At 44.0% G+C, this 123018-nt stretch overlaps 2 protein-coding genes across 9 annotated transcripts; one reads left to right on the forward strand and one right to left on the reverse strand.

Annotated features, from left to right (window-relative positions):
• Window positions 1–13531: 13531 nt before the first annotated feature.
• QTRT1 (queuine tRNA-ribosyltransferase catalytic subunit 1) lies at window positions 13532–31693 on the reverse strand. Its single transcript, XM_063123023.1, has 10 exons — window positions 31469–31693; window positions 28694–28762; window positions 27375–27516; window positions 25905–25983; window positions 24054–24169; window positions 20785–20923; window positions 19228–19303; window positions 18911–19020; window positions 16228–16312; window positions 13532–14242 (listed from the first exon to the last, which is right to left on the reverse strand). The coding sequence occupies exons 1-10, from the start codon at window positions 31691–31693 to the stop codon at window positions 14027–14029; spliced, it is 1257 nt and encodes a 418-aa protein (XP_062979093.1). The 3' UTR covers window positions 13532–14026.
• A 1952-nt stretch (window positions 31694–33645) lies between these two features.
• On the forward strand, window positions 33646–114505 carry DNM2 (dynamin 2). 8 transcript variants are annotated; one of them, XM_063119054.1, is made up of 22 exons: window positions 33647–33893; window positions 51821–51894; window positions 58756–58905; window positions 60161–60364; window positions 62048–62146; window positions 63088–63248; window positions 64361–64503; window positions 65813–65948; window positions 70126–70193; window positions 71454–71592; window positions 75562–75648; window positions 75737–75807; window positions 81555–81606; window positions 82325–82336; window positions 88528–88641; window positions 92459–92488; window positions 97779–97888; window positions 105784–105895; window positions 106465–106629; window positions 109767–110002; window positions 110615–110869; window positions 112348–114505. In XM_063119054.1, exons 1-22 carry the CDS (start codon window positions 33733–33735, stop codon window positions 112415–112417), a joined length of 2649 nt encoding a protein of 882 aa, XP_062975124.1. In that variant the 5' UTR covers window positions 33647–33732; the 3' UTR covers window positions 112418–114505. The 8 variants fall into 8 exon arrangements, with proteins under 8 accessions (XP_062975125.1, XP_062975124.1, XP_062975123.1 ...); XM_063119055.1 differs by lacking the exons at window positions 71454–71592; window positions 82325–82336 and adding an exon at window positions 74082–74220 and having other exon boundaries at window positions 33646–33893; window positions 81555–81618; XM_063119053.1 differs by lacking the exon at window positions 82325–82336 and having other exon boundaries at window positions 81555–81618.
• Window positions 114506–123018: the final 8513 nt, after the last annotated feature.

The raw sequence follows: 123018 nt of genomic DNA on the forward strand, positions 1-123018 counted from the left end.
GAGAGGGAGGGAAATCCGGATTTTTTTTCAAAGAGCAGCTCTAATGGGAATTAACAAAAAAAGCTTATAACTCTGTCATTTTTTAAGATAAAGACATGAAACTTGGCACAATGGTAGCTCTTAGGAAGGGCTTTGGTCATACCAAATTTGAAACAGATTCGTTCATCCATTGATTTTTTAGGAATTTTTTAAAAATTAAGGGTTTAAAATTATTATTTTTAAAATCGTCATTTTTAAAGATAAAGAGATGAAACTTTGTACCATGATAGGATTTAGGTAGAGCTTTAGCCACATCAAATTTGAAACAGATCTGTTTGTCCATTGATTTTTTAGGAATTTTTTAAAAAATGTGGTTTTAAAATTATTATTTTTTAAACTGTCATTTTTAAAGATAAAGAGCTGAAAGTTGGCACCTTGATAGCTTTTAGGTAGAGCTTTAGCCATACCAAATTTGAAACAGCTCTGGGGACAGTAGCAAACCCTGTTAACAACAACAGCAGCTTGCAATGAGTGAAGACACAGTCAGAAAAGATATTTGAGGGAAGGGGAGAATGTAACACACAAAGCATAGCAAAAGCTTCAAAGTACAGCAAAACCTACAAAAGTAGGAGTGAGTGAAGTTAATTTCAGATACATTGAATCTCTCACTTGTTCTTTATTTCAGTGATTTTAACATTTAGATGTTATGTAGAACAGATTTGTCTTAAATGTGTGCTGTAAAATCAGACATGTGACCAGAGCTATGTTCGGGTGGGCATGCCCCCTTGGTACTGGACACGCCCCCTTGGGGGCGACCATGTTGTCCTCCTTTTTGGTTTCCAAAATATGGTCACCCTATCGTGTGTGGGTGGGTGTGTAGGTGTGTTTGTGCTTCCTTTTCTTAACCATTTTATCATGTTTGTTGTGTTCAGCTGCTTATATGATAAAATTTCAGAACCTGTTGGCAGTGCCAATACTGTTACCTTTTCCCTATATAATAAGCACAGTTCTTAAGGCACAGTGATTGACCTAAACAACCATGGGATCCTGGAGATTTGACTCAGAATCCTGGAACACATAAGATAAGGAAAGAAGGAGGACTAGAGGTGGAGACCGGGACTGCCTCCCCCACCCTCGTCTTGACGTTATTCCCTGTCCCAGTAATTCATGCAGGATTGGGCACTCCATTTTTCTCCACTATGACGCAGGAAGGGAGCAGTATGATGAACACGACCAGCTATTTAAGTACAGAAAACAGATGCATTTGCAGTGACCCCCTAGAAAAATCCACGCTTGTCTGTGGCCTACCTAGTTGTGGACTTCTTGGAATGGCTCAAAAGTTCTCCTGGACCTTCCAGCTAAAGGGGACTTAAGTTACAACTGCCTCAGTGACGTCATGAAGCCAAGCAGCAGAAGACACATCTTCACCACTAAAACCTTGCCAAGGTATTATTAAGCAGCCATGGCTTGGTGGCTTCATTCCTCTCACATATGGTATTTCTTCTGCTAAATATTAGGCTTGGTAAAACATGCTGTTGAAATGTTTTTATTCAAAAGAGCAAGCTGAAGCAATTCTTGCCAGGATTCACATTGTATATACCAGCCTTCTGCAACCTGAAGACCTCCAGATATGTTGGATTACAACCCCCATCATTTCTAGCCAGTAGGGTCAATGGATGCGGGCATCTGAATTAATGGTTTCTACTTTGACCTCAGTCAGCTACGTACTGATGTCCTTTATTTATTTATTTATTTATTTATTACATTTTTATACCGCCCAATAGCCGAAGCTCTCTGGGCGGTTCACAAAAATTAAAACCATCATAAAACAACCAACAGTCTTAAAACACAAATACAAAATACTGTATAAAAAGCACAACCAGGATATAACCACACAACAGAAATTGATATAAGATTAAAATACAGAATTAGAACAGTAAAATTTAAATTTAAGTTAAAATTAAGTGTTAAAATACTGAGAGAATAAAAAGGTCTTCAGCTGGCGACGAAAGGAGTACAGTGTAGGCGCCAGGCGGACCTCTCTGGGGAGCTCATTCCACAGCTGGGGTGCCGCAGCGGAGAAGGCCCTCCTCCTAGTAGCCACCTGCCTCACTTCCTTTGGCTTCCTTCCTCTCCTCTCTGTAACCCAGTTCCCAGGAGAAAGCTGCTGTACGATACCGGAAGCAAGCTACAATTACACAACTGTCAATCAAGCACCTCCCCAAGGTGGGGGGGAATCCACATGAGGCAAGTAATAAAAACCTCACTTCCTTGCAGGTGTTCGTCAAACAAGAAAGCAGGAGCAGGGATCTGCTGTTACCGGAGGTATGAATGAATCAAACCACAAGCATGTCATGATTTACGCAGAGACTTGTGGAATGACTTATGATTTACAAATTTGCAAAGGCTACACCCAGCTGTAGATGGTATCTAAACTGAACCCTCACCCCACCTGCGCTCAGGGAAGACTTTAAGTAAACTGGAGCCCATACCTAAGATCTCTCATAGTGTAATTGTCTCTTGACTTACTGTACATCCACTGGGTGGGAATATGATTATTCCTAACCTCTCCTGCCCTGGCAAAGCCTGAGGCCATGATGCTGTTGTTCTGCTGGAATTCTTAGGCTGGTGGGATATGACCAGCCCAAAGGGGGGAATTAGGTGAAGTTGGGGCATGGGAGAAGAGCAGAGCTTAGTCATGGAGTTCTGCTTCTCAGAATGCCCTCCCTCCTGCTGCCTTGGTGGAACACCACACTTACAAAAGCACTGGCACAAATCACTGCAGCCCCATTGAAATCGATGTGACCTTCCCGCCCCCCTCTGCCCCTTCCATGTTGGAGGATAGGATTCCAACCAATTCAGGAGCCAATCATGGCACAGAACCAGTAATACCGTAACAGCATAAAACAAGGAATATTATACGGTTTCAAAATGAGTGCCATGGAGTGACATCTAAATTTGCCTCTAAACCTATGGAACTACAAGGGGGAACTTTAGTGAAAACAGAGTAGCTGGCATAAACACAGCAAATAGCCAAGTCCCGCAACGAAGTAGGAAGGTCAGATGGAGAAGCCTTGGGTTTTCCAAACCCTTTACCAGACTGCTGTAAGTCTCCTGCAGGTCCAGTATTAAGGTTTTATACTGTTGTTTTATACTTCGAATGGTCTTAATTTTGTAAACCACCCAGAGAGCTTCGGCTATTGGGCAGTATAGAAATGCAATAAATAAATCAGAAATAAATAAATAAACAAACACCCACCAAGAAACTGGATTTCCTTGGCAGCTGTTTGTTTGTCTTTTAATTTGTTTGACAAAAAGTGAGGCAAAGTATTGTCAAATTTACAAGGATGATTCAGGTGTTCTGTTCTCCATGTATCTCAGTGTAGGAACATTCTTCTTGACATTTAATCAAAGGTTTCCTTTTATTACAGGGAGCATCCTGCTTGGAGAACTTGTTTACGCCATTGGTAAACATACATACATCAGACCTAACCCTCATAGGTCTTGAATTGCAAGCATTTGACCATTGGCTTTTATTTCCTTGCAAGCCCTTCCTATAATAATAATAATAATAATAATAATAATAATAATAATAATAACAACAACAACAACAACAACAACAACAACAACAACATTACCATCGCATGCACCCAAGATTGGTTCAACAAAAGTTTTCGTTCTTCTCTATGCTGACGATGCCGTTTTGATCTCCCAGACTCGACTGGGCCTCAAGAGACTACTAAATGGTTTTGCCAAATACTGCGAGAAAAACCTGCTGACAATTAACTATTCAAAAACCAAAGTGGTAGTTTTTGCCAGGAGGAAGGTAAGATTCCCCTGGTCCATGGGGGGAAACAGAATCAACCAAATTGACGCATATAAATACCTGGGCATATGGTTTCATGAAGCTCAAAACTGGAGGGCGCATGGCAAACACACCAAGAGCAAAGCTGAACAAACTATTGGTGCGTTATCCCGATTCTTCTTTGCGAAAGGTGGGAAATATCTACCGGCAGCCATCCGGGTTTACAAAGCTAAAATAGTGTCTCAGACTCTGTTTGGAGCTCCAATATGGTTTCCACACTTCAAAAGTTCTCTTGAAGGAGTGCAACATCTCTACCTCAGGCTTATATTCGTAGTCCCTAGATGTGTTTCCAGTGCTGCCCTCAACTTGGAGGCTGGACTAAGCACATTAAAATGCCAAGCTTGGATATTCACCATACATTACTGGCTCCGCTGCCACCTAACGCTCACTCCCAACTCCTTGGTTACCAAAGTCCTGTTAGAACCCTCCGAATCTCACTGGTCTAGGGCAGTGGTGCAAAAAGTAACCTCAATAGGGCTATCCCCTTTTTTCCTGCTATCTCTGGACTTGGACAGCGCTAAACAGATCACCAAACAGAGACTACTGGATATAGACCACCAAGAGCTCCGGGGAACTGCCTGGGGACCATGTTCCCCCCAATCATTGGGTCTCCCAGTCCCTTCTTGCAAAGACGGAATGCCATACCTGGGTTGGTTAACCATTCCCAAATACAGGAAGGCATTCACCCTAGCAAGATTTAACGTCCTCCCTTCCAAGTTGCTGGAGGGCAGATACAAGAAAATTCCATCCAAAAACAGATACTGCCCATGTAATAACATCGAGGTGGAATCCAGTCTGCATGTTCTCTTCCATTGCAATTTTTACCAACAGGCAAGGAAAGACCTATTATGTCCTATTATGCAACGTCTCCCTGGACGATCCCCTGAGTCACTCCTGATTAGTCTACTTCAGGGCTCCAGCAAATCTACCACTGAGCAGGTGGCCAAATTCCTGAATTTGGCCATCCACACTAGATCTCTTATGGATGTTGATTGTGCTTAAATCCACAAATTAGCAATTTTACTATCTATATATTCCTCCCTTTTTCACTATGCTAGATCCCAATAACCCAATTCTGTTCCCTTTTCAGAAACCAGCAAATAACAATCTAGTATCTTTAGTGGTTTTGTAACACTCCCTCTTCTTTTTTTATCCCTACTTTGTACTGTTTTATATAATGGTGTATCTTCTTGTTTTATATTGGTCTGTTGACTGTAAATAAAGAAATACAATACAATGTAGTACCCTCCAAGTTGTCCTACCTCTCCAACTTTTTTTAAAAAAATCATAGAATCATAGACTAGCAGAGTTGGAAGGGGCCTACAAGGCCATCGAGTCCAACCCCCTGCTCAATGCAGGAATCCACCTCAAAGCATCCCTGACAGATGGTTGTCCAACTGCCTCTTGAAGGCCTCTAGTGTGGGAGAGCCCACAACCTCCCTAGGGAACTGATTCCATTGACGTACTGCTCTAACAGTCAGGAAGTTTTTCCTGATGTCCAGACGGAATCTGGCTTCCTTTAACTTGAGCCCGTTATTATGTGTCCTGCACTCTGGGAGGATCGAGAAGAGATCCTGGCCCTCCTCTGTGTGACAACCTTTTAAGTATTTGAAGAGTGCTATCATGTCTCCCCTCAGTCTTCTCTTCTCCAGGCTAAACATGCCCAGTTGTTTCAGTCTCTCCTCATAGGGCTTTGATTCCAGATCCCTGATCATCCTAGTTGCCCTCCTCTGAACACGCTCCAGCTTGTCTGCATTCCTTCTTGAAGTGTGGTGCCCAGAACTGGATGCAATATTAAAGATGAGGCTTAACCAGGGCCGAATAAAGGGGAACCAGTACCTCACGCGATAACGTATTGTTGCAAGGTAGCTTCTGTGAGCAGTACTGACTCCATTTTGAAGCAACCCAAAACCCCACCTACAGACTGAGAGTATTCACAGAAGGCCTAGGTCAAGTCACCATTTCCTGATAGACTTCTTCAAATGCATTCCCCAGAGACAAAGGTAGGGGTAAAACTAAGCAGAATATGAATGCTGGATGGCCAGAGTTTTACCTGGTCATACACCTGCTAATGTAGCCCTGTTGCTGAACTCCAGGCTGCATCAAGTACAGCCATCATCCCAAATCACCCTTTTTTGTTCCCATAGCAAGTAAATCTTTAGATAAGATCATACAAAAACCCTCAAGTTTGAGAGAAGAGGGAGGCTAGCTCTCTCTCTCTCTTTAGAACCAGAAACACAGGGCATACTACAGATGCCAGCTTGCGAGAGCAAGACGCCATGAGTGAGTGCTTTGCCTGGCTGTATTCTTTTCCTCTTCACCTAAGACCAAGAGTTGCAACTCTCCCCAATTCTGGTCTACAGGAAAGGGCTGCAGCCCAAGGAAAGGTATATTGCCTTTAAAGATTCCCTCTGCTCTTTCCCCTGCTGTCTCTGTGTATGCTCTTAAGTCTCAGAAAGTCTATTTTTCAGTCTTGAAACTACTTCTAAGCCTCCACTTGCTCAGCTAATTTCCCCAAAACTAGCTTGTGCATTTGTATCTGTTTCAACCTCAATAAATGTGCCATTGTGGCGTTACCCTCTTCAGTGGTGTAGATTTCTTCAGTAAGAATCGCCTTACTTAGCCACAGACGCTCTATTGCCAATGTCAAAAGATTCCTTATAAGCAGGTGTAAGTCTCATTAGAACGTGTGCAAGTTTGTACACGGGTCTAATGAGAGCACATCATGTAACAGTATCTGTTTCTTGCCAGCGGTTTTGAGGACCTCTAAGCAAAGCGAGGACCTCAAAACCTCAATAAAAGACCACGAATGTTATAAAATACCTAAACACTTCTTGGCTGGTATTAAACCTGATATAAAAAGGTCGTAATGGTCTCGGAGTGTTCTCAAAAGATGCCTCTTTAAACTAGGACGGGTCCAAACGTCTTGGTTACATAAGCCCAACATTGCATGAGTAGGGTTGGGCACAGAATTTATTTAAAAGTAACATTAAGTTTATTTAAGACAGAGTGTGGCATATGCCCATGTTCAGAAGTTCTATATTGTCAGTACATTGGCAACCGCTGATAACTCGTCTACTGTATATATATAGTCAGATTTCACATTAAACCTGATACCGTCTTAGAATAAGTACAGACAACAAGTGGAGGGCAGCTGATCCAGAAGGATCGTGCCCACTGTTGCGCGCGCGGAGTCGCCTTTATATACTTTTTGGATGCTATAAAATATGTTCAAACTATTTTTACTATAATTTATGCTTCTTATCTAAGAATTCCAAAGATAGCATTTCTTCCTTAAACCTTTATATGTCTAAATGAGATTATTGAATTATTAAGTTTCTTATTGAGATTAAGGAGCATGACAACATACTTATACAAAAATTTTAGCCTCCTTGACACATTGCAGATATGTTTGTGACACAAAAATGTTTCCTTGATATCACCCTGTCCATAAGCATGTTTTTTTTCTTACATATTTATGATCTGGGATAAGGTTTGCTGGTTACTTATCTAAAAGGCCATCTGGCCTCGTTATGTAGCTACTTGATTTATGGTACTCTCTTTAACCCTGATAAATGAAAGTCATAATGTAATATTGGCTGGATCTTTTTGAATCGATAAAGAATGTTAATGATCCCTCTGTAGTGGCCTGGCACTACTGTCTCTCATCCGGCAAATCTCAGGGATGAGGCACTTTTACTACTCACAGAACAGGAGGCCACGCTGTGTTGCATGAGCCATTGGGATCTCATTTTTAATTCCTGTATTCTTTTGCAGGCAATTGATTACAGCATTTCTTAACTGGGCAGCAGATGTGAGACAATGCAAATATGAAAGAGTTGGCCTGATCTGGCACAAGAGTTTACAGCATTATTGTCCAGGAAGGCAGGACAATAAGTCAAGGTGAAATTCAAGTCAAGGTGAAATTTCTCCTAGATCTAACTCACAGCTAAGGACACGAGCACTCCATTTCAAGAGAGAACTATGCTATCCCTGCCCCCAAAATAGGGCAAACCAGTTTAACAGGAAGAAGAAAAGTAATAATTTGTGAAAAGGATGTGAAACTTTGGGCAATTGTAGGGAGGAATAACAGGAAAACAGCTATTCTGTGGCCATTACTAAAAAGAAAAGAAAAGAAACGGAAAATATTTCAATCTCCAGACAATAAAGGGAAGGGCACCGGCTGTTGACAAGAAGGACAGGCTCCTAATCTATGAAGGGGAGATATGTGAAGAATTGTTAGGAAAGGAGACAATGTTGACCTTTCAAATTGGTGTTTAGTAGAACAGGCTCTTAAAAGATACAGATATCTTTGGACAGCTAGATGTAACTCTAAACATAAGGTTTTTTAAAAATTAATAAATATGGGAAATTTTATTAGGACTGTAATATATGGGCAATAGAGTTTAACCCTTTCTTTACTCTTCCTACAACCCCCACCTCACCAGTGTGCTAATACAAATCTGGGTCCCCCTCACCTGTTATTATTTTTTTAAAAAAAACCACTGATGTCCTTGATAAGAACATATTAGCATTTCACCTCAGCTGGCTCCTAGTCCCGTTTGAATAGCAGGTTCCCTAATTTAAGGCATGTAGGCTGCTTGTGATTACCTACTGGTAAAGGAAGGGAACTCTGTGCATGCTGAAAGGAACCCTTCTTTGTTCTGTCAGATGGCCTAGAACTGAGCCATCTGACTGAGGAAAAAAGTACCTCGACCCATAGCATCAGCCGTAGCATGTAGTTTGGGGCTTGTTTATACGGCTTGTTTACCCTGACCTAAATGCTCATATTCGCGTTTCAGGACACATGACGCAGCTCTCCATCCGCTGTAGCACTGGGGTTTTTAATGCGATAATGCGCATATTTGCATTTGCGATTTACCACAACTTTTGGATCACGTCCGAGTTTGCACCACGTTATAGTTACGTGTCGTTGGGAGCTCTGAGGGCAGGACGAAGCGATTGGCTGATTCCTCGCCTTCCCACCTATCGCATCCTCTGGCTGCCTCTTTCCTTCCTGTTGTTTTCATGTTGAATTAAGACGGAGCTTTTAAAATGAAAACAAAGAGGGGGAAACTGGCAGCAAGAGACAGGAGACCTCTTCAGTCCCCTGCTTGTATCCTCCTCTGCTGCCTCGTTCCTTCCTCCACTCGTTTCTCCTCTTCTATGAATCTGCGGAGCTCTGCAGATAAAATTTAGAGCTTGCCTTGACTATAATCCATAGCCTCATATGTGCTACTGTGTGAATGTGCACATATGCACGTTAATAACTGCACTATAAAAAAAATTCAGGACATCAATAGCTGTTGCTGCTGCAGTGTGACACTCTTTACCTACATTCCATTTCAATAAATCAATGAAAGTTCGGGCTTATATTTAATGAGGAGCAATCCCGTTGTGGTTTCCTGCCAGAAGAGGCTGCATAACCTCGTTGCCTCCGTTTCTTCCACAAATCTTTTATTCCCATCAGGAGTAAAACTGTGCTGCCCTATGCCCAGCACTCATATATAACCTTTGTAAACCACCCAGAGAGCTTCGGCTATGGGGCGGTATATAAATGTAATAAATAAATAAATAAATGTTCTGCCCTTTCCAAATATTTGATTCTTAGGATAGGAACTTAAGAATGTTAAGAAGAGCCATGATGGAACAGACCAAGGGTTCGTTTAGTCCAGCATTCTGTTCACACAGTGTCAAAACAGATGCATACAGGAAACCCAAAATCAGGACATGACTTCTGATACTGGAGATAATATATCGTCATCAAAACTGCTAACCATTGCTTGCTTTCTCCTCCATGAATTTGCCTAGTCCCCTTTTTAAGCCAACCAAACAGGTGCCCATCATGAAGTCTTGTGACAGTGAATTCCATACTTTAACTATGCGCTGTGTGAAGAAGTACTTCTTTTTATCTGTCCTGAATCTCCCACTAATCAGCTTCATGGGGTCACTCTGGGTTCTAGTATTTTGCAGGTGTAGTCCCAATTTGCAACCTAGGACTTGCTTGTCTTTGGTGCACAGAAATTGTAATAATCTAACACTGTACATAGTTTTAGAAATCATTTGGAGAAGTAAATATTTGAACACCTTGTCTTAAACATTTTATTCATCATGCTAAAATAAAAGACTGAAAGAACTGGGCATGTTGAGCCTGGAGAAGAGAAGATTGAGGGGAGACATGAGAGCACTCTTCAAAGACTTCAAAGGCTGTCACACAGAGGAGGGCCAGGATCTCTTCTCGATCCTCCCAGAGTGCAGGAGACGGAATAACAGGCTCAAGTGACAGGAAGCCAGATTCCGGCTGGACATCAGGAAAACTTCTTGACTATTAGATCAGTACGACAATGGAACCAGTTCCCTAGGGAGGTTGTGGGCTCTCCCAAACTAGAGGCCTTCAAGAGGCAGCTAGACAACCATCTGTCAGAGATGCTTTAGGGTGGATTCCTGCATTGAGGAGGGGGTTGGACTCGATGGCCTTAGATGCCCCTTCCAACTCTTCTATTCTAGGATTCTATGAAAACATCCCACAATCCATTTTTCTTCATCTCCCCCCCCAATTTTCCAGGAAAAAACAAAAAAGGCTTGGGGGGGGGATGTTTTCCCCCAAAAATTTTCCTCTCCCCCCCCCGCCCCGGGCCTACACATCTCTAGACGCTTCACTTTGTATTTTCTTCCTCATCACCAAAACCTTACAAATCCCTCATGCCCACCCCCCAAAGCTGGACCCTATGTGATTCCATCTAATAATAATAATAATAATAATAATAATAATAATAATAATAATAATAAATAATAATAATAAAAATAATAATAATAAAATAAAAATCTATGGGTCTGGAGTTTGCACTGCTACTTAGCACATAAGAGATCATGAGGCAACAATAAATAAATAAATAAATAAATAAATAAATAAATAAGGCTGGCGTTGGCCTCCCAACCCTGACACCCTTGCCTCAGTTTTGCTCCCCTTCCTCTGTAGCCTTTCCTCGTGTGGAGCTTTACATTGTAAACTTCTCAGGACTGGCACCTGTTTCCTCCCAGCACGAAGCACATTGGTGGCAGTCTCGTAAGTTGTGGGCTCAATTACAACAGTCTTGTAATTAAGTCCACAAAAATTACTGGTTTGCAAAATGTTTTTACTAGCCTTCTTTACTCCTAAGAGAAACATTTGCAGATGGAGCCCTCCATCCCGCCTCAGCCAGCCTTTCTTAAGATTTTTTTTTCCTGAACCGCCCAGGGGGCTTCAGCTATTGGGAGGTATAAAAATGCAATAAATAAATAAATAAATAAATAGCAGGCTAGTGAAATTTAAAAAGAAATGCAGGCTTGCTTTCCATGCTGGGCACAGAGGAGACAAAATGCCTCTGCTGCTGCCTCCTCCTCCTCCTCCTCCTCCTCCTCCTCTTCAATGTATCTGAAGTTGGACATGTAAACCTCATTCAGTGCCCAAGCTCCTGGCCTCCTTTCCTTCCTATGGCAACTTTTCTCCTTGGTCTCTCCTCTGATGTGCCTATTGCAGCATCCAGTTAAAGTCTTACCTGCTTGAAGTGCAGTTCATCCAGGAGTGTCTAACTGCCTTTGACTGAATGTCTAGGCGATATGCCAGCCAGGTTCTGCACTACCCTGGGGAGGAGTGGCTGGCAGTTGCACAAGGTGAAACTCTGAATGGGAAAGCCCACATTGTCTGACTTAAGGCAAAGGGAAAGGGGGAACGAGCCAGGAGTATCTTTTGCCAAAGAAAAGAAACCCTTACGATGCAAAGATACAAATGGAAGGCAAGCCAAGTAGAATGACAAATAGAAAAGTATGAAATAAATTTATTTCATTGGTTTCCAACTTTGGGCTTCCAAATGTTGTTGGACTACAACTCCCATCATTCTCAGTCAGCATGGTCAATGGTTGTAGTCCAACAGTATTGGATTGAGGCGAGGAACCACATTAGATACAAATACCACAAAATACATAAAACTGATTAAAATGTATAACACTAATACAATATTAAAATAATAGTCAAATATCTTGAAATTCGACTGGGTAGGCCTGCCTATATCCACACCTGTATCACCTCTTCAAAGCCGGCCCCTGCTAGCTCCCCACATAAGTGGTACAGGGTAAGATCCAGGAGTTGAAGACAATGAAGAGAGAGGCTGTTCTTGCCCAGGCAAGGTCTTATCCTGGCCTAGAAGTATGCACAGGTATTCCAGGTTAAGGGGACCCATTTATTTATTTATTTATTTATAGAGCTCCATCAATGTTCATGGCACTGTACAGAAGAAAACAAAATATGACAATCTGCCATATGGCTTACAATCTAAAATCACAGTAACAGACAGGGGAAGGAGGGAGGGGGAAAACCAACCAGGGTAAGGGACATTAAAACTAAAATGGGCAGAGCTCCTCCAGGACAGGGGGTGTGCACACAAATTTTCATTTATTTCATTTCTTTTTGTTGAAGACTTGTTTTGTTTGTTTTATTATTTGCTGCAACAGCTTCTCAGGTATTGATTTTGTGGATGTCGGCATCGCATGTTTTCTGAGGTCATCTTGCCCAACTCCGTGACTCAAATATTTCTCCCACACAACGTGCACCTTGTTACTGTCCTCCCCATAAACCTTCTGAGATTGCCCCTAGCAACTTGTTTAGCCTGCTCTGACCCCCAGCTCTGCAGATTTTGCAAGTCTTCCTAGGTCTGCTGCAGCGTCAAAATAAATGGACACACATGATATTCTGGAGGGGACAGACTTGACCTTGGGGGAGCTCGGGGTGGCGACGGCCGACAGAAAGCTCTGGCGTGGGCTGGTCCATGAAGTCACGAAGAGTCGGAAGCGACTGAACGAATAAACAACAACACATCTAAGAGTGAGCCAGACCAGGTTTGAGGTGAATGTCAGTCTTCCTAGTATCCCTCTGTTATGTCTTCTTTGGGCAGGCAGGAAAGAGGTCGCGCTCCACCCATCCATCCACGAAAGGGGGCATTTTTCCTGTCTCCCACCTGGAATGTGCAGCAGAGAAGATTTGCCTGGTTAAATACTCGGCTTCCCATTGTCCCTCTTCCAGCCTCCCACGCTCCACTCTGGGTCTGCATACCTGATCAACGTTGTTTGGGTTTCAGTCCCCAGGATGGCATCATAACTGGCGTCTGGCATTTAGCTGGCTGGTTCAAGGCCACGTAGATGTCCTCAGTTGCTTTTCTGTTGCGATGGCATGAGCTCTACTTCTCTGCATTGCGAAGGCAGCATGACTTTTAAAAAGCTCTCAGGAATATTTTTGTCTCTAATTAGTTGCCTTTATTCTAGAAGCCTTTGTTCTGAGACAGAACTTCTTCATTGCTGATCTGCCAATGGTGGTCCCTTGAGATCTCAGTGCTGTTCACCAGACACTTCCTATGCCTCTATTTCCCCACGCCCTCTGGAATGTGGGTTGACAGTGGAAGAAGAATGATAGGACAATAGCAAGAGGGTTGTGTAGTACCTCTTTAAGTGAGTTAATTTCTATGGGAAGAAACCTGAAAGGGAGTGTTAATCCCTGAAAGGGAGTGTTAACAGGACTGCCGGCCAGTTATGTTCCTTCCTTCTCTTCTGCCTCATTGTATCTCTGCTTTCCTTCACTTCCACATTGCTCCTTGTCAAATAAATAAATAAATAAGTGATCTCCTACAAAAGAATGCAAATTATGGACACAAACAGTTTTCAATTGTATATTTTTATTTACTTTGAGCATATAATAACAATCAGAATTGCTTCTCTGGTAATTTGCAGAGTATGGGTATCTCTGTTCAGTCTGCCCGTGACCCATAGACACATTTTAATAGATTCAGAGAATCTAGAATCTTCTTTTTTTTTTTTAGAAAATGTAAATGAGTTTTAAAAGTTTAACAACGAATTTAAAAAAGGCATTTTCACGTACTAAAAATATAAAAATAAAGAGGTAAACCCAAGAGCTTTCAAGTCCACTCCACTCTTAACTATGGAGACTCCTCAATGAGATACGAGCACTGTGATGGGAGGACATAAAAGCAGCTCCTCAGATTCCTTCCCAGAATTCATTGGAAAGAATGGTATTCACTGCTTCAGCTGCCCCAGTAATGGCTTTGGAAAGAAAACCTGGGGCAGTCGTGGAAGTGCGGCAACCAACCATAGCGAGAGGCCTAGAGTCAGGGAGCACGTGGCACCTCTTGCTGTTCACTGGGACAGCCCCAAGCTGCACTGTTCTCGCTGGCAACTCTGCCAGCCATCTTCTCCCGCACCCGTCAGGTTAATTCCAACTGAGGCCAGGGCCTCTGTGGCCCACGGTGGGTAGCGGCCTGAGTTTCCATACATGGTCTTCATGAAATCCTGAACAAACTGCGGAAACCTCTGCTCAATGATGCTCTCCCGGATCAAACGCATCAGGTTCAGCTGACGGGGCAAATAAGAGACACCACCGCTTCAGGAACTGCACTTTTAACACTCAAAGCCAGCACAATTAGACTCAGCAAGGAACGATTCCAACCAAGGGGGGGGGCAGGGCGGGAATCTGAATTAATTATCATCAACATAATCAGCCTTGGCCCAGAGACTGTAGCTATCCCACATCCCAATCCAGCTAAACAAAATGACTCATTCATACTGCTAAGCAGTTAACATTGGTGTTTCTTAGGGCTAAACTACACATTACATTAAACACATAGTGTAAAGGCGACATTACACATTATCTTAGTGTAAGTGTGTAGGGTCCTGATCTGGATCAGAACCACTGTGTGAGGGTAGGGGAGGATTAAACCCCCACCCCCACCCAGCCGCTTTCCCCAAAGAAATTTAGCCCCCCAACCAACAGGGACCTAAATGAGGGGCCAAGGTGGGGGACTACTGTTGCCAATAGACAAGGTTTACCATTAGGGCAACTAGGCAGCCGCCTAGAGCGCAGACCTCAGAGGGGCGCAATATTTATTTATTTATTACATTTTTATACCGCCCAATAGCTGAAGCTCTCTGGGCGGTTCACAAAAATTAAAACCATCATAAAACAACCAACAGGTTAAAAACACAAATACAAAATACAGTATAAAAAGCACAACCAGAATAAAACCACGCAGCAAAATTGATATAAGGTTAAAATACAGAGTTAAAACAGTATAATTTAAATTTAAGTTAAAATTAAGTGTTAAAATACCAAGCAATAGCTTGGGAAACCCATAGTTAGCGCTTCTATTGCAATCAATGGGACTCCAGCTTTTGTTGGATCATGCCCCAAATCTCTAATTTTCCCGTAGGTGCACGCTGCCAGTGGGTTGCTGGAGAGGGAGAGGCAGCACGAGTCAGACTCCCCGCGGGGAGTTCGGGTTTGTGCACGTGTGTTTGTATCTCTCTCTCTCTCTCTCTCTCTCTCTCTCTCTTTTTTTCTCTCGCTCTCTTTATGCACGCTGGGGACACTTTGCCTGAAAGGCCAGTGTGGAGGGACCATGAAAGGCTGCTGGGTGTTGGGTCTGCTCGCTTTGCAGTCGCTGGGACGCCAGGCCAGGGGAGAGGAGGCGCGTCCTTTGGTTTTGCGCCTCTCCCTCAAGATCGGGCCCAGGGATTGCAGATTCGAGGATCAGTGAGCATAGAACAGACTCCCTGCGCGCAACTGAGCTTAGGCAGAGGGTGGTGGGAAGCTGTTGTGTCCCCCACCTCACCCCTCAAGGCATTCCTTTAAAGATATCTCCCATTGATGATGCAGTTGGCAATTTTGGGGTGGTGGTGCAGGTAGCTCGCCTTGCCTCGGGCACAAAATAGTCTAGCACTGGCCTTGCCAATAGAGCCCCCCCCTTTTTAGTGCCTGAGGTGGGAGTGGGGAGGGAATTTTGGGGTGGGGGTGGAAGTGGCTGGGTAGGAAGGTCTAAGCCTCCACCTACCCATGTGCAGACTGCCCCCCATGTGCTTACAAGATGGTAGACAAAATGGTGAAGATCAGCTATATGCTATGTTTTTAATATAACATATAGTTAGGCTTCTATCTATGGAAAGTGTGCAGACACCTAACCCTGAGGACCCAAATTCTATACTATGGAATTCACATTGTGTCTGTAGAACAAGCCATGCAAACTGATCAGATTTTGCATCATTTGTTATATTTCTCGAAAAAATTGGGACAATCTGGGCCACGATTGTACAGGCAGAAGGCCAGGGCAGAGAAGGAAGGTACAACAGAGGCGAGTGCCCACGGTCATAAGCATCAGAAAGAACCGTACCCACAGCAGTAAAGCTGAGTGAGAGAGAAAGAAAGAAGCCAACTGCCCTGCTTTTCCATTCCCATATTACAGCCAGGATTCAACAGAATTCTTCCCACCCCCAAAGGGTTTTACTGCGACCCTCTGAGTCGAAGAACACCTTGAGGCCACAAAAGATAAAGAAGCCAGACCGACCTGATAAGCAATATTATGGACCGTAACGTGGTGCATAGCAGCAGTGTCATGGCGGAAGAGAGCATTCAAGAAAGCTCGGCTGTACCTGTCAAAAGACAAAAAAGGTGTCCCCTTGTGACCCAGGGCCTGACGAAGGTAATTTATACACCAAAGCCAGACAGAATAACAGGGGGAAACAACATTTTCTCTCTTTAATGAAAAAATAAATAAATAGAAAATTGGACTCAGGGTCAACTCTGGTGTCCCTGGCTAAGGGCTACCCTCTTCAACAGAAGTTCTACTGGTCAATACAGGGAACACTGCAAAGTAATTTCCCTCTGCATACCAGCCTTTGAGACACAGTTGTCAGAATTGTTTTGCTACAGAGATTTAGGGCACAATCCTATGTATGTTCAGACAGAAAATGGCCTGCAGCTCCCAGCATTCCCCAGCCAACCGTACTGGCTGGGAAATGCTGGGAACTGTAGGACTTTTTTCCTGTCTAAACATGCGCCCGACTGTGCCGCTATTCTCCCTGCTGTCTACGAAAGAGACTGACCAGCGGCACTTCTGGAGCCAGCAACTCAGAAAAGGAGGAAGCGTGCAAATTTTAGGGTTAGGGCAGGGAGGAATCAAAGGAAACCCAGCACTGGGGGGTGGTGGTGGAGGTGGAGGAACTGTTGTGACTGTAAAGTTGAGAACAAAAAAATCCTGTGGCACTTTAAAGACAAGCGGTTTTATTGTAATTCCATAGACAAGGGCTTTGATGTGTCAAGACTATTCCATAAAGCCGCTTGTGTTGTATTGGACAATGTGAGGCTGGCCCCATCAAGATCCTATGGAAGAGACCAGGAAAGAACTCACATCTCCCCTCACAACTTTAACCTCTTTAGAGACAAGCAAAGGTCCTCTCGCTGTCTCCTGAAAGTGCACACTCAGCTCATCCGTTCTTCCATGGGGATTTCTGCTGTTACTCTAAGGAAGAGATTGTGTCTGGGCATTTTATCACACAAACAAGAATATACCTGATTAAATAAAGTAAGTTTACATTTTTATCCCACTCAAGATGGCATAACGTGGTCCCACCTGCACATTTTGCTGTCACAACCACTCTGTGAGATCGGTTAGGCTGAGGGGGTGTAACTGGCTAAAGATTACCCAGTGAGCTTCATGGCTGAGTGGGGGTTTAAACCTGGGTCTCCCTGAGGCCTATTCTGATACTCAAGCCTCAATGCCACAATGACTGTTATATGAGCCTGGAATATAACTTGTGGTTTATTCGTTCAGTCGCTTCCGACTCTTCGTGACTTCATGGACCAGCCCACGCCAGAGCTTTCTGTTGGCTGTCGCCACCCCTAGCTCCCCCAAGGTCAAGTCTGTCACCTCCAGAATATCCTCCATCCATCTTGCCCTTGGTCGGCCCCTCTTCCTTTTGCCTTCCACTTTCCCTAGCATCAGCCTCTTCTCCAGGGAATCCTGTCTTCTCATTGTGTGGCCAAAGTACTTCAGTTTTGCCTTTAATACCATTCCCTCAAGTGAGCAGTCTGGCTTTATTTCCTGGAGTATGGACTGGTTTGATCTTCTTGCAGTCCAAGGCACTCTCAGAATTTTCCTGCAACACCACAGTTCAAAAGCATCTATCTTCCTTCGCTCAGCTTTCCTTATGGTCCAGCTCTCGCAGCCATAGGTTCCTACGGGGAATACCATTGCTTTAACTATGCGGACCTTTGTTGTCAGTGTGGTGTCTCTGCTCTTAACTATTTTATCAAGATTTGTCATTGCTCTCCTCCCAAGAAGTCAACGTCTTCTGATTTCCTGGCTGCAGTCAGCGTCTGCAGTAATCTTTGTGCCCAGAAACACAAAGTCTGTCACTGCCTCCACGTTTTCTCCCTCTATTTGCCAGTTATCAATCAAGCTGGTTGCCATAATCTTGGTTTTTTTGAGGTTTAACTGCAACCTGGCTTTTGCACTTTCTTCTTTCACCTTCGTCATAAGGCTCCTCAGCTCCTCCTCGCTTTCAGCCGTCAAAGTGGTGTCATCTGCATATCTGAGATTGTTAATGTTTCTTCCTGCGATTTTAACTCCAGCCTTGGATTCGTCCAGCCCAGCACGTCGCATGAATATAACTACCACTCTTCTTTCTCTCCATACTTAGAATTATCAAAGCTGGTAAGAATCCCATATTCAACAATCCACCATTTTTCAGTTGTGTGGGCATTTAAAAAAGGGAGGTTAAGCAATGTCCAGAAGTCACTGATCCGTCTTGTTATAAGGAGGTTTTGCCATGGAGAGGATCTGACGTAAACATATCAGAATTCCATGCTGGGCTGTTCTGGCTACCTCGCACAGCTGGTCATGGATCACCATACTGTGACCCCTACCCACCCAGCAACACACGCACACACACACAGAGCTCTGATCCCTGCAGCCCAGTGGCAGGGGTAGCCTGCTCTGCTCAAAGTTGCACTGCCAAACCCAGCAAGACAGGAACAGAAGCACAGCTCTCTTTTCCACAAGGACTCGGGTTCCCTGGCTCCTCCTTTGAAAGCACATCTCAGGCCCTGAGACGTGGACGAAAAACAATCTACCCTCCAGCTAAGCCACCCATATTCATATTACCCTCCACTGACTTTGGAGGGCTCTTAAATCAGCTATGATTCAAAAACGAACAAACACCCACCCACTCCATCCCAGGTATACCAACCTCTGGCAGGTGGGGCAATCACAGTTCTCATCAATGGGCCGGAAGTCCTTGGCAAATTGCTTGTTCTTCAGCTGCAGGGAACCCCACGGGACTAAGGCTGAACCAAAGCGCTGGACGGAGAAGGAACAAAAAGGTCAGCAGTACTAGGGGAAACCATGGCTTAATGGGCGTTTCAAACGCTTGGCCTCCTCCACAGATCTTTCTTCTCGTTCATAGCGCTCTTGCGCATTTATGCTTCTTTCCACCAAGTGATGAAACGCTCCTCCCTCCCAACCTGTCCATCCCCAGTTTCCCCCACAGCTGAGGCATCTACTTACAGCGGTCCTTGTGGGGAAAACGCAGTCAAACATGTCACAGCCCAAGGCCACACACACCACCAGGTCTGTAGCATAACTTCATGGGAAACAGAGTGGAGAGAGGCACGTCAGGAGACAAAGCAGTTGCCCAGTAAAGCTTGTCCAGTCATTGCCTACAACACAGCCCGGCCAAAACCAGATTGCGGGGCCTTTGGAGGACAGGGATGAGAACATTCTCGTGGCGACTTTGTGCCTCATAATTGTCTTGGCAAACCCAGCCTAAGAGGTAGCCACAGGGGCAGACTTGAAACCCTCAAGCCATTCCCCTTTTCAAACCAGGAAGTGGGAGCATTGCTTGGCCCCAGGGACTCTCCAGTATGGGGCTCCTCAGGGGTCAGTCTTGTCCCCCATGCTGTTTAATACGTACATGAAACAGTTGGGTGCGCTCATCCAGAGTTTTGGAGTGTGTTGTCATCAGTATGCTGATGACACACAACTCTCCTTCTCCTTCTCATCTTCATCAGGTGAGGCTGTGGATGTGCTGAACCAGTGCCTGGCCGCGACAATGGACTGGATGAGAGCTAATAAACTGAAACTCAATCCAGACAAGACTTGAGATGCTGCTGGTGGGTGGTTCCTCTGACCGGATGGAGGGTGTTCCACTGGTTCTGGATGGGGTTGCACTCCCCCTGAAGGAGCAGGTTCATAGCTTGGGGGTTCTCCTTGAACCATCTCTGTCCCTTGAGGCTCAGGTGGCCTTGGTGGCACGGAGTGCTTTCTACCAACTCCGGTTGGTGGCCCAGCTATGCCCCTATCAGGACAGGGATAACCTGGCTTGTCTATGCTCTGATAACCTCCAAATTAGATTACTGCAATGCACTCTACGTGGGGCAGCCTTTGAAGATGGTTCGGAAGCTGCAGCTTGTGCAAAATGCAGTGGCCAGATTGATAACTGGAAACAGAAGGTTTGAGCATATAAGACTGATTCTGGCCCACCTGCATTGGCTGCCTATACGTTTCCGAGCCCAATTCAAGGTGCTGGTTTTGACCTATAAAGCCTTGCACGGCTTGGGACCACAATACCTGACGGAACGCCTCTCCCGACGTGAATATACCCAGTCACTACGTTCAACATCTAAGGTCCTTCTCCGAGTGCCTACTCCGAGAGAGGCTCGGAGGATGCGCCAACATTGTTATCTTTTCGGCACCAGGTTAAGACCTTTCTCTTCTCCCAGGCATTTAACAGCATTTAACAACATGTGCTGAGTTTGTTTGCTTTTAACGGACCCCAGAATAGCTGTTTTTATAAGGATACTGTGTTTTATGCTTTTTATGTTTTTAAACTGTGTATCTTTGTTTTAATGTTTACTGTTGTTAACTTTTGTAAACTGCCCAGAGAGCTTCAGCTATGGGGTGGTATATAAATGCAGTAAATAAATAAAATAAAAAGTTGTGGCCGTTTGGGAATACAAAGAGTCAATCACACTGCCAGCAATAATCCAGTTTCTGTTGGACCCCAAGGGAAATGGATGGCACTGGTGGGCTTGTCTTGGCTTGATGCTCAGCAGTGACTCCTACCCGACTCCCATAAGGTAGCGAGGCTTGTTCCTGGGGAGATGATCTGTACTGAGGGACACCATCCTCCAGAAGTGATCTTTGGCCTCACCACCGCTCAGGCCCCCAATGGCAAAGCCCGGCACGTCTCGCTTAGTCATTTCTAGCAGAGAAAGAGAGAGAGAGGCGGTTAGAGCTGCAACTTCCTTTCTCCAGGGGAGCATCACCTTAAGACAGGGGTGGGCAACTTGGGGCCCTCCAGACACTTTGGCCTACAACTTCCATCAGTTCTAGCAAGCATAGCCAATGGAGAGGAATGATGGGAGTTGTGGGCCAAAAATCTGGATGGCCACTGGTTGCCCATCCCTGCCCTAAGACAACACAACTGCTCATGGGAACCCCAATTGGAAGCTTTCCAGAGCTGTCACTGTGAACATTGGAGGTATTCTTTATTACCACCAAGGGAAACAAGCCACGGGGTCACTATCGACTCACTTTTCCCAATGTGTAATGGCAGTAAAACTCTGAGAGTGCCTTGGACTGCAAGAAGATCCAACCAGTCCATACTCCAGGAAATAAAGCCAGACTGCTCACTTGAGGGAATGGTAGTAAAGGCAAAACTGAAGAACTTTGGCCACATAATGAGAAGACAAGATACCCTGGAGAAGAGGCTGATGCTAGGGAAAGTGGAAGGCAAAAGGAAGAGGGGCCGACCAAGGGCAAGATGGATGGATGATATTCTGGAGGTGACAGACTTGACCTTGGGGGAGCTGGGGGTGGCAATGGCCGACAGAAAGCTCTGGCGTGGGCTGGTCCATGAAGTCACGAAGAGTCGGAAGCGACGGAACGAATAAACAACAACAATGACAGTTTGCAAACACTCTTGGAAGCGATGTTTACAGAAGGTCACTCTTGCCTGTGGTTCCTAGGATTCTACCGAACGGATGACTGGTCGCCACTGGCATAACTTTTCTGCAATTCTCCTGGCGCCTGTTTAGGCTTTTTATAAACAAAGGCTACAACGCATTGTTAGGAGGAACTGTCATTTTTAATTTTCTCTCTTTCATGCTCTACCAAGACACCACACCCGAACCATCACAGCTTTTCAGAAAAGTACGTCTGCCCTTTATTTGTAATGGATAAAACTGGCTTGCACTGCAACTAAAGCAGAGCTGAGAAGCCTGTTTCATCCCAAGGGCAGACTTACATTTTACAGCAGCTCCCAGGGGCCGTATTCCACTGCTCAGTGGAGCTGAAGGCCAAAGAGAGGCACCAAAGTCAAAAGGGGCGGGGACAAAACGCCAGCAGATATTTCAGTTTAAAGCTCTCACTGACAGTCACTAAGCCTTAGGAGAGCCATTTCAACCTCTTGCAGGGCTGATCCTGCGATGAGGTGGGGTAAAACCCCTTCCTCTGGCAGATCAAGGAGGGTGGAAGGTACCGCCGCACGCCTACTGCCGGGAGCCCTGATGCTGCCCCTGCCACCCTGGGCCTCTCAAAGGGAGGCGTACGACGGATGGGTGCACACTCTGGAGAGCCCTGCCAGCCACTCTCCCAGCATCGTGGTTTTTCAGACCGCTGCCACTGCTGCCCATCCCATGCTTCACTCTAAGGCATAGGCAAGGGGCCACAGTGAGAGAGGACCTGGCATGGCTCGCCACAAAGGCCACCCAGCCCAAATCCCGTGCCCTGAGGGATCCTTTCTCAGGCTGAGTCAGGGGCAGGGAGGCTGGCCCTGGAGGTGGCAGCACAGGCAATCTCTAGGGTCACCGCCCTGCCAGGGCCTCACTCTAAAAAACAACCCGTCAGCGCGAAGGATCGAGGGGAAGGTGGGTGGTGGTCCTTGGCAGGGCAGGGCCGTGTGCTCTTCTACCCCAACGGCACTCGCCGTGCAAAGGCAGCTCACATTTAGCCGCCTTGGCAGTGACGGTGGGAGGTCTTGCACCGAGCCTGACCTTTTAGAATTGGGGGGGGGGATTGCACAAGAACCGGAAAAAGGGGCCTTCGCTATCTGGGGACCCTAGAAGAGCCAGATTTGGCCCCTGGGCCTGGGGTTCTGCAGCCCTGAACTGTGAGTGAAGCTTTACAAACTTTCTTGGTAGACCAATGGCCAGAGATTGTTGGACAAGCTTTAGCACTAGCTTGTGGTTCAGTCAGATGTATATATAAGAAACTGAGGCCAACAGAAGGAGATGCCGTGGATTCCCGTTCCCTCCGGCACGTTCACACGTTCTGGCAAACAGACGTGGGGCACCTAATCAGTGAGACTTCTTTTATTCGGGGAAAACTCAAGGTGAAAAGGTTAATGGTTACACACTTCAGAAATACTTAAAGCTGACTGATGGTCCGAAAGCTTTAGGCTTCAAGGTAACGTACAGTCATAATGTTAAACAACCTGGTTTCCCAGTTGCCATCTCAATGGCTCCAAAAACGGGTTCCAAACACAACCAAGGGAAGGGAAAGATTCCTGATATGATCATTCAGGCAATCACAATGGGGAATTCTTGAAAGGCTTAACAAATCATCCCAAAACGCGGCCACACGTTGGTAACTCAGGGAACATGGCCAAAGCCTAAACAAGATCAAGGGGTGGGTAAAAATCTCCCATGCATGTACTTTAGCACTGGGAACTCCCTGCCACCTAAGTCTGGCAGAGGGAAAGTCCAACGGTCAATCCCAGCCTGCCATGACGCTGAGCTGACCAGAAACACACAACCCACAGCAAATGTGAGTTCAAGTCTATGTAAAGCCTCACAGTACTTTTCATGGAACAGTCCTTAGAAATCCAAGGTCCAAATAGAACAGAGTCCATGTGCAGAGAGCTTTCAAAGTCCCAACCGATGATGGAGCCAAACAGGGAGGGATTTCAGGCCATAAGTCGAAAGATGTTCCTAGCAAAGGCTTCTCCCTTTGCTCCAGCTTATAAAGGGAGGCGTGGGCCTGTTCAAAACCACTTGACAGACAGGGGCTCAGCCCACCAAGATGACACTACAATGAGTGACTCCTTCAATAAGGGTCCCCCACCTTTCTAAAACATTGCATCAGTCTCCCACAGAAGTCTACAACTTCAAGGCCGAGACAGGGAATTTTGCACAGTCATTCCACACTAGTTCTAATTAAATCTACCTACAACCCTGCAAGTCCTCCCCAGCTTTGCTTTACACTTATACCTGACAGTTGGTTGTCCTAGGCCACCCACCTAATTCCTTCTGGTTCTGTCAAATATCAAGCAGCTTAAAAGCTAGAACTAAAACTTGCTCAGGAGCAAAGATCAGACCCAGAAGCATGCTCACCTTCCAGACACTTGGTTCGAAGGGCAGGATCCAGCCCACCCTGGATAATAGCAAACAGATTCTGCTGGCTGGGCTTGTTGTGTGCTGCAATGCATCTGTCCAGCCAGCGAATGGACCTGCAATACACAGATCGATGCTCAATTCAGAAAAAGTAGCATGTGTCATACCGCTCCACATTATTAAGATGGTAGTAAGTGCATCAAATCTATTGATTTGATTTGAACGCTTTTCTATCAAAAATGGGATTACAACTCATTGCTTCCTACCACTTCAGGCGCACGCTAAAAGTTATTAAACAGCTAAAACAACTATAATGTTGCAACAGAGCCATATTATACTACACGAGTCCAAGTGTAATGTACGTAAGAAGGTGCCCTATACTGAGGGAGACCATTGATCCATCCATTCCGGCAGAGATCTGCCCCAGCCCTACTCCCGAGGAGCCAGGGTTTGAGCTTGGGACCCTCTGCATGCAAAGCATGTGCTCTACCATTGAACAATGGGCCTTCCCCAATGCTAGAATGCACTACAAATACATGAAGGCACGCCTGATCTTTTCGTAATTTGTCCTACAACGTAGTGACATATTTCTATCGTACATACATTTTTGAGCCTTTTGCACCTTATATATGGCTCTGTTACAATGGTATGTTGGTCTGCTGAAACACTGGCTCCCTCAGTTGTCATCAAGGTCCCTTTTCAGTGCACATCAGGGTATGGAGCAATTGCCTCTCTGTGTGTCTTTGTGCATGGAGAAAAGAACGTCTTTCTCCATGCACAGAGTGACCATCTTGTGCAGTGGTTCTCAACCTTCCTAATGCCGCGACCCTTTAATACAGTTCCTCATGTTGTGGTGACCCCCAACCATAAAATTATTTTCGTTCTTCTCTACACGATCCATTGTCATGGGATGGTTTGCTAATGAAAATAATACATAACAATAGCTTTAATAATACAAAAGATTATGCATGACATAGTTCAGTCAATACAGTTTCCTAAGACCATCGGAAATATGTGTTTTCCGATGGTCTTAGGCGACCCCTGTGAAAGGGTCATTTGACCCCCAAAGGGGTCCCGACCCACAGGTTGAGAACCGCTGATCTTGTGGCTCTCTGCGGATCGAGAAAAGGAATGCCTTTCTCTTGTCAGCAGTAGGGAAAAGCTGTCTTTCCCTAGCGCTGGCCATTGGGCTGAGCCAGGGAGAGGGAGCTGGGAATGGAACCTGGCAAGACGGCTGGGGAACCACATTTGAAGCCGTATTCTGCCCAATGTACTAAAATACCAAAACACAAAGTAGTAAGTTGTAACTAGGCAATAAAATCAGGGATGTAGAAGTATAAAAGCACTAGATTAAAATCCCCAAAAGTTAAAATATTCTAAACTAGTTAAAAGGAGAATTTCAGGCTGATTTTCGTAGCTTTAGAGAAAAGCTTTAAAAGGTGGCAGCAGAGTCTGCAGAAGGTTTCAGGAGAGTTGGAGTAGCCCAAGGTGAAGCTTCCCCGCCCCTATCCACAGACATTTCCCCCTCCATAGGGACCTGGTCATTAGTTACTAATATTCTGCAACTGGGGCACACAGCTTAACCTAGCACAGACAAACCACTTCTAACTCTGAAGTATGAAGTTTATGTCTAAAAATAAAATACAGCGGCTTATAAGATCAAATGATATGTCTGGATAATTTCGACTACTCATACAAAACAAGCAGAATTTATAGGTTTCACTGGCAGTAAACAAAGGAGGAACCAAAAGACTGCATGAGCAAGCATCCCAGAAGGCAGTGGTTGGGAAGGGCCAAGGTAAGCTGGCCAATGGCATCAAACCGTAAACGGGCAGAACACACAACGCAAACCTGAACATGGCTTCTTCCACACGGGGGCCGCTAACTGTGCTGCTGACCACGTCGTCCAGCTGCATCATGATGTCAGACCCTGAGAAAGAAAAATGCAGTATGCGTTAGCAGAAGCAGCTGAGATCAATCGACGCTATTTTAAAAAATTATATTCCCACAATTTTTGCCCCCCAAAGAGGCTCACAGCAGAATAAACTAGTAAACAAACAAAAAGCTAAAATAATAACATTATGATTAAAAATAAGATAGCTTTCTTGCAAAAAATAGTTTTTGCCTGTCTCCAAAAGGGGTGGCTAACTTAGCCCCAAGTTGAAGTGGTCCAGGAAACAGGGGCCTCAGCCGATACTTGAGCATGCACACAGGTTCCTATGTTATCACACTGTTATCTTTTCGGCGCCAGGTCAAGACTTTTCTCTTCTCCCAGGCATTTAACAGCATATGCTGAGTTTTTAACTGACCCGAGAATAGTTGTTTTAAATGGATAGGTTTTTTAAAATATACTTTTGGTGGTTTTAAATTTTGTATATCTGTTTTTAATGTTCATTGTTTTTAACTTTTGTAAACCGCCCAGAGAGCATCAGCTATGGGGCACTATATAAATGTAATAAATAAATATGGAGGCAGGTTGTCCCATGGCCAATTAAAGAGCAATCCTATATTTTAGATGGCTGAGGGGTCACTGGATCTGGCGAAAGCTCCACTGTCCGACAGAACGCAATAGACAGCCACAATGACAGATATACTAGCAGAATGGCTAAAATGCAGCAGGGGAATGGTGGCTAAAAAGACCCATTTTCCCAAGGTATGGGACTGGGATGAGGTTGGACAAAATAAGTTTCTCAGACCCCTGCTGCACTTTCTGTCCTCTACTCAGTAGTCCTTATCAGGATCAGTTCAAAGAAGCCTCAGAAACATCTCATTGTGTACCGACAACCGAGAAACAAAGCACAATTCCATCTTTGTGCTTGCTTGTTCAACAAAACATTGAGTTTTTGTAAAACATATATGCTACTAAGGTGAAATGTTAATAGCCCGATGTTGATTGTTCCCCACAGAGCTGAAAATTCAATACACTTGCTCCAGCTTGTCCCGGCCATGTTGTTTTCTTGTATGCTGTGATGGGCAAGAGAACAAATTACTGGGCATACGTCTTTTACTCTGTAGGCTTAAGAACATATCGCCAGCACTTTTTCTGGCTGGAATGGGCACTAACATTAATCACAGAATTTATTTTTTCAGGTCACAAAATGATTTTTTTTTAAATTAATGCATTATTTTAGCTTTTCAGAGAAGATTCACTATTAACTCAACAAGAGTCACTGATAGGGTAACTCTTATACTGACGTTCTACATGTATTTGGTATTTCTAAGATAGGGTGGAAATAGCTGTGGTAAGAGAGAAATGTCACACAGTGCTATGAAGTAGGAAGAAGCATCAGTCAGCTCACCAACTGGAGACAGAATAGTTACCAAGAGCGTTCTGTATTTCAATGGATTTCTCTGGAGTCAACAGAATCTCCTTGCCATCGTAGTAAGGAGAACAGAAGCGTACTCCCTCTTCAGTCACCTCAGAGAGCTTCACCAGAGAGACCATCTGAAACCCACCACTGTCCTGCACAAAAAGATTGACACCATGAAAAGAACTGAAAGAAAGAGAAATTGCCTGTTCTGGTACTTTGATTCCCATAATCATGAGGAGGCCTAGGTTGCCTATGAGTGAGTAAACATAGTATTAAAAGAAGGGCTGGTATCGAGAACAAGATTTTTTAAAAAAATCTTTGTGCTCCAGCTCTGTTTATTTGATACACAGTACTGGTGTGCTTGAGCTATTTTGCACCTCCTTTCAACACTCCAGCTGCAACAAGAATGGTCTTCCAAAGAGAGCCTGTAGCAGAAAAAGACCCAGCAAAGAGCTCAAACAGTATATTCTTAAATTTAGCAATTAATAATCTAAAATGCAGGATTCCTTTTCTCTCAACGCCTTCAGTGACAGAAACTTTTCAAAAGGAAAAGGGAGTATTTGTTTTGTTGCAAATTAACAGGCAATCTCCAAGCAGTTCTGCATGATCTAAACACAGCCCTGGATATGGAACATCTTAAAATAGCCCTGGATATTTAGATTTCCAATGCAAAAGTTTTACTTTTAACTGATACAAAATATTTATTTTCAGCACAAGGCTTTTCTAGTCCTCAAACTTTGGATGAATACAGAAGATTTTCCAAATGATGACTTAGCTACCAAATGGCAAGGAGAATGTTACCATTCTCTTGCTTCCCCAGATTTCTGCTCAGATGCAAAGTGCGTTAAAATAATATATTACTTACCCACCTCTCCGATTGGATCGAGGCGGGGAACAACAGCAAGCATAAAATACAGAAAATACTGATTAAAAACATAGTATACACTGTTTTTAAAAAACATCCTAAAATTCCACTGGATAGACCTGCCGAAAGAGATCAGTCTTGATAGCTTTCTTGAATGCTAAAAGATTGTCAAGCTGAGGAGTCTCCTCCGGCAGGCCATTCCACAGTCTAGGAGCAGCAGAAGAGAAGGTCTTCTCGCAGCTGTTTAACAAGGCAATACAGCCAACTGCTTTGCCAAGTTCGTCCATCCACATACCAGTAAATTACCACTTGACAACAAGATCATCTTGTGTTCCCCCAGATGGAGGACTTCATTTCCACGTTTGCCTCATGGGCCACTGCTTCTGGTTTCTGCCAACGCCAAAGCTCAACCCTAAACAAAAGCTATGTTTTCCAGTGACTTCCTTAGTTACATTCATACTTACTGTGAGCAGGTTCCGTGGCCAGTTCATAAAGCCATGGAGTCCACCGGCTTTTTTGATAAGCTCGGGTCCCTAGAGCAGGACAAAAGATGATCATCAGCGTCGCTAGTGCCAAAGCGCCACACCATTCCCACAGATGATGCCAGGGAGGAATGCAGAACGTCTATTTCAGTTGCTTACACAACCCTTACAGAAACTGGCATATCACTCTGTGGAACCCCAAACTAAAGACAGCAGCAACAGCACAAAGTCATTCAGATACCCAGCATTCTGCCTGCAGTGATATTCGGTGCATGATGCTCTCAACAAGAGGGCAGATAGGAGAAATACAAGATTTGAACTTAGCTGTGATTGAGCATCAGTAGGGTCCACCCACAACCAAGCAAAAGACTCCACATTCTTTCAGGTTCAGCTCTTATTTTGTGTGTGTGTGAGAGAAATCAACATCTTTGTTTCTAACATTTAAAAATAGCCCTGAAAATGCAGGTGTCCAATAGAATCATAGAATAGCAGAGTTGGAAGGGGCCTACAAGGCCATCGAGTCCAACCCCCTGCTCAATGCAGGAATCCACCCTAAAGCATCCCTGACAGATGCTTGTCCAGCTGCCTCTTGAAGGCCTCTAGTGTCGGAGAGCCCACAACCTCCCTAGGTAACTGGTTCCATTGTCATACTGCTCTAACAGTCAGGAAGTTTTTCCTGATGTCCAGCTGGAATCTGGCTTCCTTTAACTTGAGCCCGTTATTCCATGTCCTGCACTCTGGGAGGATCGAGATGAGATCCTGGCCCTCCTCTGTGACAACCTTTCAAGTATTTGAAGAGTGCTATCCTGTCTCCCCTCAATCTTCCCTTCTCCAGGCTAAACATTATTATTATTATTATTTATATAGCGCCATCAATGTACATGGTGCTGGACATGCCCAGTTCTTTCTGTCTACTCTAACCCATTGAGCAGGGGGTTGGACTCGATGGCCTTGTAGGCCCCTTCCAACTCTGCTATTCTATGATTCTATGAATACCAATACATTCCATTATCCCTGTATCGACAGCTGAAACACAGTGACTTAAAGCAAGCCTGCAATATAATTCAGCATTAATATTTCACGTTGGAGGTCCGACTGATGGCTTATGTAGGCTGACCATATGAAAAGGAGGACGGGACACCTGTATCTTTAACAGTTGTATTGAAAAGTGGATTTCAGCAGGTGTCATTTGTATATATGGGGAACCTGGTGAAATTCCCTCTTCATCACAACGGTAAAAGCTGCAGGAGCCCTGCCCTCTTCTAAATCTGGTCACTCTAGTATAGCTCCTGCACCTTTAACTGTTGTGTTGAAGACAGAATTTCACCAGGTTCAACATATATACAAATGACATCTGCTGAAATTTCCTTTTCTATGCAACTGTTAAAGATACCTCCTTTTCATAGGGTCACCTTAGCTTATGAGAGCCCTGCAATATTACTGCAAGTCAAAGATTATTATTATTATTTATTTATTTATTTATATAGCACCATCAATGTACATGGTGCTGTACAGAGTAAAACAATAAAATAGCAAAACCCTGCCGCATAGGCTTACATTCTAATAAAATCATAATAAAACAATAAGGAGGGGAAGAGAATGCACCAAACAGGCACAGGGTAGGGTAAAACTAGCAGTATAAAGTCAGAACAAAATCAAGTTTTAAAAGCTTTAGGAAAAAGAAAAGTTTTTAGCTGAGCTTTAAAAGCTGCGATTGAACTTGTAGAACTTGTAAAGATTATTATTATTATTATTATTTATTTATATAGCACCATCAATGTACATGGTGCTGTACAGAGTAAAACAGTAAATAGCAAGACTCTGCCGCATAGGCTTACAATCTAATAAAATCATAGTAAAACAATAAGGAGGGGAAGAGAATGCACCAAACAGGCACAGGGTAGGGTAAAACTAGCAGTATAAAGTCAGAACAAAATCAAGTTTTAAAAGCTTTAGGAAAAAAGAAAAGTTTTTGGTTGAGCTTTAAAAGCTGCGATTGAACTTGTAGAACTTGTAAAGATTATTATTATTATTTATTTATATAGCACCATCAATGTACATGGTGCTGTACAGAGTAAAACAGTAAATAGCAAGACTCTGCCGCATATGCTTACATTCTAATAAAATCATAATAAAACAATAAGGAGGGGAAGAGAATGCACCAAACAGGCACAGGGTAGGGTAAAACTAGCAGTATAAAGTCAGAACAAAATCAAGTTTTAAAAGCTTTAGGAAAAAGAAAAGTTTTGAGCTGAGCTTTAAAAGCTGCAATTGAACTTGTAGAACTTGTAAAGATTATTATTATTATTATTATTATTATTTATTTATATAGCACCATCAATGTACATGGTGCTGTACAGAGTAAAACAGTAAATAGCAAGACCCTGCCGCATAGGCTTACAATCCAAGGCTCAGGCTGGTTTAGCTCTCAAGCCAAAAACATTCTCCCGTACCAAACACTTTTCAGGCTGCATGCAACGTAAAATCAGTAAAACAAGATCGCCCAAGGCCTGCAGACTTACAATGCACAAGGGGAAAAGGACGAGGAGGGGAGTTGGGGGATGCTGGTGGTGGACGATCAGAAGGCCGCTCAAACCCCGAGTTTCGGGCAAGGGAAGCTTCCACTGCCGTCAGGGGGGGGGGTCTACTTCCACCCACCCTCCCACCCACCCGTTTTATCGACCCTGGAAGCGCCCCGGGTGCCGGGCCTGAGGAACTAGAGGCCCACGGGGGAGCCGGGGCAGAGGCTTGACTCACGGGGCGCGTGCCCAGGTGGTAGGTGTTGCCCAGGCACAGGCGGCATCCGAGCGCGTCCAGCTGCGCGGCAGTGAGGCCCTTCATGGTGCCCTGCGTCCCAACCGGCATGAAGACCGGGCAAGCCACGGTGCCGTGCGGCAGCCGCAGCTCACAAGCCCGGGCTTTGCTTCGCCCGCATTCGGCCACCACGCGCAGCGACAAGGCCGCCGCTGCTGCCGCCGCCATAGCAACCACGGCCCCTGGCGCAGGCTTATGACGTGGCGCCAGTCTGCGGCTCCGTCGCGTTCTCCTCGTAGGGTCGCCCTTTGACCCAGCAACGTCATATTATTGTTGTTGTTGTTGTTGTTGTTGTTGTTATTTATTTATATAGCACCATCAATGTACATGGTGCTGTACAGAGTAAAACAGTAAATAGCAAGACTCTGCCTTCACTGACATTTATGTGTAACTGATGCTATTTTCCCTTTTTTAATTTTAGAATGTTGTGATATTTGAAACTGAGGCTTTTGAAGTATGTAGTTGCATAATGACAAATCTTGATAAAATAGTTAAGAGCAGAGACACCACACTGACAACAAAGGTCCGCATAGTTAAAGCAATGGTATTCCCCGTAGGAACCTATGGCTGTGAGAGCTGGACCATAAGGAAGGCTGAGCGAAGGAAGATAGATGCTTTTGAACTGTGGTGTTGGAGGAAAATTCTGAGAGTGCCTTGGACTGCAAGAAGATCAAACCAGTCCATACTCCAGGAAATAAAGCCAGACTGCTCACTTGAGGGAATGGTATTAAAGGCAAAACTGAAGTACTTTGGCCACGTAATGAGAAGACAGGATTCCCTGGAGAAGAGGCTGATGCTAGGGAAAGTGGAAGACAAAAGGAAGAGGGGCCGACCAAGGGCAAGAGGGATGGAGGATATTCTGGAGGTGACAGACTTGACCTTGGGGGAGCTGGGGGTGGCAACGGCCGACAGAAAGCTCTGGCGTGGGCTGGTCCATGAAGTCACGAAGAGTCGGAAGCGACTGAACGAATAAACAACAAAGTTTGCACAAGATCACACCCTAAATTCGATGTCCTGTCCTGCATCCATGTTAAGGATGTTCAACGCTGTCACCCATTTTGTTCTTATTCAAGTGGAAACCGTGAGATTTCTGAATCGCCAGGTATGCTTGTTTTACAATTTAAAAATAAAATCATTTTTCCTCATACCAAAATGAGGAAAAATCCAATTAAATAGACTCTTTTAATGGGAGATTAAATATATGCATGAACTCTTCTCCAGGTCCCGTTGGAAAATGCGCTCCAGATGTGTTGGACTGCATCTCCCAGAATGCCCCAGCCGATGGCTGGGGCATTCTGGGAGTTGTAGTCCAACACATCTGGAGCGCCCCAGGTTGAGGAAGGCTGAGGTAGAAAAATTCTTGTGAGGTAATTCCCCCCCCCCCCGCCCCCGCCCCCACCTCGGGCGCGCTGCAGCAGTAGGGAAGAAGGAAAGATTTATTTATTTATTTATTTATTTATTTATTTATTAATTAATTACATTTCTATACCGCCCAAAAGCCGGAGCTCTCTGGGCGGTACACAAAAAAGACTACGCCATCTACGCATTTGGCGAGGAAATGAATCTTGAGAGCTCGAGACAAAGGGATGCAATTTTTAGCACATTGACGGAGAAAGCGGCACGTATGACGTCATTGTTCACGTGAAAAAAAAATACCCCTTAAACAAAGTTATCTTTACTAAAGCGATTGGCTCTTCGTTCAGTATGACAAAAACTCCGGCCAATCAAAAGCGAATGTGGTACGGCGGGTGGGGCTGGTTGTTTTGCTAGATGACTCGATTTTTTTTTTTTTTAAGTGATGGATAGGAAGTTTAACCAATTAAAAACAAGAATGTGATACGAGGTGGGGATTATACGGAGACGATCGCGCTCCTAAAGGTATCCATTGACTGGGTGAAGAGCCCCGGGGATGGTCGAATGGCAGGTAAGGCTGTCCAATTAGAATCCCGACCGGAAATAGACGCCACCCTATCAGTAGGATGGTCTGCGAGATTTGCTTTTTCTATTGGTCTAGAGTAGGAAATGACAGCTCCGAAGGGCAATAGCGGTGGCGGTTGGCAGAAGTGAGGCGGGACGAAGTGCGGAGCGGGGTGTAGCTGAGGCCGGATGAGGAGAACCTGAGGGGGAAGTTTGGTGGTTGTTGCCTGGGGCCGTGAGGGGAAGAGGAGGCGTGCGGGGAGAGCTGCCCCCCCCCACCGGCCGTTGCTATGGGCAACCGAGGAATGGAGGAGCTGATTCCGTTGGTGAACAAACTGCAGGACGCCTTCAGCTCGATCGGGCAGAGCTGCCACCTCGACCTGCCGCAAATCGCTGTGGTGGGCGGTCAGAGCGCGGGGAAAAGCTCCGTCCTCGAGAACTTCGTCGGCCGGTCAGTCAGTCAGTCAGTCGCTCGGCAGAGGGGAAGGGAAGCGGGGGGAGAGCGGTTTGCGCAAAGGCCTTCCGGAAGCCGCTTCTGACAGAGCGGCGCCGTCTGTGAATCGCTCCCTTGGCCCAAGTGCACCCTGTTCCGTGAATGCCGCGTTCTACGCCAGTGGCGTTAGCTGAGCAAGAGGCGTAAAGCGCGCTCGAAGAAAGGCCGTAGCCAGAGCTGGCGGAAGGGAGCGAGCGAGCGAGCGGGCGGGTGGCTTGGGCGGAGGGCGGCTGGGATGTTGCCCTGGAGGCGGAGGGCCCGGGGGGCCGCCGCCTTCTCGCCCAGCCCGCGGGGGCTTCCTCGGGGCCACACGCCGCCTGCCCCGCTCCTCCTGGGCTGGTCTAGTCTCGGGTCACTGGCACGGCGGTGTCGGGACGGGCAGCGCCGCCTCTGGGCCCCCGGCCTTGCCTTCTGCAGCAGGTGCAGACCTGGGCCTCGGTTGCGCCCTGCGCGTTCATCATTGGATGTCGAGCCGCTGGAAGGGTGACTAAACTCCGCTAAACAGCGATAGTCCCGGAGGTGATCTTCTGTCATGGATGTTGCATCTCTGGCTGGGCCAGTCCATGCACATGCTTGATCATAGACTCATAGAATCGCAGAGTTGGAAGGGGCCTGCAAGGCCATCGAGTCCAACCCCCTGCTCAGTGCAGGAATCCACCCTAAAGCATAATAGAATCATAGAATCGCAGAGTTGGAAGGGGCCTGCAAGGCCATCGAGTCCAACCCCCTGCTCAATGCAGGAATCCACACTAAAGGATAATAGAATCCTAGAATCGCAGAGTTGGAAGGGGCCTACAAGGCCATCGAGTCCAACCCCCTGCTCAATGCAGGAATCCACCCTAAAGCATAATAGAATCATAGAATAACAGAGTTGGAAGGGGCCCACAAGGCCATCGAGTCCAACCCCCTGCTCAATGCAGGAATCCACCCTAAAGCATAATAGAATCATAGAATAACAGAGTTGGAAGGGGCCCACAAGGCCATCGAGTCCAACCCCCTGCTCAATGCAGGAATCCACCCTAAAGCATAATAGAATCATAGAATAACAGAGTTGGAAGGGGCCCACAAGGCCATCGAGTCCAACCCCCTGCTCAATGCAGGAATCCACACTAAAGCATAATAGAATCCTAGAATAACAGAGTTGGAAGGGGCCTACAAGGCCATCGAGTCCAACCCCCTGCTCAATGCAGGAATCCACCCTAAAGCATAATAGAATCATAGAATAACAGAGTTGGAAGGGGCCCACAAGGCCATCGAGTCCAACCCCCTGCTCAATGCAGGAATCCACCCTAAAGCATAATAGAATCATAGAATAACAGAGTTGGAAGGGGCCTACAAGGCCATCGAGTCCAACCCCCTGCTCAATGCAGGAATCCACCCTAAAGCATAATAGAATCCTAGAATCGCAGAGTTGGAAGGGGCCACAACCTCCCTAGGTAACTGGTTCCATTGTCGTACTGCTCTAACAGTCAGGAAGTTTTTCCTGATGTCCAGCTGGAATCTGGCTTCCTTTAACTTGAGCCCGTTATTCCGTGTCCTGCACTCTGGGAGGATCGAGAAGAGATCCCGGCCCTCCGCTGTGTGACAACTTTTTAAGTATTTGAAGAGTGCAGATTGCAACTGATGTTGCAGTTGCCAAGTGAAGCGGCCTCTCCGGCATGGAGTCTCACCCAGTGCCAGCTTTCTTAGGGGTGTTGCTGTATGGGGGACAGTCTCGCATAACTAGGCTAAGGGTAGGCAACGTCGTGCTCTCCAGATGCTTTGCGCTACATCCAGTAGCATCATTGGCGGCTTTGAGGAAGGCCCTGAAGACTTTTTTACTCTGAAAAGCGAAACAAAAACCCTCTCCCCGACCCTCTGGATTCTTATTCCCTTTATCTGCTTTGTCTTCGAAACCTGCCGCTTGAGATTTGCTGTTTAAGGTGTGGTTAGGGAACTATACCTCAAGGGTTGGTTTTTTTCCACTCATGTTTGTGTGAGGAAAACGTTGATGGAATGTAATTGAGACAGAAAAGGAACACACCTTGGTGAAGTTTTCTATCTGCATATACTTGGCAAACATTGATTTTGAAATCTTGAAGTAAAACCTGTATAATAATAAATTTATTTCTTACCCACCTCTCCGTTTGGATCTAGGCAGGGAACAAGAAGTATAAAATACATAAAACTGAATATACACCTCAATATACACTGATACCGGTAGTTCAATAGCTGTCATGCTGGGTGTATATTTTGATTTAGTATTGAAATCCCTGAATGCTTTAATTGCACTTAAGGCATTTTATGTTTTATTTGGATGTCCTGGAAAGCCAACTCAAAGTGCTTCATTTTCCAGGGTTGTGTGCTGGCCAGGGTACAACTTACTAAGTCAAGGACCCATACCATAAATGTCTGGTACCCACTTTGAAGAATCTTTTTGCTTTTGAGCGACTTAATATTTATTTTTTGTTGAAATTGTACTATTTTTGTATGTTGTGCACATTATTAAAATTATATGCTAGGTGGTCTACATTTGTACAAAAGCAGTTCATCAATGATAACTGTATCATCCAGACCAATAACTTGCATTAAGTTGTCACACAGAGGATTTCTTCTTGATCATCCCAGAGTGCAGGACACAGAATAACGGGCTCAAGTTAAAGAAAGCCAGATTCCGGCTGGACATCAGGAAAAACTTCCTGACGGTTAGAGCAGTACGACAATGGAACCAGTTACCTAGGGAGTGGGCTCTCCCACACTAGAGGCCTTCAAGAGGCAGCTGGACAACCACCTGTCAGGGATGCTGTAGGGTGGATTCCTGCATTGAGCAGGGGGTTGGACTCGATGGCCTTTTAGGCCCCTTCCAACTCTGCTATTCTGTAAGTAAGGCTGCAGTTTTATACACACTTACTTGAGAATAAGTCTCATTGAGCTTGATGGGGCTTACTCCTGAATGCTGTGTCACTTACGCCATTGATGCAGTCTCTAGTGCTGGCGCTACCGCCTTCACCAGAAGTCTTTAAGCAGAGGCTGGATGGCTATCTGTCAGAGATGCTTTACCTGCACCCGGCAATGCAGAGCCTGCATTGAGCAGGGGTTTGGTCTTGATGGTCTCCAATATCCCTTCCAACTCTGATTCTGTGATTCTAAGTCTGTATTGTGTTAGAAGGTTCAGTTGTGACTCTGTTTGGGGGCTTTGCATGTTCTGTATGTAAAGCTAGTTTTTAACTGTTCCATCGTGAGACAGATTCATTATTCTCACCTGCCTGAACTGCTCCTTTTTCTTAAAGATGCGAGTGCAGAAATATAGCATCAGAACTCATCCTAAAGCAAAAAGTCACAAAACACTTATACATATCATTGTGATTCTGTTGATACTTTGAAATGTCTTTATGAGCCAGAGATTTCATAAAATCAGATCTCATTTTCATAAACGTGGGGAGCAGGCATCTGAAACTAAGTGAACCTTTTAAAAAAATCTGCTTGACTAATTGTACTGATACTTGAAGAGTACCTAATTGCCTGATTGTCTGTGATTGTTGTTGCAGGTTTAACCTGACTTCATGTACTCTTCTATGTGCAATCATGTGGGGATGAAACCTAATGAGAGATTATTTATTTATTTGTATACTGTATTTCCAGATTGCATTTTAACCAGTGGTTCCCAAGGCGGCTTAGGGCACAGCCCTATCCATGTTTAGACCGGCTGGCTTGGGAATGCTGGGAGTTGTAGGAGTCTTTGCTGTTTAATGATGCATAGAATTGCACCTTTATTTATTTAAAATTAAACCATTGAAAAAGTGGTTTAATTGGGGCTGTTCACACAACACACTTACTCACATACAGTGGTTGACTGGTTTGTTTGAATGCAGCTATGTTTAACCATGCAGTATGGCTTATTTTCTTGAATAAGCCACCTTATAGTTTGTTGTTGGGTTGTTCAAAGTGGTTGACAAGCCATACTGCATGGTTAACGGACCACCATGGCTGCATTCAGACAACAAACTAACCTACCCTGTGGAAAACATGCTGCGTTCAGGCAACACATTTACTCACAGTTTAACAAACAACCCATGGTTCAAGACAACCAAACTCAACCTCTGACTGTGGGTTAGCATGTTGTGTGAATAGCCCCAGTGGTGCTAAATACTATAATACCTAAAATACCAGCCAGACTTTCAAAAGCAGAATGTAAAAGTTAAAGAACAAACCAAACCTACCAACTTCTCTTTCACAACATCAGACCTTCTCCTCATTCTCCTGCAATGTATCCTCCAAGGAGTGGGGATTTTTGGAATTCTGGACCCCACGCTAAAAAAAAATGGTCCTTGAAGTCTATCTAATGTTAGCAACTGCTCATATTCAGAGCAGGATTTCCTTATCAAATAATAAAACATGGGGTGGTTCATAGGGGAGAGCCACCTTAAATGGATACTTCGGACCCAGACTGTTACTTGTAACCAGCTTTTCCTTTTAAAATTTCATCTGCTTACCTTCGGTGACCTGGTTCGCATGAACAAAATAAACTATGGGATATTGTAAGGTTATTGGAGTGTTGTTTCTCCCTCTAATAAGTAATGCCCCCTGAGTTCAGGTAGTATGACAAGCCGTGTCCAGGCAGTGTTTATGACAATTGCTCCTGGCATGTGATTTAAGTTAGCTACCATGGCTTATTTTGATTGTGTGAACCGGCCCACTGTGTCACAGAAGGCTGGTGTATTCACCAAAGCTGCCTTTGGAGAATCATTTCATGGTTAAACAGCGTTGCTCTAAGGCCAGGTTTCTACTAAGTAGTTTGCATCAGTGATCATGGTAGCAATCCTTGGTTTTAGGGTCAATACTAAAATAAATCAGTTAGGTATAGACAGATTTGAATTCAGCAAATCAAAAAACATCTAAGTAAAGAAATCCCCCCCCCACAAATAATCTGAAAACATGTAAAATCTCCTTGACTAATTGCATTTTAGGTACTATAAGAATGTTCTTAGGGTTAATCAAAGGTCTTACTGGCAGTTGGGTTTGTTGCAGAGTCTTGTGCCTTGAACTCATTTGGTTGCCAGTTCAAATTGGATTCTCTTATTTCAATGCACTGTTACTCTCAAGAGTATCATCACTCTTGAACATGGGTTTTAAGTCATTTATAATTTGCTGCATTTCCTTTAACTGTGCTGGCTCCTGCAAGCTTGCCTGCCCTTCTTCCTTTCCCTTTATATTTTCTAGGGAAAAAGGGTCTCTTTGGAGCAGTTATTAAATGAACTCTCTTATTCCGACAGCTTCAGAATTGCTCAAGTCCAGTCTTATTAATAACATGCCACTTTCAAGCTACTGAAATCTTTTTGTTTCGCTGAACAAAAAGTTTCACCTGTTTAAATGGATTTATTTAATCTACCATTATAATATAAGCTTAAGTAACTATCTTTGAAAAACCCTTTGAATAGAAATGTTGGCAGGTTTTAATTTATAATAGAGTTGTTGATAATTACCTTGTAATTCAAAACTGTTAAATCTTCATAAGATCCCTTTCATAGGGGAGGTTAGCAATGTGTTTTTCCTTCAGTTTGTGCCTTAAGGTAAAGTTCCATGATCTCTTTAGAATCATAGAATAGTAGAGTTGGAAGGGTTTACAAGGCCATCGAGTCCAACCCCCTGCTCAATGAAGAAGGTAGTCACCCTTCAGAAACTTGACCAGGCGTAGACCTACTTAGCTTCACCAAGGGTGCAGCATCCCAGCCATCACACCACTTTCATTCCTACTTTGTGGCATTAATATTATGCTTCAGAATGGTGGTCTAAATGATTATTAGTAACTATAGGCTTATTACTGGTGGATAGTTAATTCTATAAGCTTAAATATGAGGTACTGGTGGATTGTGTGGTTATATCATGCAAAGTTTTTGGCTCTTAAATATTTAAAGCAGCCACAAAAGTGTATTCTCCCCCCCCCCCCATCTCAATTAGGCTGTTAGAATTCCTGATCTGTAGTAATTCAGATGTAGATTTGAATTTAGGCATGCGGAGTCATCCCAGAATGTTACTTGGGGCACAACAGATAATTGGCTCCATCCGCTGTTCCCCAATTTTGCATCTAGCACTAGTTGGTGGACCTCAGGATTCCTAAAAAAAAATCAAAGCAGAACCTGTAAGTCTGACCTTCCCCATGCCTTCTAAAAACCTGTAGAGCATTAAGCATTGACCAGATCAGCCCTCATTTTTCCATGTACCCGTAAAGATGCTTTAAGGTTTGGTAAGAAAAGGCAGCTGTCTGCATGCTGCTCATCTGTGTCTGTGCATGTTCTGGAAGTGGAAAAAGAATCGCTCCATGTGCTGCCTTCGGAGTCCAGAGCTCTTTGGAATGGGAAGGCAGCAGGTGAGATTTGTTTCTCCCCCCCCCCTTTCTTTTTGCACAAAGAGTGTGTGGGTGAGAGAGTTCCATGCTTTGAGGATAGAGGGACTGTATTTTGAAAGTGCAGGACACTCTTCTCCCCATCCCTTTCCTGAAAGCAAGAGGGGAACAGCTATTCTGCCTATTGCCTTCACAAGCCAGTTGTCCGCTCCATGTCAGAATTCTGGGGATAAGAGAGAAAGAACTGTCCCACATCATGTTTTAAACAGCCATGTTTTAAATAGGATTGTGTTCTGTAAACTGACTATGGAGCACTCTTTCTCTCTTTCCCTTTCAAGAAGGAGGGAATAAAGTGCACACTGCCTTCTGAAAGCTGCTTGACCCATAGGGCTGTCTTGTTTCCAGCCTTGTGGGCTCTAACTAAGAAAGGGAGTTCTGTGAATAGAAAGACGACTGTTTCTTTTCTTCTCACGAAAGAAGTAAAAGAGACCTGCCATAGCTTTTGTACACAGTTTAATGCAAGGATAGTTGTGGAGATTGTGTACAAAGTAAATTGGATGCTGTTAGCATTGGTCAGTGCAAAACAGCACAGCAAAATTGGTAGCTATCCATTTGACTCCTTCCTCAACCTTGAGGATAGAAAGTCCAAGGGGGGGGGGAAGTGTGCAATGTATGAGGCAAGAAGTAGTAAATGGAGGAGGGAGATTCAAGTGGATGGTGGACAACTACTCCCTAAAACCGTTTTTGAGAGTGGGGTGGGGGAGAAGGCTGCTCTAAGCTAGAGCTTCAAAACTCTTAACAAAAGTGTGGCCTTAGTTGCTGTATCTTTACTTCTCCAAGGATGTTATACATAAAACAAATTGGTGAGGACATGTAATTATTTTTTGCTCTTTGGTGCTTGAACCAACCATGGTTTAAATGGCTACAGTTTGGCTTTCTCAATACTATTGGCTACTAAGTTTGTCTAAAAGGAAACATGCTTTGTAATTTAGTAAAGCCTAAGCAACTGGTAGTTGCCCTGAGAGAGACAGTTTAAGTGCTAGTGTGATGTAGTAGTTAGAGCATTTGACTAGGACCGGGGCGACCGAAGTTCAAATCCTTACTCAACCAAGAAGCTTACTTGGTGGCCTTAGGCTAGTCACACTGCCCTAGCCTAACATACCTTGCAAGGTTGACGTGAGGATAAAATTGGGAGTTGGGAAAAACCTTGTATGGTGCCTTGAGTTCTTTGGAGAAAGGGTGGGTTGAAAATGAATAAATACAATCGAACTAGAATGTTTCTTCTCTTTGGGAAGGTCTGAGACCGGAATATTTGAAGAACTGCCTACTCCCATATGAATCTGCCTGGCTGCTAAGATAATAGAGGCCAGACTCTTGGTGTCTCCACCTTCTGGGTTGAGGGCCAAGGATCTGCCTTCATGTTAGTGCCTCTGCTATGGAACACGCACACCCTGTCAGTTTATCTAGTACCATATTTGTTCCTCAGGCACTAGGATAACACAGCCTTGTTTTCCTGACTTTTAGTGGCTTCAGATTAATTTTAGCTGGTACTTAAGGAAGCTACTGCTGGTGGAAAATACTGCTTTTAATTAACTGGAGTAAGCCTCCTCCTGCTTAGCACCTGTTTGATTAGAGGAGTGCTAGTGCTTGTAGTTGCCTGTAGGCCTGGCCTCACTTTCTCCCAGCCTGCATTCAGGGGGTTGGACTCGATGGCCTTATAGGTCCCTTCCAACTCTACTATTCTATGATTCTATGATAGTTGCCTATCAGATGTGGAATTGAATTGACCCAACTGTTATAAATGATCAGGGGCTCTGTAGCAGCTCTAGTAGACACACTCGGAGCATTATTAACATGACACTTAATTAAATAGAAGTTATGTTCAGCCAATGATGATTTTAGACTCTAACTAGCTGGGACATGAAGTTAGTACTCTCGTGGTCCTGGGTATTGTGAGGGATTTCCCCCCTCTACCTGGGCTGTTGTCTGATAACATTTTATAGGTGAGGTAAAGCAGATGACAATGGCTTAGAACTAAGCACCTTTATGTAATCTTTAATAGGCTGATTAATACTGACAAAACTTGTAAATCAAGTCACCAAATACATGCTTTGGGGTGAGTACCAGGACTGTGAATATTTCATGCTAGGGCAATCCGGCAAGAGCCCAGCAACGTTGAGAAAGGGCTTTGCCTCAGAGTAAGTACATATATTGTGCATGTATATGTTCAATCCTAGCATCTCCAGTAGAAGGATTCTAAGTAACAAGGCTCAGAAAGACCTCTTCTGGAGATCTTGACGAGCTAGTGTTGATAATACTATGCTAAGTGGACCATTGGTTGACTGTGTATGAGGCCATTTCTTATGTTCAGTATCATGAGAATCTGTATTCTTATGAAATACGCAAGTCAATTCTGCTAGGAAATAGAGTTGCACAGTCAGCGATGGAAGTGAGGGGGTGGTAAGTACTTCCAGTGCAGACTGACTAGGAACTCCTGGGGCTGAGGCAAAAGTGCTCACTGTTACTCAGAGCAGCGTTGACACTGTCATGTTCCCCTTTCTTTCAGCTTTAGAAAACTGCCCAGAGAACTTAGGCTATGGGGAGGTATAGAAATGTTGTTGTTGTTGTTGTTGTTGTTGTAGTAGTAATAATAACAACTTTTCCTATGAGAATGTTCACCTATTCGCTTACATTGATTCTCTTGTCCATGTTGTATTCCCTCAGTTGGCTTTGTCTACACCCATAGTATCAATGTGTACCCATAACAGATGGCTGCATACCATTGTGACGTCATTCTGTTACTTAAACAAACTGTTAATAGCTAGGCTTGCCTAACCCTACTAAACTAATAATGCAGAAACAGTAACCAATAGAAATCTGTGGCGAAACATCAGCAGAAGAGGGAATAATACCCAGGTCATATTGGGCAGAAAAAGATGAATAAACAGAATTTAGCCAAACATTGTAATGGGAAAATATTCCTGGCAGGCCTTATCAGGATATGTGTGCATATTGGGACCTAGGGAAATATGGGAGAGTTTTGCTGTGGCAAAAGGCTGGCTGGCTGAGCACAATGCTCCACCACTCTCCCAATAGTGGATCCTCTATGGTAGGTATAGGCAAGGTGGTACCCTCCTAATTTTTGGACTACACCTTAAAATCTAATCCTTATTTCATGATGAATAACCTTTGGACTGTAATGTATCTTAAATAGAAAACTATATTTAGATAGTTTTTTCCTCAAAAAGCATTAAAAAAATCCAATTTAAATTAAAAAAATCCAATTTAAATCAAAAAAATCAATTTAAATCAAAAAATCTATTTTAAATTTAAAAAATCCAATTTAAATTAAAAAATCCATTTTTTCAAAAAGAAACCATTGATTTTTTATCCACCCTGCAACTCCCAGAGCCCCTTACCATTGGCCCTGCTGGCTGGGGCTTATGTGAGTTATACTCCAAAAGATATTGAGGGCACCAGGTTCCTACTCTGCAACACATTGGCTCACGATGGAGAGCTGCCTCTGCTAAACAGACAATGGTCCTAGACAAATGGAGTTATAGTAGAGCCTTGGCTAACTTTTGAAGAAACCCATCCTAGGCCATGTGGGGAAGAGCTCAGTTTAATTTGCAGTCAATTTTGTGTTTTGTTGCGTTCTTCCATTATTTTACTTCCTCTGTCACCTTGGTTCTGTTTCCATGACGCCAACAAAGCATGGGCTAACTGCTGAATTGTTTCGCCCCTAAACAACCCAGTGGTCTTGGTTCACATGACCTACAGGGGAGTCTATCATGGGTTGTGCGATAAAGCGGAAGAAATGGTTGTGCCGCAGGCAGCATGCCTGCTCCCTCCCACTTGCTCCCGATAAACCGTCCATTTTTAAATGGGTGGGTTGCCATTACATGTGAACCAGGTCATTGAATGCTGGAGCTCAGCCATGTTACACCTATGCTGCTTGGTGACATGAAGGACTTTGAGCTGGAATTTTTGCTTGTATATCACCATCCACCTCTGGCTAAAGAAGAGATCAGCTGGGAGACCAGAGACTGCTGACAACAGACCGCTTTTCCCACTCTTTTGCCTCCCCTGCTTTCAACTTCACTGAAGCCAAGTCTGACATCTGGGACCCAGTTCCGCTCTTATCTGGAACCTCCACTACTCTTTTGTTTGTCTGTTTCAGGCCACAATTCAATAGAATCTAATTTTGTTTTCAGCAGCACAAAAGAAATTTGCCTTTTCTGTTAACTTCTCTTCCCTACAGCAGATCTATTAGGGCCTTTTTTCACCTTTTCTGTGGTGGGAAGTGGGAGGTGAGAGAGACCAGATAGCTGTGCATGCAAAGGAAATGTAAAAATGCCATTGCCTGCTTCCACTCAATTTGAGGACTGCAAAGTGTGTGTGTGGCAACCTAATTTAACTGCTATTAAGTCTGCTTATACCTCCCTCTTGTGTGTGGATGGTGCCTTTTTGGCTACTTAAGGATCTACGCTCAAAGAATTAGTTTGCTATTCGTACAAATGGTAAGATTCCTATTTCATGCTTTGTGTGAGGTAAGTATGCCTGAGCTGCAGAGTTGCCCTTGGTGTGTTAACTACACAGACACTGCCATTTCCATCCAGTGGAGGAATGGTCTGTCCTCCGTGCTATGTACAGCTTTGTTTATTTTATTTGCAGAGTGGATGTTTCCTTCTCTTTCCATGAAGCAGCCACTTGTTAAAGCCACAGTGCAATGTGCCATGAAACTATAATAAAGAATGTCTTCCTTCATTCTCATGTGTGACCAAACCAAGTTATCCTTTGACCTCAGTTGCAGTAGTCTGCCAGTTATGTTGTAAAGCTTAATTGTTTTCACATTGTGCAATGTAGGGCTTTGGTCCTCTTCCGCTGATTCACTGTGATTATACTTCCTGTTTTGTATACTCATTAGCCACTTGCTAAACACTTCTGTTGCCTTTGCCATGACTTTATCAAATGGTTTCCAGTAGGACTGCCAATCAAGTAATGTTTTAGTTGATTAACTGATGGGAGCAGAGCTTATAGTGGACTTGAGGTATACTTGTTTGTTTGTTTTGTAACGGAATATGAGAGTGAGCACACTTCCTTCTAAAATAAGTGATAGCTTTTATTTGTTAAACTGTAAGTTAGCTTACGTTTCTTCAGAACGTTTTTTATTTAGCTCATCCCTGATTTTTACCACTCGTGATTGCACAGAGATGTAGTTTAATTCTCACTTCCATCTCTCCGAGGAATCCTTCAGGTGGTAAGGTGCTTGTACAGGTAGACTTCTTGAGTGCTGAAGTCCAACATGATTTCTGTATGTGAATGTAAAGTGGAGATGGGAATCCTCATTTTTGTGACACAGTTTTGGTCCTTCTTTCATGGGAATGGGTGGTCCTGTCATGGCTTTCAAGGATCAGCAAGGGCTGCATCTGGGTATTGTCTTGTTGTAACCCAGTATTGGTCTGGGAAAAACCTAGCATATCATTCCATTACTTTGGTGAAATGGAGTTCTGCAACTTGTAGTCAGTGCTTGGCTGATCTGGTTCACTGAATAACTTATTAAGTGCTAAAGCATGATCCAAACAACCGTGCAACTAGTTCGCCTGGTCCAAGGACATTTTTTTATAACAGCAGCAGCAACTAGTCCTGCCTGTTCAGGGCTGCTAGTCTTGTTTATAGCAATAAACTGCTTTTGAAAGCGAAGGGAATTTCAAAGGCAGATTGTGTCATCTCTGCAGGAGTTGTAGTTTAAAGAAAGCAAATTAAAATCTAACTGGCATGAAATATGTAAAGGCATTAAATATGTTGCTGGTCAGCACTTCTGATCCCTGAGTAGCAAATGTACAGAGTAGTAACTTACTCAAATAGGACCACAGATCCATTGTATAATGTTGCCTGGCCATTGTCTTTGAGGAAGGCTGGTTATAGTTTCCTTCATTTATTTTTATCCTGCTTTTCTAAATGAAAATGGATACAATAAGAACATTAATACAAATATTAAAAACCATTATAAGAAAATGAAATATCAGTAAAACACGAAAACAATTAAAATCAGCAGAGAAACGATTAATTTAATGCCTGCCCCCCACAAAAGTCTTTACAGCTGGTCCATAACTGTGGTGTCATAGCTGGGAAGGCCTTATCTCTGGTACCCGTGGACCCTGTGTTTTGGAGATAAAGGTTAGAGAGCTGCACTCCAAAACTCATTTTAAGGCATAGGAAATGTAATATGGGCAAAGGCAGTCCTTAAAGAGGAAGGGCTTTAAAGCTTAGAACCATTACTTCAAATCTAACCCAGCAACAAATAGGTAATCATAAGATCTGAGTAATACATTCTGATTATCATACTCCAGGCAACATTCTGGCAGCTTCATCTTGTACCAAATGCAGTTTTTTTAAAACTGTCCTTAAGGGAAGTGTCACATAAAGTGCATTGCAGTACTTTAGTCTAAACATATTTAGGGCATGAGTATCTGAGGCCAGGCCTGATTTTATCTATGTTTGCTGTCAAACCAGATCAAGCTTGAAAGATGTGCTCCTAGCTAGTGATGTCACCTGAGCATTCTTGGTCAATGCCTGGTCCAGGAGCATGTTGAAATGGCATAGTTAGTCCTTCAAGGGAGTGCAGCCGCTTCTCAGACAGATTGTATACCTCCACCCAGATCAACAGAATCCCTGTGGTTAAATTTGTTTGCCTTTATCCACACCAAAAGCTGAGCACAGGAATCAGTTCAGAATTTCCACTACCAGGGGATGGAAATGAGTGAGCACTATGTGTCATCAGCATACTGAACATATTTCAGTCGAAACCTCTGGATGATCTCACCCTACAGCTTTAAGTGGATGTTAAAAGGTTTGGGAGACGAGATGGATCCTTGGAGCATCCTGAGAGCCAAAAACTTGCAGCAGCACCTTTTGGAATGACTCTCTGAGCTAACCATTGCAAAAGGATGCCATGGTCAGTGATATCAAATGAAGATGTTCTTGTGATCATCTTGGGCTTTTAGCCGCTCTGTCCTGGAACATGAGTTGTTGAATGGAGTTGGGCCTTACCTGTTTTGACCCCTGCATTGTGGAACCCCTTAACCATGTTGCACTATATGATTCAAATGCTTCTCAAATTGTGTTTTGGGAAATCCTGAGATTCTCTACTTTGCCATTGAAATAGGGTTGTCCTACAATAGAGTTGTAGTCCAACACATCTGGAGCGCCCCAGGTTGAGGAAGGCTGTGCTAGGAGGCAGTTGGAAGGTTCCGCAGGCTAGGTAAACCCCCACGAGGCAGGACAACACAGCCACTGATTGGGCCCTTGCTTTGCAGCACTTCCTCTCCTGGCTGGATCAGATGGACAGTATCCCAGGTAGCAGGAGCCTGCCTCCTAAGTTCCTAGTCCCAAAAGTTGTTGCAGCTTGTGGTGAGATGGTTCTTTGCATTTACTTTCCTTATATTATTTAGATTTTAAGAGAAAACATAAAGACTCTGAAAACCGGTAACATACTATATTTAGCATGTCTGAAGAGCAGTGTGTACAAATGCACCCTAAGGATAGCCACCTGAAAAAAATGAATAGCAGCTTAGGTCTTAGCTTTGACTAGCATCATATTCATTCTACTTGCTCAGTTGACTGATATTGTATCCATTTATTACGTTACTCAGGGCAGTATCCAACTCTGCCATGGCGCTAGCGAAACAAACAGCGCCATGACCAGCTAGCAGAACCAAGACCTAGCCCAAATCAGTGTTTCCAGAATGGGACAAGTCAGCAGAACTTGCAGGAGCACAAGTTCTGGAAGCGCTAGTTTCCAGGGTTGAACTAGCAAGCACCAGCTCCTCAATGCACTGGTGTTTGTTTTCACTAGCACAATGTGTTCAGCAGTGGTGGACTGCCAGCATTGGATACTGCCCTAAGTAATTCTATAAAATAATACGTTTCTAAAAGTGGAAAAATTTCCACTTCACTTACAAGGATCTGATGCACTTTGGCAAGAGAACATAATACTTAGCTCACTTTCCATCTCTTGTTCATGTTTCACCTGAATACTGTAGCGACTTCAGTGTATCCCCTCCCGCTCTAGAAGGCAACTGGAACGTTTTTCTAAGCAGCAGACTCTTAGGCAACAAAGTCTCTCACAATGGAACTGCACAGGACACTATGCGCTCAGTGGGAGAGGATAGGGAGTGACTCTGAAAGGCAAGTTGCCAAGTGCTTTGTCCTTGCTGCTTATTTAAAATTAGAGACCTTATTCTGTTGGAGAAACATCTGAAAACACTTAAGAGTCTTGGAGCAAAAGGTGTGACAAATACGTTTTGGCAGGATCTTTCCTAGTGACTGGTTCTGTGTAGTGAATGTGCAGTTGTAACAATATTTGTGGGAAAGCTTGGCATCTTTGCCCCAGCTAACGCATCCAGTGTAGGGGGATACAGTTGTGTTTCCCCCCCAACTACCTTTCTAGTTGCAAGGGAACTCGAATTGTCCACTCAAAACAGCTGTTTATGACATCCTTTATCCTGCAGTCAAAAATACTTTTCTGATCAGTGTGTGGATTCTAGGAGGCTTGAGAAAACCAAACTGTATTTGCTAAAGAGCGAGAGGTTTTAAAGCTGAGATATAGGGGAGGAGGAGATTGACACAGACGAAATATTTTCAAAGTATTGTAGTAGCTCTGCCAGCTAGGAAGACGATCAGTTTTAAAGATTTGGGGACACGTATTGCTGGATAAGCCCATTGATTCTTAGCTTTTCCCTCAGAGAGCACCAAATGTAATATTGTAACACCTTAGGAGCTCAGTTTCATTGTAGAAGAATGTGTGTGATAATATCTGAAATGCAGTGAAAATGTGTTTCATTATATTGATGTGGATAGGATAGCTGTTGGAAGGAGAACTGAAAATTGGGTGGTTCACCTACAATAGCCCATGGATTATATGAGGGTTATTTTAGCCCTCCAGCAAGCCAGCAAATTCAAAAACAATGTAAAAGGAAGGGTCTATCATTGGTAGTGAAAAAACTAGGAAAGTAATGTTGAATTGTATGTACCATTATCATACCAATATATCATAAAAATTCTCATTGATATAAACACAATTTATGCCCCAACAGCAGCTAAAATCAAAATTAATAACTCCCTTTCCTGGACTATTAATCTATATTCTGGAATAAAACAAGGTTGTCCCCTCTCCCTCCTTTACTTTTCACATTAGTAATAGAATTCTTAGCGAATAAACTATGGCAACATCTCAATATTGTAGGAATGCAAATTAAAGAACAGGCCCATCTATTAAGCATGTATGCCGACAACACAAGTCTAATGCTTAGTAATCCATCTCAGGCCATCCCATATTTACTTGCAGAATTGCAGTCTTTTCAGGAAGTTGCAGGACTAAAAGTGAACTACAATAAATCTGATTTATTATGTTTCAATATCCCTCCTATGGTAACACTCAATTGAGTATATCTAAACAATCAAAATACCATTGGTACATTCTTCTTTTAGATATCTTGGCGTACCATATACCTAGAAACATACACAAGCTTTATAAGGTTAATTATGGAATGCTGTGGGGAAAAATATTGTCAATATAAAAAGATGGGAGCGTTTAAACTTATCTCTTTCAAGCCAGATTTCGGTAGTTAAAATGATGATCCTCCCTAAACTTACATATCTTTTTTATGTACTCCCTTTGGAAATACTAATTGGATGCTTTAAAAGATGGCAGGCTAGGAGTGAAACATTTATTTTCAAAAGCAAGAAACCTCGGTTGTCAAAGACATTTTGATATAGACCGATAACAGAGGGAGGGTGGAGTATCCCACAACTACGACTGTACTATGAAGCTTAACAGCTTCGACATCTGTTGACATTTATGGCTGATAATCAAAATAACCATTGGTCAACTATTGAAGTGGCTTTATCAAACCAAGAAGATGCCCATTCCATTCCATTTGTTAAAAAGGAACTTTAAAAGAGTTTAATGAACCAAAACTCAGGTATGCTCTAAATTTTTAGGATCTGGAAATGTCGTAAAGAACAATTAATACCAGGAACATCACTTTTGACTCCGATCCATATTCATCCTGAGCTTAAAAACAAAGATAGGAAAATTAAGGTAAAACCACTTCAAGAACAGAAGCTATATAGACTAAGAGATTATTATGAAAACATGCAACCAATAACACAAGAGACTTGGAGAATCCGATTACAACAATATAACACAAACTGGCTAATGTGGTACCTTTATAAGACAACCCAATATTAAAGAACAAGGAATCAGGCCCCTTACGCAGTTTGAAAGCCTGATAGTAAGCTCTATAGATACGGAAAAGGGATTAATCTCCATGATTTGTACTATTTTATTGAACATAAATATGGGCTCTATGAATAATCTGAAGAAAGGATGGGAAAGAGACTGGAATATTGAAATCAAAGAGGAGGAATGGTCTTCTCTTTGGATGCAATTTCCCTATAAGTCCACATCAGCCATGTTTCGAGAAACATCAATAAAAATAGCTCAAAATGGGTTTGTCATTGTGTGTCATGTCTTTATTAGACTGTAAGCCTGAGGACAAGGACTGTCTTTTTTGCTAAGTGTAAGCCGCTCTGAGAGCCTTTTTTGGCTGAGGAGCGGGGTATAAATATAAATAAATAAAGTGATACAGTGGGGTCTTCCATACATATGTGGTGGGACTGTAAAAAGGTCTCAGATTTTTGGTACCAAGCCTTTTTGGAAATTTCAAACATAATGGGAACAACAATAATTAAATCTCCAGAACAGGCACTTTAAAACTTATTCCATGGATAGCAGAAAGACCTATTACATAAGAAATTAGCTGAATACCTCCTAATAACAGCTCGAGTGCTTATAGCCAGATATTGGAAATATCTACAAGGAATCTCAGTAACTAAATGGTATAATAAGGTATGGGAAGTAGCACTAATAGAAAAATTAACTCAAAAGTTATGTATAGCAAAAGGAGAAAAAAAATCAGATACGTTTGCTGCTGAGTGGGGGACTTTTATTACATACGTACATACATCCAGTCCCAAAAGCTTCCAGGAATATTTGGTCTACATAAAACATAATCATTCCTTTTAATATAACATCCATGTTTACATTTGCATTTGTAATACACCTCAGAGTTTTTTACTTTATTTCATATGACCATATTTTGTGCTAAATCTCCGTATGTTGTTTGAATTATAATGGAATATTGTTTTCTTTTTCCTTTCCCTATTTTTCTTTCCTGTTTTTCCTTTTTCTTTTTCCCCCCTCTTTTTGTTTCTTGTGTTGTTTTGTTGATTATTATTATTGTATATCTTGTATATTTTCAATAATTTTATTATATATATACTGTCCAGTTTCCTGCAAACTTATTTCCTCCTTGTCTTCCTTTTCATGGTCTTACAAAATATGCCACTTTGTTATCAAACTCTATGAATATGAGACTCTAGTTGAAATTTATCAAGTATGTAATAGGATTTAAAACGTCTTGTTTGTAAATCCTCCTGATTGTAATATCTGTGTTGAGCCATTGAAGTAACATTGTCTTGTAAAAATATTTTGCAGAGATTTCTTGCCTCGCGGCTCTGGAATTGTTACCAGACGACCCCTCATCCTTCAGCTTATCTTCTCTAAAACAGGTATGTGATCCTATTGTGACTCAAGTTCCTGTGTAGGTGTCAGCTTGTTCATGTACAATTTCTTCTTGTAACAATCCTAGAATGTAGGAATCTCCATTAGAGTAAATGGGGATACTTGCATTCTAGGAAAATATCTTCTATTGCTTTAGGGTGCAGTCCTATGCATGTTAAGACAGAAAAAAGTACTTGTCTCAGCTCCAGCATTCCCTAGCCAGCCATGTTGTAGGACTTTTTTTTCCTGTCTAAGCATGCATAGGATTAGCTAGAAAAATGGTGGATAAAGGGAGACATGATAGATGTTAAATATTATCAGTGGTTCCCAAAGTGGGCGGTACTGCCCCCTTGGGGGTGGTGGGATTCAATAGGGGGGCGTTAAGAGGCAAGGGGGTGGCAGGGGGGCGCTCAAGGTGGTCTTTTCTGAGAAGCACCTCTCCAGAAGGTCTTAAAACCCAGGGACATTTTTATGGGAGAAGGTAGTTTGGTCCCAAGCCATATAGGGGAAGAATCTACACATGTATTAATACCGTTTAAGAAGAGTCCTTTTAACGGTGAATTGAAATGTTTCAAAAGCACCAAAACCCTAATGAAGAGACATACCCTGTTTGGTGTGCCCTGCCACGCCGGGTGCAAAACAGAGGCGTTTGCTCTCTTTTCCCTCCCTCCCATGGCAAGCCTACGGCAGGTGCTTTGGATTTTGAATAAATATTAAATTAATTGTTGCTGTTTTTAATTTTATTGTTATTATCTTCCTTAGTGGGTCATTGAAAACCGCTATTCTGAATAATGATTTTTATAGTGTAGGGTAGGGGGGCACTGGGCATGAGTTTGTGGAACCAAGGGGGCGGTGACCTGAAAAAGTTTGGGAACCACTGTGATAGATGATAAATATTTTACTTTACCACAGTTGGACAGCTTTAAAAGAGGATTAGACAAATTCATGGAGGATAAGACTATCAGTGGTTGCTAGTGATGATAGCTATATATTGCCTCCAGTATCAGAAGCAATATGCCCCTCAAGACCACTTGCTGGGAAACACATGCAGGGGGTTGCTATTGTGCTCATATTTCTGGATATGATTACAGTAATGTAATGGAAAGACTTACACTACTAACAAAGTTTTGATTGTGGATCTGAAACAATGCAGTTGTTGGTATTATATTTATATTGTCATTAGGGATTTATGTTTAGTATTCATCATATATAAATATTGATGGTATAGTGGAATAATGTTGTCGTATTTCTTTATTTACTAAAATTTGTGAAGAATATTAAAATAACATTATGCAACTATAAATATATATGAAAATAATTTATTTTCCAAATACTGCAAGTAAGTAACATTTTTCTACATTTAAATCTCACAATTTCAGTTCCACAGGTAACTTTCTTGTGGCTAGTCTTTTCTCTACAGTTCTAATGCTTTACAAAATTAAACATTATTTACAAATATTGAACAGTTCGGATGCAAGGGCAAAATATAGCTTCTGCAGTCATGGAAATAATTAAAACAGAGTGCACCAGGACAGGGGGAAGAGAGAGAAGGTAGAAGGAAAGTGTGTATTCTTTCCCAGTTTGCCTTTTGCCTGATATCTGGGCAGACTCTGTCCTTGGTAGGGAAGTTGTGTTGGCTGCATGTTTGTGGATTTTTTTAGTAGCGCCCCCCCCCTGCCCCGTTTTAACCACTTAGGCTGTAGTCAAATGAGACTGAACCCCTACTACAGGGGTTAGAGCTGTGATAAGATAAGGGTCAATGGGGGGTTCGCCTTAGTAAGGAGAGCAACCCTCTGACCATTTGGAGGGCTAGGGGACCCTGGGGTAGGGCTAGGGGACCCTGGGATAGGGAGCAATGTAGCTGCACCTGTTGCGCCTTTTGCTTGAAATGCAGGTCTGGCAGATTGGCTCCCACTGGGATTCAAAGGAGCATGAGGAGATCACTCTAGAGGCCTCCCTTTTTATATCCGCATGTTAAATTCTTGTTCCATTGCAGTGGGAACCAGTGACCCTTTAAAACAACTTCAAATAATGTACTGAATGTAGGCATCTGTCTGGTAGGATTCCCACCATACCAGGGTATCCCTGATGCGTGGTCTGTAGCCTGAGCAGTGGCAGGCTTGACTCTGTCTTGGGGTACACTGGTCACCCATCCATTAGGCTAGGGTCGGGTGTGAGGGGGAGGCAACCCATTACCTTGCTGCTTTCCCCCTCCCCCCCAACAATTTAAATCCCCATAATTCTTATGGTTTATTTGATTTTCCTCCAGTGCAATGCCATAGACCAGGTCTTACCGGTAATCCAATCTTTCTGTCAGTTGCTGAACTATACATGCAAGAAGGAGAGGAGCTTGGTATGTGTTCTGTTCTCCTGCTCGGCATCAGGCACTGGGATAGGGCAGGGCTGACTCAGACTACAAGGCACTAGGCAGGGCATTGGGAAACATTGATTGATTGATTGATTGAATTTTTATACCATCTAACAGCCGAAGCTCTTTGAGCGGTTCACAACAATTAAAATGATAAAATATGAAACAATATAGATGATAAATACAATATAAAAGTTTAAAACTACAATATAAAAATAAATAATCAAACTGAGCTAGCAGCAAGAAATTTAAAATACATACCAGATAAAAACAAACTTAAAAACTAAAATGTCTGGGAGAATAAAAGGGTCTTAACCTGGCGTTGAAACAAACACAGTGTAGGCGCCAGGTAAACCTCTCTGGGAAGCTCATTTCAGAACTGCAGAAAAGGCCCTCCTCCTAGTAGCCAACCACATCGCTTCCTTTGGCAGGGGCTCCTGGCGGAGGACTGCTGAAGCTGATCTTAGAGTCTGGGCAGGTGTATATTGGAGGAGAAGATCCTTCAGGTAGCCTGTCCCCAAGCCATTTAGGGATTTGAATGTTAGTACCAGCAGTTTGAATCCGACCTGGAAATGGATTGGCAGCCAGTGCAGATGAAAAAGTACTGGCATAATATGATCATATTGTTAATAGTCTCGGTGCCTTATTTTGGGGCAGCTGAAGTTTCCAGATCATTTACAAAGGCAGCCCCATGTAAAATGCATTGCAGTAATCCAAACGCGAGGTTATTAGAGCATGGATAACTGTAGCTAGGCTATCTCTGTCCAGATAAAGGCATAGTTGGTATATCAGTGTAAGCTGATAAAAGGTGCTCCATGCCACTGAGTCCACTTGTACCTCCAGTGACAGCTCTGGGTCGAAGAGCACCCCCAGACCATGAACCTGATCCTTTAGCGGGAGTGCAACCCACTCCAAAACAGATTGAACATCACTTAGCTGGAAAGAAGAGCCACCCACTAATAGTATCTCTGTCTTGTCTGGATTGAGCCTCAGTTTATTTGTCCTCATCCAGCCCATTACCTCACCCAAGCACTGGTTCAGAATGCCCATTGCATCACCTGAGTTTGATGAAAAGGAGAAGTAGAGTTGTATGTCTATTGGTGACACCTCAGCCAACATCTCTGGATAACCTGCCCCAACAGTTTCTTGTAGTTGTTGAATAGTATAGAGGATAGAATAGAGCCCTGTGACACCCCATGACTTAACTTCCAAGGGACAGAGCAGTAATCCCCCAGCATCACCTTCTGGAATTGGCCATCCAAGTAGGAGCAGAACCACTGCAGTGGTTCTTGTGTGTGTGTTAATTTCAGTGCAGTGGTTATTGTGGGAAAGAAGGAGTGAGGGAGACGAGAGCAGGCTGCTCCAGTTGGACTACCCCTACCCCACCCCAGGGCCAACTGACTTCAGCTGTCCCATGAGAAAGAAGAAAGAGGGAGGGAGGCAGGAGAAGGCAAAAGGAACATCAGAGCCCTACAGTTGGACAGCCCTCTACAGGGGCTACAGTTGGACAGCCCCACCCCCAGGAGATGTAAGGGGGAGCAGGGCCTTTCCACCAGCCCGGTTGGCAGTCTACTTAATTCCCCCCCCCTCTTCCCTCCTCATCCATTTTTCCTTATGTGTCATGTCTTTTTAGACTGTAAGCCTGTGGGTAGGTCTGTCTTTTTTTTGCTGATTGATTTTGGATTGAGGAGCAGAATAACAAAACTTTTAATAAATACATCAAACCCACCCACCCCAATATTTTGCACTGATGATCTAAAGTCATTTGATTTTCTGTGCAATGGAATTGTTGCTGGAACAGGAGAATGTGTCTCCAAAGGGAGTGCTTTTGTGTGATTATGTGGATTCTCCCCACCCTGCTTTTCACTCATGATTTTAAAATTCATGGGTCTCCGTTTCTTTCTCTGTGGTGTGGGCTGCAGAGAATTCAGAAGACTGTTCTGCCTCTGATGACCCTCTGGAGTTGGTGACCCTGTCGTTTGCCCCACCAGCCTCAGTGGGCATGAGCCACAGGATTGTGACTAGGCCACAATTATAGTTGCCAGATCACCAGAGGTGATTAGAAATTTTAATTCTGGCAATTAATGGAGAGCCTGTAGTATACGCTGCCACAGGATTAATGCATTGGTGTCGCTGAAGGGAGCCTGAAGGACCAAGCATGGCTCCATGTGGCCAGCAGGGGGCAGTGGTGGTAGGTCATAAGAACATCAGAAGTGCCCTGATGCTAGATCAAGACCAAGGGTCCATCTAGTCCAGCACTCTGTTCAGTGGCCAACCAGCTGTCGACCAGGGATGAACAAGCAGGACACGGTGCAACAGCACCCTCCCACCGATGTCACCCAGCAACTGGTGTATATAGGCCAGTGATGGCTGTGGGAGTGGATCAGAGGGGATTATTGTATCACCATTAACTGTAATGACTTTTGAAGGAATCTTACAGTAATCCTGAATTGTTTTTAGAAAGGGTTTGGGTAGTCAGCAGCTCTAGAAGCTAAATTCCAAAATGAAGATTTGGAGGCAACACTGGGGCCACATTTTACGTTGTTAAAAAATCACAGACACAGGGAGGTAGAATGTGCACTTGAAAATCAAAGTCATGGCTGGGTGGAGAGGAGTTGCTATACATACGCTGCCTACCATTACTCCACTATGAAATCCACTAGCTGAGCAACAGGTTCAAAAGGGATGCATTTACTTTACCTTTGTGAAGAAAGAAAGCCAAACTTTATGGGCTACTAGAAATGTGGGGTGGCTGCCAAACCCCAGACAAAATGGGTAGATTTCTAAACTTCCTCTCAAGTTCTATGTATGTGTGGTGACTACATTGTATATGTTGGAAGGAAGCAAGATGTGGCACTGTTTGACAAGGCTGTTCTCCTTCTCAGTAGCATGGTGGGATTCATAGCAAGTGGGAATCTATACCTTTACCTGTTCTTTCTCTAATTATGCCTCCATTGATCTTATAGATCATGAGAAGAGCCATCTGGATCAGACCATGGGTCCATCTAGTCCAGCATTCTGTTCACACAGTGATCAATCAGCCGTAGGCCAGAGACCAACAAGGCAGGACATGGTGCAACAGCACCCTCCCACCCATGTTCCCCAGCAACTAGTGCACACAGGCTTACTGCCTCAAGTACTGGAAACAGCACACAACCATCAGGGCTAGTAGCCATGGATAGCCTTCGCCTCCAGGAATTTATCCAACCCCCCTTTTAAAGCCATCCAAATTGGGGGCCATCACTACACTTTGTGGTAGTGAGTTCCATAATATAACTATGTGCTGTGTGAAGAAGTACTTCCTTTTATTTGTCCTCAGTCTCCCACCAATCAGCTACATGGGATGACCCCCTTGGGTTCTAGTATTTTGAGAGAGGGAGAAAAATGTCTCCATATCCACATTCTTCACACCATGCATAATTTTGTACATCTCTATCAGGTCTCCCTTTAGCTGCCTTGTTTCCAAGATAAACAATCCCAGTTGTTGTAACTTTCCCTCATAGGGGAGATGTTCCACCCCTTAATCATTTTAGTTTTTAAGTATTGTGATCAGAACTGTACACAGTATTCCAAGTGTGTTCGCACATAGATTTGTACAAAGGTAGTATGATATTGGCAGTTTTATTCTCAATTACTTTTCTAATTATGCCTCACATGGAGTTTGCCTTTTTACAGCAGCAACAGACTGGGTTGACATTTTCATTGAGCTGCCCACCACCACCTCAAGATCTCTTTCTTGGTTGGGCGCCACTAGCTCAGAACCCATCAGGTTATTCTTGAAGTTTGATTTTTTTGCTCCGATGTACATCACTTTAGACTTATTTACATTGATCCACATTTACCATTTAGATGCCCATTCTCCCAGTTTGGAGAGATCTTTTTGGAGTGTCATCTGCAAACTTGGTTGCTTCACTGCTCGCTCTGCTTTACTATCCATCCAGCATCAAGTTGTTGTTGTTTTTAAATCAGTATTGAGACTTCTGTTCTCTCCTAGGGTGGTTGAAAGAATAAAAAGTAAGTCTGAAATTGAGGGATGCATTTTCTGAGAACTTCTGACCCTGGCCAAAAGCATATGCCCCACTCTCTGATTTTACAGAAACTTTTCCGAAAGGGGATGAAAGTCCACACATTGAGCACAATGGTCATCCAGGGAGCATTGTTCTTGCTCTCAGTTGGCTTTGTGACATTGTTACATATCCGAATCTGGCTGCACAGCTTTATGAGATTGTTATGTTCATTGTATGCTCCCTAAAAGAAGACCCTTCCCCATGGCACCAAAGTGAACAGGTAATGTTCAGCTTTAGTATTTGCATAATTTGGGGATATATTACTCCTCCTCTTGCCTTATTTTCATCTCCAAAAATGAAATTGATGAACCTGCAGTGCAGCCCTAAAAATAAGGCAACAAAAGATAAAATACTTGGTACAGTTAGGTGAGCCCAGAAAAGGTCTCACATAGCTCTACATCTCACCTTGACAGAAGATTTCTTCTCTTTTTCAGAATATGCAGAATTTTTGCACTGCAAGTCCAAGAAGTTTACAGATTTTGATGAAGTCCGGCAAGAGATTGAAGCGGAGACAGAAAGGGCCACAGGGACAAATAAAGGCATCTCTCCCATTCCCATTAACCTCAGGGTGTATTCACCACATGGTAGGTGTGGTTTTGTGCCTCTAAAACTGAAAATATTGGGCCACATACATACATTTTAGGGCTATTGGACTACTATAGCTGTTCACTATGTGTGGAAAGTTCACTTTCCACACTATGTGTGGAAAGTTCACTATGGGTGGAAATATCCAATAAAAAGGAACATAACTTATTGACAGCAAGAATCTGTATAGCTAAATTTTAGAAAGATGTCAGATGGAATAATATGCATTTATTTATTTATTTATTTATTTATTTATTTATTTATCATACTTATACCCCGCTCCTCAGCCAAAAAAGGCTCTCGGAGCGGCTTACACTTAGCAAAAAAGACAGTCCCTGCCCTCAGGCTTACAATCTAATAAAGACATGACACACAAGGAAAAGGAGTCAAGGAGGGAGGGAGGGAGGAGAGAGAAAGAGAGAGAGTGTCCAGCAGGAGCAGGCCCCGATGTTACTTCTGCCTGCTCCTGTCCCCTCGTTCCTTCTTCTTCCCCACAGGGCTAAGATGGCAGTTTGCCCTGCGGGGGGGGGGGGGGGGGAAGAGTCCAGCAGGAGCAGGCCCCGATGTTACTTCTGCCTGCTCCTGTCCCCTCGGTCCTTCTTCTTCCCCACAGGGCTAAGATGGCAGTTTGCCCTGCGGGGGGGGGGGGGAGAGTCCAGCAGGAGCAGGCCCCGATGTTACTTCTGCCTGCTCCTGTCCCCTCGGTCCTTCTTCTTCCCCACAGGGCTAAGATGGCAGTTTGCCCTGCGGGGGGGGGGGAAGAGTCCAGCAGGAGCAGGCCCCGATGTTACTTCTGCCTGCTCCTGTCCCCTCGGTCCTTCTTCTTCCCCACAGGGCTAAGATGGCAGTTTGCCCTGCCGGGGGGGGGGGGGAAGAGTCCAGCAGGAGCAGGCCCTGATGTTACTTCTGCCTGCTCCTGTCCCCTCGGTCCTTCTTCATAATATGCATTATGATGAAATAGCACACTCTTATAACTCTTTGGTAATAATGTCATTTTGTGAATACACAATTAGAAGTTGAGCCAAGTTTTGGTCATTTTGAATTTGGATTTTAATGGAACTTTGTATGAGGGAATTCATTTGAAAACCTTGAATTGGAACTTCTGTATTACATAGGTTGGATCTCTTTAATGGCTGGGAGACTTCTCTCCTTTGTTTTATAGAAAGGCTTTGTAAAGCTCCCTAAAGTCCAGAGTTAGTGACAGTCTTGACCTCCTCAAAGAGGTTCTTATTCTTTGCCTATTTTTCTTTGCAGTGCTCAATCTGACTTTGATTGACCTTCCTGGTATCACTAAGGTGCCAGTCGGAGACCAACCCCAGGACATTGAGTACCAGATCAAAGATATGATTTTACAGTTCATTAGCAGAGAAAGCAGCTTGATTCTTGCTGTGACTCCAGCCAACATGGATTTGGCCAATTCAGATGCGCTCAAAATGGCCAAAGAGGTTGATCCACAAGGTAAAGTAATGCCCCTTTTTTTCCTTTTGGGGCTCATATACACGAAGCAGGATATTGCACTATGAAAGCGGTATATAAAAGGCAGGAGCCACACCAAGCAGGGTATAGCGGTATGAAAGCAGTATATGGCATGTATCAATGGGCCCCAACAGTTGTCAGTGCACTTCAATACCACTTTAAAGCAGAAGTGTGGCTCCTGCCTTTTTACATCATATTATTATTATTATTATTATTATTATTATTATTATTATTATTATTAATTTATTTATATAGCACCATCAATGTACATGGTGCTGTACAGAGTAAAACAGTAAATAGCAAGACCCTGCCGCATAGGCTTACATTCTAATAAAATCATAATAAAACAATAAGGAGGGGAAGAGAATGCAAACAGGCACAGGGTAGGGTAAACAGGCACTGGGTAGGGTAAAACTAACTGTATAAAGTCAGAACAAAATCAAGTTTTAAAAGCTTTAGGAAAAAGAAAAGTTTTTAGCTGAGCTTTAAAAGCTGCGATTGAACTTGTAGTTCTCAAATGTTCTGGAAGAGCGTTCCAGGCGTAAGGGGCAGCAGAAGAAAATGGACGAAGCCGAGCAAGGGAAGTAGAGACCCTTGGGCAGGCGAGAAACATGGCATCAGAGGAGCGAAGAGCACGAGCGGGGCAATAGTGTGAGATGAGAGAGGGAAGATAGGAAGGAGCTAGACTGTGAAAAGCTTTGTAGGTCAACAGGAGAAGTTTATATTGGATTCTGAAGTGAATTGGAAGCCAATGAAGAGATTTCAGCAGTGGAGTAACATGGTCAGAGCGGTGAGCCAAGAAGATGATCTTAGCAGCAGAGTGGTGAACAGAAACCAACGGACTGATGTGAGAAGAAGGAAGGCCAGTGAGAAGAAGGTTGCAGTAGTCCAACCGAGAAATAACCAATGCATGAACAAGAGTCTTGGCAGAAGAGACAGCCAAAAATGATTGAATCCTGGCAATACAGGAAAAAACGACAGGATTTAGCTACTGCCTCAATATGAGGAATAAAGGAGAGCGCTTTTATAGTGGAATATCCTGCTTGGTGTAGAAGTGCCCTCTGTTTTCCTTTTTCTGATATCTACTTACAAGCCCATGCCAGGTTTGGATGGGACTCTAAATTATCAATCTGAGCTGTTTTCCTGACAACAGAAAGCCTTGATTCCTCCCAGATAGAATGGACCAATGTCAAAATGGACCTCAGAAGCCTGATTCTGCTAAGATCCTGATTTTTAAAGGAATTTTTCAGTGGGTTCTGGAAGAAGAAAGCATGTAGTAGAAAACATGTCGTGGAAGAAGTCCTACAGTTAAGACAACTCTTAGCTTTGAGTGCAAAGCAGAACAACATTGAATAATTCGTATCCTCTGTGGCAGTAACTTTTAATTCAAGAATTAGAAACACTACAAAATATATAGGAAACCCACATCACAACACTGAGAAACCTGGAAATGAATAAACAAACTTAACTAATACTGTAATTTACTCCCCTTTACCTAGCACTGTACTGTGTGTCACATGTACGTCACATCTGTGCTGCTACTATATTGTTGAAGAGAAATTGCCTTGGGACTAACAGGGTGTGAAATGGTTCCTGAGAACTTCTTTAATAGCTCATCTGCATGTGTGTGCAACCTTCTAATCAGCAGTCCCGTTTCTTTCTCAGGCCTACGGACAATTGGAGTGATAACCAAGCTTGATCTGATGGATGAAGGCACTGATGCCAGAGATGTCCTGGAGAACAAGCTGTTACCGCTGCGGAGAGGTAGAAAGCTATTCAAACTTATAGCTGAGGGATATTCCATTGAATGAACTCAGCCTTGTGGCGCTAGTCAAATTCATAGTCCTGAATAAAGGCTTGAATGAAGGTAGCATCTGGCTTAATTATATGGCACTCAACCATTATTCATTGTATATCTAAAGTGCACTCAGTTCGATTGTGTCCAGAAGTGCTGGAGCAAGTGAAAGTAGCCAGTCTTTAGGTCAGTTAGCTGTTGTTTTCCTGCCCTCTGTCACCCAGGGCATTCCTGAACCTCTGAGATTTGCAGAGCCCGACAGCAGGCAACCTCCTTTTATACTGGGCACCTCTTTGCGCAAAATGCCAGCACAATGCTTGAGGGACAAGATCCACAGCCAAGCTTGTTAATAAATCCTAATATGTTTACAAGAAGCTATCAATTTTTTTGTCCTTTTGCAACAAGCAGTAGGTAGTTGGAGCCATATATACTCTTTAGAAACTGCAAAATTGCACAGCAAAAGAAGCAATTTTATGGTCCTAGCTCAGCCTTATGCATTCAGATCAGTTTATCTAACAGATTCCGGTTGCCAAGGTTATGATCCTGAACTACTGTTTCCCTCAGATACCCTTGAACTATCTGAGGAGTGAGATCCATCGGGGAGTGAAGCCAGGATCAGTGAGAAGAGCCTGTGTTGAGTGAAGGAATCTCAGGGGTTGCCTTTGAACTTCCCAGCGTGCCCCCACATAATACATGTTTATGTGTTTTCAAGTAAAGGAGGAGGAATAGAATCTTCCCAATTTTTTAAAGTGTGGCTTGTTAGGCTTTTGTGAGAGAAGCAAGTATTCCCCACTACTTAGCATCCTGTAGTTCCTGCCCTGTCATGACCAGCCCTCTACTCAGAATTTGCACTCGGGCCCTGTGCAAATGGTAAGGCAGAAACTAACATTTGGAGCTGTCCCACTCATAGGCTACATTGGAGTTGTGAACCGGAGCCAGAAGGATATTGATGGTAAGAAGGACATCAGAGCAGCACTGGGAGCTGAGCGCAAGTTCTTCCTTTCCCATCCTGCTTACAGACACATGGCAGACCGCATGGGAACCCCCCACTTGCAGAAGGTCCTCAACCAGGTGCGTTGTTCTTGTGGCAGCTCGGCTTTTTCTGAGTAGCTTGTCTTTAGCTGAAGATCATTATATGATGAGACTTCCCCATACTGCATCATGGAGGAAGGTGGCTCACCTCTCAACCCAAATGTGGTTTTTCCATCTCAGTGTTAGCGGATGAATTAGACTGTGCCTTAGTTTAGAGCTGGTTCAAACACTGTAGGCAGGTTTGACTGAGTCTCAGTACCTGGCAAGTTACTGGCATTAAATAAGTAAGCCAGTAGTGCTGATCTCCACTAATATGCAGGCTTCTCGGTGGATGTGTTCCATAAGTCAGTGATTGCTTTGAAAGGGATGAAAGGGCTGTGCTGGGAGCAGCAACATGTTCTTCTGTTTTTGTCATCCCCAGCAAAGTGAGCAAGTAGGGGAAAGGATTTTGATGCTAGAAAGAAGGGCAAGGTGAGACCTGAGGGGCTGGACAGAGACTAGCCTGCAAGGGGTTCTTGGGTTCTGTAAATACCCTGAACAGTGCCTTGAAGCCGTACCCTATTTCATTCTTTTAGAGCAAGATGAGGGATCCATCACACCACCGCTCTCCCTTGTTGAGAGCAAAATGGACTGAGAATCCTAGAATAGCAGAGTTGGAAGGGCCCTACAAGGCCATCGAGCCCAACCCCCTGCTCAATGCAGGAATCCACCCTAAAGCATCCTTGACAGATGCTTGTCCAGCTGCCCCTTGAAGGCTTCTACTGTGGGAGGGCCCACAACCTCCCTAGGGAACTGGTTCCATGTTGTACTGCTCTAACAGTCAGGAACTTTCCCCCGATGTCCAGCCAGAATCTTGCTTCCTGTAACTTGAGCCCATTATTTTGCGTCCTGCACTCTGGGGGGATCGAGAAGAGTCACAGAATCATAGAATAGCAGAGTTGGAAGGGGCCTACAAGGCCATCGAGTCCAACCTCCTGCTCAATGCAGGAATCCACCCTAAAGCATCCCTGACAGATGCTTGTCCAGCTGAGGTCGATAATGGGCCTCTGGCTTAAAAGGGAGACTGACCTGTCCTTGGCAGTAAGCAACGCACTGCTTGTAGAGCTGTTGATGTAAAACTATTGCCACGTTCTGTCTTCTTTTCCCCTCAGCAATTGACAAACCATATTCGGGAGACTCTGCCATCCCTGCGTAGCAAACTCCAGAGCCAGCTGCTGTCCCTAGAAAAAGAAGTGGAGGAATACAAGAACTTTCGCCCGGATGACCCTACACGGAAAACCAAAGCCTTGTTACAGTAAGTCAAATCTACATTGACGCCTGCCTCTCATCTGGATAGATTCCTTCCTCCTTGTATTATGTTTGAAGAAGTCACACCTGTGCCTCCTAAAAGGCATGAAAATGTAATTTTGTTTTATTTTGGAGGGGAAACTGTTGGGGGCAAGTATCCAGAAGTGATTGCGCTGCTCATTTATTACTTATGCACCACCGTTGAAGCACAGTGCGTTTTATTGAGTTCCATAACCAAAAAAAGAGGATTCCTGTCCATGAAGAGTGTTTAACTTAAATTTCAGCAGCGGGTAGGTATGAGGGATGGCTAGCAAAAGATAAGTGTAATCTTATGCAATTTTAGGTATTGAGGTACTGTAGCAAATATCGATGGGGATTAATGGGTTAAACCAAAGACTTGGAAAAAGTTGTTGCCTGAACATGAGACGTTCAGGGAAAGGCCACGCTGCATCCATTTCGCTAAGATAATTCCTGATGGAAGTGACCAGGTTAGTTTCCTTCACAAATGATATGTTTATGGAGGATATACTGTTGGATGTATAGGCCACCCTTCCCCACCTCCAGATGTTTTGCGCTCCAGATGTTGTTGGCCATTCTAGTGGCAGCTGCCACCAGAATGGCCAATAGTCAAGAATGCTGGGAGTTGAAGTCCAAAACATTGGAGAGTACCAGGTTGGGGAAGGCCAGGTTATACAAACCATCCGTATGTGTTGCACTGCCTTTTTATTGGATTCAACTGACAAAGTAGGAGACCCACTGTAACCTTTAAGACATCTTTTTTAAAGGTGCCCCCTGCCTATGTTCCACATTTAATAATGAAGTGTGTGTGGAGAGGCATTTTGGTTTGCTGCTGTGTAAATTTGAAGCTCAAATACTTCCATGCATACTGGCCATAGTTTCAAGTTGATCCGCCTGACAAGATCAATCTGTTTGGGTGGTACTTTGGCTACATTAAAGCAGCTGACGTTTGAGCGTTTTTAACATCTCGTTTTTTATTATAGAATATTTATATTTTAAAATCTATCGTTACCCACGTTAGGTAACACTTTTGAGTTACCTAGCACCTTTCAACTGGTACCATAGAAAGTTGCCTTGCGATACAAGAATGAAAGCACTTTGCCATATTGAGATGAGCATTAAGATCAGCGTTAACTGGAAGCTTCATCTCTTGTTCATACATGCCTGCCAACTGAAGTTCATCCACTAAAGCATTCTTTTGAATGTATATTCCTGACTGACCAGTCAGGGCTTCTACTGACTCAGCAAGCCTTGGCACGGTGGAAAGCTGTCATTGGTCCCCATTTATCTCTGTGCAGGATGGTCCAACAGTTTGCTGTGGACTTTGAGAAGAGAATCGAAGGCTCTGGAGACCAGGTAGACACACTAGAACTCTCAGGTGGAGCCCGAATAAATCGCATCTTCCATGAGCGGTTCCCCTTTGAGCTGGTCAAGGTAAAATTGATGTGTGTTTTTCTCTCCATAGCAGTTTGTGTGTGTCTGTGTGGGAGAGATTTTCAAGTATGGTGATTTCCCAGGCTACAGCTTTATGTCTTGTGCACAATCCTTGCTAACCACGTTCATCTCAAAGTTTGTCATTGCAGTAACAAGTTTCCCTAAGTCAAGCCACGCATAGTACTGCTGTATGACTATCCTACTTGCAGGCAGTCAACGGTATAAATTATCTCCCCTCAGCAGTGTCTTGCTGCCTCTGGTTAGGACAGAACAAAGCATGGATGTCTGCTCTTGGCTAGGGGCAGGACACTGCAGCAGTATGCGGTTAAATTGCGTAAAGAGGGCAATGGTTTAAGATCTGCTTTAGAATAATAGAATAGTAGAGTTGGAAGGGGCCTACAAGGCCATCAAGTCCAACCCCCTGCTCAATGCAGGAATCTACCCTAAAGCATCCCTGACAGATGGTTGTCCAGCTGCCTCTTGAAGGCCTCTAGGGTGGGAGAGCCCACAACCTCTCTAGGTAATTGGTTCCATTGTCGTACTGCTCTAAGAGTCAGAAAGTTTTTCCTGATGTCCAGCTGGAATCTGGCTTCCTGTAACTTCACCCCGTTATTCCGTGTCCTGCACTCTGGGAGGATCGAGAAGAGACCCTGGCCCTCCTCTGTGTGACAGCCTTTTCAGTATTTGAAGAGTGCTGTCATGTCTCCCCTCAATCTTCTCTTCTCCAGGCTAAACATGCCCAGTTCTTTCAGTCTCTCTTCATAGGGCTTTGTTTCCAGACCCCTGATCATCCTGGTTGCCCTCCTCTGAACATTCTCCAGCTTGTCTGCATCCTTCTTGAAGTGTGGAGCCCAGAACGACGCAATACTCTAGATGAGGCCTAACCAGGGTCAAATAGAGAGGAACCAGTGATTTGGAAGCCATACTTCTATTAATACAGCCCAAAATAGCATTTGCCTTTCTTGCAACCATATTGCACTGTTGGCTCATATTCAGCTTATGATGTACAACAATTCCAAGATCCTTCTCGTTTGTAGTATTGCTAAGCCAAGTATCCCCCATCTTGTAACTGTGCATTTGGTTTCTATTTCCTAGATGTAGGAATTAAATCCTAGATAAGCATTCCCTGCACCTCCTCGTCCAAATGCTGAAGAGCACTGGGCCCAGGACAGCCCTACGGTACCCCACTCATTACCTCCCCCCAGTTTGAGAAGGTACCATTGTTAAGCACTCTTTGAGTCCGATTCTATAGCCAGCTATGTATCCACCTAATAGTTGTTCCATCTAGCCCACTTTTAGCTAGTTTGTTAATCAGAATATCATGGGGCACTTTGTCTAAAGCTTTGCTGAAGTCAAGATATATGACGTCCACAGCATTTCCACAGTCCACAATTGAGGTTACCCGATCAAAAAATGAGATCGAATTAGTCTGACAGGATTTGTTCCTTACAAATCCATGTTGGCTTCTAGTAATCACTGCATTGTTTTCAAGGTGCTTACAGTTTGACTTCTTTATAATCTGCTGATCGTCTAGTTCCTTCCTCCACTTTCTGTAGGAGGAGAAAGTTATCACACACACATGGCAGGAATTTCTTGGAAGGGGCGCTTTTGGCAGTGTTTGTCTCCCAACAGATATTGGGGTAATTGAAGTCCCCCATCACTACATCACACTTCCTTGAAACACTGGCAGTTTGATTCTCAAAAGTTTCATCCTCCTCTTCTCCTTGATTGGGTGATCGGTAGTAGACTCCGATTATCATGTTCTTTTTATTCCTTGCCCCATTTATTTTAATCCAGATGCTCTCGATGGGGCTCCCAGCCTCATCCACCTGTATTTCTGTGCAGGGATAGCTATTTTTAACATATAGTGCAACTCCGCCTCCCTTTCTATTTCTTCTGTTCTTTTTGAACAAGTTATATCCTTCAATTGCTATATTCCAGTCATGGGAGTCATCCCACCAAGTTTCAGTTCTACCTATCAAGTCATATTTACCTTCATGTATTAAGAGTTCAAGTTCGTTCTCTTTGTTTCCCATACTCTAGTCATTAGTATATAGACATCAAAGACCATGTGCTTTATAGTCTGGCTTTGTTCCTTAATTATTGTGGACACTATTTGGAGGCACTATTGGAGCTGTTCTCTGTATTGTGGTGCATGGGCCTTCATCCATTGTTGCCTTGAAGTTTACATCTCCCATCCCCGTGAGATTCAATTTAAAGCCCTCCTGATCAAGTTCTTCATGCTGTGGCCGAACTCATTCTTTCCAGCCCTTGTGAGGTGCAACCCATCTGTTGCCAGCAGTCCATCTTCCAAGTAACGTAGCCCGTGGTCCCAGAATCCAAAACTCTCACGTCGGCACCACCTTCGTAGCCAGTCATTCACCCAGAGTATTTTTCTTTCCCTTTCTAATCGTCTTCCAAGAATTGGTAAAGACCATCTAGGTCTTCACCTTTAGTTCGTGTTACACAAGGGCACAGACAATGTTTTTGGAAATGTTTGGATGAGTACATTTTATTTATTTATTTATTGCATTTCTATACCACCCAATAGCCGAAGCTTTCTCTGGGCGGTTTGATTTATGTTTATTGTGGTACTTAATGCACATTTTGAGCAGCAGTACCATTTTGGGTTGCTATGATAATGCCTCTTCTAAGGTAGGGTTTGTCATTTTCAGCATCCACTTATTTTGACGGGGAGAGGGAACCCTTCTCTAAATCCATCCAATGCAAAATTCTTTAGAAAAAAACAAGAGGGGAAGGCTCTTGGGTGTCACAAAACAGAAGAGAGAAAAAAGTTCTTAGGTGCCAGGTGCCTGATTTTTAAAAATTTCTGCCCAACATATTTCGGAAAGAAATTTCCATCCTCAGAGGCCTTATTTTTCTTCAGATGTACGGAAAAGAATCTTTCCAATATTCCTTCGATCCTGAAATGGAGCATAGTAAAATTCTTTACCTAGAGCGGCATAGTCGACGATTTCCCCATGTACTTTTAAATGGCAGTGAAAATGTTTATTTCCTCAGGCATTTGTGAGAACCCTTACAAGTGTTTTGCCCTCCTGCTGATGTCTTAGCTTAGTATTGTGTTTACATTTTAAAATGTAAGAACATAAGAAGAGCCATGCCGGATCAGATGAAGGGTTCATCTAGTCCACATTGTACAACCAGCTGTCAACTAGGAATCCACAAGCAGGACGCAAGCACAACGGCAATGTAATATTTTTTAATTGTACGGTGCTGTGTACTCTGGCGGATGAGCCATTTATAAACTTTAATACAGAATCTTGTGGTGAATTGCCGTCAGAGCACAACAGCTTCCCATTTGAGGATGCCATTCTTAACAGAGAGAGAGAGAGAGAGAAGAAGAAGAATGGTTATACTTGAAGAGAACAGGTTAAGACTTTCCTCTTTGCCCAGGCACATGGTAGCACATCTTAATCACCCACATGTTTATTTTAATGGTTTTTTAATGCTTCATGTATGTATGTTCTGTGTTTTAGAATTTTAAATTTTGTATACTTGTTTTTATCTCATTTTAGAATTTCTGCAAACCGCCCAGAGAGCTCTTGCTATGGGGGGGGGGGGGCGGTATATAAATGTAATAAATAAATAAATAAACATTTATCCTTCTTAGTGGAAAGAGGGTATATCTTGGCCTTACTTGTTGGTTTGTGGGCCATCTGTAGTAGGAGAGATGTAGTAATGAACACAAGCAGTTTAAGTTAAAAAAAATAGTTCAGTTCTTGAGATGACACCGCATTATATCATGCTTCCACACACCACACCCCCAGCAATGGCTAACGTGTGGTGGTCTCCACAGTTCGTGGCCCAAATTAATGGCTCAAGTAGGTGCTCAGGTTTTGTCCCAGGTTGAAGTATGCACTGAAATTCAGTGACCCCTAACCCCTACCAGATGGAGACAGAATTGGATGAGAGGAGCTACCTGTTTCGGGATGCCCTCCTTCCACTGAGGAGAATGCTTGTAGGTAAGTACCCTTCTTTGGCTACTATACCTTTGTATCCTGGATCTTGGCATAGATTCTCACCAAAATGGCCAGCAATCATCAAGCCATCCGTGGAAGTAGTCTGTATAAAGAAAAAAGGAGGGCCCCTCTTTGTCATGAAGGTATTCAGCAGCTGTGTTTCCATCTCCTTGAGTCTTTGGCTCTATTTCTTTTAGATGGAGTTTGATGAGAAGGATTTGAGACGAGAAATCAGCTATGCAATCAAAAACATCCATGGTGTAAGGCAAGTATTGGAACAGTAGCTGACACAGAACAATATCCTCTTGAGCTCTGCTGATGAAATGTATATAGTGATAGTTATCTCTGGCACTCAGGTCACATTGTCATTCAGTCTTGGTGACTGGCAGGGCCACCGAAAGGGAGAACTCACTTCTTGGGTGGAATTTGAACAAGAAGAGTGGGAAGAGGGAGGTTGTGGGCTCTCCCACACTAGAGGCCTTCAAGAGGCAGCTGGACAACCATCTGTCAGGGATGCTTTAGGGTGGATTCCTGCATTGAGCAGGGGGTTGGACTCGATGGCCTTGTAGGCCCCTTCCAACTCTGCTATTCTATGATTCTATGAAGAGAGAAGCCTGGGCCTGCACATCCATTGGCAAATATTCTTAGCATGGCTCAGCTATACAAGAGAGTAAAATGAATAGCACAGCACCTCTGACTGCGACCTTTTACTCCCTCTCCCATCCCAAAATCTTAGCACTCTTAATTTTGCTTACCCTGGAAGCAAAGATTCTGCTGAAGGAGATGCATTTTGGAGCTGCACATTGGCTGCTCCTGTGTGTAGCTAAGTGTGCACTCCAATTGCTATTAATATTAATGGGTCAAATATAGGATGTATAAGCAAGGAGGTTCGACAGTCCTGTTGCAGGAGGGGAAGTTTACCGCTTCCTGTCGGTCCCTCCACTTTGGGGGCAATGGAATGCGAGCTCCATTGGTTCCAGAGCAGTCAACTTGTCTCCCCACCCCCTTGTCTTGGCAAAAGCACCTGCCGTGATCTTTGCCCTTTCCGGCTCTCCTTCCGTCCTCTTCCAGTCCGTGTCCTCTGTTTCTTAGTCATTGTGGGGCCTCCTCCCAAGAGCCAATATCCTTACCATTTTCTTTCTTGTCACCCACTTGCCTCTCTCCAATTCCGATGAAGAAGAGAGCTGCCTTAGGAAAAACAAAACAGCCCTCTTTAAATAAGTACATTGCAAGATTCAGTTTGCAGAATGTCTTCCTGGAGCAGAGATTAGGATTTGTCCCACTTCTGCCCCACCCACAACAACCTTTTCATTTTCTGATGCCCTCATTCCATCCCTTGGGCTGCATTATATAGTTGAAACGTGCTCCTGGCAGGGAAGGGTCTTGTTTCAGAGGAAGAGCTGTAGTTATGGGGAGGGAATTGTGTTCTAAAATGTTGCCAGTCTTTAAACCTGTTCTCTTCCCCCCCTTTGTTTTTCTTCTCCGCCATGTCTGTGCCCTCCCTCCTGCGTGCGGATGACTGTAGGACGGGGCTGTTCACACCAGACTTGGCATTTGAGGCCATTGTGAAAAAGCAGGTGGTGAAGCTGAAAGAGCCTTGTCTGAAGTGTGTCGACCTGGTTATTCAGGAGTTAATCAATACAGTTAGACAGTGTACCAGTAAGGTATTGAACTAGCTGGAGGCAGCCTAGCCCTCACTGAGTGGGGTTGGGGACACCTGCCAAAACTGCACTGTTCTAATCTGCTCACCTTGCCTAGCACAACCTCCAGGAATTGCTGCAAACAGCTTCGAAAATCCTGATTGGCTGGTGTTGAGATGGGGACCGGCGTTCAGCCGGGAAGACCGCCCAGTGTCGTATGCTTTGCTTCTGCAGAAGTGCTAGATTGCGGCCCAGTGTGGTCTGGACTACAGTCTTGGTGTTGCGGCCCATTGTAAGCAGGATTGGTCTGTGCCTTAAGCCTCTCCTGCTTTCATCTCCTGCCTACAAACAGAAGCTGTTGTTGTGAGTCCTCTGGAGGTTGCCTAGGTTATTGGGCAGATTCTTCTTGGATCCTGGCCCTACTCTAAGTGCATGGCTTCTTGATCTGCCATTTAAACCGCTCCCTCAACTTTTTCGCAAAGCCACGGCCAATAGGGGGCAAAGCTGTTGTTCTGGCAAATTAGCTTCAAATGCATTGGAAAAATTACCTATTTCCATACTAAAGGTTTGGAATTGCAATGTTACAATATGGTTATCCTGTGTATATGGATTATTTTCCTATTTAAAAGCTGACCTCTCAAGAAACTAGCTTCTCCCTGCTTTTATTTTCTGGAATCAAAAGCAGTGTGTACAAACTGAGGCATCAGGTTCACGTCGCCTAGGTGCCTTCTTGGCAAAGCACTACGATCCTTAGCAAAGTAGTGAAGATGCTCCCCTTAAGAGCGGTTTACATTGCTTACTTGTTGCAGTGGTGTATGCTGTAGGTCGGACTTTGGGTCTGTTTCTGGCAGAAAAATTACAAGCTTTTGTTGATGTTGTGTGAAGAAGCCAGCACTTGCTCTTCAAGGTCCTTCAAGTCCTAGCTCTCTGAATGCAGCAGGACCTCCTGCTCTTTTTTTGCCCCATAAAGTATCTGAGCAGATGTTGAGTAGTTCTCCTGAGTTGAGAAAGCAAAGGACTCCATAAAGGAGCCTGTCTTCAAAAAAAACCCACAAACACCTCCTAGCCTGAACAGTAAGTGAACACTGCTTGCACCTCAGAAGAGGTGTATATGGGTGGTGGTGGAAAGCTATGAAAAGGGCGTACTTGAAGATACTGCCATGAGGAATCCAGGTCTCCAAGGTCTGACAGTCCCTGGCCTGGAGGAGTGGAACTCCTTGCAAGCTAGATGAATCGAGGAAACATCGTTGGACAAAGTGGATAGGCTGTGGGCATTACCGTGATGAAACGCTGATTGCCGAGACAGGCCTCTTTCTCACTGATGTGGTCAACCTGTGTCTGGGCTTGTAACACTCTCCAACGCAAAACATTTTCTGCACATTGAAAACTATTATGTTAGGGCGAAGAATTCTAGCCTAGCATCTCATTGACATGTTATTTTTTTTATATATGGAGGAGCCTTCAGTCATGTGAGCCCCCCTACCCCGCCTCCACTTTCTGGTACAGCCCAGACACACATTGATGACCATGGTCACAGCAGTAATTCCAGCATCTCATGGCTTATTTAGCAATGGGTGCAAGGCCAACAGTGGTGTGCTAGGTAAAAATAGCAACCTTCGTCAATTGCTGTAAATATTCTTCTCTTCTCCCCCCCTCCACCCCACCACCACCCCCAGAAAGGGACTTGTACTGATTCCAGAATGTGGCAAAGTCTGGCTCAGGGTTGGCCAGCCTTTCTGCCAAGTTTGCCACAAGTGAAGTCCAGAGTATAAGGTAGCAGCGCTCTGGTTTCCTCTGTATCCCACATGCAGCATCCCAACCCCATGCTTGAGGGAGGCTTCATTGTTGTCTCCTGAGATGACAAGCAGGTGGCAGTACAGCCTTAAAGGGAGGCAGGACGTGTAAGTCTGAGACTTTCCCACTCCTTCCCAAGAGTTCCACAAAACTCTAGATTAGCTTTTCCCAACATGATGTTCTCCAGATGCATTGGACTACAGTTCCCAATTGGCCACACTCTCTGAGTCTGATGGAAGTTGTAGTCCAAAACATCTGGAGGACAGCAGGTTGGGGAAGGCTGCTCTCGGTTAAACTGAGCTGTAGACTCAGGAAGAAGCTCCCATGAACGCCTCCCTCCTTTCCTCTATAGAGGGGCATTTTTTTCTGCCTTTGGGAGCCAGTAAGAGATGGGTTTTCAGGTGCTTTTTGCCAAGCACCTCTTATTGTCACTTTGGACCCTTTGCAAGGAGCAGCCAGTCAGAACGCAATCCATTTGCAGCAGTACTTGAAGCTAAGACTGAGCCCTGCTGAGCAGCTCAACTCTCACAAGATCCTGGGAGGGAGCAGGTCCTGGTTGGCAGTTGGCAACACGAGAAGGATCTTCCTGAGAAAGTGCTGCTGCTTTTTCATTTGCACATGACTAACCTGTTGAATCTCTTTCTCCCCTCTCTGTCACTTTTCCTCCTTGTTTTTCTTCGGAATTTCTCCTTTCTGTTCGCGCTTTCTGCATGGTGCAGGACGGGGCTCTTCACGCCTGACATGGCTTTTGAAGCCATAGTGAAAAAACAGATTATAAAGCTCAAAGAGCCCAGTTTGAAGTGTGTTGATCTCGTGGTCTCAGAGCTGGCCATGGTCATTAAAAAGTGTACAGAGAAGGTAATGAGTCTCTACTCTTCTTCCCCCTCCTCCATCTCCCTAACGCGTCCTAATAGCCAGAATATGGCTGCTTGTGTTGCCAAGCTAAAAGAAAGACTGAGTGCATTCAAGTGAGAGCACAGCCTGTCCCTGCAACTGCCAGGGTGCGTCCTCGCTACGGGACCTTAATCGGAATATTCAGTTGCTCCCTTTGCTCCTTAGAGGGCTTTTCCTGTGGGCTCCTGCACTTGGATCGGCTTCACAGTAGGGTCCTGAAGTGACACTGCACAGCTGTTGCTTGGCCCGTAATAGTGTAATTGAGCCTGCTTTGGAAAGCAGCCGGACTCCAGGGGCATTTCCTATGACACAGCTGCTCTGTGCCAAAAGAAGTTGTGTATTTTATTTATTTATTTATTACGTTTATATACCGCCCCATAGCCAAAGCTCTCTGGGTGGTTTACAAAAGTTTAAAACAGTGAACATTAAAAACAAATATGCAAAAATTTAAAACCATCAAAAGCATAAAAACAACAAGATCCACTTAAAACAACTATTCTGGGGTCAGTTTAAAAAGTCAGCATGTTAACTGCCTAGGAGAAGAGAAAAGTCTTGACCTGGCGTCAAAAAGATAACGATGTTGGCCAGGCAGGCCTTGTCGGAGAGATCATTCCACAATTGCGGGGCCACCACTGAAAAGGCCGTCTCTCCCTTGTTGCCATCCTTTGAGCTTCCTCGGAGGAGGACCTTAGATGTTGAGCGTAGTGTACAGATAGGTTCATGTCGGGAGAGGCGTTCCATCAGGTATTGTGGTCCCAAGGCGTGTAGGGCTTTATAGGTTAAAACCAGCACCTTGAATTGGGCTCGGAAACGTATAGGCAGCCAATGCAAGCAGACCAAAATCGGTCTTGTATGTTCAAATGTAGACTCGGGAAGTATGGCACTGAGTCATGAAAAGAGCTCTGATATTTATTCACTCTAAGAGCACATTGGCAATATGTAATCAACGCTTCCACGATGACTTGTGGTAGCCATTTCTATTTAATAAAACGGCAAGCAGCTCTCATTCTCCCTGTGACACTAAGAAGGCAGTCTTGTGCATGTTCCTTTCTCCTGCTAAACTCCATGGGAATGTTGGGCTGCTTCCCAGAGGTAGACCATGGGGGATTCAGTAACTGCCCCCCCCCTCAAAAAACCTCCAATGTTTTGAATCCTTACTGAAGCGGCAAAAATTCTACTTATTTGGTGCATTGATCCTTCCAGGGTGGTAAAACTGGGAAGCAGCCCAGGCCCTCTCTTCCTGTGTGTCTGTGTGAATTTTGCTTAAGGCCTCAGAGATCTGATCTCTTCCCCATTTGTCCTCAGCTTGGTTCCTACCCTAGGCTGCGAGAAGAGACAGAGAGAATTGTTACTACATACATCAGAGAACGTGAAGGGAAAACTAAGGACCAGGTAAGCAGTCTGTTTATTTACCCTCCAAATAATCTTTCGAATTGTTGTTTTATGGCTGAGCTGGTCTTGTCATCTTTTTTCTCTTTAGATTCTCCTGTTGATTGACATAGAGCTGTCTTACATCAACACTAACCATGAAGACTTCATTGGATTTGCCAAGTGAGTGTCTGTTTCCAAATAAACTACCAAAGGGGATGGGAAACATGACATGGCCTGGAGAGAGTGTCACTCTTAAGAGAGGTTCTTTGCCAAGCAGCAAATGAATATCAGCTGGATCAAGCAGAAGCCTAAGCATACTTGAATTGGTTTTGGTTTCTTAACGCAGAGATGCTCTCTATTAGTACAGATCTCAGTACTGTGGTTAAATGAAATTGAATGACTCGAAGCTGAAACTAGTCATGTTAGGTCGAGATCCCAAATACTTGGGCTGCATTCAGGCAGCGCAATAGTCAATGATGGGTAAATAGTAAACTCCACAGTTGATTATCGAGGGGGTACTCCCCGCATGACGTGATTATAATCAACCATGGTGTGGATTAAGGGCAGCGTCGAGTTGACTATTAGTCAATGGTTTATTTGATTGGCTCCCCGCCCCCCCAGTCCTCCTACTGATATCCCATCAGCCATTGTGAGTTCGGCCTGCTGGACTAGAGCGGCAGCCACTGCTTTCGTCGCTCTTGCCAGGGGACTCTGTAGTCACTGAAAATAACCAACTGTGTGTGACGAAATAGTCAGTGGTTATCTGCGTTTTGTTATTTTGGCCGAATAGCCAACCATGGTGTGAAAAAGTCCCGACCGACAACACAATAGCCGACCGTTGACTATTTAATGCACTGTTGGTTATTGCGGCATCCGAACCCAGTCTTGGAGTAGTAATTAACACACTAACAGACACATAAACACACACAGAGCGAGAGAACAAACACATCATATGTATTTCATTTGTTTTAACTTTGATTTGGGTCCTGTACCATTCTGAAGGCTTGGAGCAAGTGCATCTGAAATGCACATTTTTAAAAAGCCTGTTAAAATTAAAACTTTAGAACTCATATTGACTTGGTTTAGATTCTTATCATGCCCTGTGCCAAAGACTTATGCCTAACTACTAAAAGCCAGTCAAAATAGGAAGGTCTTACTCCACTTCCAGAAAAAATGCTTTGACAATTCTCCATAGTGCAGCCTTTGAGACTGTTCCTCCGTACGTATGTGCGACTGGGAGCAGCCCCAATTGAGAGATTGTAAGGAGTTGTAGTGTTGAGACATAATAAGGAGAATTGTTTGCTGGCATGTAGAATTCAAAGCACTTTCTCTATAGGAGAGAAAACAACACCTTGAATTGTGACCAAAGGGAAATAGGGAACTGGGCAAGATGCAGGAGAACTGGTATGCTCTGCTCTGAGTCCATCCTCAAAGTTACCAATTCAAGAATAATAGTTGCCAGCTATTAATACATCAAAAAGGGATGCATCCTTCCTTCTATATGGAAATGGTAAAAAACGCTCTTGGCTTGGAAGGAATCATCTTGACTTTCACATATGACAGCTGATCCAGGTGCACCTTGAGGCTTGTGATGCTATCTGATCCCGAGGTTGTATCCAATGTTAGTCTAACTTAAGTCCCATTCATTTCAGTGGGTCTACTCTGTGTAGGACTGGCATTGAATACAACCCCTGTGATTACTTCTTACGTCCTCCTTTGTCACCTCTGATGCTCATAAGTCTTGAGATGCAAGGCTGGGGGAAATGACAACTGTAGGTATCCCTTCAACAGCGATGTACAATATGACAGGAGGGGGGGAACCAAGTGTCTTACTCACACCTGTTCTGACTCATACTATTCTTACATCTTGCATAGCTTCTCTCACTAGTTTCTCACTTCTTTTATTTAAATACATTTGTATTAATTCTTGCAATATGTTTAGTTTGCTTCTCAAATTCTTCTTGGCTTACCTCATTTTAAGTTTAAACTCTGTCCAGCTGAGTCTATGCCCCCTTTGATTAGATATGTACTTCCGCTTTTTAAAGGCTGAAGTTTTGCTTTTTATAACCCCCTTGAATGTTTAATCATGTTGACATCTTTTTGAACAGGCTTGTGCACTTTCTAATACATAGTATATGCTTTGTTTGTTCCTCTTGTTTAAAGCAATTATAACCTCCAACTTTCTGAGGACTTTGACCCTTCTAGCCTATACCTTTTGGCCTTCTTTTAATTTACGTGCTTAACTTAACACATAATTTCTCTAAGAAATGAATCATCCCGAATTAAAAGCTCATCATTAGTCTGCTTCTGCGAGAAGTCATTTTGGGTGCTTCTTTACAACTATTATATTTCTACTCACACCAGGCTGGTTCCCTTATTGTTCAAGTGGAGCATGCCTGTTTCATACATTTTTCTCTCTTCCACAAAATATTCCCAGTATATAACAGTATATAAACTCTGATTACAGATTTCAACTTGATGCCTTATCTCAGCCTGCAGTTATGCTTGTGCATGGAGTAGGCAGTAATACTTAAAAAGCTGCTTTGGTGGTCCTAGATGGAGAGAGCAATCTTATGGCCTCTAGACAGCATCTGGGGTACCATAGGATGCTGCCGATTTCTTCCTCTGCACCTGTACAGAACTATAAGCACGGGGGAAGAGATCCGTCCAAGGATCTTCTGTCCCCCACCTTGTCCCAGCTACCATGGAACGTTTCTCTTACGAGTTGCAATTGCGACCTCATAAGAGAACAGAGGGAGAAAAAATGGTGACCTGGTCAGCAAGGAGGAGAGGAGAGGCTGGATTGCACAGTGTTCTATGGCCTCCCCTTCCCATCCTCTGAATGATAAGTCATAGGATAGGTACAAGGCTCCAATGTCAGAGCCCTCTCTCTACCAGAAGTGCATCCCACAAGGTTGCACCCTTATTTACTTAAATCCAGGACGTTTTGATTGTTTCACAATATCTTACGTACTTCGAGGTTCCTCTGTAACTGCTGCCGCCCAGCTTTCTCTAGTGGTCTATCCGGGTGCCTTTCTGTTCATAACCTTTATGCCAAGCAAACCATGTGCGTGTCATAAACCCAATTATCTATGCTTGTAATTAACAAATCTCCCAATAAGAGAAATGCATGAGGTATTTGGCACCAGCATAGCAAGTAGTCTGAACACAACCTAGGCATCCCTTCTCTCTCTAGGGTAGTGTGTGTGTTTTCAGTTTTTATTTATGTCTCTTCCTTTCACAATTCACAGTTCTTTCCCCCCCCCCTTAATCTATCTTGGTTTTTCTTTGAATTACCTTTCTTTTTCCTCTGGATGCCTCTGAAACTTCTCCCAATCTCCCCAGCTGTTACACTGAGCAGCACATGGTGGCTGGGTGCGTATTTGCTTGTGACAGTTTATCCCTTTTATGGCTAGAGTCCAGCTTGTCTAACCCTTTGGAACAGTTGTTGAAGAGGGTCTTATGAAGACTGGGGTAAAGATTGGAGCAGTTGTTGAAGGGATTTTTTCAAAGTCTGGGGTAAAGATTGGAACTGGGCAGTGGAAACTGGTTTCCACAATTGCACTCTCCAAGAGCAAGGGCCCCAAGCCCTTTGGCAAGCACCATGTGTCCAGTCATGCAAAGATTCTCTTGCTGGAGATCTCATTTGTGCTGCAGATTAGAGAAGGTAAGAAATAGCAGGAGTTTTTTTTAAGTGCCAGGGGTGACCCTTGCTGGGGTTTTTTAACCTTTGCTGTATCCCAGCACACACACACTCACTCTGCAGTGGACAGCAGTGAGACAGGAATGCTTGTTCCATTTTGTATGCACAGAACTCTAATGGGATCAGAGGTGGTGAAAACATGAGATGATCAGAAACTTAGAACTTTCAGTTCTTAAAAATTCTATCCCACCGTAGTCATGGAAGTGCCGCTTGCCAAGCATGAAGAAGTGAGATGAAGCAGGACCATCGGTGCTCTGTGTGGCTGCCTGCCTGCCTCTCTCCCTGCCTTCAGATATGCCCCTTTTGCTCCTCATTTATGCAGTCCTTTATTCCTGCTATTGCAACCCAAAAATCAGATTCAAAATGAAAAATGCAAATTGAGCTGGAGTTGGGTTTACTTGTTTATGCCCACCGGTTATATGCTGTTCTCAAAATCACTTGCAGCATAGCGGCCCGTGATAGAAATGCTTCCATCAGCTGGAGGAGGATAATGAATCTGCATGCTCTACGTACATGTAGTTGGATAACGGGGCACTTGGGGCACTCACTGGTGTGAGGCGAGTTGCTGGTGTGAGGCAAGTTGCATCTAGCCAACACGGTGTCCCAGCGTTATTGCATTAATAGTTCTAAAAGTTGACACTGCGTGGGACAGGATCAACATTTTAAACCACCTTACTAATTTGAAATGCTGTGAAAGGACTAGAGTTGGTGTATTAAAATTGCAGCAAACAGTGCTGGGCCCTACTATTAGGTAGAGTAAGGCAGCTGCCTAAGGCAGCAGGTGCTGAGGAGCACAGAATGGATAGATCTGTATGTGCTATGTGGTCTGACAGCCACCCACTAAGCTACTCTACTGCCCTTTGATGTGGTGGAAGAAACTGCCCTGTCAGCGTTGCAGTAAGATCCAGCTGCCAGTTTAGTTGGCCTTTGTACGTGGAACTGGGGTGTCATCTTTTCCTTTGACTCAGGCAGCAAAATGTTTAGGGCTGGGCTAGCAGCAAAGTGATTTAGGCTGGGTTTGGGGGAAATGGGACAGGATCAACATTTTAAACCACCTTGCTAGCTTGAAAAGCTATGAAAGTACTAGAGTTGGTGTATTAAAAGTGCAGCAAGCAGAGTTGGCCCTGAGTAAGTCAGAGTAAGGCAGCTGCCTAAGGTGGCAGGTGCTGAGGAGCACAGAATGGATAGGTCTGTATGTGCCATGTGGCCTGCCAGGCACCTGCTAACAAAGCCTGACTAACAAGTATGGATGGATAGTGAAAAAGATGGTTGGAGAAGGTTGCCAATCCTCCTTCCTTTGATATGTAACGGAACAATATCTGTGGAAGGCGGCATTCTGTAATCCTTGAGGTCCTTTTCAATTCCGCTTCTCTGGGAGTCATAAATCCCCTTTAAGTCAGGTAATTGTCTTGAACTGGAAAATACTTTGTAGCAGCAAATTTAGCATGCATGGCCCTAGCGTTTTCCTGCAGATGTGTGAGCAAATACCTTAGCATGGTATTTGACAGCTTATTTTCTGTGTTGTAACCTCTAACTCATGGGCTGCACAAATATTCTCTTGGATATCTTAGATAATCTCTTCTCTTGCCAGGCATACATAAGCACCAGAACATGATTTTAAAAACAAAAGCTTACTTGAAGTATGAAGTGAGTCCTGCACTGGTACCTGTTGTAGCCTCTAAGAGGCTGCTGTTGACAGAACTTGGAGCCTGGCTAAGTCCAAAGTTATTTATCTTCTCTGATTTGTTCAGGGTCCAAACCATGGCAATGAAGCTTATGTTTTATTGTGAATATTTCCTGGGTTAGTTACTTTGGTTCAGAGATCAGGCAGTGAATAAAAACCAATCTGAGCTAGCAGTGAGAAGCTTCTTGAAATGCTGCATGTGGAGCTAACAATGAATGCCTCCCGGATGTCCAAACATTGGGGTCATTCTCTCTGTCCACAAGGAGGTAGGTACTTTGAAGAAAGATCCAGTTGGGGGCTGAAGGCACCTCCCACTTCTTCCCTAAAATCAGTTTTATTCCTGCTTTTGAAGTGGCCAGTCACAGTTTGGAAGCCTAGTGTTCCTTACTAGTTTCTACATCTCTAACTTTGCTTGACCTTAACAAGAATTCATGTTTTGCTTGCTCAGAGTGTCACTAACATGCAAGTTTGCCTTGGGGGTGGGATATGAAGCATAGACATGCTAAATGTAAAGCCATCTCTCTGCCCCTTTTCTTTCAGTGCACAGCAAAGGAGCACCCAAGCAAATAAGAAGAGGGCAATCCCAAACCAGGTATGGATTCATGTCTCTTTCCTTAAGCTGAATAGGGCTTAGTATTGGCGCTTTCAGTCCAGCCTATTGGGCCATGCCATGTATAATTGTAAGATGTGAACTGACTTGTGAGCATGGCCACAGTTTAACAGAAGAGGTAGATGCTCTTCTCTGTGCCATTTGAAGACAGAAAATAACCAGCTATAGGAAGTTCAGGGCCTCCACCAAGTCATCTGTTGCTTAACTATTTAGGCCAGAGTAAATTCTGCAAAGTGCCCTCCATTTTCTTTCCAGAAGTGGTCCCAAAACGATGCCAATTGTAACATAGTTAGGACAGGAAAACCTCCGGGCCGGACGAATAAAGAAGAATGCAACCCTAACATCCCTTCGGGGATTTCCCAGTCTTGAGACTCCTCCTATGTGTGATAGGCAGGACTTGAGCGCAAGACTGGAAATGTAACTTGTTGCATGAGCTTTAGTCTGTATATAATGTATCTGGATATGTTAATTCTTGTTTGGAAATACTGTGATGAAACATTAACACTGTACAATTATGAATAATAGCATGTAACGGTTTTCTTTTACTGTTTGTTTCTGCTTTTTCCCCCTACCATTTTTTGTGCTTTCCTGCTTCCCTTCCCTCCTTCTGCTCCATTATTTGGTTTCCTTCACTGTTCTGTCCCCTCACCCTGCTTTTCCTTGTTTTACCTGCACCACTAATTTTGCCAACCTCTAAAAGGGTGAGATACTGGTAAGTACATGTATACTGTGCTAGTAAACTGAAGCATAAAACTTGGTGATGGAGACTTCCCTGCCCCCCAAAAGTAAAAGTCCTCAGATTTGGGTCACCTTTCTGCCTCAAATAAAGTGCACTTAATTGAATGGAAAAGCAAGTGACATCAAGCAGCGTTCCAGGAGATCCAGACATGGGAACTATAACTTTAAGCTCAGTTGCTAGTGCGGAATTCTTGGTCTTATCGAGCTGTCAGGGAAGGTGGCTTTAGGTAGGGGTGGCGGCTTTCTGAACGCTTCATTTAGCCTGCAGAGGATTGGTACTAGTTGCATCCTTCCTGGGATCCCAGGGGCATTTTACTTGGTGAGAAATGGGATAGGGCAGTGCCCTTATGAAAAGTCTTCTCTTCGTACCTGGCTTGAGGCTTTACCCACTCTTCCTTTTGTGCTGTGTTGGTATGGAGTGCCATACACACGCTGGTAACCTTATCCTTACTTTAAGAGTCACGGCTCCAAGTTCCAGTTGCCTAAATGTCCCTGAGCTCTGGCTTCAGCTAATACTGAGAAGCGGATCTGTAGCTCAGAGTGGAAACCATGTATCCCAGTGCACCTTGGCTGGTAAATGCAATGTTACGAGCAGCAGGCAGGCAAGCTCTCTTCTGGCATTCCTGACCATTTCTACTCATTTCCTTCTTGAAAGTGCTTCTAAATCCCTCATGTAGTACATCACACCACAGTGATTGGCTTGCTCTGTGGAGTGTAACTTCAAACAGCCCCAGGAAGTCCTAAGCTCCAGGTGGGAATAGTAACAGGTGACTGACAGTCTTGGATGTTCCTGAGATCCGTACTGATGAACATTGTTGGTGGGAGCAGAGAGCTGATCCACATGGATGTACATGTCGCTCAAGCTGTTCTGGAAGATGAGACACAATAGTCTCAGTCTTCCAAAAGCAAGACACTTGCATATTCTCAACACTTGTTTTGCTACCACCACCACCACCACCACCTATTTGCTGAGTGACATGTTCTTCGTTAGAACTGGCCATATGAAGGAACATCTGCAGTTTGGGTAGTGCCTAGCCCAGTCAGAAGTATTAGTTCTCTATCTTCTCTGCATCTGGAATAGTGATAGTGGTCCCAGATGAAAGAAATATTTAAAGTTCACTTGTAGTCTCAAAGTGTGCCCAGGAATGTGGCCATCTTGGCAAATGCTGACAAGCAACAGTGGCCCTTTAGAACTTGAGTTGCCTGGCCATGCTCAAGATTGCATTAAATGCTACGTCGGTATTCCCAGTTTGTTTGGCAACTGCCGTAACCTTCCTCCATGAAAGCTTCTGGTCTGATGTGTACACATCACCATCTAAGATCTCAGTTGCTGCCGGCTTCTCTGTCATTCCTGGGGTAAAGGGATTTGCATGCGCCATCATTCCTTTGTGTGCTTTTCCCTTGTCTGGTGACACTGATGCTGCACTACGCTTTTCCTTTAAGTGCACTAATTCCTAAGAAATTTGGATAGTTGAGTTTGGCTTTGATTTGCTACTTGATTAAGTAAACCAACATTGCCCATTGAACTCAAAAGCCCCCGAGGGAAGTGTTGTGGATGGTGGTCTTGGAACTTGAAATCAAATGGGTAATTTGCTACTGGCTCTATAAGAAAATGGAATTGCCAGAAACTTTTGGATGGAAGAGGAGAGGATTGTCTTAATAACATAGATGCAGAGAAACTCCTCTGCCCACTTCTCTTCAGGAAATAGTTTTCTCATGTACTTTTGCTGGAATATTATTACCTAATTACGTTATACAGTGGCAGTGTACATATACACCATGCATGCTAGTGTCCATTTTGAATGCTTATGCATTCGTTCTGCTCAGATTTGAGATGCGGGAGGCTTTCTGTTCAAATATTATTTCCTCTGGACAAGAGATTCCCTGCCCTCAATTTCATACGGAGCTGAATGTGGAGCTGGTGTAAAATCAGTGTTGCAGTATGGACTTGCCTTGGGCAGCTTTCTCTGTACTCCCAGACAGCCTATCCAAAATTTTGATCTCGACGTTTTGAGTCTCTTGAAGAGCCTGAAAGTTCTGACACATCCATTTTCGTTATATGCTAAGGATAATTCTGTGCAAACCTCCGAAGAGTAATTCACAAATACTGTGCCGCGACACAGTAGTATACTGCAAGGGATTAGAGGCTCATCTGAGCCCCAAGCAACCGTACCTACAGAGGCGGTTACCTCTTGCGTCTGCTTCAGCTGCTGCTTTTGAGCTTGCCTCCTGAGCGGGCGGCACTCTCTGAACCAGGCCAGAAGAAGAAGGATGCACCCCAGCGAGGGTAATGGATCCTTGACTCTTTCACGTACTCCCTTTCTCTCTCTCGTGGTGTGTGAGAGTGACATGTGCCTCAATTCAGCAATTTCAGTTCAGCAAAAAAGACCACCAGGTATCAGGAGATTGGAAACACTACCATAAACTTCCTGATGGCCTGCCTGTTCTCCATGTCTCCAATTCCAATACGGTCCCTGGTCTTCTGTTGCTGGCTGTGAGAATGGATTGTGCTACAGTAAGAGGAAAGTGGTGATCTGACTGGCTGGGCTGTGTCTGGTTTTCCATAATGTTTTAAAGTGGAATGTGCTTTTTTAAGCCATACTAGGGTGTAGAACTCATATTACTGTGTTTGTGAGGAAGTACAGAGCCCTAAAAATACCTGCACCCCTTCCTTCACCATCTTGCAAACCTGGCTGTGATGCTGGAGGAACAACAAATAAGTAGACTGATACCCAGAAGAGAACTTCTCTTGTCCTTTCTGCTCAGAACTTTCCCTGCCGTACCTCTCTCTTGTTTCCAAACCTGTCCACATAGCCCGTTTTACAAAGGCCTCTTCAGGCAAGTCTCTTCTCTTTTCCCCCAGAAGGAAGCAGAAATAGCTTCCCTGGACTGGTGTCCCTTGTTCTCCTCAAACTCCGACTTTCTCTTAATCTCCTTCTTCTTCCACATAAGTTCTCATGGTCTCTTTCCCTCTTCAATACTTTTTGTCCACTCTTCTGCTGGTATTCCTATAAAATTTAATTAGCTTTAAAATGTGAATGTTTCCTGAGTCTTTTAAATTAAAAAAAAGAAAAAAATATACTTTAAAGAGAGGAAATTGTGGCCTAATTTCCTTTCTGATGTCTTGAAATCACAGCACCTTCCATTCCTCTACCATGCAAACGAGTTGAGTTAAAATTGCAGCTTGCCACAGCCCACGCCCACCAGTGCACCACTCCTTGGGTGTGTCTGTCGCCTTGATATCTATGTTGGCAGCATCCTAAGCAGCACTGGAAAGATGAGGATATCCCTGACTGGTGTGCAATTCTTTACCCCATAACCTTTTTAATGATGGTTTGGAATGCTTAACTGCAGTTCAATCCAGTCCAGATTCCTTGTCCCTTTCCAAGGCTGCTCCGAAGTTTTGCCTGTAACATCTGTAGCTGTTGTGTCTAACTCTGCTCAGCCATAGCCATTCGGTTTGCTCCCCTCCTCCAGGGAATGCTTTGGTGTGACTCTACTCAAATGCCTCAACACATAGGAAGCTTCCTTTCCAGTCTGCTCCTTACTAACTTGTGTGGTGGTACTAACTTAGGTAGAACACATTCTGTGTGTTGTTAGCTGATTGGACTTCCTTTTGGAAGGAACAGTGGGATATAAACATTAAAATGAATAGAACATTACAGACTCAACATAGCTTTGGCTAACTATCCTTGGACTCTTGAGACTGGGCCCAGTTCTGCCTTGCAAAGTTTAGTTGAAGGGGGTTTGTTTTTTTGCTGCTGTGTCCCTTCTCTAAGGGCCCACCCAGAAGGTGGGATGTTGTTCAAGTCGAGGAAAATGAAAACTTGAGGAGTCTTTAGTATATTGGGTTCAAATGCAACAAGTTTGTTGAGCTAACTCTCATGTTGTAATTAGAACTGTCCTTCCCGGTCTCTTGTCTATAAAAACTTGTTCTTTTCTTTAATGAGACAGACAAGCTATTCAGATGTCCAAAGCACAGTTCTAGGGGGAAGTGGTTAATTCTTAATATACCTTGCAAGCCTTGTGAGGTGAATAGGTCATGAGGAGTCCCCCTTCATACAGATAGATGGTGGCCAGATCAACACCAAGCAGGATATAGCACTTTGAAAGTGGTTTGAAAATGGTATATGGAATGTGTCATGGCCTCCAACAGTTGTCAATACTGTTATAAACCATTATAAAGCAGTAGTGTAGATTCTGTCAGAGAAACCAGTTCAAATACCTGCTCAAATATGGTATTTACTGGGCAGAGCTTGATCCTCATGTATTTCACAGGATGGCTGCTGTTCTGAGCTCCATAGAGCAGCAGTTTGCAAACTTCCTTCCATCAGGGAACACTTCCTGCATCAGCTCGTCTAAGGAGTTCTGTGCACTACGGCACATTCTGGGCACATACTGCTCACACACAAAGTACTGGCCATAGGCCCATTGTTCCAAAAGGACACCCACTTCCATGTGGCTGTACATAGCAGGGAGGGCTGACGGTGGTGGGCAAAACTGTCTGTCAGGGTAGTTCATCCCCCCTTACTCATCTTCTCATTCAGGATAAGCTTCTGAAGAACCCTTGCACTCCTGTAAACACCGCTTGGAAACTATTGCTTTAGAGAGATCACAGGATATAAATGTAACAAATTAAAATAAACAGTTGTTTGCCTGATTTGAAAAAACAGGCCTTGAAGTTTCTTTCAGGATAAAAGAATGCTGTCATCCTGGAGCCAAGTGTAATTCCAAACAACCTGAGAACATATCATCTCACCAAGAGACAGAAAAGCATCAATATTAATATTTCAATGGTTATCCTCATTTACTTTTTATTTTGTGAACAGATGGTTGAGGTTGGGCTAGCTTTGGCAAAAAAGTAAAAGGGCTGAAGTCAGTCAGAGCAGTGAGCAGCTCTCATGTTTTGGGACTGATCTGAGTAAAAAGGCAAGTAGGGTTGGCTTCTGTAGGCTGGCGTCTGATGGGCCCTCAAAATCACGGAGGAGGAAATGAGCCACAATGGCTTATTTCTCTGACAGCACGCGCCGGGGTGTGCGCGCACAATTACCCTTGCCATGTCGTGCTGACTTGACAAAGGTGGCTTGTTGTCATGGTCAACAAGGCACCTACAACCCATGGATTGTTTTAGGATTCCAGTGTGGCTTGTTAATCATGGCAGCAAGCCACCCTTGCCAGGTTCACACAACACAGCAGGCGACGCCGTTGACGGTAATTATGCAAATCCTGTTGTCACACGTGGTGGTGGGGCAATGTGCCACTGTGGCTTATTTCCCCCTCTGTGATCATGCGAACAGGTTCAGTGAGGCAGTTCCCAAAAGTTCAACCATAGCTCTAGTTGGAGTTGCCTGCAAGGTTAGTATAACTTCATCAAGCAGGGAGCTGTTCCTTCAGGGGAATACTGTGTGTCTCACTGCCTACAAAGGACAAATTAAGGTGTCATAAACCGTGTCCTGCTGAAGTTCTGGAGCGGGCTAAGCAAGGAGTGGCCCGTGCAACTCAGTGCAACTTCAAGCAGCAAGTCTCCCTTTTGTCCTGAGTTTGTCACTTGCTCTATAGCTACTTTGAGAGAGTTTTATGTTGAAAGGCAGTCTAAAAATAATTTAAATAATAATGAAAACAATTAAAAAGTATATGATGCAGACTGTTTTTCTGCAAATGGACCATGTGCGCTTGAGGCAGGAAGACTATTGCCACCAGTATGCTGTGGCTGCTGGTTCCATCTTTTCAGGCTTTTCTGGGAGACCTACAGGCTTGCTAATTTGAGGGGTATTGTAATGTTCTTAGCTGCTTCTTGCTGTGTTCATACTGATGGGTTCCACATCCAAATTGGGCTATAAACAACGTTCTGTCTGTTGCTGTAAAGTGAAGCAGCTCCTGACCAGCTTTTACTTGTGGCAACCTGAGTCAATAGGTCAGAGTAATGCTGTGTGTGGGAATTCTCAGTGGTCTTCAGGTTTTACCAAGTCCATGATACTGTAAGTCGAGGTGCATTTAAGCCTTCCCTGTTAGTTCTCCTCCTGCAACTAGGGCTAGAATTTTAGTAAGTCATTGTTCAAACCTCTTGATCCTGGAGCATCCCCCTGCAGCTTGTGCTCTGCAAGATAGCCTGTAATCTGTTCTTCATTCCTCCATCTTCCCCTCTTGCTCCTTGATTTCCTCCAGGTCATCCGGCGAGGCTGGCTGACCATCAACAACATTAGCATCATGAAAGGTGGCTCAAAGGAGTATTGGTTCGTCTTAACGGCAGAGAGTTTGTCCTGGTACAAGGATGAAGAGGTACGTAATTCATGTGTGGTATATAGTTGCATTGAAGAGTGGGCTGGGCTGGGCTGCATTGCAGGTACTCAGGTTGAATCCTTGAAGTCACACACATTTGCCTATATTTGTTCAGGTATTGTGATATTGCCCGCATCTCTGAAATTGGCCCCTTGCTAATTGATGCTGAGCTAAGCATTTTATTGAAAAGAGAATTGGTAAAATGAAACACACACACACACCTCATTGTAATATTCTAACTCCCTCACACATGCATACTTTCTACCATTGATCTTTAGAAATAGTTGTGTAACAATTTGGTGTCTTGTTGCTCCTTTATTATTTATTGTGGCATGAGCGTCTGAGGGTAAAGGCTTGCTCCATCAGTTGCGTGATGTGGAAAATCTGATAAGAGACAAATGAGGACCTGCAATGAGTTTTGGGAATGGGGGAGAAGAAAAATCCTTTGCCACTCCCTTTCTGCCCCCCACTCACTCTTGCTCCCACAATGGCCATATCCATTCATCTGCCTACTCACCTTCCTTCCACCTCTGTAACCTTCATTGGGCAAGCATTGAGCTCAGGAGCATAGCTTAAATAGGGCAAATTTTGGCTGGAATAGGGAGGCACAGAGAAGAAAGCTTAATCATTCCCTTGATTCCCAGAGTGAGAGATGAATGCAAAACGACACCATCCACTCACAGGGGGAAGGTATCAACAAGCCTGGGAGTACCCGGAGGTTTGTAGGAGTACAAAACATCTTTATGGGGGAGAAAACTAAGGGGGAACCTCGAAAGGGTCCCACGGAGACTGTGTGTGCTCATTAGCTACAGAATGCTGGCTGATTGTTGGAGGCAGTGGGGACAGAATGGAGTATCCTGGAAGAATCCAGAGTAGGAGCACTTGACAACACAACGTTTTGTTGCAGACCTTACTTTTAAGAAGTAATTTTAAAACATAGGAAACGGCTTTCCCCAGGTGACGTAGTAGTGCTGGCAAAAAGAGCCAGGAATCCTAGCTCCTAGTTGAAAAGTATAGGGATTTTGTTCTGTAAGAACTGGCAACCCTAGATATGCTTATTAGAATTCCCTACTGAACTCGGTGAAGTCTATTAGAGACCAATGTGGCTGATGGGAATTGTAATCCAAAACATTTGGAGGGCACCAGATTATGGACCCTTACTACAGTTAGTATTTCTTGATCTTTGAGGTCTTTGAAATACACGGAACAACCAGAACGGCTACTGAGTAGAGGAATGGAATCAGCATGTTTTCAAGGGTGCAAGGTGGGGCAACTTGTGGCACTCCAGATATGTTGGCTTACAACCTCCATCATCCCCTACCACTGGCTATGCTAGTTTGGGCTGATTGGAGTTGTAGGCCAAAGCAACAAGCCTAAACAATATATTTTAGAAACATAGGAAGCTTATACAGAGTCAAGAGTATCAGTCCCATCTAGCCCAGTATTACTGATTCTGATGGGCAGAACTCCAAGGTTAGAGGCAGCAGTCCTTCCTAGTGCTACCTGGAGATCCTGGGGATTGAATCCCAGGCCGTCTGCATGTGAAGAATGTGCACTACCACTGAGCTACGGCCCTTCTCTAACCAGTACTCTCTGGAGGCAATTCTTATGTTAATTCAGTGTGTCTGGATTAGTTCTGCTGTCCAAAGAGTTGTCTTCATGCCCAACTTCTTTTAATGACTTTTTAATATCCTAATAACCAGACCTGGAAGGAAATATCACAGCCATCCATGCACAATCTGTTTTTATGAATGATAAAAATGTAGACTAAAAACAGAGACATCCATCCCTCCTTCTGCCCAGACTGAGCTGCTGCAATGTCAGTAAAATTAAATTCCCCACCCCTCACTGGGTGTGTGTTCATGTAATTCATTGAATTTCCTTTTTAAAAAAACAAGCCAGGCGATTCTAAGCCCCAAATCCCTTTGGTTTATGATTTAAGTTAAGGTGTTTTCAGTTATAAATTGATTGATCCATCAATGGAAATTGTAGAAATGGGCAAATCCCTTAAATTCAAATGGTGAACAGCTCAGCAATTATGAATCAGTGAGCATTAGTGAATACTCAAGAAATGTGTTTTAATTCAAAGTTGCCTTATCATTATGCAGTCATGATTCATTTCTGGAACCCATATGCATTCTCTCAATGCCACTTAGAAATTTTGGGGTGGAGGGAAGCAGCCTATTGCCTGGCTAATCGTGCAGCACTTCTGTTCCTTTCATGTACAGCATCCATAACAATGCTTTGTCCCTTGATCAGCTGCTGCCCCATGTTTACAAATACGGAACCATGGAAGAGCAGGAGGCAGCTCCTGCAGCAGGCAGTGTGGCATTGGCAGCAGTGTTGCCTGTCAGACAGGTGGGCTTTGCCACCTGAGAGGAGACATGTGCAACACCGATAGGGCTCCTGCAATTTCTGTCAAGTACTCCTTGGGTGAAATTGGTGCCAGTTTCAGGTAAGTGACAGTGCAGGTTTCCAGTAGGAGTGGGAGTTGTTGGGCAAGTCTGGTTGATGCAGACATTGGGACTGTGGTTTGGGGTGATGTTTGAGTTTAAGGAAGGGATTTTGGACTGCCTTGTGTAGTTGTTATAAGCCATTCCCTGGCAACTGCTCACTGTCCTCACTACCTGCCCACTGCAGTCTGAGATGATGGATTCAATCCAACGCCATGCTAAGAGAAGTTCACTAGTGTGGCAGGATGTTCTCTTTACCCCTGCTGGAAAATCTGCTCCACGGGATTTCACAGCCCTTTGGAACATATATTTAGGAGAGGAGGGGGAGGAATTGCCCTTGTTCCGATTCTGCTGACGGAACAGCTTCCATCTGCAGAATTGCATCGTTGGATCCAACGCGATATGTGCAAGTCAGATGGAGGATGCAAGGATGGGGGTGGGTGCAGTCTGCACTGTTCCTGTTCAATATAATCCCCCAGAACCGAGTAGTGTAAGCGAACAAAAGTTTTTTTAATAATTTTGCAGGCAGCTGTTTTTGCTATTTCTCTGCCTGGTTGGTTGTTGTAGGTTATCTCTACCACTGATATGTCAGATTTCTTGGTTGGTTGGTTGGTTGGTTTGGCCGTCAGTTTATGCGAGAAGTAAAGATTCCCCTCTACTTGCCCCACAACTGTCTCACCTGGAGGTTTGTTTTTCTTTTCCTAACAGATGAACTTACGATTTGGTTTTGAAAAGGCTGCATTTAAATTATGCTTTTGAGGCATATGCGAGTTTTTATTACTTGGAAATTCCCAGCCACATTTAATGCTAGAGTCAGGGCTTAGAAGCTCAGCATATTGCTTTGTAGATTTCAGATCCACTTTTTTAAAAATATAGTCAACTTCAGCAATCAACAAGCATACACCAACATAACTGCCCTTTTGAGCACCTGGGGAGAAAAATGCGACTTGTGCAGGCACAAAAAGCCAGATGACTCTAAGAGCTTTGATTAAAATTACAAGCATAAGCCCCCATTCAGGGGCAAGAGAGCTTACCTCAAAATACATTTATATATTGCGGGAGTAGGTGAGTTGATGTCCTCCAGATGTTTTGGACTACAACTCCCATCAACCCCAGCCACCATGGCCAGGGATTATGGGAGTTGTCGACCAAAACATATGGAGGGCACCAGGTTGCCTATCTCTAGATCGGACTGTCCACACAACTTTTGTTGTACTTCAGAAACGTTACTAGGAAGTTAAAACACCCACCTCAACTTCTGTGCTTTGTAAATAGTAAACACAGTCTAGAGTCTCCCATATTGTGCTTGTACCCACACTTCCCTTTGGTCTTTCAGCCCCAATCTTCTTCTTCTTCCTCTGCAGGTTGAGGGAACACTGGAGCTGGGCTCAGTGGTATGTCCATCATGTGCTTGTAAATTCTAAACTTTTAATTTTGACTGCCAACCTCTGTGCTCGGAAGCTTAAGATAATTTTTGTAAATCTTATGCATGTTTAACCAGACATAAAATCAGCAAAGTGGGGTTTAACCTTCTCCTTTTGCTTGTTGACTTGTTTGTCTCCTCAGGATAATACAGATACTTGTACCAATAACCACCTTCACCCAGTTTTGTATCTGGGTGTTGGGCTACCACTTTCCTTTGGTCCCTTGCCCAGCATAAGTCCTTCCTAGGAGAAGACATCTTTCTAACCCAAATCAACAGATAAAAGGAAAGCAGGGAAGGCATTGTGCAGTTAAGTGGTTACGGACTCCATTGTGTCCTGATCTTTAGTATTCCCTCAACCTGCAAAAGAAGAAATTAGGGCTGAAAAACCAATGGAAAGTGTGGTTGCATGGATACTAAATTGTAAGCAAGCATAGAATGTAAGACTGTGGAACATGTTTACGCCTTACAGGGCATAGAAGTTGAGGTGGATGCCTTAACTTACAATGTCCGTGTGTTTTGTTGCATAAGTGAATTTGTAATTGCTTTTAACTTTTCTCTTAAATCATAAGAAGAGCCCTGAGGCTGGATCAGACCAAGGGTCCATCTAGTCCGTCACTTGGTTCACGCAGTGGCCAACCAGCTGTCGACCGGGGACCCATAATCTGGACACGGTGCAACAGCACCCTTTATTGATTTTTCTTAGAATATTAACAAACAGTCTGGCTGCTCAAGTTGTTAGCACATATTTTTTCAACAGGGCAGCTTCTAGAATAAGAGTAGATAAGATAAAACTTAAGAAACATATGTATATTATGTACTCTTACCACTGAAAAGTCTTAACATTTTTTTTTAATGTTTACTATTTTTAATTGTTGTAAGCCGCCCAGAGAGCTTCGGCTGGGGGGCGGTATATACATGTAATAAAATAAATAAAGAAAGAAAGATTTAATTTAATTATTGTAAATAAGTCTGATTTTAACTATAAGCATTCTAAAGGCATTGTTTAAAATATTTTTGCCCTGTCTCCCAATGGTTCAAGGCTGATTAATAGACAATTTTAAGACTACATTAAAACTTCACTAAAAATAAATCATATACACGGTTTAGGGTGTTTTAAGCAATGAAAATTATTGCGAAGTTTATTTTGGAATGGGAGAAGACAAGAATTGTAGTATATTATCATTTTATTTATTAGGAAAATTCGGGGGCCCTTTCTGCAACAAGTCCACTTAAGGCAGCTCACAAAAATACTAAAAATAATGCAGCATCAATGAAATAGCGATAGCAGCAGTTAGAATATATAAAAGCGAGCAGATTGCTAAAACATAGGCTGGGGGTGGAAATCAACTTCACTGCCTGCCGAAAGGCATAGCCTAAAGAGGCCAGGCTAACCTCTCCACGCAAGCTGTTCCGTAGTCTTCGGGCCACCGCTGAGAAGGCACTTTCTCTTGTAGTAGAACAGAGTTCTCTTCAATGTTTCATAGAAGGTTGGAAAGATGTGGGTGTACTTAGAGCAAGTGATATACCATTAGGTGATATTCCGGGGCACAATAAATAAAAATGGAGGAATGTAGCTAGAATGAATAAAATTGTATCCTCGCTCTTTAAGCTAAAAAAAGACAGAGAAGCAAACATGCCAACAATTGGCCGAAACACGCACAAAAAATTGCCAAATTGCCAAACACGTCGGAGGGCTTTCTCAAATGTTGGGGAAACCACTGTGGAGATAAAATTGCTTTCATCTCTATAGAGAACCTATAAGCAATCTTATGCTGAATGTTATTAAAACATTTTGGTTGTGTGTGATTTAATGATTGCATTTAATCAAATACAACACTTGTGAAGATGACAGAAGATCAATTTGGACTGAACAAGATTCTCATCATTATGGCTAGTGCTCTTTTGGCCAGTGGGCCTGTCCAGCCCTGAATTGATGAGGCCTCCCTTCTCCCAGATTCCTCACACACCAACACTCTCTTTGGGGTGATTAGCCCCACATATTATTATAATTATTATTTATTACATTTATATACCGCCCCATAGCCGAAGTTCTCTGGGTGGTTCACAGTCATGAATTTGTGGAGAAATTTCTGTTCCTACTTCAGTTTAAAGTGTGATGGAGTCAGCTACTTAGCTTTCTAGCCAGGTTCATATCTATTAGGCTTTCTGTGTTGTGACACACCAGTTGTGGAAACCCCCCCCCCCTTTGGAGGCCAGTTAAAATATGGCTTTTTATATGGCCTTTGGGGTCTAAATTTGCCTAAAAGTTGCACGTCGTTTTAATTGTTGTATTGCTTTTAAACTTTATGTTGGTTTTAGCGTGTTAATAATTTAATGTGTTTTTAGCTGCGTACGTTATTTATTGTTTTATACTGCTAATGACCTCGCTAGCATCTTACTGGATGATTCCATTGCTCCGTAATGTAATATGGTGGTCATGGGGAAAGTGTAGGAACGCCTAAACACCATCCTTGGGGGCCAACGGCGTGGCCTTCCAGAGGTTATATATATATTCTGCCTACAGGCTGTATTTTGCCAGTTTCTGGCTGTAGGGCCTAGAACTGTAGGTTGTGTACTGTTAACGGGTAATATCAGAGGCAAACGGTTGGAATGTCAAAAGCATATAATCTCAGAGGCAGGAACGGTTTCGAACTTCTATGCCATCAGCTCTTTCGTTTGTCCAGCAGTGTGACTTATATAAAGTGGGAGAAATAGGTGAAAGCTGAAAAGCAGGGATATGAGAGGAGGAGGGATGAAGTCTGCAAAGTAAAGTAGGGGTGAGTAAGACATCAGGGCTTGGGATGGACCCCCTCAGTTTTTGCTTATAGGCTTCTCCTCTCTGAGCTCCTGTTGCCAGAGAACTTAAAGCGTGCTACGGTTTTAAGGGGTGGCCATTGAACACTATCGGCCAAGCCATGTCACAGCAGCTGCCCCAGGAAAGGGTGAATTGTATTTGGTTTGTATATAGTTATTTAATTATTTCAATTATAAAATGCCTTTCTGTCTATGTCCACCCAAGGCAGAAAACATCAATATGACCATAAAAAATACAATAGCATTGTACGTATTGTAACAATATAGCATTTTAATAGAACTTAATCAACAATACATGAACGTTATAATTCAATCCCTGTAAAGAAAATGTCCAAATCCATAGAAGTAAAACAATAAAACAGCAGCATATTCAAAAACACATCAATTGCTGCCATTTGAAACAGGTAGGTTTTTAAAGCCATTTGGAATTATATAACTTAAGAACCAGCAATATTAGCAAAAGTTAGTATGTTTGGGTAATAATCCCTTCCTTCACCATCTATTGTCATGGTGAATAAAAGCTTTGTGAGCGTGTGTAGAACTGTGGATTTTGCCCTAAAAGAAAAGGAAGTATATTGAGCTAGTATCTTTTTTCCCCTCCCCCCCCCCCTCAAATCACAGCCAGTCCATTTCCGTGGGGAGGCCTCTCTGGGGGAGCCTTGTCTGGAAGATGAAAACCAGCAGTCCCAGCATAAACTACGCTCTCTCTTCTGAAGTGACAAAGCTGTTGAAACCGAACCTTTGCTTGCAATGAATTTGCAGCAGTCTACTTCCCTAAAAAAAACCCCTCATTTTAAGTACATGTTCCTAGAATGCATGGGATTAACAAGCATACTTAACTATCAAACCAACCTACATTTAAAGTCTGACCCGACCCTCAACTCGTCTTCTTTTGTGATTGTCAAAGAGCATTAGCCATTGTGTTCAATTAGCCAACTTCTTGTTAAAGGTTTATGTTCTTGGTAACATCAAAACTTGGAATGAAGCTGCTTCCCCAAAGCAGAGGCAGAACCTTACCTGAACAGCAAACGATGCTAATCCAAGCCCAGTCTAACCAATGTGCAGACTACTGTACACCTTTGTAGCTTCCTGAACAGGTAGTCTGAACACTGGGCAGGCGAGACTGGAATTCAGAAGCTTCCCTTCCATGTATTCCTGTTTTGTTCTTCTTTCCTAGGTTTTGTAAGTGGAGCAGTTCCATGAAAAAGCCACTGTCTCCTCTGACGTGGCAAAGTCTGCAGCTCAATCCAGTCTGGAAAATAGTTGGGGCCTTTCAGGAAATCACGGAGGGGGGGTAGCTGTGGTTTGTGGCCTCTGTTCAAAGGAAAACGTCACTTTTGGGATTCTGTATGTGTGTGCAGTGAAGGAGGGAGGGAGGCAGGCAGGCAGCATCTTGGAGCTATAAACAATTCCAGATGTAGTTTTTTTTTTTGGTAGAGCCTGTTCTGTATGACTCATATTTGGGGAGCGGGGAGCTCACCATTGCTAGGCTGCAGCTTGTTAAAGAAAGCAGGGTTCTCTAACCAGGAATGCTTTTGCATTCCCAAGTCTATTCTTCGTACACTAGCCCCATCTACTCCAAAGTTCTGAATAGTACGGGTAGCTGGGATTGCAACGGATATCCAATAGCAAAGCAATCAAGTGAAATTATGGTATTTAGTGGCTATAGCAAGACATATACCAGTCTTGGGGAAAAGATCTGCGAAGACCTTTAAATTAGATTACTAACTCCTTCACCAGGCTCCTCCCTCTAGGTGCTGACTTCCCTTGGATTCATCTTGTTGAGTGATGGGGGTCCTTCTAGCCCTGTAATACAGTTTGCCCAGCGAGCTGGGAGAAACGTCAATCTTTTCCTACCATTTCTGTTACCATTACTTTTATGCTGTCCATGTTCCTTTCAGCCATGTTTGAGACGCTCCAAAAGAACTAGGCAATAGTCTACCTTGCAAATCAGCAACTAGGCTGAGTACTTTAAAAATGCATAAAACTATTAAACAAAACCCTTTTCCAGACATTACAGGAACAAAACAATTAGGAAAATAAAAATGCTGGTCTATTGCAAAAATGGGATCTATATAAATTTGGAAAGTCTAGTACTTTGGGTTTCTTTCAGCCCAATGAAGCATGCTTAGTGCAACACATTTACAAATAGAGGGCCTTTGTTACAAGCCTGAAAAGGGTAAAAAGGGGGGAAAGTCGCTAAGGTGAACTTTGAACCGGAATCTCTAGATCTCAAATCTTAGAGGAGTGATGTGGGCATGGCTAGTACCATGATCTTGCCAAATCTGGAACTGTCAAAGATTATTTTACTGTTGAATGTATCCTTGGATGTTAAGAAATGGTTTAAAAATACATAATCGTACTGGATTATTGAGCTTCTTGTCACAGAACAAAACCAGCACCTGTAACTTTATGGATTGCCCCACCCCCACTTGTCCTCATAGGAGAAAGAGAAGAAGTACATGCTGCCTCTGGACAACCTAAAAATCAGAGACGTGGAGAAAGGCTTCATGTCCAACAAGCATGTCTTTGCCATCTTTAACACAGAGCAAAGGTAAGGGACTCATGGCAAAGTGATGGTAGTATACACGTCCTTCCTTATAGGCCCATTTGAGAAGCTGTTTTAGTCCCTTGGGCCAATTAATATGTAAAACTTCGTAAAAAGTAGCTGTACTGGTCTCATAGAAGGATAGAGACTTGAGGAGTGCTCAACTAGTTTGAGTTGTATCTAATCGCGTGAGGTACTGGTTCCTCTCTGTTTGGCCCTGGTTAGGCCTCATCTAGAGTATTGTGTCCAGTTCTGGGCTCCATAATTCAAGAAGGACGCAGACAAGCTGGAGCGTGTTCAGAGGAGGGCAACCAGGATGATCAGGGGTCTGGAAACAAAGCCCTATGAAGAGAGACTGAAAGAACTGGGCATGTTCAGCCTGGAGAAGATAAGATTGAGGGGAGACATGAGAGCACTCTTCAAATACTTGAAAGGTTGTCACACAGAGGAGGGCCAGGATCTCTTCTCGATCCACCCAGAGTGCAGGACACGGAATAACGGGCTCAAGTTAAAGGAAGCCAGATTCCAGCTGGACATCAGGAAAAACTTCCTGACTGTTAGAGCAGTACGACAATGGAACCAGTTCCCTAGGGAGGTTGTGGGCTCTCCCACACTGGAGGCCTTCAAGAGGCAGCTGGACAACCACCTGTCAGGGATGCTTTAGGGTGGATTCCTGCATTGAGCAGGGGGTTGGACTTGATGGCCTTATAGGCCCATTCCAACTCTACTATTCTATGATTCTAATGTTTGTTTATTTGTTTATTAAATGTATATACTGCCCCATAGCTGAAGCTCAGACTAATATTGACTACAACCCTTTTTTTAACAAAAACATTAGAAACGAGCTGCATGTTCTATCCAGGCTTAGTAAAATACAGTGTTACCTGCATAGCACAGGCTAGTAGTACCTGTGTTTCCAAGCTGAAGAGTTTAACGGTGTCTGCTTTTCATGTGATGTGATGGGGGTTGGAGCTGCCTCAGAACCTGGATCTTTGTGAGGGGCTGCGCTGTGCTGGGCAGACCTGGCTCTTGGCAAGGGACTATGTGGCAAAGTATGTGTCTTCTCTTCATTCAGTATGGAGATTCCCCCCCGCCCCCAATCTCCTTAAGGCATGGCAGGCAATTCTCTTGTTACACCGAGTAGAGCAAAGTAAGGAAGTAGTAAAGTGGTAAGGTTCTTTTTCCAACCTGATGCCCTCTGAATGTTTTAGTCTACAAATCCCAGAAGCCCCAGACAGCATGGCCAATGGTCGGGGGTGGTGAGATTTGTACTTCTGGAGGGAAGCCAGTTGAGAAACATCTGGAAGGCAGCTGGTTGGGGAAGTACAGAAAGTCTAAGGCCAAGATGGACAGAAGGTTGATCTGGATCTACTGGTGATTTGCAGTAGATCAGCATGGATTTGTGATACCTGACAATGGGTCATATCCAGGGCTGTATTACTGCTAACGTAAATGTCATTGTGCTAGCATAAACTCTCTCTAGCACAACAGCAATAGTATTTGCTGATGCAATGAGTTTCCCAGGGAAATCCATCACACCAGCAAGTACTATTGGTGTTGCACTAGAGATAGTTTATGCTAGCACAATGACATTTACGTTAGCCACAGTGCAACATTGCCAACTGCACCTGTTCCTACAGAGGTCTAATCTAGCCATGGCCACACATGCCTTAATTACATCCTGTTTGTATTACTGTAACTGTTCGCTAGGGCCAGTTACTGGAAGCACATTTTTATAGCAGCTTCATTGGCTACTGTCTGTTTCCAGAAACAGTTCAAAGAGCTGGTTAAGAACTATAAAGCCCTATAAAGTATGGGACCAAGCTACCTGAAAGACCATCTTCTCCTATATGAGCCTGCTTGTTTAAGGTCAAGACTAAACAATGCTAAAAAGCACACAACTGCATACAAAGTCAATTGTACCTGTTTATTGAACTTGCTGTTGTTGAAGCATTTGGATCACTTGCTGGTGATTGGAAAAAAACTTGACTTGGAGAGCTTTAACTAAAAACAGTACAGAATGACTATTTAAAGTCTGCAAACCCTCATACTCCCATGGCATTGCTCGTTCACAGTAATAATAGAACTGTTTTTTTCTGATGAAGTCTAGTTTATGACGAAACAGGATAAACACCGGATGCCTGTAATCAGACTTGTGAAAAACAACACAGTTAATTTATCTGTCTTATAAAGAATCCACCTACTGATTTTGTATAAAACTATCAGACTTGTGAAAAACAACTTGGTTGACTTATCTGTCTTATAAAAAAACTTTTACTTGTGCTGTTTAAAGCAATTGACTTTGTATGTAGTTGTGAGGTTTTTCGCATTGTTTAGTCTTGTTCTTTGTTCAACTGCTGCCCTTTTGGGTTGTTGTTCAGTCTTTAAGGTCCTCAGGAGAAACCCTTCTTTCGGTCCTGCCATGTTTGGTGGCAATGCAAGAGAGGGCCTTCTTGGTGGCTTCTCTCAAGCTGTGGAACTCCCTGCCCAGGGAGGTTAGGTTGGCTCCCTCTCTGGTATTCTTCATCCAGCAGGCAAAGATGATTTTATTCAAGCAGGCCTGTGGCATGTAAGGGAGTCTATTGGGTTGAGTGCTGTTTTCATTCTGTTATTTTTGTATATTTTATTGTGCTTTGTTCTTATTATTTATATTAGTTTTATTATTGTTTTAATCATTTTTTTATTTATGTATGATTGTAAGCTATCTTGCATGCCATTTCCTTGGTAGAAAGGCGGGGTACTATTCAAATCAATTTGATCACTCAATAAAATAGCAACAATAAAATTATTCCCCCCCCCCCAATTTTTTTTTACTGTAACCAGCTTGGGGTAACCAGGAGTGGATTTTTTTGTTTGGAAAGATTGTGAACTCTGTTTGATTCTGGTACTCACAACAAATTCCTGGACTCCGAATTATTTAATTCTTAAGTTGTGTCTTTTGCACCAGGCTTAGTGGATTTCAGGGAACTAGGAAAAAAACAAAGCAGATCCTTATTTTGGTGTGAGTAGGCATCCATCATGGGTTAACGCCTCCAACTGTTCCAGGACAGGCAAGGAACATGTCACCAAGGGTTTTGCCTTGCTCCTGGTGTTTATGACTCTTCCCAGCCAGTTCTTTTAGAGCTGGGTTTTAGACAAAATAGTGATCGAGAAGCCAGAAACAAAGAATTAAGAAAATGTAGCGACAATTGACAGAACAAAACTCTTAGACATCAGCACACTCCCTTTGGGAAAACATAATTAACAAGAATGCGTTCCTTGCATTTGTTCCAGGACAAATCTTGTTTTAGTTTCTCTTTCAACAAGTTCTCGACTGAGGCATTCTGCTCTTTCCCTATTATTTATCGCTACAAACCTCGGAATTTTCTCTCCTTTTCCAGTTTTTCTGTTTTCCACTTTAAAAGAGAAAGAGAGAGTTTTGGGTCCGTCTCCCCCTTTCTCTTGGCTTTTTCTTCATTTGCTACAAGATGGCTCCAACAAACAAACAGGACCAAAGCTGGAAAGGAAAAGGAAAGGCCAGTAACTCACATTAGCGTTGTCAGGACCTGGACTGCTGCTCAGACAGCGCCTCCCCCACTGAAATCAGAAGGATGGCTGGACGCAGCGTCTTTGGATTGCAAGGATTCTATCCAGAGGGCTGGCAGCTGTGCTCCACTGACACCGACGCCATTTCAGCAGGAATCAAGGAATTGCTTCTATTTCTCCAAACGCGGCTAGGCATGGGACTCCGAGAGAACCTGCTTCGTGGACAAGCTACAGCTCTCTTCTCTTCTCTCCAGGCCATGCCACAAGCCAGTTGGTTCTCACCTGCACCTTCAGCGATTCCTCAGAGGAATGACACTGCTCTATCCTCCAGTTATACATCACCTCCCGACTTGGAGTCTGCATGTGATACTATCAGCTCTTCCCAGTCCCCCTGTTAAGCTGCTGAAAACGTTTTCTCTTTCTCAAGGTTTTATTAGCTATAACATTGGCCAAAAGGGTCTCAGAACTAGCTGCACTGTACATGAGGAATCATCTCTATTCATTCAGCAAGGACTCTGTCACTCTTTAGCCAGAGCCTTCCTTTGTTCCTAAAATTAACCCTGTTTTTCACAGAACGCAGGAGCGGGTCCTTCCTTTCTTCAGCCCTAATCCCTCTCATCCCTCTGAGCAAGTCTGACACATCCCAGATGTCAGGAATGCCAGTAAAAACTGTAACTGAGGAAAGTTGACATTCTAATTCCCTGTTGGTTCCTTTCCATCCTACTGCATTGGGAAGGAAGCCCCTCCCGTACTACGCTCGCTAGGTGGTTCAAGGAATGTATATTTGGGGCCTGTGAAGTTTAAAAAAACCCACCTTCCTAAACCTGCATATATCACAGCACACGCCACCAAAAACTACAACTGCCTCAGCGTTTTTTCTCTACTATCTCTTGTTTAGTGGAAAACTTCAGGGCAACTATTTGGTCTTCACTCACACGTTCATTAGGAATTATAAACTGAACAAATATGCCTTGGCTGAAAGCCTTGTCCCAGCTTCTGCAATCAAAGGATTTCAGATTGCTGCAATCCTTTCTGCAAAATCACCCATTGAAGCTATACAGGTATTTCAGGATCTGACGGATAGATTACAAATGTACCTAAAAACAGAAGCTAACATGGGACCGAGAACCTCTATAGCCAATTCAAGCTGGTATGACCATGAATGTAAATGGGCTAAAAGTTATATGATTAAAATTTATCGAAAATACAGAAATACCAGCTCTGCATCCTGGTTGAAGCAGTACATAATAAGTCGAAGGAAGTACAAAAGCATTGATCAAAAAGAAAAGAATGGCAGGATGGGATAAGTGCTTGGCATTCATTGCTAGAAGCTTCTCATACTAAAGATACTTGTCTTTTCTGGCGCACTTTGTCAGGGTTATTGGACGAGGTCTGCACTTATCCAATATGTGTAATTAGTCCAGACGAATGGATGTTTTTTTTACTAGGTACTGTTCTCTGACAGCAATGTGAGGGCCAATCAACTTATGGAAGTCCCAAACGAGCTACCCCAATGCCCCCCTTTGTCAACAAATGAGGTCAGGGATCTCATTTCTCAATTAAAGAAAAACAAAACGCCCGGAATATATATTTTTAACCTCCAGAACTTCTAAAATCTAATATCAACTGGTGGGCCCCCTTGCTGGCTGTTCTATTTACTTATATTGATTTAATAGGGATAATCCCTAAGGAATGGGATACTGCAGTAATCGTTCCCATATACAAGAAAGGCACACAAACTGATCCAGCAAATTACCGCCCAATTAGTCTGTGGTGTACAATTAGTAAATTGTATGCAAAACACCTGTATAACAAGTTACTCGCCTGGTTAGATGATGAAAACATCCTGTCAGATGCACAAGCTGGATTTAGACAAGGTAGATCAACTACAGACCATTGCTTGGTTTTGACCTATAATTGATAAATATGCAAAACAACAACAACATCAAAGGAGCCATATACGCTACTTTTATTGATCTAAAGGCAGCATTTGACTCAATCTCTCGCTCAAGACTTTGGGAAAAATTTATATCAACATCCGTAGATAGAAGACTTCTTTTCCTAACCAAAAGCCATGGTTGAAAATAAGATGCACGAGGGGAGGTGGTCTGACTGATCCAGTCTTATCATCCAAAGGGGTCAAGAAAGCAAGGATGTATTTTGGCCCCTGTTTTGTTCAATTTTTACGTAAATGATATTGTTGAATTCTTATGTCCCAATTTTCACGCACCAAAAATAGCTACAAAGAAGATCTCTATTTTATTGTATGTAGACGATGCAGTAATCCTATCACAGACTGAAGTAGGACTAAGGAGGCTATTAAGGGCATTTTCCCAGTATTGTCAAAAAAAACCATCTCATAATCAACTATGACAAAACGAAGGTAATGGTCTTTTCCAGACGCTATAAACCACATAAATGGCTCCTGAATAGGCACCTTATTGAGCAAGTTAAAGTATTCAGATATCTGGGATTAGTATTTCAATATTCTGGAATATGGACAGCCCAGCAAGATTACGTAATCGAAAAAGCTACAAGAAGCATTAGAATTCTCTTGCGTTTCTATCAAACAAAGGGGCGTAATTTCATTCCTGCGGCTCTCGAAGTCTTCAAAGCCAACCCTATAGCCCAATTGCTCTTTGGGATTCCAACTTGGGCTGACAAATTTCTCAGACAAATTTTTGCAGTACCTAACTGTGTTTCTAATGCTGCTTTACGGCTTGAGGCTGGTGTTATCTCTATCCACACACAGGTCTGGATGAGGACACTTATTTATTGGCTGTGGCTGCATCTAACTGCCACGGGTCTGCTCCCCCTGATATTGAGAGACTCCCATAAAAGCAGCTGGATGAAAGCTGCTAATAAGAGGCTAAATTTCGTTGGCTTTTCATCGCAATACCTATTAGGTTTAGGCTTCCCCAAAGCCCAGAGAAATTCTGAAACAGCGCTTATTGGACATCGAAAGACAAAACAGCTTGTCCACAATGCGGAAATCGAGTCCTCATCTTAAACTGTCCTCATTTAGGCCTGCAGATAAGACACCAGTATATTTACAGAAGCTCACATTCCCTAAACATAGAACAGCCTTTTCAAGAGCACGCCTCAGTGTGCTTCTTTCTGCGGTTCTAGAAAGCCGCTTTAGGAGAACTCCATTCCATAATCGAGTATGTATCTGTGGTCACATTGAAACCATTGCCCATGTGCTGCTATTTTGCTCTTTGTACAGAAATACTCGTGAAGACTTAATAACCCCCTTATTATCCCCTTATCCAGGGCGTTCAACTGATTATTATGTGAATTTTCTTCTTGAGGATTCCAACGGGATGGTTACAGCAAAAACTGCAAAAAATTTTTAGCAATTACTATTAAAATGAGGGCTGCAATTGCACCGAGTTTTAAATTATATAATTTTAGCCATAACTGTATTTAATGTTTTATTTGCTCCAAGACACTGAGTTTTATATGCTAAGGACTTTGCTTTTTTCTTGAACTCAGGACATTTATTGTCTATTTTATGCCTTATGTTCAGTTAATTGTTCTAAATTGCAATGACCAATGGCTTGGTGCAAATAAAGTTTGATTTGATTTGCCTTGGCTGAAACAGCCTTTGGACATAGAGTATTGCAACAGGTTCTCCCTCAAACTTAAATTCAACCTGCTTTGGGACCCACCCTGTGGGAATAGTAGTTTTTGTACATCCCATGATGGATGTCTCCTCACACCGGATGGGAATGGAAAGTTGGCTACTTACCATGACATTCCAATCTGATTCAGTGCACAGGAGACACCCATATCACACCTTATGGCAGGCTGAACGCTCTCATTAATTATAATTTTCTGAAGGGAGTGTGCCAATCCCTATGAGATGGGGGATTTGTTCTGTCTCTTTGGTTGTCTCTACATTTTTTCTTCCTTTGTTTCTGGCTCCTCAATCACTACTCTGTCTAAAAGATTGGCTATAAAAGGGATGGCTGGGAGGAGCCACTGAGGGTCAGGACCAAGGTAAAAAGCCTGGTCACATGTTCCTTGCCAGTTCTGGGCAGTGGGAGGAGTTTAACCCATGATGGATGCCTCCTCACACCTAATCAGAATGGAACTTCATGGTAAGTACCCAACTTCCCAATCTGTAAGGTTCAAGGTCTGCCCACCGTGATCTAAAGCACTTTAAGGTAGCAAAAAGCCAATGGAGACCATGGTGCACTCAGTAAACACAATCGTCATTCTGTTGTGCAAAAAAATTAGTCACAACTCCAAAGCATTTAGTTAATAAAGGTAAATCTGCATGATCTTATTCTCATTGCGTGATACGGATTTTTTTCTTGCTGGTTCAGTGAGATTTGTCATTCTCCAACTCTTCCCCTGCACCCGTAATTTAGGAATGTGTATAAAGACTTGCGTCAGATTGAACTCGCCTGTGATTCGCAGGAAGATGTGGACAGCTGGAAAGCCTCCTTCCTTCGTGCTGGCGTTTACCCTGAGAAAGACCAAGTAAACATTCTTTTTTTTCCTCTCAGTCCTTCAGTAGGAAGAGAGGGGTGGGTTTGCTGAAGGCCCAGTACCAATATGCCAGGGGTCTCCTGGCTGAGAGCTACTGTTTCTGTAGGTTCCCAGCCCAGGCAAGTGACTAATTAAGGATGGCTTATGGTGCGTGCTCAAGGCACTAATAGGCTCAGTCATGTTGGGCACCACATCCTGAACAGTGTAGTTCATATTCCAGGGTTTTTATAGAGTTTTCTTTGGAAACTTGGGAGAAACTTCACCACACGCTGAAATTTTGTAGACAAGGCAGTGATAAGCTACATGTGAAAAGTTGTTGTAATATGAGTGCGGTAAAGGATTCAAGAGGATGAGCCAAAGGTAGTGACAAAGCAGGTCATCCTTTGGGCTGATTCTGCAGGCCCCGTCAGGAACTCCAAGCTTTGTGGGATGTGGCACCAGCACTTTGCTGCCATCTCCAAGAACTTGGGAAAGAAGCTGGGCATGTTCAGCCTAGGGCATAACAAAGAAAATGGCTCTTTCATAATTTGCCTAATAATGTGGACATTTCTTCCATGCAGGTGGAAAATGAAGATGGGGTTCAGGAGAACACTTTCTCCATGGATCCCCAGTTAGAGCGCCAAGTGGAAACTATCCGCAATCTTGTTGACTCATATGTTGGGATCATCAACAAATCCATCCGGGACCTTATGCCAAAGACAATAATGCACCTAATGATAAACAATGTGAGTACTGGGTGTGTTGTGTGTGTGTGTAGGGCCTGAAGCAGGATGAACCACCACTCTGCTGACGTCATTCATCGGTTTCAACTTCAAGTTTGCAGGCATTGGCAAACATTTCCTGCTGATCCCATATGTGTGTGTGTCTTGTCAGAAATCAAGCATATGCATCTCCCTGAACAGGATGCGTGAGATTGGTTTTAGATGAGATGGACTCAGGTGGGGAGCCAAAAGCACAAGTCAGTTGGGCCCGTTCTTTTATTTATTTATTACATTTCTAAACCATCCAATGGCCGAAGCTCTCTGGTTGGTTCCCAAAATACAACATAAAATACTATATAGAAATATGGTTTAAAACTGCAGTATAAAAGCGCAAACAAAGTAAAACGTAGCTGCAGTGCAGAGATACAAAATGCAACAGCAGATTTTAAAACAGCAGAGCTAACAACTGGAATGCTAAAAATCTTTTCACCTGGCACCAGAAAGAACACAAGGTAGGCACCAGGCAAACCTCTCTAGGAAGCTCATTCCATCAACGGGGTGCCCTCAGCAGAAAAAGCTGTTTTGCTGGTAGCCACCTTCCTCAATTCTTTTGGCAAAGGCTCCCAGAGAAGAACTCCTGAAGATGACCTTAGGGTCCAGGCAAGTGCATATGGAAGGAGGGCGATCCTTCACGTGACATTGCCCCAAGACATTGCTTAAGGCTTTGATTGTTAATACCAGCATTTTGAATTGGGACCGGCAGCCAGTGCAGCGGGGAAAGAACTGGCATAATATCATAGAATCATAAAATCATAGAACAGCAGAGTTGGAAGGGGCCTACGAGGCCATCTAGTCCAACCCCCTGCTCAATGCAGGAATCCACCCTAAAGCATCCCTGACAGATGGTTGTCCAGCTGCCTCTTGAAGGCCTCTAATGTGGGAGAGCCCACAACCTCCCTAGGGAACTGGTTCCATTGTCGTGCTGCTCTAACAGTCAGGAAGTTTTTCCTGATGTCCAGACGGAATCTGGCTTCCTTTAACTTGAGCCCGTTATTCCGTGTAAGCAATATTCCGTATTGCTTTTTCTTTTTCTTTTTTTCTTTTAGGATGGCTGAGAATAGCCATTTTATAAACCAAACAAAAAACTCGTCTCAACTGTGAATTCACCATAGGCAAGGTGTTCTCTCAGCCCTATTTTTAACACAGTGATAATACTGGCCTGTTTTACAGGGCCGTTGTAAAGCTTTGTACATGCAAATAATATATATTATGAACAGCCAGATTGTACATCTATAATATTTCCTGTTTTGATCAAGCAATTTAATATAGAATTTGTGTATTAATGTATTAAATCATGGCTTCAAGTGGTAAGTTTACTTTGTCAATTGCCATTCAAAATAGAGGGTGATCTGAACCTTGTGAGTGTTCATGCGTGTTCTTGTCTTATCTGACTCAAATTAGCGAGTTTAACTATATTTTTTTTCAGTATGCCTTTTTTAATTTAATAACTCAATTATAGACATGCCCCTCATGCTCACAGACATACCCTTTCGACTGATATTTTTTCTTGAGAACCTTTTAATCTAATCAAATGGAACCAAAACTTTATTAGGAATATTAGATTGCAGATATTTTTGTAGAGTAGTTGACTTTCCCCCCAAAAAATTCTTAATTGAGGAATATTGCCACCAAATGCAAAGGAAATTTGCCTCAATGTTTCTTCTTATCTGAATTATAAATTAGCGTTAAAGATTAGCGATGTGTCATTTTATAACGGTTTGCCTTACATTTTATGCATGGAGAAGCCGCTGGACCAAGGGGAAATAAATGGCCAATGCGCTCTCCATTTTACAGTGCTTTAGGCCCCTGCTTTTCAGACAAAAATTGTCTCTCAAAGTGATGCAGCAATTAAAATTCAGTACACAGTGCTGTTGGTGAACACTGGAGCTCATACTCTGGGCAATGGGTTAAGCCCGGGTGGTCTTCCCAGGAGGAAGGAAGTGCAGCATCCCAGAGACCCCATGTCCTATGGTGAGCAGCCAGAAGCAAGGCTGTCATTCCTGCTCACTCATTTATTTATTTATTTATCATACTTATACCCCGCTCCTCAGCCAAAAAAAGGCTCTCGGGGCGGCTTACATTTAGCAAAAAAGACAGTCCCTGCCCTCAGGCTTACAGTCTAATAAAGACATGACACACAAGGAAAAGGAGTCAAGGAGGGAGGAGAGACAAAGAGAGAGAGAGAGAGAGAGAGAGTCCAGCAGGAGCAGGCCCCGATGTTACTTCTGCCTGCTCCTGTCCCCTCGGTCCTTCTTCTTCCCCACAGGGCCAAGATGGCAGTTTGCCCTGTGGGGGGGGGGGGGAAGAGTCCAGCAGGAGCAGGCCCCGATGTTACTTCTGCCTGCTCCTGTCCCCTTGGTCCTTCTTCTTCCCCACAGGGCCAAGATGGCAGTTTGCCCTGTGGGGGGGTGGGGGAAGAGTCCAGCAGGAGCAGGCCCCCGATGTTACTTCTGCCTGCTCCTGTCCCCTCGGTCCTTCTTCTTCCCCACAGGGCCAAGATGGCAGTTTGCCCTGTGGGGGGGGGGGGGAAGAGTCCAGCAGGAGCAGGCCCCGATGTTACTTCTGCCTGCTCCTGTCCCCTTGGTCCTTCTTCTTCCCCACAGGGCCAAGATGGCAGTTTGCCCTGTGGGGGGGTGGGGGAAGAGTCCAGCAGGAGCAGGCCCCGATGTTACTTCTGCCTGCTCCTGTCCCCTCGGTCCTTCTTCTTCCCCACAGGGCCAAGATGGCAGTTTGCCCTGTGGGGGTGGGGGAAGAGTCCAGCAGGAGCAGGCCCCCGATGTTACTTCTGCCTGCTCCTGTCCCCTCGGTCCTTCTTCTTCCCCACAGGGCCAAGATGGCAGTTTGCCCTGTGGGGGGGGGGGAAGAGTCCAGCAGGAGCAGGCCCCGATGTTACTTCTGCCTGCTCCTGTCCCCTCGGTCCTTCTTCTTCCCCACAGGGCAAACTGCCAGCTTGCCACACTCATGCAGATAACGAACATGACCAGGGCTGAGATCTAGGTTTGTGTTTTGACCTGACTTCCACCTGGATATATCCAGTCCAGCCTACCCTGTTTGGAAAGCATTACCTCTCCTGTATTGCCTATCTTTCGCCACCCGCACAGGCCAAGGATTTCATCCACTCAGAGCTGCTGGCCTACCTATACTCCTCCGCAGACCAAAACAGCTTGATGGAGGAGTCCGCAGACCAAGCACAGCGCAGGGATGACATGTTGCGAATGTACCATGCCCTGAAGGAGGCCTTGCACATCATTGGAGACATCAGTACCAGCACAGTTTCCACACCAGTCCCTCCTCCTGTGGACGACACGTGGCTGCAGCCAGGGAGCAGCGGGCATAGGTGAGTGGGAGGGTGTTACCCATCTGGTTTCGATTGATGGATTGGTTGCATTTTTTTATAGCCGTCTTTCGGGATGCAAATCTAACAGCGACAACAACAATTCATACAGATCCATTCTGCAGGGCAGTTGGTGGAAATGGCTGTCAGGGGTCAGGAGGGGCTGTGCATCTGGAACAGCCTCGGAGGTGGTCTTCGGCAAATGTGATTGTGTGGGACGAAGTATGGAAACCAGCAAGGCCAGATGTTGCAAGTGACATATTGCAAATGAGGGCGATGTGTCCAAGTCTTGCCCTTTGCAGAACTCCAGGAAGAGCATGGGAACCTACGTTTGGCCCCATCTCCCGTATGATTTCAACACTGAACTAGAAACTTGATCTGTGTTTATAAGTCGTTTTTTTTTAAAAATTCTTCTGTTGATAGTATCATTCAGTAGAATTTCCAGATAGCATTGTTTGGTTCTGGGGCATTTTCCGAAATGATTCTCTCACACAGATTGTGAAGTTCACAATTTTGCCATTGGACTTCATGCCTGGAACAGATTGCTTTGACTTCATTTGAGATTCTGCTATCCTGAACTACGGTAACTTCTCTTCCCTTTTCTCTCCCTTGCAGCCCAACTCCACAGCGCAGACCTCCTTCTACTGTGTTACCACCAGGGAGACCCCCAGCTGTGAGGGGCCCCATGCCTGGCCCTCCCTTGCTCCCAGTACCAGCAGCAGGCACTTCCTCTTTTGTGGCGCCACCCATTCCTTCACGCCCTGGACCGCAAAGTGCATTTGTTGCTAATAATGACCCTTTCTCAGCCCCTCCTCAGATTCCTTCACGACCAGCACGTGTTCCTCCCAGCATCCCTCCAGGCGTGCCTAGGTAAGGGCCAATCCAGGCTCCCCTGTTTGCAATGTTCAGGGCTGCAGCAGACACTGCGTTGTAGGCTCTAGAGCAGGGGGTAGGGAAAGCCCCTGGAAACGATTCTTGCTGCCCGACCCCGACCAATTTTTTAAATAGTTTTTTTCTGGCAACTGACACTGCTGTAAAACAGATTTTTGGTGATGCTGAAAACTATAGGTTCAAAGGAGTTGTGTTAGAACTCAGACCCCACCACTGCCTTGTACTCAGTCTTTTGGACAGATTACGTGCCCTTTAACACAACTCCCATGACAGGTATTTAGTTGTGGCACCCAGGACAGTTTTCTCAAATTGCCAAGTGTGCCCATACCCAAAAAGATTACTTATCTCTGCTGTAGAACTTACAGATTTGTATTTCTTTGTCCCTGTGCAATAGTTTCCCTATCAAAAAGAAATGGGGATTTGGAAGAACTCAGAACTGGAAACCAGTATACAGTATGTTAGTATGGTGCAAACTCCTTAGAATGAGTGAAGTATGTGCTAGGAGAATTGGGTGTAACATCTAGTGCCCTTCCCTTCAGGCACAAAGAGATGCTTCTGCATTTTTGCTCCTCCGTGTTGACGTGCCACCCTCTTGGAAATGGCAGGTTCTTCCTTGAGGAGAATCATTTTCCTTTCACGATTGCAGGCTGTGCAAGTAGGGAAGCTGTCTCCATTTCCAAGCTCATTAGAGATTACTAGAGTGCATTATGAGAGTGATGCCTCATTAATACATTCTGAGGTAGAGATGCGTGTCCCAAGAGAGCAGTGCTAAAAACAACAACTGTCTGTAACCAGTGCTGTATTTGTTCCTTACAAGAACAGAAAAAGTGCAGATTCTGGTGTTAGGTGTAGAACTCAGCTACCTGAAATTTAGCAAATTTTCATAATGCGCACGTTTTTTTCAGAATTTAGGTTTTACTTGTTGCAGAATTTGGGTTGCCTTGGTGCAAAGCTTTGGTTGCTTTAAAGTGTTTTGACCGTAGAAAAGGCTATAACGAAGTCTCTCCATCACATAGTAATGGGGAGAAAGCGGACATGAGGGTATGCCATTGCAGATGATCGCAAGGCCTGTCTGATTTATCAGAGGAGCTGTCCAATCCAACCTCTTGCATAGAGCCTGCCTGACGTTTGCCCAGAGCACTTAAGCAGTAGGCAAGCTGAGTTTGGTGTCCGCAAATAGTAGCACATGCGAGACGTTTGCCCAACAGATGGGGGCGCTGTGGGGCCCTAGGCTGACTGGAGGTTCACTATGAATGAAGGATCTACTTGTTGGCCAAGCAGGCCGCAGCTCATGGCTGTTTTGCCATTCAGGGCACTGGAATTCCCCAGCTGAAGTGGAATGAGGGTGAACAGGAAGCTGGTGGGCATTAGCTTCACCTTCCAGCATTTGTGGTGATATCTGTCCAGTTTCCCCTTTCCCAGATTCATGTCTCTCTCTTCCTCTGTTCTCTCTGCAGCAGAAGACCCCCTGCAGCACCGAACCGGCCTACCATTATCAGACCAGCTGAGCCCTCCTTATTAGATTAACCACAACCATTGCCCGGCAGGGTGGGTGGGGGCATTGCTTGTTAACTATCTTGTGGAGAGAGCTCGTGCCTAATCTCTTGTGTAAAAGAGCTCTTTGCAACTGATCAACTGTAGCCAAGGCCCATTTTCCCCATCTCCCCTCCCCACAACAATAGCACCACCACGGCAGCAGTCGTCCCGGCATGGGTGCTGTGAGTCTGTGACCTGTAAATAGCTCTGAGAGGCCAAGCATTCCTTGAAGTAGTTCCCTCTCTGTCCCTGGGTCTTGGCTAGGGAAGGATTTGGTGATTATAATCTCCTCCTCTCGAAGGAGGAGGGAGGTTGGTTTCTTCTCCCTCTTCTTGATGATCACACCAGACCCATTCCGCATGGGAGCCTGGAAGATTCTGTTTTGTGGAGTTGTTTTGCACTTTGTTGAAAATACAGAAAGGAGCCCCCAAGATGAGTGATGGATTGCCAAGGGATTGCCTATGAATGTGTGAAAGTGGAGAATTTGCATTTCCACCAACACGTGTGCGTTTAGCACATAGAATCTCCTTTTGCTATTCATGTTGATTGGACTTGACCACCTCCTCTCACTGCCCCCACCCCACGGATTTCTTTGTACTATCCCTTTTAGATTGCCTTTCCTTTCGCCCTTTAAATTTAAATGCAAAATTTGATCAATTTATTTCCGTTTTATAGCTTTGAAGAAAAAAAATATGAAATGATGGGACTGCAGATAGCAAATAGCTAATAAATCCAATTCACTGTACTGGAGCAAGACTTTACCAAGCAGACTAATTGGAAAGAGGAAGGCACTGGGTTGCTTTTGAGCCTCAGGTATAATGCTGGATTGCATGCCATGCGATTACACTTAAACAGAAGCAATGAAGTTTGATCTCAGCTTGTCAGTTGTGGCTTGGATAAGTATGATTGGCGATCCCTCTGACCTGGCCAATGGCAGGGATGTCTTCGTCATTTCAGACAGTAGTACAAGCTGGCTGTGATTGCCCCTCATATGGAGAAGTGGATGAGAGAGAGTCACGGCTTTCAAGAGTTTGTCAGGGTTGTTTCCTCTACACGGATCCTTTCTGCGGAAAGGCTTTCTCACCCTCTTGACAAGAGGGACTTTGCCCCATGGAAGAAATGTATTCTTTCCTTAAGATCAGCTGTACTGCTGCTTACCTCTGCCTTTAAGCTGAGGAAGGTCCTTCATTGCAAACAGTGTACAGAAATAGGTTGCATGGCATTAGTGCTGGAAGGGCCCACTATCCCACAGAAATGCCCATAGGAGTCTGCCTCTCTCAAAAAGAAATTTTGGGGGGTGGGTGGGGGTTGGGGTTGGCTGCTCCACCTCTGAGAGTTTGTGGAGCAACACTGGAGCCTTCTCAACAGGACGAGTAAAGCACTCTGCCCTCCCTGGGCTGTGGTTGTATATATTTCTTCATAAAGACAGACTGTATTAATACTTGTATAAATTCTAGATTTAAAAAGAGAAGAAAAGAAATAATCAGTTAACTCCCCCCCACCCTACGCCTATCAGGGATACCTCAGCCCTTCCTGAGACAAGATGTAAGCAAGAGCAACACGCACACCATCTGCCTTAACTGATTCCTTCCAGTGGCTTCTTCCCTTTTTACCTAACCTGGAGCAGGAGTTGCTTGCTTCACGTCCTGAGGATATGACCCTTCCATAGACTGTGCTTACTTCGTGCCTTTACTGCTTGAATCCTATGCTGTCTGCCCTAATAACCAGTGTTGCCTTCCTGTAAATGTTCCTCTGCCTCCAAAGCCACTATCAAGGGTTTTGACCCTCTCTTGAAGTGCATTTCATAACCTCCTGCCATTTATGCCCACTGGTCCCTTCTCCAAAAGCTGTCACTTTGCTTGGTAGCATGGACATCTACTTTAATCCATTTTGTTCTGATACGTTCCTCTTGACCCTTCCTCTTACCATATGTGAAAGGGCTGTGGAGCCTTCTCTCCCTCATCTTTAGATTTAAAAGATGTTCCCAGCAGTTTGAGATAAGTGCCTCCATTATGTATCCTATTAATAAACTAAAATAAAGGGAAATTCTGCTGGTGGAAAGTCTCTGGCAGCTTGTGATACTGAGGTTTTGTTGTTGTTGTGTGTGCGTGTGTGTTTTACTCTCTTGGTTCTCAAAATTTCCACACTTGGAGGGTATCGAGCTTGGACCAGGCAGATGTTTCCCTTGAGTAGCATCAGTTGAAACACCAACTTGAGCTTCTATATAGAATGGATCTCTACCAATCAAATCACCTAGAAATAACCAGAGAAGAAGGCTTAACTACATCTAACCGAATACGGCCCGATGGTTGCCTAGACTATGAAATAGATTTGCGCTCTGCATGCAATATCCTGTATGCCTCAAGCAATTCTATTTGTTCAATGCTCATATTTTGTGGGATGGTTGAGTTCTGTACCACTCTGATGTTATATCACTCAAGGGGGGGGGGGCAGTCCCTATTAGTCACATGGGATAGTACTAGGCAATGAAAGATTACCCTACAATTTGATGTTTTTTGCCATGAGTACTGAAACATCCCTGATAAAGGGTTTTAAAAACAACTCCATTCCCCCACCACCACCAAAAAAAACCTCAGTGCTAGTTTCCATCTCAGTGCTAGCCTCCCTCCCAAAAGTAAATGGGGGTGGTTAGGGAACAACTAATCAAATTGGCAAGCTCTCACAGGTAGCCTTTGTAAGACCCAATGGCACATAGGTTTGCAGTTGTCATTTACTCCTGGAAACATTTACTACTGAAAACAAAGAGCCAGTGTGGTGTAGTGGCGAGAGTGTTGGACTTGGAGTCAGGAGATCTGGGTTCTAGTCTCCATTCAGCCATGGAAACCCACTGGGTGACTTTGGGCCAGTCTCAGACTCTCAGGGTTGTTGTGAGGATAAAATGGAGACGAGGAGGATTATGTATTACGCCCTGAGTTCCTTGGAGGAAAAAATGCAATAATAAATAAATTCCTTCATGGCCAGCCCCTGTAGTAAGATGCACCCTATGAGCAGGGATGACCAAGAACTCAGAGGGCTGTCGCATGCTCAACAATTGCATCTCCTGGGGAGGCCTCCATACAAGTAGTGTACTAGGCCTAGAAGATCCAGTCAGCAAATGGTGAGGAACAGGTCCAGTGCTTCATAACAGGGTGGGGGACGACGACTTGCAAGTCAGTCGTGGAACAACTTCAGTTACTGTGGAAAGGCACATGCATTATTATTTTTAAAGCACCTAAAATAGTATCACTTCTATAAAATCCGTAGCTGTACATTTATCATTTTAGGATGCCATTATACATATAACAAGCAAAGAGAGCTGTGTTGGTCCATGAGAAAAGAATCCAAAATCGACGGTTGGGCAATACTTGACTAGGATCAATCAAAGTGGTGCAAGGTTTTGACTTCTCCAGAACTCTTCCTCAACCCAACAAGTAGGGGATAAGTGAAGAAACACAAGTCCAAAGATGTGGCCATAAGGTCCGCATTTTAGATCCTTATTAAAGATGGGGACTGGATGAATTAGTCACTGTTAGGTGCTGCAGGTATCAGATTACGCCTAGGATTCAGGAACAAACACTGGCTGATCCCATTTCTAGCAACAGGCTGATTGTAACTCAGATTTTGCCCAAAGCGTCTCCTGCTTTGGGCAAAAAACAACAGGTTTCTAGTTAGGCAGACAATATTAAAGAGAAACTCTGGCTTTGCTAATAAATAAAGTCTTGTTTAGGAGAATTGTCTATCAACATGAAATGAGCCCTCACGTTGCCTAAAAAAGCTTCGGTTCTTCGTGGTCTCTGTGCATCACACATATGGGCTCTGCGTCGGCGTGGAGCCCTACTCTGGAATTTCTACAAGCTGAGGAACAGTTCTGGTGGGAACCCCTCCCCCATCGTCCACTGCGCATGTCCTTCACGGTTCCCACCCAAGCCCTCAGTTCTTTCAACCGCTAGCGGTTGCTATCTCTAAGATCTTCTCTATTGATTGTAGTTTTAGCCGAGGCAAATTTTCTCCTTTAAATATCACTTTATTGTGGAAGATGGCACTGGCTGCAGTGGATAACCCGAGGTCTTCCAGAAACTTCTCCCCACTGTGGGAAAAGGCAACAGTCGCAGCAACTTTGCTTCAACTGTCGACTCCAGCCATGGGTCGTACTGAACCGATCACACCGAGATGCTCCCTGTCACTGTGAAAAAAAACTCGTCTAGGAAAGCATGGTAGCATGAGCTAAGCAAGAGGGAAAAGTCAAAAGGATCCTAATAAGCACGGCAAACGGACTCCGAAACCACCACGATGACTGATAATACCGACCCGCCACCATAGTTGGAGTCACTGATACCGAGCTCGGTACAGATAGTTATGATACCAGTAGAAGACCCGAAACTGATAACTTCCACTTCAGAGGGAGAAATTAGAGACTCTCCTATGGAGACACAGGTGGCAACACTTCACCCCACTTCTCGGATGACTCGAGACCAGCCCTTGTCTCCATGTCCATCATCCTGAGTCAACTCACCGGGATCAGATGTATCTGCAAATTCTTGGAGAGAGAGAGAGACACGCTTTGCCTTATTATACAGACAGATCTTGGTCACCCTGCAGAGAATGGGACTGTCGCTCAGAATGGTCTCTCCCACTGCAACATACCTGCTCTTGGGAGGAATGGCAGCATTATAGAGAACAGGATTATTTTTATGAGAGGTCCTGGTACCTAGGAGGCTCTGCTCGATACCAACAGGCACCATTGGCTGCGATCTCGCACCTGCCGCGAGAAGAGACTACTCTCCTACCGCTGCCACCCATACCAAGATCTGCCCTATTGCAGTGGAGGAATGGGCCTTTGGGATTGACTGCAAGTTCCAATCCAACCAAAAGAGACAGTTTGTGAGTGAGTTAGTGTTAGGGAAAGAGAAAACTCCCCACAGTCCGTAGAGTATCAATCGGACTCAATGTTGGTATCATCTGCACCTCCCTCTATGCCATCACTGGATCATCTAGTGGGCACTCTAGATAGAGCCTCACCATCAGAGGACATGGTCCACTTCATGGAACAGGATCAGAAAATGGCCCAACCCCTTGGGATCGACATGCAGCAGCCAGTCGAGAGATTGGTCAACCCAGTGTTTGACGAAACATCAACACCGGTCGCAATACTGTTCCTCCCTGTGCTGCTTTAGACTGCACGGCAAACTCCTTCAACCATGGCACCAACTTCTAAGAGACTAGAATCACTATACCAGGTGTAGGAGAAAGATGTCTTGTTCCTCTTCATGCACCCCAAGCCCAATTCAATTATAGTTGAATCATCGCAGGGCAGGTCGCAAAAATTACATGCAGCACCTGTAGACAAGTAAGGATGCATGCTGGATGTGCTAGGAAGGAGAATTTACTCAGCAGCACTCAGCCTTAGAGTATCTAATTATCAAGCCACTATGGCCTACTACCAACCCTTTTTGTGGGGAAAAGTGGCCTCCTTATGTGGATACTTACCCGATGAACAAAGAGTTGGTGAACATCTTTCGCATGGAAGCCTTAAAGCTTTCTAGGCAATAGATGAAGGTGGCACGCCACCACACTGATTGTGCATTGAAAGCCCATGGTGGGAGTGGTAGCCTTGTGAAGGCACGCATGGTTGCATTCAGCGGTCTTAACACCTGAAGCTACAGCCAGGATGGAAGATCTCCCCTTTGATGGGAAAGGCTTATTTAACTTGTCTACCGACAAGGCCATGGACAATATTCAAAAGGCCAAGACTTCTGCAAAGAAGATGGGACTAGGCCAACAACAATCCTATCATCAGGCCAGGCGATAGTACTGGAATCAGCCTCAATTCACACCTAGGCAGCATCAACAGCAGGACCAGTCTTTCAGGTACCAACCTTCAGCTCAACAAAAGCAACCACCTTTCACCAGCCAATACAGACAAAGCACAAACAGGATAATACCCTCCCCCAAGTGTCTTTGACTCCCTGAAGTCTTTTAAGTACCCAGCCAAGGTTTGGACACATTCTCACTCAATTCTTCCATACATGGACCTCCATCACTATGGCCGTGTGGGTGCTAGATGTGATCCTCCATGGTTACAAGGTAGATTTTGACATCCTCCCTCCTGTCAGGGCCGTGTGTGTTCCTCCATTATCACTAGTTCTTCAGCAGGAAATATATGTTACTGCTGGGGAAGGGAGCTATTCTGAGGGTCATTCCTTATGACATCAGGGACATTTTCTCTCTCTTGCTATTTCACGATCCTGAAAAGAGATGGAGGACTTCACCCTATCTTGGATCTGAGAGATCTCTATGTGTACCTCAGACCCAGAAAGTTCAGGATGACCATGCTAGCAACTATCCTTTCCCTTCTCGAAAGGGACATGTGGTTTACAGCGCTCGATCTAAGGCATGCCTATTTTCACATAGGAATCCACGAGTCCCACCAGCGCTTCCTCTGCTTTGTGATAGGAAAATACATGTTTCAGTTCAGAGTGCTTCCACTCAGTCTGGCTACCGCTCCCAGGGTTTCTACGAAGTGCATGGCTGTGGTCTGCACTCACCTAAGAACCCTGGGGGTAGAACTTTACCCATACCTGGGCTCCTGGTCACTCAATCAGACGAGACCATTTGTCATACCAACTTCACTACCAGTGTTCTACAGTCACTGGGTCTATGTATCAATGATGAAAAGTCTACTTTCATTCCCAGCAAAAGATCAAGTTTATTGGGGCAATCCTGGACTCAACAGAGGGTCGAGCAATTCTACCAAGAGAGAGCATGTTTACGATGACTACTCTGGCAAAGGAGCTATTTCAGAGGAGAACCATGTCAGCGTTTGAAGTCCAGAAACTACTAGGTTACATGGCCGCTACCGTACATGTCATCTTACAGGCATGCCGCCACATGAGGCCTCTTCAGAACTGGCTACTACGACAACACTGTAGATGCCCACCGAGTCAAGCTAAGAATTCCACAATACATGTCACACTCGCTTTGGTGGTGGATGGACATCAACAACATTTTCCAGGGTGTACCCTTTGTACACCCGCCACCATTGAGATTCCTGACAACCGATGCATTGCAACCAGGTTGGGGAGCTCACTGCAACAGCCTAGCAATTCAGGGCCATTGGAACGACATAGAGAAACACACAGAAAGAAATGTATTAGAAGTACTGGCAGTAAAAAAGGCGTTTCTCGCCTTTGAGTGGAACCTCTCCAACTACAATGTTCAAGTACTTACAGACAATATGTTGGTGGTTTGGCATATCAACAAGCAGGGCAGCACACACTCAAAGGACCTCATAGATCTAATGCTAGAACTATTCCATTGGGCCATTCCCCAGAACATTGTCCTGTCTGCCCTCCATATCGCAGGACCCTCTAGCAGATGCACTAAGTTGGCACTTTCAAGATCCATATGACTGGCAATTGTCCAGGACAACCGTCTACAAAATACTCAGAACATGGGGAAGGCCAACGGTGGATTTGTTTGCATCCACACAATGCTGCATCCCCTCAGTTCTGCACAAGGTCAGATGCCTTTCAGATATCGTGGAAAGGACCCCTTGTTTATCTGTTCCCACTGACTCCACTTCTGACAAAGATTATAGTAAAGCTGCAAAAGGACATAGCAGATGTGATCATAATCGTGCTGTGGTGGCCAAGGCATCCATGGTTCATGCCTCTACTCAAACTGTCTAAAGGGAGATACATCAGGCTACCCATAAAACCAGCCAAAGGCAAGGGTGGAACCAAGTAATCTTCAACAATAATATTAGCAAAAGTTTTATTAAAGTGCCAACGTGCCTACGTGTTTTGAACGCAGTTGCGTTCTTCCTCAGGGCTTTATCTAAAAAACAAAGAAGTCCTTTGTATCATAATATTTACAATTAGAGGCATTTTACAAGTATCTGTACCTTAAAAATTTATAATATCTAATTAGAAAAACTTTAAAACCATATGTATAGCAAGACATACAAATTGCAATCAAAAAGGTGTAATACATCATCATTCAGCTAATTAGAGTATATATGCAAAATATACCAACCAGGAATATTTTCGAAATGCATAGACACCTTGGCACTTTAATAAAACTTTTGCTAATATTATTGTTGAAGATTACTTGGTTCCACCCTTGCCTTTGGCTATTTTTTACTCCCCCATGGGGTTTTCCTTGCTTTTGCACTTGTTACCCATAAAACCAGACCTAATCTCCAAGGAGAATGGTCGGATTCAACATCCCTATCCATGCTCAAGTTGACAGCATGGAGGATAGAGGGTTGTAACCCAGTGAGACAGTGCTTTGGAGCATATTTTTTTGCTGTCTTTTTTGCTAAGTGTAAGCCGCTCTGAGAGCCTTTTTTGGCTGAGGAGCGGGGTATAATTATGATAAATAAATAAATAATAAATAAATATTGGAAATAAGGCAAGCAGCCAAGAAACCAGCCACAAAATAATCATACTCCAAGAAATGGGCAACCTTTTTCAGGTTTGCCGAGAAAAATAAATTCGATCCACTTGAAGGATCCATCAGAGGAATTCTTTTTTTTATACTCACTGTTTGAGAGAGGTCTCAGTACTCTTCTCTCGGAGTATATCTAGCAGCTATATCAGTTTCGCATCAGTTAATCCAAGGCACTACGGTCTTCACTCGCCCACAGGCTAAATGCTTTATGAAGGGCATAAAGACTGCTGCGTTCTTTTGTTCCTCAATGGAGCTTATTGGTAGTTCTGAAACCGTTATCAGCTAAGCCCTTTGAGCCGCAGATGTCCATTTGTTGACATTCAAAGTTGTTTTTCTAGTTGCAGTTACTGCAGCTCCTATTTCATAGAGACACGATGGTGTTGTGGCTGGATCCAGCATTCCTCCCCGAGATGGTGTCAGCCTTCCACCTTAATTTACCAAGCTTCTTTCCATCACCACCATCATCATCTCCACTGGAATCCACATTGCACGTGCTAGATGTCAGAAGGGTGCTAGCATTCTATACATCTAGAACATTGCACATTGCTTTCAAATTATATACTGGTTTTAACTTGATTCATGGTTTAATTTGTTCTTAGCTGTGTGTATTGTTTTATATTGTATGATTTTATCTGTACACCGCCCTGAGATCCTAATGATTTAGGGCAGGATACAAATGTTTTAAATAAATAAATAGATCAGCACTCTTCTGCAAATCTCAACACCTTTTTATCTGCTATGGGGGAGAGAAAAAAGGACTACAGGTCTCAACTCAGAGACTCTCTTCCTGGATTGTGCAAACCATCAAATTGTCTTATGAGATTGCAGGCCTCCTATTAACACCACAGATTTGTGCACAGTTGACATAAGGAATGGCTACTTTGGCAGACTTTGAAAGAGGAGTCTCAGTTCCAGATTTCCATAGTGTAGTGATGTGGTTGACATTGTCAACTGTCACTCATTACAGATTGGACTTGAAGTCTCAACAGAACTGCAACTTTGGCAGAGCAGTTCCGTCATTGATAGTCTGAAGACTAGCTTGACACCATCCCACCTCCGGTAAGTCACCTGGTTATTCGCCCATATGTGTGACGCCAAGAGACCATGAAGAAGAAAGACAAGTTGCTTACCCATAACTAGTTCTTTGATTGGTCATCTGTGCATTCACACAAACGTCCCACTACAGTGTCAAACTATTTGATACCGTGGTGATCATTACTACACTATTATTCCTAAGCCAAGAACTGTTCTAGGCGGTCTCAAGGAACTGGGTGCTTAGGTGGGAACCCCGAAGGACATGGGCAGTGGATGGTGGAGGAGAGGTTCCCACCAAAACAGTTCCTCAGCTTTTAGAAGTTCCAGAGTAGTGCTCCATGCAGGCGCAGAGCCCATATGTGTGATGCACAGATGACCACTCGAAGAACTACAGTTACACATGTAAGCAACCTGTCTATACGTACGGATCCATTTGGGGCTCCAAATGATCTTCTAACCACATCGCGACTTTCCAATGGTTTTGAAACCACCCCCTAACTACACTGTGATTTCGGAAGTCCGTCAGACCCCTGGATTTCCGGTGCGGAGCATACAACCTTACTTTGTAATGGTTCTCTTTAAAACATACACATGGAGATACAGCTTGACCTGTTCATGTTCTTTCATTTCTCCAACGTATTTTAAATCTTAGACCTATATGATCTTCAGATTCTGGTAGTATATGTATCATAGAAAATAAACTTTTCAAATTATAGCCCTCAATATCTCAGGTCATTTGTATCCTTTTTTTTTTTTTAAACAGGATTTTGAATTCTGTGCCTCACCTGAAAATATTGAACTCACAAGGAAGGGGGGGGGTCAGCTCTGTTGTAGTTCACATACTTCCCAAGCACTCCTCAGCATCTCCAATTATGTGGGCTGGGAAAGATTCTGTCTGAGATCCTGAATTGCTGCTGCCAGTAAGAGGAGACCATAGAGTGCTAGATGGTCTAAATCAGTCTAAAGCCACTTCATATCTTTGTATCAGTCTGATAAGTCATCACTCTTTGGGCATGTGGTGGGAAAGTGGGATATAACGTACACTGTTTATAAGCTCTGGGATTTCCAGATTTTATGGAATGATTTTGCTACAAATGTATTTAAAC

The sequence above is a fragment of the Elgaria multicarinata genome, chromosome 3 (assembly GCF_023053635.1).
Source record: "Elgaria multicarinata webbii isolate HBS135686 ecotype San Diego chromosome 3, rElgMul1.1.pri, whole genome shotgun sequence".
NCBI classification, from domain to species: Eukaryota; Metazoa; Chordata; class Lepidosauria; order Squamata; family Anguidae; genus Elgaria; species Elgaria multicarinata.

Excerpts from the sequence above, each read along its gene's own strand:
- QTRT1 (XM_063123023.1), bottom strand. The coding sequence starts at position 31,693 with ATGGCGGCGGCAGCAGCGGCGGCCTTGTCGCTGCGCGTGGTGGCCGAA. Across the intron at positions 19,304-20,784 it reads CGCTACCTTATGGGAGTCGG|TTATGCTACAGACCTGGTGG; the intron begins GTAGGAGTCACT and ends TTTCCCATGAAG. Across the intron at positions 14,243-16,227 it reads TCCATAATATTGCTTATCAG|CTGAACCTGATGCGTTTGAT; the intron begins GTCGGTCTGGCT and ends TTGCCCCGTCAG.
- DNM2 (XM_063119055.1), top strand. The coding sequence starts at position 33,733 with ATGGGCAACCGAGGAATGGAGGAGCTGATTCCGTTGGTGAACAAACTG. Across the intron at positions 97,889-105,783 it reads ATCTTTAACACAGAGCAAAG|GAATGTGTATAAAGACTTGC; the intron begins GTAAGGGACTCA and ends CCCGTAATTTAG. Across the intron at positions 105,896-106,464 it reads TTTACCCTGAGAAAGACCAA|GTGGAAAATGAAGATGGGGT; the intron begins GTAAACATTCTT and ends TCTTCCATGCAG.